At 33.8% G+C, this 143,133-nt stretch overlaps 15 protein-coding genes, 1 non-coding gene and 2 pseudogenes across 26 annotated transcripts in view; 6 read left to right on the top strand and 12 right to left on the bottom strand.

Annotated features, from left to right (window-relative positions):
- LOC124823159 (protein PHOSPHATE STARVATION RESPONSE 1-like) overlaps positions 1–4,075 on the bottom strand; it is a 7,671-nt gene extending 3,596 nt beyond the window's left edge. Inside the window, exons 1-5 of one of the 2 annotated variants that reach the window (XM_088096488.1) lie at positions 2,707–4,075; positions 1,956–2,601; positions 1,647–1,845; positions 1,469–1,545; positions 1,346–1,385 (exon numbers count right to left, since the gene is read on the bottom strand). In XM_088096488.1, coding sequence (XP_087952614.1) covers positions 1,346–1,385; positions 1,469–1,545; positions 1,647–1,845; positions 1,956–2,601; positions 2,707–2,747 — 1,003 coding nt within the window. In that variant the 5' untranslated portion in view covers positions 2,748–4,075. Of the gene's footprint in view, positions 1–1,345; positions 1,386–1,468; positions 1,546–1,646; positions 1,858–1,955; positions 2,602–2,706 lie in introns of both variants that reach the window. The other variant, XM_088096487.1, reaches the window with a different exon arrangement.
- Positions 4,076–15,097: 11,022 nt separating this feature from the next.
- Positions 15,098–16,247, bottom strand: LOC148194404 (uncharacterized). Its single transcript, XM_088097621.1, has one exon. The coding sequence runs from the start codon at positions 15,498–15,500 to the stop codon at positions 15,231–15,233; it is 270 nt and encodes an 89-aa protein (XP_087953747.1). The 5' UTR covers positions 15,501–16,247; the 3' UTR covers positions 15,098–15,230.
- Positions 16,248–19,230: 2,983 nt separating this feature from the next.
- Positions 19,231–20,560, bottom strand: LOC124823161 (large ribosomal subunit protein uL14x/uL14z/uL14y). Its single transcript, XM_047295325.2, has 3 exons — positions 20,228–20,560; positions 19,757–19,798; positions 19,231–19,531 (listed from the first exon to the last, which is right to left on the bottom strand). Exons 1-3 carry the CDS (start codon positions 20,523–20,525, stop codon positions 19,449–19,451), a joined length of 423 nt encoding a protein of 140 aa, XP_047151281.1. The 5' UTR covers positions 20,526–20,560; the 3' UTR covers positions 19,231–19,448.
- Positions 20,024–20,169, bottom strand: LOC124823165 (small nucleolar RNA snoR137). The gene has a single exon (XR_007027621.1). It is a non-coding gene; the product is annotated as a small nucleolar RNA snoR137 (small nucleolar RNA).
- Positions 20,561–23,479: 2,919 nt separating the features above from the next.
- Positions 23,480–30,894, bottom strand: LOC148194403 (uncharacterized). Its single transcript, XM_088095927.1, has 2 exons — positions 29,727–30,894; positions 23,480–23,741 (listed from the first exon to the last, which is right to left on the bottom strand). The coding sequence occupies exons 1-2, from the start codon at positions 30,892–30,894 to the stop codon at positions 23,668–23,670; spliced, it is 1,242 nt and encodes a 413-aa protein (XP_087952053.1). The 3' UTR covers positions 23,480–23,667.
- A 3,756-nt stretch (positions 30,895–34,650) lies between these two features.
- On the top strand, positions 34,651–36,166 carry LOC148194402 (uncharacterized). The gene is made up of 3 exons (XM_088095888.1): positions 34,651–35,478; positions 35,562–35,811; positions 35,895–36,166. Exons 1-3 carry the CDS (start codon positions 34,700–34,702, stop codon positions 36,078–36,080), a joined length of 1,215 nt encoding a protein of 404 aa, XP_087952014.1. The 5' UTR covers positions 34,651–34,699; the 3' UTR covers positions 36,081–36,166.
- A 215-nt stretch (positions 36,167–36,381) lies between these two features.
- Positions 36,382–44,294, bottom strand: LOC124823158 (putative inactive histone-lysine N-methyltransferase SUVR2). 5 transcript variants are annotated; one of them, XR_015781428.1, is made up of 9 exons: positions 43,004–44,294; positions 42,349–42,919; positions 40,119–41,326; positions 39,721–39,983; positions 38,694–38,760; positions 38,550–38,600; positions 38,143–38,239; positions 36,749–37,200; positions 36,382–36,670 (listed from the first exon to the last, which is right to left on the bottom strand). XR_015781428.1 is itself a non-coding variant. In XM_088095885.1 (9 exons), the coding sequence occupies exons 2-9, from the start codon at positions 43,184–43,186 to the stop codon at positions 36,639–36,641; spliced, it is 2,472 nt and encodes an 823-aa protein (XP_087952011.1). In that variant the 5' UTR covers positions 43,187–43,257; positions 43,368–44,294; the 3' UTR covers positions 36,382–36,638. The 5 variants fall into 5 exon arrangements, 4 of the variants coding, with proteins under 4 accessions (XP_087952011.1, XP_087952012.1, XP_087952013.1 ...); XM_088095885.1 differs by lacking the exon at positions 36,749–37,200 and having other exon boundaries at positions 43,004–43,257; positions 43,368–44,294; XM_088095886.1 differs by lacking the exon at positions 36,749–37,200 and having other exon boundaries at positions 43,004–43,257; positions 43,568–44,294.
- Positions 44,295–49,708: 5,414 nt separating this feature from the next.
- On the top strand, positions 49,709–50,993 carry LOC124823157 (plasmodesmata-located protein 1-like). Its single transcript, XM_088095889.1, has 2 exons — positions 49,709–50,537; positions 50,805–50,993. Exons 1-2 carry the CDS (start codon positions 49,805–49,807, stop codon positions 50,933–50,935), a joined length of 864 nt encoding a protein of 287 aa, XP_087952015.1. The 5' UTR covers positions 49,709–49,804; the 3' UTR covers positions 50,936–50,993.
- A 4,677-nt stretch (positions 50,994–55,670) lies between these two features.
- Positions 55,671–56,371, bottom strand: LOC124823162 (mitochondrial import receptor subunit TOM9-2). The gene has a single exon (XM_047295326.2). It carries the CDS (start codon positions 56,288–56,290, stop codon positions 55,994–55,996), a length of 297 nt encoding a protein of 98 aa, XP_047151282.1. The 5' UTR covers positions 56,291–56,371; the 3' UTR covers positions 55,671–55,993.
- A 7,975-nt stretch (positions 56,372–64,346) lies between these two features.
- On the top strand, positions 64,347–65,564 carry LOC124823163 (uncharacterized). Of its 2 annotated transcripts, none has more exons than XM_047295328.2 (5): positions 64,347–64,420; positions 64,615–64,728; positions 64,828–64,920; positions 64,997–65,095; positions 65,188–65,564. In XM_047295328.2, coding segments are annotated over exons 1-5 (480 nt in total). In that variant the 5' UTR covers positions 64,347–64,419; the 3' UTR covers positions 65,361–65,564. The 2 variants fall into 2 exon arrangements, with proteins under 2 accessions (XP_047151284.1, XP_047151283.1); XM_047295327.2 differs by having other exon boundaries at positions 64,822–64,920.
- Positions 65,565–70,349: 4,785 nt separating this feature from the next.
- Positions 70,350–76,060, top strand: IAA11 (indole-3-acetic acid inducible 11). 2 transcript variants are annotated; one of them, XM_047317471.2, is made up of 5 exons: positions 70,542–70,890; positions 71,911–72,236; positions 72,948–73,083; positions 75,540–75,601; positions 75,676–76,060. In XM_047317471.2, exons 1-5 carry the CDS (start codon positions 70,598–70,600, stop codon positions 75,720–75,722), a joined length of 864 nt encoding a protein of 287 aa, XP_047173427.1. In that variant the 5' UTR covers positions 70,542–70,597; the 3' UTR covers positions 75,723–76,060. The 2 variants fall into 2 exon arrangements, with proteins under 2 accessions (XP_087952285.1, XP_047173427.1); XM_088096159.1 differs by having other exon boundaries at positions 70,350–70,890; positions 75,540–76,060.
- A 353-nt stretch (positions 76,061–76,413) lies between these two features.
- On the bottom strand, positions 76,414–80,311 carry LOC124841230 (uncharacterized). Its single transcript, XM_047317470.2, has 2 exons — positions 77,304–80,311; positions 76,414–77,075 (listed from the first exon to the last, which is right to left on the bottom strand). The coding sequence occupies exons 1-2, from the start codon at positions 79,945–79,947 to the stop codon at positions 76,669–76,671; spliced, it is 3,051 nt and encodes a 1,016-aa protein (XP_047173426.1). The 5' UTR covers positions 79,948–80,311; the 3' UTR covers positions 76,414–76,668.
- A 6,491-nt stretch (positions 80,312–86,802) lies between these two features.
- LOC148194401 (pentatricopeptide repeat-containing protein At2g20710, mitochondrial-like) lies at positions 86,803–90,182 on the bottom strand (annotated as a pseudogene).
- Positions 86,803–92,538, bottom strand: LOC124841234 (uncharacterized). Of its 3 annotated transcripts, XM_088096823.1 has the most exons (4): positions 91,793–92,538; positions 91,488–91,574; positions 91,308–91,352; positions 86,803–87,063 (listed from the first exon to the last, which is right to left on the bottom strand). In XM_088096823.1, exons 1-2 carry the CDS (start codon positions 92,144–92,146, stop codon positions 91,566–91,568), a joined length of 363 nt encoding a protein of 120 aa, XP_087952949.1. In that variant the 5' UTR covers positions 92,147–92,538; the 3' UTR covers positions 86,803–87,063; positions 91,308–91,352; positions 91,488–91,565. The 3 variants fall into 3 exon arrangements, 2 of the variants coding, with proteins under 2 accessions (XP_087952949.1, XP_087952950.1); XM_088096824.1 differs by lacking the exon at positions 91,308–91,352; XR_015781625.1 differs by lacking the exons at positions 91,308–91,352; positions 91,488–91,574; positions 91,793–92,538 and adding an exon at positions 90,178–91,297.
- A 1,393-nt stretch (positions 92,539–93,931) lies between these two features.
- On the top strand, positions 93,932–96,806 carry LOC124841233 (cysteine-rich receptor-like protein kinase 29). The gene is made up of 7 exons (XM_088096822.1): positions 93,932–94,764; positions 94,892–95,011; positions 95,130–95,281; positions 95,385–95,595; positions 95,716–95,953; positions 96,125–96,275; positions 96,362–96,806. Exons 1-7 carry the CDS (start codon positions 93,966–93,968, stop codon positions 96,710–96,712), a joined length of 2,022 nt encoding a protein of 673 aa, XP_087952948.1. The 5' UTR covers positions 93,932–93,965; the 3' UTR covers positions 96,713–96,806.
- A 3,552-nt stretch (positions 96,807–100,358) lies between these two features.
- Positions 100,359–101,788, top strand: LOC124841232 (photosystem II reaction center PSB28 protein, chloroplastic-like). Its single transcript, XM_047317472.2, has 2 exons — positions 100,359–100,518; positions 101,197–101,788. Exons 1-2 carry the CDS (start codon positions 100,446–100,448, stop codon positions 101,661–101,663), a joined length of 540 nt encoding a protein of 179 aa, XP_047173428.2. The 5' UTR covers positions 100,359–100,445; the 3' UTR covers positions 101,664–101,788.
- A 3,271-nt stretch (positions 101,789–105,059) lies between these two features.
- LOC124841236 (xyloglucan galactosyltransferase MUR3 pseudogene) lies at positions 105,060–107,705 on the bottom strand (annotated as a pseudogene).
- An 8,306-nt stretch (positions 107,706–116,011) lies between these two features.
- Positions 116,012–123,817, bottom strand: LOC124841237 (NAD(P)-binding Rossmann-fold superfamily protein). 2 transcript variants are annotated; one of them, XM_047317475.2, is made up of 12 exons: positions 123,646–123,817; positions 123,469–123,556; positions 122,217–122,281; positions 121,960–122,045; positions 121,732–121,816; positions 121,550–121,620; positions 120,479–120,610; positions 118,900–119,015; positions 118,642–118,765; positions 116,865–116,933; positions 116,491–116,611; positions 116,012–116,383 (listed from the first exon to the last, which is right to left on the bottom strand). In XM_047317475.2, the coding sequence occupies exons 1-12, from the start codon at positions 123,719–123,721 to the stop codon at positions 116,244–116,246; spliced, it is 1,173 nt and encodes a 390-aa protein (XP_047173431.1). In that variant the 5' UTR covers positions 123,722–123,817; the 3' UTR covers positions 116,012–116,243. The 2 variants fall into 2 exon arrangements, with proteins under 2 accessions (XP_047173431.1, XP_047173430.1); XM_047317474.2 differs by having other exon boundaries at positions 123,469–123,565; positions 123,646–123,816.
- Between the last annotated feature and the right edge of the window lie 19,316 nt (positions 123,818–143,133).

Genomic DNA, 143,133 nt, shown 5'->3' with positions numbered 1-143,133 from the left:
CACAGATGATTATGACTCTAGTTTCAAGGAATTGACTCAAGACACAAAACTTCAAGACAACAATCACTGGGGTCTTGGTCAATTTGTCAGACAAAGTTGGTGATTTTTGAGTTTCTTGAGCAAACATAGGTTTCTTGATGCAGAGGGTGGTTCATGGAGAGACAGAGAATTGGGAAATATCCAAGAGGCTAAGATTAGTTATGAATTGCTTCACCCCCTTACTGTCATGTATAAAGTCTAATATTAGACTTGTACAAGTTTTTAGTATATATGATAGATGCACCTTTCTATTTTATTCCTCTTTTTTTTTTTTTTGTTAGGTCTGTGTTCCTGTTAATTTATTTTTAAAATTTTAGTGTCTTAACTGTAAATGAACAATCATAAACTTTTTGAATAGGCTCCTTCTAAATGAGAAAGCTTTCGTTTTGTCATTAGGAATTAAACTACTTATTCAATTTGTGTTAGCCGCACCATCGTGACTAATGACCACAACTTCACGGACTAAAATGAAACATTTCTTTTAATAAGGATGCAAACAGAAAAAAAAAAAAGTTCTGAGAATCAAACGAAAAAAAAACATACTTTCTCAAATCTTGAATATGAGCCAAAAATCTAATTTATGCTACTCAAGAAAGTTGGTTAGAATTATTTAATTGCAACAATTCCAAATAAAAAATAAACTTCTTTCCAAAACTATTTTTCATTGGAACTTGATATCAAGAGTAAACAAGAGTCACTGGAAATAAAATCTAAATTAAAGGAAGGGTTTTCTATGAATAATTTCATTATAATAGGGTAAAAATAATTAAAATTTTGCTTATATATGAGACCAGCATCCGTGAGGTTTTTTTTGCCTTATAAAGGGGGTATGACCAAAAGGTTATTTAAATCTTAATTTTCTTAGTATATTCAAATACGTTTAGATTTTCTGAAGTGTCTACATTTTCAAAAGATATTAAGGTAAGCCCTTCACAACTAATATATGCATAGTATTGGAAAAGAATCCAAGTGCGTATTATCTAACTCGATCTTACAGGCAAAGGATTAAACTCATTAACATCGGTTTAAGATTTTAAGTGCTTTACACGATTCAATAGTTTGTCGCTAAAGGTGATTTGCATTAATGTAACCCTTGAATGCACAAGATACCATGCATTAATTGGTATTTAATAAATTAGTAAAACATTTTCTTATGTTTGAAAAGCATATTAAAGAAACCTAGTTTACAATCAAGAATGATCTACTTTTATTCCTACAATAATTAGCATCACAGAATACTCAAACAAAACAGGTATTTATAATTAATGCATGCTGGTAAATATTATACGAGACATAATTTATGTACCTTCAGATGACTCCGGTCTATATCTAGCTGTCCTGTATTTCTTCATCTCGAGACAAATATGTTTCAGTAAACGTACACATGCTACCAAACAAACCAAAGGAGTTAAAAGCAAAGTGCACAAACCTGCAAATGGCTTTTCACATGATATATAGTTAATCCTTCAACTTTCATGAGCTTCAGCACACCCTTTGGAGTAGCTCCTGCAGAAAGAAGACAGAAAAACAGGAAAAAAATAAAATAAGAACAAAGCTTAGCAAAGTAAGGCTAAAGTTACCAAACAGAGAAAAATAGATTATTGTACTTTCACTTCCCCCAAGTTGGTTGACAGCCTCCACAAACGCCTCGTGAAGTTCTGGTGTCCAACGCATTCGTGACTTGGCAGGAGTAGAATTTGCTGAGGAGGAGAGGGTAGCTCCAGAGCAATTGTCTCCATATGAAGCAGGAAGTTGTTGTAGACCTTGGGATTGATGTCCTGGAAACTGTGAAAGTGGTTTTGCAACCTGGAATGGCACCTAAAGCCACAAAATGAGATCCGAACATATTCCTTGAATAAATTATGTATCAGTTTACTCTGAAAGCTAATATTGATTTGAGTTATGAAATAGTTCACCTTTGGCTCAATGTCTCGAATGTTGTCAGTGAGAAGGTCATCCCAATTAGAAGTCAAAGTGTCATCATCACTGATTAGCCGCTCAGCCCACTCCTGCCAATCATTTTGCTTAGAATACTCCTCGGATGCCATTATAGGGCAATCACTACTTTCTACCCTATTATCGTCCATTGAGTCATGTGCAGGAAAATCCAGAAAACTTGGCAGGGACTCTGTATGCCAGGAAGCACTGTTTTCTTTGGAAAAATGGGTTGGTGTTGCTGAAGTTGGTGGTGCAGTACTCGAAGAATATGATAATGGAAATTGGGCAATGTTGGTTGATGATTGTGAAATAAAATGAGCGTTAGAAGAGTTTTTTTCATCAGGTGAAAGAGATGAGTGATGAAGGTCAATTGAATTTGCAGAGGAAGACGAAAAAATATGCCCAACTACTCCGTTGGAATTCAAATAACTTGAATGAGTATAAGGTCTTGTCATAAGTTCTTGATCTACAATATCCAATTGTGATTCAGGCAGCCTAGGATACATATCTTCTGTGGGTATTGGAAGGATTGACAAAGATGAAGAAAGTGCTCCAGACATCCCCATGCTATTGAGTTGCTTTGATCTTTCAATGGAGAAAGTAGGATGTGCTTCCATTATTTTCCTTCATTGTTGATTGAAAGAATAAAATATCAGTTTTCAGTGAATTTATAAAATCTTAAACCCTGCATTTTATCCCATAATGCTCACCAGCAAAATACCACTCAACTTGATTTTTGTTTTTGATACCCAAACCAGACTATTTGTCATCAATCTTCAGATCTGTGAAAGGAAAAAGCACTCTAGTCTGTAATATAAAAAAGTTACTCAATAAAGAAAGCAACTCACTAGTAAGAACTTCTGAAGATTATAAAACCTCATTATCAAAGACAGACTAGATAAAAAGCATGCCCAATCCTCAAAGCAAGTAAAAACCAGAAACAGACTAATGAAATCATCATTGCAGTTGATCACAAACCTCAAAGTTCAAAAGCAAGACATTAAGTTAATTTCTGTAATAGTTGATAGTCCACTGTGATTAGGTTAATTCCTGTAATAGTTCTAAAGCACGACCATTTTCTCTCTATCTCTCCATCCCCAATTCAAAACCACTCTTATTTTCATCAGCAGTAGCAAGAGAAACTGATAATCAAGTTATCTCCGGCTTCACCTAAATTTTTTTCTGTCCAGTTAGAGAAATGAAACTACGAAGAGATTTCAGGCGCCTAAATACCAGAAGATAAACCAATAGCCCACAGGCTACTCCCAATATGGAACCACCTCTTGCGATCATTACGCAACCATAGCATTGCTACCTTTCTCTCAATTTACACAATAAATACTGCAAGAAAGACATGCAGTCCAACTACAGACAACAAACTCCAAATACAGAGTGAAATTCTCATCCCCAATCTTTCATTTTTCAACATAAAACTTTCTCTGACACAAGTCTATCACAGGCTAAAGAACAGACCGAGCATAGTTTCCTCGTATTCGTAACCATCTTTCCTTCAAACGCGTCAATCCATCTATTTTTAAAGATTAGAATTCTCTTTTTACAATACCTTTGATTTACAAACCAAACATGAGAAGAAGAGTGGTTACAGCCTAGCAAGCGGAACAACATCTATTCTCTCTCTCAATGAAATACAAATGGAGTATGAGTATTTAACCGCTAAACGTTTTAGGTTCTTTCTATATTGTTTCTATGAAGTTTAGAGTTCAGAGAAAGATGATGCCAATCCAATACAAAAAAGAAGAAGAAAAACACAGACCAATTTTCAAACACTTTCACACAGCAAACAACACATAAAAAAAGGACGAAAGAAATTCGTACTCGCACGAATAGGCATGCAAATTGATATAACATATACAAAATCAATGAAATCAACAATAAACTTCAAATTTAAGAAGGAAAAAACAAGAGTGAGAGAGAGAAACAGAGGCGGTAAGAAAACCAGCGTAGGATCGGAATTGCGAGGGAAGTGGAGTTGGGCAATGCGATGCGAAGTGGAGTGAAGTAACGCAACAAAAAACGTGAAAATGAAGCAAAACATAATGAGATCAGATACCCCGAAATTCCCCTACACGACTAAGAAAACGGTGTATCGAATTCTTACCCCAGCGAATTGGAATCGAAACCAGAGAAGATGAATGGAACAGATTCTGGTCAGAGCAAGAGAGAGAGAGAGAGAGAGAGAGAGAGAGAGAGAGAGAGAGAGAGAGAGAGAGAGAGAGAGAGAGAGAGGGAGAAAGAGGCGGGTGTTTTTGAATTCCGTCACCGGCAGGTGAACGATGACCAACGAAACGAGTGCGCTTTGTCTTCTCACTGTGCTATTGCTATGCAGTGCTACAAATACAAGCCCCGTACACGCGCCACCCACTCGCGTGATCGACAATCTCGATAGCGTGGACTCTGCGCTTCCTGCACCTGCATTCGTTCCCATGCAATTCCGAATATTTTTTATATGAATTGGATCTTGCGTTGTTTTCTACTTTAACGAAATTGCTATTGCATGTTTTTTTCTTTCTAAAAGGTATAAAAAAATATCATATTATCATATTTCCCATACAATCATTTTATTTTTACCTTACGCGGCGTCTCAAGTATTCGAATTTATTTTCTGTTAAAAGAAGAATATTCGCTTGTTATTATATAAAAATGATTTTAAGTAAAACATAAATTTAAACATTTTGTTCATTCAATAAATAATTTATAGAGACTATAATATTAAAAAAAAATCTTTGACATCATTTGATTACTATACGAGTAAAATGATTTTAATAAAAGTAAACTTTTGTATTAAAAAAAAAGAGTGTGAGATAGTAAAAAATGTTATAAAATGGGTATAAAAATAATTAGTGTCAAAATATAAAAGTAAGAAAGGACGTGACTTTTTAAATGGCATATTTTGCTTTGATAGAAGAAATTCTAAGTAATATCCGTTAGTTTGTGATGGGTGCACTAAGAAAAAAGATGTATTGGTGTGACAATTCAATGTAAAGTTTACAAGCTCCAATAAAACAAAATCACTAAACTGATAAAAACACCTCTACTAATTAACAAACTCAGAGGAATTATGCTTTCATTTCAAAAGTTAATGATTGCTTATTACAGTGATGGGAAAACGACTTTGTATTTAATAAAATATTAAGTTGGTATTTTCTATGTCCTTCTTCTTATTAAACCACTTCCAATTGTTCCAATGACTTTTTCTAATAATTGTTGAAAAATTAAGAAGATATAATAAAAAAAGTTTGTTCATCAATATTCCAGTGCTCCTTATTTTACTCAAAATTGTTGCCGTTTTGATATGTGCTTCTAGATCATGTGGTGTCGAAATAGCCGTCACTAATCCAAAACACCACTTACAAACAAAATGTCTTCATAGTTATAAGAGCATTGGTTAGTCTTAAATTATTGAAACAATTTTCAGGTGGAATGGAAGCTAGAACATAAATGATGAAGCACTACATACCATAATGTATGAAACATAAAACTTGTAAACACATGAAACTTAAATTATGTTTGTTTTTGGTCATTGGATGTTAATCAGTGATGACAAAAAACAGTTTTCATAAAGTTCATGAAATAGAAAAACTAAATATTTAGCAAGATTCTTCTGCCGCACAAGTGGCCTCAATAATGTGAAAAGGATAAAAAGGTCAACAGCACCGTGTCTATAAACTTTGGAGTATACGTAAACCTATTAGAAAAAGACTATTATATGAACGCTACAAGTATAACACACAATGAAAAATGAAAAACATTATTTATATACAATCAGAACAGGCTAATGAATTGAAAAAAAAAATGTAACAACAAGCTTCAATTTGTCCTTAATAATTTTGATTTTCTATTTCTTTTTTTTTTAGATTTTTAGATTTTTTGTTTTCTGATCTTTATTTTGTTGTTGATAAAAATTGTATAGGATGTCTTAGAGTACCGACACACCCTCAGTAGTTGTCTGGTTCTGCTTTGAAACACAACATTCATTATGTTTTTCTAAAAATCAATCCTAGAACTACAATACAAGGTTTAAAGAACTGCAAGGAGCTAATTATACCTTTGATTTTTTGTCCATTTTCCCTGAATTTATGTATGATTGACCTGTAATTTTTGGGCAACAACATTTGTAGTGTTGGAAATGATCAAACATATTGTGGATGAGGATGGGTAGTATTCAACGTGTGTATCTAACAATACAATTTATCCTGAATCAGATTTTTTTTTCTCAAAAAATGTAACAAGAATGTGATTAAAGTCATGTCACGGTACTACGATAAATTTTTAAATTTTATTATTTCTATTATTTTATGAAACTGAGTATACTTATGTAATTATTACGTTATTTCTAAATCTTCGATTTAGGTATAAGATCAAAGTTTGTGTTATTGATGACACGGGCTCAACCACTTTTGTTCTTTTTATCTTGATGTAACTACACTTAAATGTCATGAAAAATTTAAATAAAAACCAAACTGCTGATATTTACATATTTCTACTTACTAATTTCAAATTTGTTTTTTCATTAGGATACTTCTACTCTTCTTCCAGACTATTTTGGTATATTGATGGATAAGACTATATTGTTAAAGGTAGAGTCAAACACGTACCAAAAGTGGAATTGTTTCTTTATAATTCTTCGGTGAAAAAACAACATATTTTACTATTTATATACCCTCTTCATAAATGAAGATTTAACTTGCAATTTAAGATAGTTTTCGTGCTAAGTTTCTAATGAAAACAAAATTGATTATATGAGAAGAAACACCGATATGAAGAGATTCTACTTTGAAGCATTTGATAGAATGTTGCCTATGTTGTAAAAAAAGATGCAAATATGATGTCATGAAATTAGCAATAAACTATTTTGACTTATTGAAAGGTTGCAAAGTCTTAAAATTTACCAAGAACATGAGACTAAGTGTTGCTATAATTGAAATGTTAGGAGATATAAAAGAACTTGCATATTGGATTTTGAAAATTGGAGATGGACAAATGGATCTAAATGAAAATGACCAAGGCATTCTTGAAATATCAAAAGATCATTTGATTGAAAACATTGTATCACCTATATTATCATTGGTTAAATTTGTGTATCCTCAATTTGTGGTGAATATGATGTCTCCTGGATTCTTTGATGATGGAGCAATACTTTGTCCAACAATTGAGTCTATAGAACAAGTTAATGACTTCATGTTATGTTTCATAAGTACAGAGAAAATAACTTGTTTAAACTTTGACACACCTTACCAATCAAATGATGACCAAGAAATTTAAGTTAAGTGATTTATTGAATGAAGTTAAATGTTCAAGCATACCGAATCGTTGATTGAAGTTGAAAGTAGGTGTACCCATAATGCTTCTAAGAAATATTGATATGATAAAAGGTCTTTATAATAACACAAGATTGCAAGTTAACAAGTTAGGTAAAAATGTGATATTTGCTACTTTCATCACAAGGAAAAACATTGGTAACAAGATTTTTATACCAAGAATGAATTTAGTTCATTCTTGTACATACCCGACCCAAATACGTCAAGCAACACGGTCTAACAAGGGTCCATTACTAAAATCTTGATAGTTTTTATTATCCTTTAAACAACCATTAAATACCCTTTAATAGCTTGTCTCTAAGAAACATATTCCTTATTTAGACCATATAAATGACATAGGGTCTGAGATCCTATCAATACACAAGCATTTTATAAGAAAAAATATATTGAAACTCATACTTACTTTTCTTATACATAAAGATCTCACTCTCTTACTAATTTGAGCATCAAAGAGTCTTTTATAAGTGAATCTTCCCCCATTTTTCAACCTGCGGGAGCACACATCTAGATTCTTCCAATCATGCCATATGTTAGAAGGTTGTGCTCCAAAATCCAGTAAGAACATTTGGAGCCCATCGTGGGGCCATGGTACAAATTTTCCCTAGTCTCATTTACCCATGGTCACCATCCGAAGCTAGGTCCAACATTCCCCCGAGATGGAATCCGACCTAATGATGACCCCTCCAACAGCAAGTGCAAGTGCTCATCAAACAGAACAACAAACAGCGCAGACATTATGATGCCAAACTTGAAAACCTATGCACCTAAAGACAGGTTGACCTTCACAAACTCCAAGAGCTTCAATAAAAGTTGATCAACATGAAGCATGATAAATCACCTTCTCAATCTTGGCACGATTACCATGAGGAGGGCCCTCGTAATTCTCGAAGAGAACACAACCCGCTAGCTTAGAGTCGATTTCCTCAATGCCGAACACAAAGGCAACACAACCCGCTAGCACAGTCAGGATCTTATGGAAGCCAAAGTCGATTCCCTCAACATCAAGCTCAAATGTAGCATAGCCCGTCAGCCCAATGGAAGTCAGAGTCAATCTCCTTAACACCAAGCTCAAAGATATTAGAAGAACAAGTCAACCTGGCACAAAGTGGGAGAAAGTCAAGGATAACCTCGTAACTTCGAACGAGAGCTCGATCAGCACAGACATCGCAAACCACACCAAGATGTGGAATCAATGAACTCTTAGTATTCCATTGGACATCTTGGCAGACATGTAGATTAGGAAAGTGGTTGGGCTTCCCAAAAGTAGGAGACTTTCAAACCAAGACTGGTTATGTCAAAAACTTGAACCTACCCAAACCGACAACACCAACTTGAACTTACCCAAGCCGCCAGTCTTGTATAAAGCTTGCTTAAGTCAACAACACAAGATGGAAGGGTTATTCTTTCACAATGGCTTTTGAACGAGCCTAGCCGAATGACCCATTTACAAGCAAGCTTGACCAAATGGCTAATCCACCTACAAGTTCGACTGAACAGCCAATCCACGTACAAGCTCGACGAATGGTAAAAAATATCAGACCTCAATCAAATGGTCAAAAGATATAAGAGCTCGCCCGAATGATCAATCCACTTGCAAGCCCAACCGAATGGTCAAAAAGATATATGAACTCGGTTGAATGGCTAATCCACTTGAAAACTCTACAAAGTCGGTAGAGCAAGACCATAACGACCAATCATGAGCATCCCTATGAATAAATAAAACTTTCGAGGCTAAAGAGCTTATGTACATACACGACCCAAATATGTTAAGCAGCATGGCCTAACAAGGGTCTATTACTAAAATCTTGTTAATTTTTATTATCCTTCAAGCAACCATTAAATATCTTTAAATAGTCTCTGTCTGATATACATATTCCTTATTTAAACCACATAAATGGCATAGGACCTCAAAATCCTATAAATACACATGCATTTCATCAGGAAAAACATACTTAAACTTATACTTACTTTTTTCATACGTAAAGATTTCAATCTCTTACTATCTCACTAACTTGAGCATCAGAGATTCTTTTGCATGTGGATCTTCCCCCACTTTTCAACCCATTGGAGCACACATATGCATTCCTTAAATCATGCCACCTGTCATAAGATCACGCTCCAAAGTCTGGTAAGAACACTTTTGATTCAGGATTACCTTTTAAGTTTCAAAGAAGACAATTTCCAATATCATTTTGGTTTACAATGACAATCAATAAGAATCAAGGTTTTCAAAAGTGGGACTCTATCTTCTACGTTCAATATTCACACATGTAAAATTATATGTGGTTGTTTTTAGAATCAAAATAAAGAAAAGATTGAAAATACTAATTCTAGACAAAGATGGAAATATTAGCATTATAATCTACAAAGAAAATTTTGAAAATCTTTAGAAACCTACCACATTTTACAATACAATTCATGTATACACTTTCTTCTAATTGTAATTTTTGTTTCAATTTTATCTTATGTTTATAATATTTAACTTTTGAAATTCCCATAAACGACAAATGAATGAAATTCATCAATATTTAAACTTCTTGGTATGTTTGAATAGATAATTTAATTGTTCCATTGGTTCGAACATTAAGACTTTTCAGGTTAATGTCATGTACTTCGTATTTAATTCATATATCATGATAGAAGTTCAATAATACAGATTATAACAATGAAATATATATTATATCACTATCATCTTCATTTGTAGTAATTATAACTATGTGGACTACAAGTCCTTCTTCCATATCAAGTTATTATCTGAAGTTGAATGTTCAAGACTGTACATAAAATATAGGTTTAATCATTTTTGAGGTCTTTGTTTTTTCATAATCGTCTCAAATAGGTTTTCGTATGTTTTTTTATCTCAATTAGGTCCTTATTCCTGTAAAATTGAGTCAATTGGAACCTTGTCGTTAATTGGACTGGATGGCGTTAAATTTGTTGTGTTGTGGCATGGTGACTGCGCAATTGTTAAGCACATGGCATAAAAAGCTCGCATTACGTGGATGTGTAAAGTAGAAATGGAAAAGAATTAGGATTTCATTAAATCCCTAAATAAATAGATAAAACAAAAGAAAATAGAAACAGAACAAGCAAAAAGATCTACCCTTCCTGGTAGATCCTCCATGACCACCGCTAGGGCCAGCAAGTTTCCAGCCAGCCGCCACCCTTGCCACCGATCAAAGCCATGAACACTGTCGACGACCTTAACCATGTCGGAGGCGCCTTCATTCTTCGTGGTAACTCAATTTCTCCATCATCTGCTACACACACGGAGAGCCACCGTGACACCATGGATCTCACGATTGTGCCATTAACGCCACCTTCCTATGCTCTTGATTCTTCTTTGTATACTTGATTGCTTGTTATAAAAGAAAAGTTCTTTGTGTGAAAACCTTGGTAATGGTAAATTTCATGGGTCTTGGAGATCTCTTTTTTTATTTATTTAATTAAACTTGCAGGTGAAAGATGATGAATCATGAATTAGAATTTGTTAGTCAATGACTTGAGTGCAGATAATAATGACTTTCAGAAAATGGATGATGGTGAATTTGTTTGAGCATTGGTCCGGGATAGGTTAATTAGTCTGATAGTCATGGAAAATGGATTTTGTTTTTTTTTCTTGTGATAAGGGTGGAAGGAAATGAAGTGAATGATGCTGGGTTCAAGGAAAATACTGGGGATAATAAATATGAGAATCTTTTGCCCCGCTTTTCCCAAGTTTTTCCTCTGTAAAATTGGGTGTTGATAGATTGCAGATGAAAGATTGAGGGAGTAGTTTGATTGGAATCAGAATTTGCTTCACCTTCCCTCAATTCTCTCATGCCCTTCTTAAAAGGAATAAAATAATCACTGAAAATGGTGTTGTCATGCCTAATTGGAGGATTAAAAGTAATTGTGAATAGTTATATGAATGATGAAGAAAACCATAATTATTGGGTGAAAAGTAGTCGACGAGGATGTGGAGGGAGAGGACGTTTTTTAGGGTGGGGAGGGTGAGGTGCTTGTCGAGGAGGCCATTCACGGCGCCATTGTCGATGGTAAGCACAATGATGGTCTGGCAGCGGTTTATCTCGCCGACGACGTAGGTGAGGGTGACGTAGTGATTGAAGGTGGAGAAGCCCGGTAAGAATAGTCATTCGACATCCTGTTCGAAGAAGACATCCTATTCGAATTTATGGATTTAATGAAATCCCAATTCTTTTTCATTTGTAAATTACATGTAATCGAGCTTTCTATGTCACGTAGTTAACATTTGCGCAATCACCATGCCACGAGACAGAAATTTTAAAGTTGTCTAGTCCAATTAACGGTAAAGTTTTAATTGATTCAATTTTACATGAACATGGACCTAATTGAAATAAAAAATTATACAAAGACCTGTTTGAAAGGATTATGCGGACCTCGAAAATGATTAAACTTAAAATATATGTTCTTCAAAAGTAAACTTTTAGTTTCAGTTTCGGTATCTTAAATATATTTTTTCTTTGTACCAAATTGTTACGTTTATCTTAAATCGTTACACGAACATTTGTTATATAGTTACGGTTCCTCATATTTTTAGGTTTAATACATCATTTGCTCCCTACTTTTAGGGGTTTGGTTCAAAGTAATCCTACCTTTTAAAAAAGTTCAGTAAGATCCCATATTTCGTTAAAAAATGTTTAATCCGGTCCTTTCCGCTCACGCCGTTAAAAACATAACGATGCAAATGCCACTGTGGCATCTCATAAGCAAGTGGCACACGTTAATAGGTGGACTTAAATGATTTTTTAATTTAAAAAAAAAGTCCCTGCCACGTCATCATTACCATCTCTAGGCAAACCCCCTAATTTCTCTCCAAGAAACCCTAGCCGCCGCACCATCCAGCGCCGTCACTGCCATCCTCGCCGGCAGCCGTCCTCTCCAATGCATCACACGCCACCACCAAAGCTATGCGACAAGAACGCGAGAAATCCTAGGGCTCCACGGTTTGCTTGCAGGTCTGATTGTGGTTGCAGGTGGAGGCAAACAGCGACGCGATTAGTGGTGGAGAAGAATGGTGATTTATGATCTGCAACAGCTGGTCGTTAGTGGTGAACGATTCTGTGGTGGAGACTGGACGGCAGTGTTGCTGGCTCGACGATGATTTGGCTGGTGCAAGGGTGAAAATGGTGAAGATTGGTGGTCGCGGCATAACAAGGGATCGCGTTGGGTGGTGGCGTGAGAACGAAGATGAGATGCGAAGGTGACTGAGGTACAACAGAAGGGAGAATACGCTTTGGTGGTGGCGCGTGATGTGTTGGAGAGGACGACTGCCTGCGAGGATGGCGGTGACGGTGCTGGATGGTGCGACGACTAGGGTTTCTTGGAGAGAAATTAGGGTTCGTCTGGAGATGGTGATGATGACATGACATTTGCACCGTTATGTTTTTAACGACGTGAGAAAAAAAACCGGATTGAACAATTTTTAACGAAATATGAAGTCTTACTAAACTTTTTTAAAAAGTAGAATTACTTTGAATCAAACTCCTAGAAATAGGAATCAAATTATGTATTAAACCTTATTTTTACATAACAAAAGTTAAGATAAAATCATCAAAGTAAAAGTATATATTTCAAATAATCATAAATATATATATATATATATATATATATATATATATATATATATATATATATATATATATATATATATATATGTGAGTAAATAATTTTACAAATTATTATTATTATTATAAAATATTAAATATTATTAAAAAAATACTCGTGCATTGCACCGAAACACGGATACAAAGGCTAGTGCATATGACAATTAAAAAGAACAAACACATATTTAATCATATTAATTTTCAAACAAAACTAGAATTAAATATTAAATAGTTTTGTTGTTGTTATTGTACTTAATATCGAAATATGTCATGTAGTTTTGTTGTATTTTAAAAATATATTATACTTATATTTTATAATTTTATATTTTTGTAAAAATGTTTAAAAAAATTATAATAACAAAATCATAAAATTAATTTTACAATTTTTATAAAAATGTTTTACAATTGTAAAATAAGATTAATTTAAACTGATACAGACGATATTGATTTAGTTTGTTTAATTTTTATATTAATCTAAAACCAAACTAAATCAAAAGTGTTTTTTAATAAAAAACAATCTTTTACTCGTGAAATTAATTACCTTTTAATTACAATTGGAACCAAATTGTAATTATCATTTTATATTTATTGATCATAGTCGTTGGATAGCATATATAATATGTACTTACTGTGATGCTCCTTTTTAACTGCGTAACCAAGGTTTTATTAATAAAACTCAAACTTCATAAACATTATAACATTATGGTGGTTGGTACCTAATACTATCTTCTTTTTTCTTTCATGTGTGTAAATTTGTTTGTAGATTTAACATAACAAACACTTGATGAATTTTAATTATAAATACAGTTTATATTATCTGAAAAAAGAAAATAAAAACTCACCAAGACATATTACCAAACAAAATTGATCCATATGCCATTGAAAAACTTTGAGATGATTAATGGGATAATTAAATGACATAGAGTCAAATTATTGTTAATGTGTGAATTTTGACCTTCACTCACTGAAATTTAAAATTCTAAATGACATGTAATAATACTCTTTCTTTATGAATTGTGATAATCTCACACCAACAACTATAATAATGCACTTGCTCATCATTTCATGTTAGACAGAATAACTCAACTATGCATGTATTATATATTATAAATTATAATGTGTTAAAATATTCTTAATTAGTTTTTCACCTAACTGTTGAAATTATTTATCTAAAGTCATCTGAAAAAAAAAATGTTTGTATGATGCTTGTTCTAGATCTATGGAATACATCACTATCCTGAATAGATTTTTTTTAAATTTCGGTTGTTTAAGTTAACTTTTATTAACATTCTAATTTTTAGATTGCTAATTTGGCCATTTAAATCACGTAATTTGTTTTTTTAAGAATTAATGTTAGGGATGAATTACACTTTCAAAAATAATATTTATAAACCAATATAACAAAACAATATTATAACTATATAACAAATTAAAATGGTTGTTTGTTCAATCTAATGAACCGTGATCAGTGGCAGAGATTTTGGCTTACTATCTCTCTTACAGAATAACAAACAAACTTTTTATTTGTTTTTATCTTTATATTTGTTTTTCACTTAAAAGCATTTAAGCCAAGAAAAAAATATTCAAATGACCCCAATTTTATTAGTGACATATTCAAATGTCTTACATGACGTAATTTCAACAAAAAAAATTTACATTAAATTTTTTTATAAAAAATAGATGATAAATTGAGTTGTTGGATCTAAGATCCAAGTCCAACTACAATATATTATTTTTTACCAAAAATTTTAAAATAATAAATTAATAAATCTTTAAGTAATGGATTAATAAATCTTTCATATTTATATATTATTTTTATTTAATATGGAAGTTTCATCGATACCTGTTTCTCAACAAAATTAATAAAATTAAGGTTTTAAAAAAAATACATAGAATGAGAAGAGATTAAAATTTAAATATAGAAGATAAATTACTAATTAAATCATGTTAGTAATTGTTTATGGATAGTTTATTTGATTTTGAATAACTTAAACTCTAAGATGCAAAAAATCTAACAAACGATAGTGTGTGTGAAAACGATGTTTCCCTTGAAAAACTGAAGTATTGATGATTTTGGATATTTTGGTGTGTTAATGTTCAGATCTCTGCCCATATTTGAAAGCGAAATATCAAAACAGGATCGAAGAAGGTTGATGATGAAAAACAAGTATGAGAAGAGTTAATTTACAATTATGCAATTTGAGGAGCATGTTATCTATAGAGATAATACAACAAAGAAGAAACTGTTACAGATAAATTTATTGAACACTGAAGAGAGGAGAGAAAATCATGAAGAAAAACGAGGTGGCATATGTTGATTTGAAAGGCCATCATCAAAGTTGAGAGAATAGCTTCGAAAATCATAGCTATACTGTGGAGTCGTTCTTTTCCAAATCAAAGCTTGCTTGAATCGATTCTTCAACTTGTGATAAACTTGTCTGAAAATGCATGATGGAGGAAAACACCCAAGTCTTTGAACGCTACCAAGTGTAACCGAAGATGTAACTCTTGTTTTCCTATGAAACTTGACGAACTGATCCTTCTGTGAGACTTTCATTCTGCTTGTGCTGTGTGATATGTGATAATCTGTGAGGCTTTTATGTTATAGAAAGAACCACTTTGTCATGTGTGGTGGATGGAAAACATTATCATCAACAGTCATCAAACTTTACTTTTCTACCTTTCCACAGTCACAATGGTCCCATCATGTTTAATGGATTAAAGGGTGTTCCTATCAGTGATGTAACATCGATGGGGTGTGTTCAAGGCTCCAAAGATAGAACCTTTTTAAGAACAATCTTGTGAAGAGTTGTTCAGTTGCATCATTGTGATTATCTTGTGTTTTACTCTAAGTTTCCTAGGATGGTTCTACGATGTTGTTTACTAGAATCACACACATAAAGCTACACGCAATTCCTACGTAGCCAGATCAGAATTTCACCAACCTTTTTCTTCCGACTCACATTGTAGGGACAGATCATATTGTGCTGACATGCTTACACGCATCAAAAGGTATACTTGGAAAAAAATGTATGTAATTTACGTTAAAAGGTGTTCGTGTCTTGCCAAAGTAAAGCATAGAAAAGATATTCCTCTTCCGTTTTTCTATTCACAAATTAAATCCTACTTTTGCTTTTAGAATTCAAACCTTTATCAAAAGTGAAAGTTTGAAAGCAGAGAATATCGACATTCATGTGGATAATTCGTCAAAGTTCCACATAAAGTTGGTATTCAGAGTATGTGATAAGGTTACTCCAAAGTAGTTTCTGGTTGTGAAATTTCCTTCCTCGAGTCACCATATCAGTGATGCAGAATTTCAGAATCAAAAGTAGTTATGGCAGATATGAGTTACTGAAAGGAGTTTGTTAGAATCTTAGTTAAGCAATGCAATCAGATTGAGATTGATGGACAGTGCTAGAGATTTATTGCCTCTTGTTGAAGTAAAACTCACCAACATGTTGATGTGAGATGGAATTGAAGAAAGAATGTATCACATTATAATATATGGTCAAACAAACCTTGACAATAGGAGTTAAAATGACAATAGGTACTTAGCATTCGTTCAATCGAATCCATCTTCTAGTCAGCTAATATGGTATGGATGCTAAAAAAATGAATGCATGAAGTGAAACAATATTTGTAATAAAGCTACCGAAACTCATGTTTACTTTTACAAATTTGTAGGTATAGGTATGGATGAGAAAAAATGTGGTAAAAAGGGTCTATTTTCTGTATAAGATAAAGAAAAATAGTATTTTTGGGGTTAAGAAATTTGGATGACATCGTAGTTTAATGGAGGCCACAGATTCCGTGTGGTTGTGGAGTGAGTAAAAATCCTCTATTAAAGGAGGCAACAAATGAAAGGACATAGTTACTTTTCTTTTTGTTTTGATTTCAAGGAGGGCAAAAGGCCCAAACTAAATTGTTGGAGGGTTTTTTCCTACACCACCCCAGGTTTCTTCCTCTACCACCCCATTCTACAATTGTCCCTCACAGAAGAATTTAACCAACAGGCAAAAAAGCTTCATCTAATTTTTTAACTTTCAACCACTTCAATAATTGGTCCCCATCATATACACCCCACAACCCTCAATAGCATTCTAATCTCATTCTCTCTTGTGTGGTGCCGCAAGAACTTGGTTGAAGAGAGAAAGAAAAATGAAATCTGTGAGGGTGGGGTGGGGTGCGACGAGTGAAAAGGAGAAGTGATTTAACATTTTAAATTAAAGTAAATAACTAAATGGTAAAAGTAAAAAATATTTACCTAAGAGTAGTTTAAAAAAAAAACTGGGGAGGTGTAGGAAAAAATATTCACAATATTTTTTAACATATTCAATACAATACAATTCAATAAAGGGAGATCAAATGTATAACTTCCAATTATTATATTATCTAATAACTTTTAGTTCAAAACTTTACATATACTTATTTACTATATAACTTTTAACTTTGATAAAATTTATATATTCAAAAGTATTTATTTATAACACATTAGTATAAAGTACATGTTTCATAAACAAAAATACCAACGAAAAATAGAGCTTAGTAGTATTCTTTTCCGATTGCAATGTCACAAGTTAAATGTAACCTAGGCTAATTCTGCAATGATTTTTTATATTTAAAAGTCTCACTTTGTTCATTTGGGTTTTAAATCTCATTAGAAATTATCATTTTGTTATTTTTACATTAGTTCCGAAAACTTTTACTTTAAAGTAATATATTTTAAGAAAAGCACCGTTAAAAACTATTTTAAAACTAAAGCCACAGTATCTAATTATTAAATTTTAAAATTACAAATAGAAAAGAAGATACATTGAATACGAGAAAAAGAGAGAAAATAACATGTAATCCACACTTCATTATGTTCGTAATAAATAATTCAATGTCTTATTAATTCCATTTAACGTTTCTTAAAATATACTTAATTAATAATATTATTCTCATTTAAATTTAATTTCATTTCAATTTTTATTTTAATTCCTTCCATTAAATTTATATCAATTGAGTTTTTCAATTGATTTTTTTAAATAGAAATTCAATTAAAAGAAATATAACAACCAAATCAAAGTAAAAACATAAATATAAAAATCAAAACAATAATATAAATTTAAATTAAAGTTTCTTATCACCCAAGGTCACATTCAAATTACGCATTGATACAATGTTTGTTAATTTCCAATCTTGTAGAAATTAAAAAATTTTGTACAATGATAGCTTTACTCTGTAGAAACATTTTAACCACTATTAAAATGAAATAAGTTTTTATTAACGAAATTAATGTTGTTGGCATTAAATTAACGATATAAAGATAATGTTTAAAGGATAAAAGAACAAGAGAATTCAAAACATCAATCAAAGAGAATATCATGAAAAATAGTGTCTTGGACGGGAACAGGAATTTTAATAAATTTCACATTTTGTTCAAAATTTATAACAAAAAGGAATGAAATGATTTTTTCTTATAGCATTAATAAATAAAAATATTACTGATTCACATTTTTAATAACAAATATTAGATTTAAATGAGTGAGGCTTATAAACACTACTATTAAAGACTCTTCCCTTAAAACATAACGAAAACATCAAGAACATTTAAATATTATAAACATTATTAGTTTAATTGAACTAATTGTACTGATACTCCAACTTATTATACGATAGAAAACATTAATTAATATTACTATAAAGAGGCGACAACATAGAAAAAAAGTATAGCGTTTAACCTACCCGTAACCAACAAAACCCAAAGTCCAAGAATTTTAAATAGGCATAAACTAAATGGGGACTTCTTTTAATGTAAGTTAAAAGCTAAGTATTGCTGACTATAAAATATCTAAAAGACATTTTAAAAAACTTAGACATAGTAAAAAGTGCCATGTATTATAATACGAGTTCATGTTTAAGCTTTGAATTTTCTAATAAATTTTATCAAACCGTATAGCAGGCATAACCTATTAAACAAGTAAACCTAGTTTGAAATATTTAAATGACATTTCGTACAACCTAAAATATCCCCCAAACTACTCAAACATAATAACGAACCTCAAACTTTCTATCTTCATATCTGAAATATTAGAATAAATACATTACATGTACTTAAACTATATCTATAGTCGTAAACTACCTATTCAGTCTACCTATTCACATTTCACATTACCAGAAATGTGAAATTGACAGACAAATTTATTAGTGTTTTACATCCAATTAATATCAATCATATTTAGTTCCGCAACTAATACTAAGTCAACACAATGATGAACTGAAGCACAAACAACAGGTCACACGTATAAAGCATAACAGATTAACACATTAAAATTAAATCGAGAAACAAAAACAAAACTTTCAACTACCAATTAGTCTCTTCTCTTCCAAAGGTTTCTGGCTGACAATTTACGATATGATAATAAAACTGTATCATTTCCAATCCAATTTCAAGTTAAAACAAAATCTTAGGCAAATTTAAGTTGTACGCGGAGGAAAAAACAGTTCACTTAGGAATTCCAACTCAAACGATCGCATTGGCTGCACTAGCAATCCTTGGCCACAGATCAGCGCACTCCTTTCCTATAGGGCCAGTGATAGCAGAACCTAGAATTTCAAGAGTGAACAAAATTTACTACAAGTTCAAACATCAACAAAGATCAATTGCAAACAAGAAAACCATAAAAAGTTGAATGTCAAACACAAACTACTCTAACTTGCTTTTTCTTCCTTTAGAAACCTATAAATATCCGTGGCTGCATGCTCACACCAGTCTAACACGAAGTGCATTTTGTTATCATGGAAACGCAACATAAAACGAAAAAACTATACCTTTCATTTCTCCCTTGGGATTGACAATAACACCGGCATTATCTGCAAAAACATAAAATGAAGATACCATAAGAATATATAACCCAGTTAAACACAAAAAGTAAGAAACAAACCTGAACAATAAAATTCCAACAAATCTTAAAACTTAAATTAAAAAAGTCATTGAAAGGGTTAAACCACAATGAGTGCATACAAAACATTCACTATATCTAAGAACTCGATAGACATCATAAAATAAACGTCGCAGAAATTTATAGTTAAAGGAAAGGATTTACCAGAAGACAGGTAACACAACGCAAAGAAAAAGATTACATCATGCTGTTTAAAACTGGCAATTCACATCTATATGCTTCCCAGTGCGAAAGCCCAATCGCGAAAAGGGGCACTCATCGTAGTATAAACGCAGAAGCAACACATAACGAAAATAGATTATAAGACGTGAAATAGGGAGAATGATTGGAATGAAGGTACCTTCAAAGTACATGTAAACGCCATCCTTTCGGCGCCAGGGCTTGCGCTGGCGAACAATGACAGCTGGCAACACCTTCTTCCTGAGATCGGGCTTCCCCTTTTTCACGGTGGCCATGACCATGTCGCCAACGCATGCCGAAGGAAGACGATTCAAGCGACCTTTGATCCCTTTCACGGAGATGATGTAGAGGTTCTTCGCCCCCGTGTTGTCGGCGCAGTTCACCGTCGCCGCCACTGGGAGACCCAGCGACATGCGGAACTTGTTCCCCGCCGATCCTCCGCGCCCTCTCTTCGACATCTCTCTCTCGCTCTCTCACTATGGCTTCTAGCACGAAAGTATCCCTCTATATATGTGTGACACGAATAGGGTTTTAGGTTTTGCATGGGCTGGGCTTCTTTTCATGTTGGGCTCAACAAACACACATTCCGAACATTCTTTTCGCAGTTGTAATTTACTCTGCATTTTTCCATACTATTATAGTTTTCTTTAATATTTATAAAAACAAAAATCTTTAAAATTTCAAATTTTATTCTCATTATAATCTATCTAAATATTAATTTTGTAAAATTTTTAAATATTAGCACAACACACACATTTATAAAAAAAAATCTTGAAAATTTCAAAATTTATCATTGTAATCTATTTAAAAATTAATTTTGTAAACTATTAAATTAACACATACTCTCTCTCACGCTGACACTTAATTGATTATTTAGTGTCTTTTAAGTGAATAAAATAAAGTGGTTATTATCTTTACGTGTTTAACTATTCTCTTTTATAATAATAATTGAAATTTAATTTGTAAGGAATTATTTAGGTTAAAATATTATTATATATCATCTACAAATACACTAAAAATATTTTTTAAAATATTTTTATATTCATTTTTATTTTAAAAAAAGTTGGTGGTCAACTCGTTAGGCCTCAAATCATAGGGTAAATAATCGATACAATATGCGACACAGTTTGTTTTTAAGAATAAAAAGGTATTTTTAGTACAAAATAATTAATTTGGTTAGTTTTATTTTAACTTGATTAATGATTGAGGTAATTAGACATGTATTTGATCTTAACTAATGGTCACAGATGTTTATGCTAATTGAAATAAGAATTAACTTTTGGGTGTTACTCCCTCCACCTCCACAGCCTTCTCCCTCCACCTCCCCAATTATCTTTAATTCCAATTATATCCTTAAAGTTAAAATTTTTTATTTTTATTATTTTATTATTTTAATATTTTAATATTTAAATATAAACTAATATAAATATACATTATTAAAATACATTAAAAAGATATTCAAAAATAATAAATCAAAATATTAAAATATCTAATAAAATAATAACAGAAACATAAAATTAAAACAAAGCTTAAACGGATGACATCCTTCAACGGATGTCAACATCCGTTTAAGGCGAAACGGATGTCAACATCCGTTTAAGGCGAAACGGATGTCGACATCCGTTTTGCCTTAAACGGATGTTGACATCCGTTGAAGGATGTCATCCGTTTAGGCTTCGTTTTCATTTTACGTTTTAGGGTTAAAGGATTATTGGAAAGATTATTGGAAGGGTTTAGGGTTTAGGATTATTGGAAGGATTATGACTACGTACCTGGAGAGGAATCACGACAAGCACATTACACCACAAACGCACTGCACCACATACTGCACCGAAAGCAAGAGGAAGATTGCTTGATAATTCTTTTCACGATCACTGAGCTTTGCAGAAAAATATTTTACTCATACAAGGAACTACGTAGGTTATCAGTGAAATATGTTATAAATGAGTAAAATTAAAAAACAATAATTCTAAAAATAAAATTTTACTGAGGGGCAAAATAGTAAAGGGAGGTAGAGGGAGAAGGCTGTGGTGGTGGAGGGAGCAACACCCTTAACTTTTATATGAAAATATCCTTCAATTAACCTTTTCATTAGTAGAATTGAGATTATTGTAAAGTTAATTGAATATTAACATTAATAATCTTTTTATTAAAACATATATTAATTACTAAATATTAAACATGTTCTAATCATTTTAACTAACTATTAATTGAGTTAAAACAAAATCAACGAAATTATTATTTTTTCACTACATTATTCTTATTATGTTTTATTTATTGTCCTTAAAATGAAATATGTCATATTTATGATGAATGGTCTTCTACCCTAGTTTTGTTATATAAATGAAATTTATATTTTTTTAAAAAAAATATATTATTATGTAGTAACGTTTTAAATTTGTTAAAAAATTAACTTTTTCAATACTTTTATTTATTTTTAAAAGTTGAATAGATTTTTGTATATTTAAAGAAATAGACGTATTTAAATGTACTAATTACATTTAAAAGTTTGTCTATTTTAAAAATTGTAAAAATATTTCATTTCTCAATTTAAATTATTTATACATAAAAATACAATTAGATATTATATTAAATAGTTTAGTTTTTTAATTTATTAAAAATATAATTAACTATAATTTAGTTAATTATATCCACTTCTAAATACAGATAAAATCAATACCACAAGTTAAGGTTTTTTTAATCTTTTATTATTTTTAGAATTCTGTTGTTGATGTGTTACTTCAAAGTTATCTCATATCTGACATGACAATATCACTTGATAAAATCTCAATTTAGTTTTTAGTTTTTTATTTAATTTATTTTTTGTTAGAAATAAAACAATGTCATTTCTCTTCAAATTAAAACAAAAAATTGTCTTTTATATCTTATTTTGATATTTTTATTAAAATTAACAATTTTATTAAATATTTCTAAAAATATTTTTAAAGTAACTTTAAAATCTATACTAAATTGAAACTAAGAAATATTTTTTCTCATCAACAATTAAAAATATATATAAATTAAGTATTTAATTTAGAACAAGTCACATTGAATTAATATATATATATATATATATATATATATATATATATTTGAATATTAAGAAATTATATTATTCAACTTATTTAATTATATATATATATATTTGAATATTAAGAAATTATATTATTCAACTTATTTAATTTAAAATTGTTGATGTTTTTCGTTACACTATTTATATTTCATTTCACATTAATAAAATTGTCAATTTTAATAAAAATAACATAATAAGTGTGACATCCCAAAATTACAGTCAAAACCATAAAATCAGAAAATCACATTTAATAATATTTCAATACAGTTTTCCAACTAAAAACAAAATAAAACCTGAACGAACGCTCAAGGACGAACGTCCTTGAGTACAAATCCAACATAACGGACGAATGTGCAAAAGTCGCACGCCACACATAAGGGTTTTACAAATTTAAGATAAACGTACAAGAAACCTGACCGAACGGTTTACACAGGATAATTACCGAACGATCGAATTAACTCAAAAGAAAACAAGAGATGGTCGAACGACCACTCAATTCAACTAAATACAATACTGGCCGAGCGATCTCACTGCTCGATCTTCACTTCAACATCAACCAGGCTCTCTTCATTCAATGCTTCTTTCAAACGCTCATCTCCCTCTGCTCACACCCACACGGATGATCATTGCAATGACAAGACGGACGTACAAGTACAATGGACAACACAAGGAAAACGAAAGGGTAAGCTTACGTAATTTAACTCATACATCAACATATAATTTCTAGCAAACAGTTCATTTCACACATACATATCAACGTACGCATTCATCATACATCACATAATTTAACGCATGTACAAAATAAAACTCAACACGACTGACTGTCCGGACTGTATGAAATCTGCGTAGTTACAGGCGTTCACGCACCCGGGTGGTGTGGTAACTGGCATCCTCATCAGCTGCCACCCGAGGTTAGTCCGTTCTTACGTCGCCCATGTTAACTTGTGGACTAAGGACCTCCTGCCGTTCCCACGCATGACGTGCGTCCTCTACTTGAGAACGAGCACTCACGGAACATCAGGATGAACAGCCAGCATTAACTATCCACAGTCATACTTTACAACTTTCAACATTCAACCATGAGTCGCTCCTGCCTGGAACGCTCGTTCAATATTCATAACTTTCATATCATCGCAAATACTGTTCATCATTCATTATTCATCAATCCATAATCATTTTCATCATTCATAACCAAATCACCAAAAGCCGAACGTTCTGTCCTCAAAGACCGAGGACGAACGCTGTAAGTGAGACCAAAAGACGCTCGTTCGGAACGAAGACCGAACGTTAAAATCTGCAGAAAATTCCAATAGTACTGTTCATTGGACGAACGCTATTTAGTGGGAGAAGAGAACGAGCGCTCAAAACGATACCGAGCACTATTCGGACGAACGCTCAATTCAAAGAAGAGCACTATTAGGACGAACGCTCAGTTGGAGACCGAGCACTATTAGGACGAACGCTCAGTTGGAGACCGAACGACACTTTGAGCGTACGTTCAGTGTAAGACCGAACGCCTTCCAGTACAATCGTCCGGTGTAAGACCGAACGCTATTCTGGGCGAACGTCTGGTGTAAGACCGAACGTCCAGTAACTCAGATTGATAAGTCTTGAAAATAAACTAAGAGAAGTTTGGAGAAGTAATACGAACGGAAATATGCACTGCTACGTATATATATACAAGTACAAAAAGAGGGAAGTTTATCAGACGTACAACGTTTCTACAATGCCAAACCGAACGCTCAAACAGAGCATTCTAGGGTGAGGACGCTCGTCCTCAACCAGGGAATTTATCATGTTGACCAACAAACACCGAACGGTCAGAGACCGTCCCAGTAACGAACGTAAAATATCATGAGAATTACAAAGAGAAGATCAAAACAGTGCTTGGCCGAACGCTCAAGCATGGCAATTTAGGACGAGGACGTTCGTCCTCAAACAGGGATTTATTAAAATGACAGGATCAACATTTCAAACCTTTTATTAGGGGAAAACCGAACGGTAAATGACTGTTCAGTACGAACGTACATGTTCATAAAGTCCTCTTACAATCCATTTTTCATTTCCAGTTCCTTTCTCATAGTTTCACTCGTTCACATAAAGAAAATCTCATTTTTTTCATACGATTCATATCATGTACTTTCATATATTTCATTTCATCCAAGTAACGAACGTTCATGCATCCAAATCAACATATAATATTCTCATACTTTCAAAATAACGAACGTTCATGCAAATCAGTCATGGCAACATCATACAGTGAAATAACGAACGTTCATACCATCATTTCATCATTCATCATGCATCTATACAGTAAAATAACGAACGTTCACACCCACACATACAACAAAACAGTTAAATTAAGTAAGCTTCCCTTACCCGGAAATGACGAACGTTCACAGATTCTCTACTCAAATTCCGATAACAAGCGCTCGTTAATCCACTGTTCAGACGAACCCCAATAATGAAAAATCAGAACCGCTCTACTCTAAGAAATACGAACGTACAACTCAAACACAGCTAAGGACGAACGTCAGAGAGGAAGGGAGAACCTACCAGCTTCACCAGTCGAACGTTCTCTCTGGAACTCCTACGCCGAGCGTCCTTCAATCTTGCCGGAGTGTGGAATGGAGGAGGTGCAGTGGTGGTTTCTTAGAGAGAGAAGGGTGCAGAGAGTGAAGAGAGAAGGAGGAGAGAATTGAATCTGAGAAACTGAAGGAAAGAGGGTGAAGAGAGAGATCTATCAGAATTAAATTAAGAGGTGAGTGCTCCACTCAGCCGAACGTACGTCTCCACTATACCAGTGCGCGCTCGGCCGGACGCACTACACCAACCCACTCTGGACGGTCGGCCACTGTACTGTTGCCACGCGTCTTCCACCATCGCCGACGCTCGTTCAGTTGGCCGACCCACTGTTCCCCACTACCGGACGTCCACTCTGCGCTCGCCACGTGTAATCCACCACGCCGAACGCTCGCTCAGTCGGCACTCCACTGACGTTGCTGACTCACCCGGACGTGTGGCGGCTGGCGTCCGTCAGTGGCTGTCGGGCATTGTTGTCGGCCATGTACACTACTGACGTGGCGCGCTCTCCTGCCGCCACGTGGACGCACGTTTTTTTTTTTTTTTTTTTTTTTTTTTTTTTTTTTTTTCAGTCCTCACATTCCCCCCAACTACAAAAATTTTCGTCCTCGAAAATTAGGACAGAGTCTCGAACAGATGGGGATACAAATCTTTCATAGCATCTTCCACTTCCCAAGTGGAGTCGCCCGTCTTCTCGTCCCAGACGACTTTCACCAATCTGACGGCTTTCTTCTTGTAGTACTTGGTGTCGCTATCTTCAATGCGTACCGGCTGCATTTCCAACGTACGATCTTGACGAAGACGAATGTTCTCCAACTCCAATACATGAGAAGGATCGGATACGTACTTACGGAGTTGAGAAACGTGAAAGACTGGATGCAAGTTTGATAACTGAGGCGGCAAGGACAACTCGTACGCAACTGGTCCAATCTTCCTCAAGATCTGATAAGGTCCGATGAACTTGGGAGATAACTTCTTTGGTCGGATGGCTCTCCCTACACCAGTGGTCGGATGTAGTCTAAGAAAGACATGATCTCCTGCATCGAACTCCAAGGGTCTTCTCCTCTTGTCAGCGTAGGATTTCTGTCGACTCCTGGACGTCTTCAGCCTCTCTTGAATTAACTTCACCTTCTCAGTCGTCTGCTGAATGAGCTCTGGTCCTGTTAATACCTTTTCCCCTTCCTGAAACCAACACAAGGGCGTTCGGCATCTTCTCCCGTACAGAGCCTCGAAAGGAGCCATTCCTATACTGGCTTGAAAACTGTTGTTGTATGTGAACTCCACTAAAGGCAAGACTTCATCCCAGACGCCCATGTGATCTAGGACACACGCCCTCAATAAGTCTTCAAGCGTCTGAATGGTTCTCTCGGACTGACCGTCTGTCTGAGGATGATAGGCCGAACTCATTTGAAGTTTACTACCGAGCTCACTTTGTAATGATCGCCAGAACCGAGAAGTAAACCTCGTGTCTCGGTCTGAAACAATGCTGGATGGAACTCCATGCAGGCGAACAATTTCTTGGATATAAAGCTTAGCCAGGTTCGTCATTGACATCTTTAGATTGACTGCTAGGAAATGAGCACTCTTCGTCAGTCGATCCACAATTACCCATACGGAATCATGATTTCTGACCGTTCGAGGTAAGTGAGTCACGAAGTCCATCGCAATACTGTCCCACTTCCATTCTGGAATCTCTAACTGCTGAAGTAGACCGCCAGGTCTCTGATGTTCAGCTTTGGCTCGTTGGCACGTTAAACAAGATGCCACAAAACGTGCAACATCACTCTTCATTCCTGGCCACCAGAATGAGTTCTTGAGGTCTTGATACATCTTAGTCATACCAGGGTGTATGCTAAGGCGGCTGTGATGTCCTTCCTCAAGAATGATTCTTTTCAACTCGCCATCATTCGGAATGCACGTTCTATCCATGTAGCGTAGAAGACCATCAGTTCCAGTGTTAAACTCCTTGGCCTGATCTGTACCGAGTGCGTTCAATATCTTCACCAACTCTTCATCTTCTCGCTGCTTCTCTCTGATCCGGTCGTATACATCACTGGAGATTCTAAGAGTACAACATTTAATAATATTCGGTTGCAAGTCGAACTGTAACCTTAGATCTCTAAAGCTTTCTACCAAACTTAACTCTCGGACCATCATGGAGGAGACGTGAACTACCTTTCTGCTTAAGGCGTCTGCTACAACATTTGCTTTTCCCGGGTGATAGAGTAGTTCAAAGTCGTAGTCCTTCAAGAACTCAAGCCAACGTCTCTGTCGCATATTAGCTCCTTCTGATCAAACAGGTACTTGAGACTCTTGTGATCACTGAACACTTGAAATGTCGATCCATACAAGTAGTGCCTCCAGATTTTCAAAGCAAAGACGACCGCTGCTAATTCCAAGTCGTGAGTTGGGTAGTTCTTCTCATGAACCTTCAGTTGTCGAGAAGCATACGCAACCACCCTCTTTTCTTGCATAAGTACACAGCCCAAACCCTGATGAGACGCGTCACAATATACCACGAAGGGTTTAGCCGTGTCAGGTATGACTAATACTGGGGCGCTTGTTAACTTATTCTTCAATTCCTTGAAACTTTCTTCACACCGATCGGTCCAAGCGAACGGTTGATCCTTTCTGGTCAGCTGAGTAAGCGGAGCCACTATTTTGGAAAACCCTTCAATGAACCGTCTATAGTAGCCTGCGAGTCCCACAAAGCTGCGAATTTCAGTTACCGAACGTGGACTCTCCCATTCCAACACTGCTCGTACTTTAGCCGGATCCACTGAGATTCCTTCAGCTGAAACCACGTGTCCCAAAAATGGCACTTCCTTCATCCAAAATTCACATTTAGAGAATTTGGCATATAACTCCTTTTCCCTTAGCACGCCTAGAACGATCCTCAAGTGATCCTCATGCTCTTCATAGCTCTTGGAGTAGACAAGAATATCATCAATGAATACAACCACAAACTTATCAAGATACGGCCTGAAGATACGATTCATGTAGTCCATGAATATTGCTGGGGCGTTTGTCACACCGAATGGCATCACTACATACTCGTAGTGTCCATAACGAGATCGGAAAGCTGTCTTCTGGATGTCTTCTTCCTTCACCCGAATCTGATGGTATCCCGACCGTAAATCAATCTTTGAAAATATGGTCGCGCCATGTAATTGATCCAGCAGGTCGTCAATCCGAGGCAAAGGATACTTGTTCTTGATAGTCAGCTTGTTTAACTGCCTGTAATCAATACAGAGACGAGAACTGCCATCCTTCTTCTTCACTAAGAGTACTGGCGCTCCCCAAGGTGATGCGCTTGGTCTGATAAACTGCTTATTAATTAACTCTTCTATCTGTTCCTTGAGTTCAGCTAACTCCGCTGGCGACATCCGATATGGTGCAATAGAGATAGGTCCGGCATTCGACACTAGGTCGATAGTAAATTCTACCTCGCGTGGAGGAGGTAATCCAGGCACTTCATCAGGAAATACATCGGGGAATTCATCCACAACTGATTGTTCTCCACTTGAATTACTGGGCGATCGCTCATGATTCAAACCTTCAAGTCGTTCGTCCGAATGCGTCATGATCAGAAAACAACTAGCACCATCCACGATGTCTTCCTTTAGCTGACCAAGCGTTACTGATAGCTCTACTTCGTACTCGTCCGGGAATACCAATTCCTTTGCACCACAGTCAATAAGAATGCGATTGGCAGCCAACCAATCCATTCCTAGGATTACTTCTAAATCCTTTAGGGGTAGGCAGATGAGGTTTACCTTATAGTTACGCCCTTCAACCTCTATAGGACATTTAACACATACAGTAGACGTCCTAACCTCACCCGCTGCTGGGGTTGATACTACCAAGTCGAACTGCATCTCGCGTTCGGCTAATCCCAATTTCTCAACACACGCCTTCGAAATGAAGGAGTGTGTTGCCCCCGAATCATACAACACACAAACAGGCATTCCATGTAATAAGCAAGTACCAGTGACGAGCGTACCTGAACTGGCAGCTTCCGTGGCCGTGATCGCATAAACTCTACCAACAGCCTGTGCTCGTCCACCCCTTCCCTGTTGCATTCTTCCAGCATTTGGCGGCCTCATTGGCGCTCGTCCGCCCATATTACAGTCGCGCTCTGTGTGACCATTCCTTCCACAACGAGTGCAGGACTTTGCTCCCAATAACTGAGGGCATGAAGACCGGTAATGTGGTCCTCCACATTGGAAACACTTGACTGATCCGTGCTGTCCAGATTGTCCGGCAACAACCATAGCCTGAGAATTAGATGGTTGTGCTGGACGAGCATACGGCAACCTGTCCCGATTCATATTCGGCCTGGACATGATCGGCCCTCTAGTTGGTTGTTGCTGCTTCTTCTGACGTTCTGCTTCAGCCATATTTTTCTCCAACACTTTTGCTCGCTCAATCATAACAGGAAAGGACTTAATGCAGAGGCTGGATATCAATACCTTAAGATCACTTCTCAGTCCATTTTCAAACTTCCTGCACTGCCACACCTCACTGGTGGCAAGGGTATTAAAGCGAACCAGATGTTTGAACCTGTTGGTGTACTCTGAAACAGACATATTACCTTGTACCAACTGGAGAAATTCCACCTCTTTGCCGAATCGAACACTATCCGGGAAATACTCCTCATAAAACTTTTCCTTGAAGACTTTCCAGGAAATAGGGCTGTGAGATTCTGCTAGTATCATCTTCGCAGTCGACCACCAATGACTGGCCTCTCCAGTCAATAAATATTCAGTGAATGCCAGTCTTCGATCGTTTGGACAATCCTTGGCATCATAGATCTGTTCCATGTCCCGTATCCACTGATCAGCTCCGTCAGGAAGGCATTTCCCATCAAACTTTGCAGGACGATGCTGCAAAAAGTTCTCCAAACTCCACTCAGCCTGATGAGTAGTGTTTGAAGCAGATGCTCCCGGCGTACCCCTAGTAGCTGCAAGAATCTCCATTAGTTGTCTCTGAGTCATTTCAGAATTGGCGCGAGCAGCTTCGAGATTTTGTGAAGCAGTCGCGTTCTGCTGCATCAAAATAGCATTCTGCTCTTGTAGTTTTTCGATCATTGATTCTAACAACCTGGTGTTGTTGGGCACATCATGTTCATTGGTCTGTGGTGGAGGAGGAGGAGGAAGTCTAGGTGCCATTGGTTCTCTGAGAAACAGAGAAAAGAAACGAACGTTAATCCTGTTCAAAGAGTTGAAAATAACTCATTAAACGCAATTTAAGCACACAGCGAAAACCAGTGTACTCATAACCTACAGTGTCCTTAAAAGAACAAAACTGCTCTGATACCACTAATGTGACATCCCAAAATTACAGTCAAAACCATAAAATCAGAAAATCACATTTAATAATATTTCAATACAGTTTTCCAACTAAAAACAAAATAAAACCTGAACGAACGCTCAAGGACGAACGTCCTTGAGTACAAATCCAACATAACGGACGAATGTGCAAAAGTCGCACGCCACACATAAGGGTTTTACAAATTTAAGATAAACGTACAAGAAACCTGACCGAACGGTTTACACAGGATAATTACCGAACGATCGAATTAACTCAAAAGAAAACAAGAGATGGTCGAACGACCACTCAATTCAACTAAATACAATACTGGCCGAGCGATCTCACTGCTCGATCTTCACTTCAACATCAACCAGGCTCTCTTCATTCAATGCTTCTTTCAAACGCTCATCTCCCTCTGCTCACACCCACACGGATGATCATTGCAATGACAAGACGGACGTACAAGTACAATGGACAACACAAGGAAAACGAAAGGGTAAGCTTACGTAATTTAACTCATACATCAACATATAATTTCTAGCAAACAGTTCATTTCACACATACATATCAACGTACGCATTCATCATACATCACATAATTTAACGCATGTACAAAATAAAACTCAACACGACTGACTGTCCGGACTGTATGAAATCTGCGTAGTTACAGGCGTTCACGCACCCGGGTGGTGTGGTAACTGGCATCCTCATCAGCTGCCACCCGAGGTTAGTCCGTTCTTACGTCGCCCATGTTAACTTGTGGACTAAGGACCTCCTGCCGTTCCCACGCATGACGTGCGTCCTCTACTTGAGAACGAGCACTCACGGAACATCAGGATGAACAGCCAGCATTAACTATCCACAGTCATACTTTACAACTTTCAACATTCAACCATGAGTCGCTCCTGCCTGGAACGCTCGTTCAATATTCATAACTTTCATATCATCGCAAATACTGTTCATCATTCATTATTCATCAATCCATAATCATTTTCATCATTCATAACCAAATCACCAAAAGCCGAACGTTCTGTCCTCAAAGACCGAGGACGAACGCTGTAAGTGAGACCAAAAGACGCTCGTTCGGAACGAAGACCGAACGTTAAAATCTGCAGAAAATTCCAATAGTACTGTTCATTGGACGAACGCTATTTAGTGGGAGAAGAGAACGAGCGCTCAAAACGATACCGAGCACTATTCGGACGAACGCTCAATTCAAAGAAGAGCACTATTAGGACGAACGCTCAGTTGGAGACCGAGCACTATTAGGACGAACGCTCAGTTGGAGACCGAACGACACTTTGAGCGTACGTTCAGTGTAAGACCGAACGCCTTCCAGTACAATCGTCCGGTGTAAGACCGAACGCTATTCTGGGCGAACGTCTGGTGTAAGACCGAACGTCCAGTAACTCAGATTGATAAGTCTTGAAAATAAACTAAGAGAAGTTTGGAGAAGTAATACGAACGGAAATATGCACTGCTACGTATACATATACAAGTACAAAAAGAGGGAAGTTTATCAGACGTACAACGTTTCTACAATGCCAAACCGAACGCTCAAACAGAGCATTCTAGGGTGAGGACGCTCGTCCTCAACCAGGGAATTTATCATGTTGACCAACAAACACCGAACGGTCAGAGACCGTCCCAGTAACGAACGTAAAATATCATGAGAATTACAAAGAGAAGATCAAAACAGTGCTTGGCCGAACGCTCAAGCATGGCAATTTAGGACGAGGACGTTCGTCCTCAAACAGGGATTTATTAAAATGACAGGATCAACATTTCAAACCTTTTATTAGGGGAAAACCGAACGGTAAATGACTGTTCAGTACGAACGTACATGTTCATAAAGTCCTCTTACAATCCATTTTTCATTTCCAGTTCCTTTCTCATAGTTTCACTCGTTCACATAAAGAAAATCTCATTTTTTTCATACGATTCATATCATGTACTTTCATATATTTCATTTCATCCAAGTAACGAACGTTCATGCATCCAAATCAACATATAATATTCTCATACTTTCAAAATAACGAACGTTCATGCAAATCAGTCATGGCAACATCATACAGTGAAATAACGAACGTTCATACCATCATTTCATCATTCATCATGCATCTATACAGTAAAATAACGAACGTTCACACCCACACATACAACAAAACAGTTAAATTAAGTAAGCTTCCCTTACCCGGAAATGACGAACGTTCACAGATTCTCTACTCAAATTCCGATAACAAGCGCTCGTTAATCCACTGTTCAGACGAACCCCAATAATGAAAAATCAGAACCGCTCTACTCTAAGAAATACGAACGTACAACTCAAACACAGCTAAGGACGAACGTCAGAGAGGAAGGGAGAACCTACCAGCTTCACCAGTCGAACGTTCTCTCTGGAACTCCTACGCCGAGCGTCCTTCAATCTTGCCGGAGTGTGGAATGGAGGAGGTGCAGTGGTGGTTTCTTAGAGAGAGAAGGGTGCAGAGAGTGAAGAGAGAAGGAGGAGAGAATTGAATCTGAGAAACTGAAGGAAAGAGGGTGAAGAGAGAGATCTATCAGAATTAAATTAAGAGGTGAGTGCTCCACTCAGCCGAACGTACGTCTCCACTATACCAGTGCGCGCTCGGCCGGACGCACTACACCAACCCACTCTAGACGGTCGGCCACTGTACTGTTGCCACGCGTCTTCCACCATCGCCGACGCTCGTTCAGTTGGCCGACCCACTGTTCCCCACTACCGGACGTCCACTCTGCGCTCGCCACGTGTAATCCACCACGCCGAACGCTCGCTCAGTCGGCACTCCACTGACGTTGCTGACTCACCCGGACGTGTGGCGGCTGGCGTCCGTCAGTGGCTGTCGGGCATTGTTGTCGGCCATGTACACTACTGACGTGGCGCGCTCTCCTGCCGCCACGTGGACGCACGTTTTTTTTTTTTTTTTTTTTTTTTTTTTTTTTTCAGTCCTCACAATAAGATTTATTAAAAAAATTATCCTAAAAAAATAACATTATTCTATTTTTTAGGAAAATTGTAATTAAATCAAATTAAAAACAAATAAATATAAATATTAGATTAAGATTTTATCACGTTATGTTACTGCCACATGGGAATATAACTTTGAAGTGACATGAAAAAAAAATTATAAATAAAAATTATAAATAAATTCAAAAAAACTTATAACATGTCACACTGACTTTATAACATTACTTCCATAAATGACTAAATTGGATCACTTTTCACAAATCGCAATCGAATTGATACAAGAAAAAAAAAAAACTATAAAACCAACTCAAATTTAGAAACAAAAATATAAATCAAATGAATAATTAAACCAAAATTTTAAAATTATAATCGCACTATTTTTTAAAAATCATTTCATAGTAAAACATATTTGAGCAAAAAATTTACTATCTCGTTTTAGTAAAAAAAAATTATATATATATATATATATATATATATATATATATATATATATATATATGTATATAAATATAACAAAGCAATGTGCATCCATAAAAATAGTTTTTAAAATTTGTAACAATTTTAACATTTAGAAAAATCAATTTGTAGAAGATATTGGAGAACTGGAATTTATTCTGAGAAAAAAAATGGAACAAATATTAAAAACATCTACAATGGAAACGACCTTGCTGGAAGACGATGTCGTCGTGTACTAGTTGTTCATTTTCTTCTTCCCTTCTCCTGGTGAATCCTCCGCCGAGAGCTTCCCGCAACGACATCCGTCGAAGCCTAAGGATGTCACTCAACAACGACAACAACAATTCAAACTTCACATCTTCATCGCTGCTCAATTCAGTCACAAAATTGCTGTGGGGACAGTCTCTTCCGCCGGGAATCCTCGTCGCCTCGGTGCGCACGGCCTGGAACTCCGCGTGGGGGCTCATGATGTCCCAGCTCGCTCCCTCCGACTCCTCCGGCGGGTATTCGAGGCCCGCATCCAAATTCCGAATCTTGGGTTCTCTTTCTCCGGGCACCCTCCACCTGTACGTGGGCCTGGCGTGCCCGTGGGCCCACCGGACTCTGATAGTGCGGGCATTGAAGGGGTTGGAAGAGGCGGTGCCCGTGTCGGTTGCGTCGCCGGGGATGGACGGGTCGTGGGAGTTCAAAGGGGTGGGCGGGGCTCATTTGGGTTCGATTGGGCCAAGTTTGGATAAGGCGAACGGTTGCAGAACGTTGAAGGAAGTTTATGGGCTTGGTAGAGGTGGGTATGATGGGAGATCGACGGTGCCAATGTTGTGGGATAAAGGTTTGAAGAACGTTGTGTGCAACGAGAGTTACGATATTATTCAGTTGTTTAACTCCGGGTTGAATGGCGTGGCAGGGAAGCCCGAGTTGGATCTATCGCCACCTGAATTGAAGGAAGAGATTGAGGAATGGTATCGAATCATATATCCGAATGTGAATAACGGGGTTTATAGGTGAGTGGGGAATTTGGAATTGAGAGTTGAAATGATAATTGTTAGTGGTGTCTTGAAATGATAATTGTTGGATTTGCTTGCAGGTGTGGGTTTGCGCAGAGCCAAGAAGCGTATGATAGATCGGTGAATGAATTGTTTTGTACACTTGACAGGTTGGAGGATCACTTGGCCAATTCCCGCTACTTGTGTGGAGATCAATTCACCCTTGTGGATGTTTGTCTGTTTACCACTCTCATTCGCTTTGATCTTGCGTATAATGTTTTGTTTAAATGCACCAAGAAGAAGCTATCTGAGTATGCCAATCTTCATGCCTACATGCGTGACATTTATCAGGTGCATGCTCTTTCTAAACATTTTACATTTTGGTTCTGTAATGTTAATTGTAATATCCTATCCTTCTGAATAACCGTTGACAGATTCCCAAGGTGGCAGCTACTTGCAATTTTACAGAAATTATGGATGGTTACTACAAAACCCTTTTTCCTTTGAACCCAGGGAGCATCAGACCGGTCATGCCTTCTACTTCTGACCACCAATTCCTTTACAAGCCTCATGGAAGAGAATCGCTGTCATCAGCTACACCAGCCATCTTTTTGTATTAGTTAAACAACATACATGTTTCTTTCCATTACTGCAAGTGTATAGCACTTCTACAGTTACATGAATCATTCAGTTTATAGTTGTTTCATCTCCACTTTTCTATGTCCCTGGTCGAAACTCACGTAAAACCTCTGCTATTTTCTACTGTACCCGAATACAGTAAGAACATCCCATATATAGCAATGTCAAATGCTAGGTGTACAGTACTTTAATGAGAACAGAAATAAAGTACTGTAACAAAATAGTATCAATAATAACTTCAAACAAAAACCATACAATTCTAATAAATTTCATAACATGAAATTCCAACCAAAGTACGTTAATATTAATAAGAGATATCAAAGCCGATAATTGTGCAAACTACATATTCATCTTCATTTTGGTTTTTCTAAATTTGCATGATAATTGTGCAAACTACACGAATGCCGATAATAATTTTCAACCATCTATACAAAAAGCCTAACATCCACTAACCAAAAAACAAAAGCAACCACTTGTAATACAACTCGGCAAAGCACGGTGAGATATCAAAATCGGTTCGACGGAGAAAGGACTTATCATCATCCGGAAATTGACGCAGATCTGCTGGATCCTAAAAAAAAAAAAAGTGAAATTCATTACCAACATTACAAGTAACAAAAAACAATGAAAGCTCGTATCAAACACACACCTCAAATATTTGAATAAAGAATATATGTCGCCACATAAAGCCCCCCACGCTGATAGTTTTCTACCACCAACATGCATCCAATTAACTCATCATTATGCCCATATTTATCATGTTTTACTTATTCACCACAACAAATACATGACCCCTCATACATGAGTTCTGCATAATGCACGAATCAAACTATTGTTTATATTTGAAATCAGCAATATAGTCCAGCAGCACAAAGTTGCTCAAACAAAAAGTTGTCGTCACAAACAGAAAAGTCCGATGAGAAATAGATTCATGCTCCTTAAAAAGATAGGTAGCCAAGTTCCTAACAAATTATTGTTTTAACTTTTAATCACATTAATGAGAATTGAGTTCAATCTTCCACAGTTCGGGTATGTCCGGTGTATCAAAAGCTCAAATCTATTCTAAAATCCCAGTTTGTTCATATGTGATTTAATCAGTACCTGTACCACATCCGTGCTAAGAATAAGATTAGAATATCCAAGTGATAAAATAAGACAAAGCAGAAAATAAGGTATGTGTACAGTAAGGAAAGCCACCAAGTTGCCTCATGACTTTCAATAAAGCAGCGTAAGTAAATTTAAAATTTTATTTTGGTACGTAATTGTGCAGTTTAATTACAACTAACAGCTGCAAAAATCATTATGTTGTGAAAGCAGAAAACAACCTGAAAATTCTTCAATTAAAGATGTTTGTTACATGTCTTTGTTTCATTCCTGAGAATAGTGAGGATGGGAATAAGTATTCTCACGATTGGTAAATGTTAGGGAAATATATTCTGGGATATCTTTATTACCAGCAAAAGCACACCATCATGAAAATGATCTGGTATCTCTCATATTGCCCCAGATATGAAAGTCATTGTCCACAATAACTACTTATTCCCACTGAATTCTTCTAGTTTTCCTTTTATTTTTCAATTTTTAACAAAAATAATTTTAACTTTTATCTTAAATTATTGAATTCCAACAAAACATGTTAATGGGAACATCATTCTTGGGTATAATATTACAGAGGATATGATTCATAAGAGTACAAAATCATATCAGGAAACAAAACTAGCCCCAGATTTTCAGAACTATTAATATAGTTCCATATTAAATGACCCCAATCAGATACAGATTGCCAAAAGAAGAATAGCAACTATCCAATAGAACCCCAGACCAAAACAGAATATGAGCTCTATATTTTACAATTATCATTATAGGCTGGGCATATGGCGCTGAAAAATGAAATAGACTATACAAAAGAAATATTGCAACAAATTAGTGAGAATAAGATGGGAATTGTCAATGCGAAAATAAAAGATGAAAGACCACACTTTGAGTTGGAAATTGCAAAGAAATTCGCAGATGAGTGACCGAATAGCTGCAGAATGAACTTACTGTTTGACCTCTTTACATGCCTGCATAATTTACTGCCACAACTGCACTGGAACAGCTTGATATGATGATCATGATCATCAAAGTCAATGCCATAATCCTGCAGTAACACAATAGGCTTTACAGTAAAAATTTGATTCCAGGATTAATATTAAATGGTTTTGCATTAAGTGAACTCCAGAAAATGAGAAGACAAGTCAGTACAAGTTACAACCATTCTCAATGGACTTCCAACTACCCAATTAATTTAATAGCCATAAACAACTATCAAATAATTTCTGCAATGAATAAATCAAATTATCTTGACTTTGATAGTCATTGCCACCATCATGCTTCCTAGTTAAAAAGGGAAATTAATATGCATTACAAAGAATTGAAGATGTTTATATTACACTAACAAGCTTGCTCACCCATGTTAACTCCTCAAGTGCTGCTACTTTTCTGGAAGTAAAAAAAGCAAACTGCACATTTTAACGCAAAATCATCAGTAAGAAAAATATTCAATAGTCCACCAAGGCAAAAAAAAGCTACTAAAAGATTTAATAACTTCTCACATGGTAGTAATAATGACCAGGATCCTCAACTTCAACTGGGATCTCAACCAAGTTTGCATCAAAACATCTGGAAAAAAGAAGTATAATTAAACTTTCTAAATTTTCAATTTCCAAATAATGTGCCAAATGTCTGCTTAGACACTCTTTAATGAAAGTTAAAACTACAAGTATCAAACTATCTCCATAAACAATCAGCCATCTGAATCATTCCAATGGAAAACGGTATAGTTTATTCCCATGCAATTGTTAAGTTCTCTACTCTGTACTTGGATTACATTATTTGATCACCCTAACCTAATTCTGTTTGAGCTTTTTCTATTGCAATTTTATCTACACAGAAATATTTCTTATTCATAACCGTGTTTTGAAAAAGGTTTTCTCCTTGGATAATTAGGAGAGCATGTCTAACAAAGGAAGTGAACTACATGCATTAAAGTGGAACTCAAGTTACTTATCTTGTTCATGTAAACCATAAATGATTAAATTTGACATGTACCTGAAAGTGAACTAAATGCATCAAAATGAAACGCAGGTTATTTGTCTTGTTTATATAAATCATAAATAATTACCAAATTTGATGAAATTTTACTGATAATGGTTTTATTTGCTTCTTAGGTTGTAAGGTTGAAAGCCAACCACCCACAACAATTGTCTTATTATGATTAGGTTGCATCTTCATTTAATGAAGTATCAGATTTCAAAAATGAATGTAAATATATTTGCCCATACAAATTATACATCGAACAATATAAATGAATATTTATCTTTAGTTTTTGCCAACATTAATAAACAACGTAATCATGTAATGTCAATAGAAATGTAGTATTAAGAAATTTTAGTGAGAAAAAACTGACATTTTCATAGACATGTTATAAAGGGGAAAGCTAATCTGCTTAAAACATGGTTACCAAAGTTAGAGCAGTAGGGTTTCAACATTTGAGGCCCGTAATTGGCTCAATATACTTTTGTCCACTTGGCTATTCCTGAAACTTGAAGACAAATTTATAATAGGTGAGAAATTCAATACCTGTGATTGATAAACCTAGCAATGTTGCCAAACGAAGCTGAATCCAAGCATAGAGCTTCTTCGTTCTTCATAGATCCTGAATCCCAATTTGCATCCAGTAGAACTGGGTATGTATGGTTCCCTTTTCCAGTACATTTCATGTTCCTCTCATGCAACTCTTTAATAGATAAAATTTCTCCAACAAACTCACATACAAATGCACCTTTAGGCAGGTCCTCTAAGGTACGAAGACCCCATCCTTTACCTTCTGAAGTGAAAAACACCTATGTTCCAGAGATTTATTAGATAAAATAATTTCACAACACCCACTATAGATATAAATTAAGAAAATAAATTGTTCATCGACAAGGAAGAAAAAACCATTTGTTTACAAGTGAAAATATTACTTAAACACCCACCTGCAATTTGCAAGTTATTCCTCGCTGGATAATCCGATTTCCACACTGTTTCCCACAGCCACATTTGCTCCAGCATTCTTTAATAAACTTCCTCTTTAAGTGTCCTTTACAAGGTTCTAAACCACCATCATTCTTAGATCTTTCAAGTGGGCAAATTTTGCAATAAAAGAAATGGTTTTGTGGATTGCGACTAGTGGCAATGCACTCTTCCAAAAATTCTTCCCTCAGTAGGCCTTGAGAACTATAAGCAAATTCACCACCAGTTTTATTTGCACAAGCACAAGGTGACAAGACACAATTGCCCATACAAGTTGAACAACAGTCCTCACTGCCAATACGTGACAGAGAAATGTTAACATAAGCATCTTGGAACACAAGGTTTTGGGGTATGTAGTTAAAGGATGCTGGGAAATCGTTAGTATATTCATTCACCCAAGGAATTTCAACATTTTCTTCTCCTTTTGTGAGGTCATTAGCATTATAAAAAGACCTTACATCATCAGATGTCAGCTGATGCTGTGGAACAATCACTAAACTATGTGAATTTGGAGATATAGAATCTTCCAGCTCCTTATTTGCATTACATTGCGAAAAATCATTTGTTTTTTGGTCCATCTTGGAAACCAAGACAGCATCATTCAGACCAATCAGGTCAGCACGAGGAAGGAAACTATGGGGAGAAACCAATGCAGCAGAAGGATTAACATTGATTGATCCATTTGAAACATGAGAAAGGGTGTCCAATTCTTTGTTTCTTTCCACACTCAGTGTGTCAGGTTCTTGTGATTCCTTCGACATATGAACATTGGATGTCCCTATAGAACCTTCTTCTGGATCATTATTAGAATTGTTTCTGAGTTCCAACATGCAATTGCATACATCCATCAACAGTTTCATAACAGAGAAATTTGGGTCAGCAATTTTATATGAACGCAGGCATTTCGCCTCCATCATTTCTATGAGTTCATCTCGACTAGGCATGTGAAAATTTGATCCCCAAAGTGCTGAGCTGCAGCTCAAAGAAAGTTTTACCTCTCCAAGAGTTGATGAGGCTATCTCTACATTACAAGTGGCTTCTTCATTTGAGGTAGGAAGAACATCTTCATCTCTGACTCTATTTCTGCATGCTGATGATGTCACAGTATCATGGTTGACATGCTTTCCAGCTACACCATTCCTGAATGACGAGTCCCTTACGCGTGATGGTTCTGGGAGGAAGAAAAACAATTAAACAACCTCTTCACATAATGAATGTTAATTGGAAAAATAATAACTACGAAATGACAACAAAATAATTAAAAAAAAAATGAGACAAATAACCCTGGTTATGTATGTGTACACAGAAAACAGATCTAGAAGCACATAAATCAGCAAATACTTCGATATTATTTATGCCAGTTAGAACATGTATAAAGCGGGCAATGGCTACTTTCTATTAGTTGAATTGAAAACAAAGGTAATGGAAAACGCAATTTGTTAGACCTCTTACAAGTAAACATTATAAGAGGAGAAACCAGAAATAACATTCTGCAGTAAATAGGACAATTATTATAGCAGATGTTGACAGTTTTGTGACCAGTTTAGCACAGTTAACGTTTTACTAGGGGGCAATCATTACTGCCTTCAGGCACTTCCGGGCGAGAGCAAAAAATAGGTAAGGGTAGGAGGAAAAAAGGAGATCAGAGAGAAATCTGAGAAAGGGAGAGACCAAGCTCTCAGTAACTTGGAGGGTGTAGCGTTTATAACTTTTGTGGTGTTGTACCATTTCAGTGTCCAATGCAATTTGGTGTTTCAGTACCAGTTTCTTGCGAAAATAATTCAGCACTTATTTCTATACCAGTTGCTTTCTGTCACAATTCTGCACACCAAATCATATTTGCAAATTGTCTTCTATATTCTTGTGAGGGATGGTAGCACTAAATATTTTGCCAGTACACTTACATAAGAAAACAATTTCTCTCTAATGCACAATACCACCAAGCAAATACTGCTCCTTAAGATTTGGTGAGTGCAGACACAGTTTAAACCACAACTAAGATGATTGGAAAACCATGGTTAGATGTGTTTGAAAATGTTTTTGGGCTGAATGGAAGAGAAAAATAAGTTGCTTGTCAGACGAGTAAAGCCATGTTTTGCAAACTATAATCCAAACATGGAAGTTGCAAAAAATATGTCATGCCACAAACACAGAAGAATAACAAATCAATGAGGGGAATAATCCATCCAATACCAGGATGAATCACTGCAATGGGCATTCCATAATCAGGCACTTCATCAATAGGCTCGTCCTTGGGTATGATAAGTGCCAGCGGACGAGGTATTGTGTTGTTTGGCATCAAAAACTTCCCTGATTTAACTGTTCGTTCTTTAGATGGTGTGGATGGGGACGATCTTCCAGATGTAAGTTCTCTTCCTCTTTGCAAAACTTGGGCTGATGCAGGTTGCTTTCCCTTATCAACAATGTCATCTGGTGGTCTAAGTAACGGTGCTTCAATCCTTGGATTCCCATCAGATGACTCTGGCTTGTTTTGAGGTTTCTTCCCAGAAGAACCCTGGTGTAATGCATTATCTTCTAATTTAGGCCTTTTCGAAGGAGGGCTGGTGGCAATGTTAGTCAGAGGATGCAAAGGCTGACTGTCCTGGCCCCTTAATCGCAGCCTTTTTAAAGGTTGGGCTCTTTCATTATGCATCTGAGCCTCTTCACACTCTGTCTCATCTTCTTGGTTGTTTGAAAATGAAGGCAAAGAATGATGAGTGTCATGTACATCGTCAGACCGGACTTTCTTTTTCTCTTCGGGTACCTGTTTAATAAAATCGAACCTGGAAGTAAGCGTGCAGGAGAAACACATGCGTTAGAGAGAAAACACATAAAGTGGGAAACACACCATATTATCGTCCTCCTCAAATATAGCATCTACTAGAACTCTATAGTTCTCTGCCTCTATAAGTTCCCAGTTTTTGTCAAACACTTTGAGGAGTTTCTTTATCGCTGATTTCACTTTCGACTCATCAATTCCAAGACTTCCCATTGCACGATAGGCCGCTACCACTCTTTTATTGGGTGCCATTTGTAATCAGCCAGTAATTACTTTTCCCACAGGTTCTCAAAATGTAGAACACCCCTAAATTTCAAAGATTCCTGTAAAGAGAAATACAACAACACAATTTATGAGAAATGAGCTATTTGATCAAAACATTCTTTTGGCAGTGACTTCGAAAGAAGAAGCTTGAATAACACTTAAATATTACCTATTCAGCTTTTCAATAATTAAAAACAAAGTAGGTACATTAGCAAAAATCCAGACAACAATTAATAAAAGAAATTAAATGATAAGATAACTGGCTATCCTGACATAGAAATACAATATTCCACACCATCAATATTTTTTCTCATAAGAAAGCCCACAGTATGCAGTAGAATATTAACATTTCTAGGTCCCTGTGCTTACAATAAAATACCACAAAGGAAAAAATAAGTCAAGTGAAGTTTTCAACTTCCCCATCTCCGTGATCTTTCAATTCTAGACGTGAAGTTCATACAGAGAGAAACAATGAAGATGATTCGTGCTCCTCAGGCAAAATGAGGGGAGAAAAAGGGACAAGGGACACAAACTTAAGTGCAATAAGATGAGTGAAAGAGCAAAGTAACACACTGAAAACCTGAGTTAAATTTTGAAAAACCACCATGCACATTACACATGCCGTTACACGAAAACCCTAACTAAACCTCCCAATGAGCATGCAACAGAGTATTTGAACACAGCAGATATTGATGATCTTACAAGCTGAAACTTAAACGTTTCATCCAACAATCAAATATGAAAGCGACACAAAACCGTTTGGAAAAAACACAAACAAAATATTTTTGACCGAAAAAACAAAGGGAGAAAAATGGTGAAGAGGAAATTTGAGGAGTAAAACTAAACTGAGAGAGAGGAAAAGAGAATCGAAACCACTTCCAGTGAGGAGAGTGAGAGAATGGGTCTGAAATGTGAAAACTGAAGGAATGAGAGAAGGTGAAAGGTTAAAGGCGAAAGGTTAATTCGAGAATAGAGAAGAGATATTGAAGAATGGAAGCTGAAAGGTGATCATAGTATTTTGGATTTTGTGAGGGAGGAGGAGGAAAACAAAGAGGGCTCCTCAGTCTCACCATTCCTTCATCTTTTATTATTTCTGTTTTTGTTATACGAATGAATATCTTAGGTTAAAGGTTTTTAATTCTTTTATTCTAATATTTCAGGATTTATTTTAGGGATACTTCAGGTTTTTTTTTTTCAATTCCTTTTTATTTTATTTAAAAGATCTAATATGTATCTTCTAATAAATTGGTGTTGCCATTGTTAAAGAGACTTTCTTTAATTTTCTTTCTCTACCTCTATTTACTGTTTGTGTTTTAGCTAACGTGATTTTGTTCAAACCGTGGCAACAATAATTTAACAAAAATAATTACATTAATTTTTTTCGATAAACTAAATACGGAATTAATGATAAAAAATATTAAATAATTATATTGAATCAACTTTTGAAATATTTGAAAAAAACTTAAAAATATATATAAAGAAAACTACGCAGTCTTGAGTAAAATATATAAGATTACTTTTTTTAAACAATAGATCTCTTATTACAAAAATCAGTTGTTACTTTTTTATTCTTTTAATTTGTATCAACTTCATGATTTTATAGTATTACGTAGTTAATTTAATATAATATAAAACATTTAAAATGTCCTCCAAATGTTCAAAGTTCACATTAAGATAATACTTGTAACTAGTCAAGTACATATCGGTTAACTAAGTTAATGTGTATTCGGTTTACATATATTTAACCAATATGACATTATTTCAGCTAGATTACCAATCATGATAATTCGCAATAAAGTTAAGGAGAAAATCTTAACTTAAGATTAGCAAGTAAGTAGGTCATATGGTCTAAACTTATTCAAATAAGGACTTATGAACAATAATGTAATAAAACTACATCTCATCTTTACGTTGCCCACAAACTCAATGGGAAAGCGATTACCAAATTGAAGGGGCAACAAACAACTCCTTGATAGCTAGAGGAAATTGCCAACATCCCTTTATCAATAGTATCATGGAAATCACACTCCCTAAGCAATGTAAGGCTCTTCCATTGGATTAAGTAGCATTGACCCAGATGAAGGCCTTTCCTACAACTTTGAATGGAGTAGCTCTAAAATGGTTTACCTGCTTACCCCCTACTTTATTGACTGCTTCGATAACCTAATGTTGTCTTTCATGACACGATTCGCAACTAGTCGGGACTATCATCTCACCTCTCTAACATTTCTCAATGTTAGGTAGGAGAAAAGGGAATCTTTAATGAACCTTCATTAAGAGAGGTTTGGCAAGTTAGCCTTGAAGATCAGGAACCTGAATCCTAAAGTAGTATTGCACTATTGATCACGACACTGAGTCAGGTTCCTCTACAAATGATTTGTGTATGACACCACCCGCGAGTATGAACGAGTTGAGACAATGAGTTGCCAAGTTTATGCAACTAATGTAACTTTTAACCAATGTAACTTTTCAATTAAAAGAAAAAACATTTTGAATTACCCATAACAAAATTAATCAAATTAACTTTTCAGTTAAATAATACTATTTCTAATCATATTTATTTTTTTCCTCTATTATCAAGTAAAAACTTATCAATCAAAGTAACTTTTTTTATTAGTTCTAGTTAATGTTTTTCCCAAAAAGCAAAGTAATTTCATAATTATTGACAAAAACTCATTCAATCATATAAAAGTTTCTACCTTAAATCAAACTAACATCTTAATTAAAGTTTAAAAAATCTTTGAACTCATATTATTGTTATGCATATAAATTTGACATCATCATTACTTTTACTTAATTTAGAGATAAAAAAACATAAAAGAAAAATAAACCACAACAATATTTAAAAATAACAAAGAAAATATTTTAATATAATAATATAATTCATAATGAAATTATAGGATAACAAACATTAGATGCTTAATCCTTCATATATGGGGTGATATATATCATGAATGAAAGAAAAATTAAAAAAGGGTGGAAAGAAGGTAAAATAAGTGGTGGATGGCAACTGCACAAAATCATAGTTATTGAGGCCCCTTTTTTGTTTCTCCTAGTCTCTTTATATAAAACTTGAACCGACCTTTTTTGTGACTAAAATCTTTTGTCTAATAATGTACTATTTCCCAAATAATCTAAAATATTTGGTAAGTTTTTAAAATATTTGGAAGATATTATCAGTTGATATTTCCATATATATATATATATATATATATATATATATATATATATATATATATATATATATATATTTAAAAATATTTGATAAAATAAACAAGAACTAAACTTTGTCTAATTTTCCACTTTAGTCCTTACAGTGTTTCTACTTTTAGTCCAAGATAGACCAAGCCCAAAATTTCTTATTTGTTCTGTTCATGCGTGGTGGTTGGTTGCAGATGTGGTTTCTAGGTCTTGGAGTTCGAATGTTGATCTGTATTCATGGCAGTGTTGCTCTATTGCAATGGAGAATGACACGTCTCGATCTACTTTAACGACGCTCGTTGCAATTGACAATGTAGATCTGGGTTTTGTTTTCTAGCACATTTTGGTGCAAATGTGTAGGTTGTTTAGACATGGAGGACTGTGACGTGAGTTGGGTTCTCGTGGTTGAGATGAAGTTGCAGGTCTACTCTTAGTGTTGGCGCGATTTTCTTTTTTCATCGTGGTGGTGTCTAATGATGGTTTGATGGGCTATTGTAATTGTGGTGGTTAATGGTGATGAACGCCTATAACACCTAATTTTTTTGCTACATAAAATCTATAATTAACACAAATTAAACACTTAAAATAGAACTTTATTCCTGTTTTATTGAAAATCTCCACAAATATAAATATATTATTTTATAAACATGGACTTTATTTGAAAATAAAAGCATAAGACTAAAAGACTATTGCAACATTTCTTGATGTTGATTACTTTCCCTAGTGTTGTGCATCTTCCTCAATACCTACGACCATTTGCTCTTGTGAAAAATCATGATCATTATAGGTGAAAACAATTATCACAAAGTAAAAGGGTGAGCTATTATAAAACAAACAAAAACCTAAATTTTGAAAATAAACGCATTCAACATTTCAAACCTATGACATAAAAAAAACATATAACTTTTCGTAACAAACCACGACAATGCCTTAGCTTATAGAGTTCTTAGTCCAAACACATTCGTCCTCTGACATCTACACTCCAAAGACCCTTCAACATCATGTACACCCCACATCATTCATAAAGTTCTCTACCCATACACATCTTTCCTTTAGCTTCGACACTCTAAGAATCCTTTCCTCCATTGAGTTACCAACCAAGATGGATCCTTTCAAGGAACCTATCCGAGGAACACCAATTCTTCTCCAACTTTTAAGTTTCTTCTCCTGCTTTTCCTTTTCCTTCTTTGCAACCTCCATCTCTTTCTCAAAGGCCTCCTTGTTAGCAACACATTGCTTCTTCAAATCCTCCAATTCATTAGCCATCTTTAGTTTCCCTTCATCCTTTATCTCTTTTTTCAAGAGCTTAGTGATCTTTTTGTCGTATAAGAGAAATCAACTATGAAGTTCGAGGTAGGCCCTCACCAATATTTCAGGATCACTCTCTTCCATTAGATACCGATCCTCCTCGCTAATATTAAATTGGACGCATTGCTTCATACGTAAGTGAGCATCGAGCAACCCCCTATAGTCGCCCTGATACTCAGAATTACCCTCTGGCGGGTTAAGCTCGATCCTCAAACTCTTCCTTTCTTTTCCCTTCCCTTGAATTTTTAGGGTTGGACTTTCTTGGGGGCAATCACGTGGGGAGGGAGGATATATACCATTGGCCCTTTCAAGGCAGGAGTTGATGACCCTTCTCCCTACTTATTGCCAAACAATATTTTGTTTCTCAAACTTTGGAACACATTCTTTGCCCCCATCTTCTTCGCATAATATGTCATTAGTCCTGCAAGAATAAAAAATATTCAAAATTAACCAATGTATTACTTTATAATCAACTTGAAATAATATATTCTCCAGTCATATCATTCAAGGGATGGAGAGATAAGTATATTTTAACTATTTCCTTAATCGACAAGGAAGTTGGTCCAGAATACTTAAAATTTTCTTATCTTCATCCGTAATATTATCCCTCAACCACTCTTGGTACCTAATCGGATTGTTTATCCAGTAAAAAAGGAAACTTAGGGTTGTCGTTCTAGTCATAAAAATGTGAACACCTTTTGTTGGTCACCACGACCTTAAATAAAACGTTTTTAAACTTTTTGAACGACTAGGAATATGATCTTGGTATGCATGTCCTCACCTCACTAAATAGATGATGACATACCCCCTAACAATTACCCAAACATATTTAAAAAGAGTTACAATCATTTATGCAAGGTGAAGCAAAACTCTTTCCCTTGAGCCATCATGGAGTATTTCTAAACTTTGTATTAAGGTCCAAATATAGTAGTACAAAACACCGTATAACGTTGTTATTTTTCGGCCTTTAACGTTTAATTCGAGGCCAACATCATACCAGGAGATGTTAAATTGACGTCGAATTTAAAAAATTCGACGTTAATTGACGTTGGAATAAAACAATCCGACGTCTCGAGTAGAGCAAATTGACGTTGGATATTTCTTTATGTCTGACGTCTTTTAATGTCAATTAACATCGAATTTTGTCATTATTCGACATTAATCAACTTTTTTGTTTTTTTTAATTAATTGTGATCTTTTGTGATTCTCTTTTACAACTCTCTGAAAAGAAGAAAAACAACAAATATAATCCAGCTTTTGGTATTTTACACTGCATGAACTATAAGGAAAAAGACAAAAACTATGATAATAATAGTAGTATTAACTTGTGATTTTTGATTTTGATAACTATGTTTATTGGTTTTGGTCAAATATTTTTTTTACCACTCCTTTAGAATCCCAGGAAAAAAGATACCCAGAGTTTTACTTTAGATATATGTGAAGTATAAAAATTATTTGAAAAGTGAACTTTAATAAATTTTTAAATGATCATAACATTTTCTCCGATTTGCTATTATTATATATAGATTTAGGGTAGAAAAAATAGTTTTGTTAACGCATAATAAGAAGAAATAGGCATGTCATTTAACATCGGCCGTGATTATATTTAAAATAAAAATAAAATTTTAGTTAACACTTTGTATTAAGATATTAATTACTTGTCTAGCACTTACACGGCTTAACTCCATTTCTGTTAAAAAAATTGTATAAAATTTTAACGTCTATATTAGCTGGCTTTGTTTAACTCAACGTCATTTGCTTATAGTTTTATAATTTATTTTCCTCTTCCGTTCAATTAAAAATTAATATAATAATAAAAATCATTATAACTTAATTAATAAAAGCTGGAACACGGTGTCTGTGTGACTCCGTAATTATTAATGTTGTAAAGTTCAGTCAATGCATTCAACAGTTTTTTTCTTCAAAGGCTCCAGTCAAAATTTTCATGCAATCAAAATCAACAGCTTCAAACAGAAAAAACCACTTCCAGTTATTGTTACTCCCTTCAAGATGAACAACAATGGTAACATATAAAAGTGAGAAACACAGCAAAATATAAAAGAAAAAACTTCAGTTTGTTTAATCCCTCAAACGAGCATGATCAGAAAAAGTTGGTACTCTCTACCCTTTGTTTTTTTCTGGTTTCTTCATCTTCTTCCCGTGTCAGATGCAGATATCACAAACTTGGTTTTCAAGGGCTGTGCAGAGCAAACACTAGAGGACCCATCTGGGATATACTCAGAAAACCTGAAATCCCTCTTGGATTCGTTGGTGTCAGAATCTGGAAGAAAGGCATTCTTCAGTACAACCTCTGGAGAAGGGCAGAATGTGATGATGGGTCTGTACCAATGCCGAGGGGACCTCTCAGACACTGATTGCTACAACTGTGTTAGCAAGATTCCTGACATGGTTGAAAAGTTGTGTGGCAAGGTGGTAGCTTCACGTGTTCAGCTTACTGGATGCTACTTGAGGTATGAGATTGTTGGGTTCAGGCAGGTGAGTGAGACTGAACTACTTTACAAGGTTTGTGGGTCGAAGAAAGATAGTTATGACGATGGGTTTGAGGAGAGAAGGGAGACTGCATTTGGTATGGTGGAAAGTGATGTGAAAAATGGTGGAGATCTGTTTTATAGAGGGAGCTATCAGTCTTTGTATGTGTTGGGGCAGTGTGAGGGTGATTTGGGCAAAGATGATTGTGGGGATTGTATGAAGAGTGCTGAGGATCAAGCCAAGGCAGAGTGTGGTGACTCTGTTTCTGCACAAATTTATCTACACAAATGTTTCATTAGCTATAGCTTTTATCCTGAGAGAGGAGCCTCATCTTCTGCAGGTATAGATTTTTTACAATATATTTTCATGACAAATATAATCTTAGTTATATTTATTTAATTAGATTACTTTATAAAGTTAGCTAATAAAACGTAATAATTCTAATACATTTAATGGTTTATTTTATATATATATATATGAATGATTCTTGTTAACAAAAATATGTGTTTTTTTGCTTAAGTTTTGCACTTAATGGTTGTTGTTGTTGTGTACATTTCTCAAAACTCTAATAATAAGAAACCTTGTATTATGTGTTTGATTGGATCAGAATCACTCAGACAACCAGAGACACAAAGGACTATAGCTCTTGTAGTTGGAGGATTTGCAGCTTTGGGTTTCTTAATTGCTTCTTTTTTATTTCTCAAGTCACTGCTTAAGAGAAAAGGTGAAAAGTATTGACAATTCAACATCATGCATACCTATATGTGATTGATATAGATATAACATCTTATATGAATATATTTTAAGACTCTGTAAAGTCAGAGATGTAATGTGGTAAAATAAATCATAATTATCACAATACATTTTTGGTTTTGTATAATTTGATATACTTTTGAGATGGTTGAATCATACAACATGATTTTAGAAAGTGAAATGTGGGACACTTGTTCCTGGGTGGTGTGTGATTAAACTGTCATATTTGTCCCTGCTATGTATTTTCTTTGTTTAGATATAAAGAGAAAAAATTATAGAACCTTCTAAGAATTAAAGATTTTAAATTTGAATGTGATACTATGTTTGTCTCTAATTCCTTATCACATTCTAAAATTTTAAAAACAATTAATTACATATATAAATGACCTATTGAAGTGATTTTGTAGGTTGGGAATTCTTTTTGAATGATAATGTATGAGTGCCCAATTTTTTAAGCATAGTTTGGTAAATATAAATAGGATACTTTATCTAGCAGCTTGTAGGTTTTTTATTGCTCCATAATTGCATTTTTGTTCTTATTCATCTTAAAAAACTGTAACCAATCTTTCATTTTCACCTTTTGCTTTTTCCTTTTGTCTCCCAAACTGTAACACCTCATATATTCTTTCTATTCATGATATCATTAATGATATCTTTTTACCACCATAAATTTTTCATTAACTTCCATGGTTTATAAAGAAAGTTTAAAACACTTAATTTTATACAATTTAAAAAATATTTTTAAATTTAAAAATATTATGAATTAATATTTTTAAATTACATAATTCAAAAATATATTTTATATACATCGCATATTTGCTTATTGATAAAAACTATAAAATGTTAGAAAGGCTGGGACATAATCGAAGTAGGAGAATATGCTTCAGTTGACACCATAATCGAAGCAAAAAACATTCCTATGACATCGGTTTAGTTGTCAACCGAGGCAGAAAGGTTGGCGAAAGAAAAAAAAAACTCTACTGCCTCGGTTAAGGGGCCAACCGAAGCAGTAGAGGCGGACATACTGCCTCGGTTCAAAGGGAACCGAGACATAAAGTCTTGCGAAAAAAGAATTAAAAAAATAAAAAACCCTACTGCTTCGATTAACTTTGAACCAAGGCAAAATCATACCCTTTTATGCCTTGGTTCTAAGCTTGGATATGTCTCGGTTCAGGAATCGCTGCCTATGGACGAAAATAACCGTTATCGTTTCCCCTGACTACACTAGTGCTTCCACGAAAATCCACACCAATCGCTTGTGATACACATTGAAGGACTTCACGATTCACGTCCAACCTCTAGATAGCAACCTCCAATGCCTTAATTTACCAAATTCCTTCTCCACTAAGGACTTCACGTGTGCTTGTAATACACTTCGCTTCAGATTTCCTCTTCCCAATTTTAAACCCAATTCAAATTTCAATGAACCCTAATTTTAAAATCTTTCATAAAAACCCTAATTTTTAAAATGTTTCTTTTAAAAATGTCACGTATAAGTGTTTCATTAATAAAAAAACCATGTATAATGGTCTATGCAAGCCACGTCTCATAAAATGTCCACGTCATGCTCACAGGTCATAAAAAACTTAACCTCATTAAGTTGATTTAACGACAATGGCTCAATTGAGTCAATTTTTCAATATAAAGGACCAAATTGACGAAATCTATAAGACGGAAATCTAACTGAGAAAACCCCACAATAATAGGGACTTTCGAAGGAGTTTAACCAATATTAAAAGTTGAAAAACTCGAAACCATGAAGATTTAAAGGTACTTCATTTTTGTATTAAAAAATATTGATTTTGGAAATCACTTAAGCTACTCTTATTAAATAATTTATTTATTTTAAACCAAAAAGAAATAAAAAATCAGAAAAAGTAAACAAATAGATCCTTGTTGGGTAATTACAAATTACATTAGGTGAGAGAAGAGGCTATGATTTTAGTACCTTGTTGAATTATTACATTACATGCATCTCCATCCCCAAAATGAAATACAAAGAGGCAAAATAATTAATATAAAAATTACGCTGTCTAATTATAATATTTAAAACTATACAACAATTTGAAAAACATACTTTTATAGATATTATTGTCAATAAAAGAAAGTAATATTTTGTATTATAAAGAAAAAAAAAGGAAAGAGGACAAAACAGTGGGTGTGAACTATATAAATTTATTAGGGTGTCATCAAGATATTTGTAATTCATATATCAAAAGAAAACATTCAAGTGCACATGTGTAATATATTAATTCTAAAATAAATGCGTATGTTTTTAATAAGCATTATTTGTTTCATGGTGTTTAAGTACATGCTAGATTTATACTGGCCTTCTTTGGAAATAATAAAATACGTTGAACATGTCGAGCAACCATCAATTGTCAAATATGTTTTTAATAAAAACATTATTAAATTTTAATTTTTTATAAAAATTACCATCAAATAATAATAACTACATAGATCAAAAAGACTATTTTTTAGATATTGGTTAACATTAACTACTACATATTTTACCTAGAAATGATTTTATTAGAAAAACTTATATATATGACACCCAAAAAATATTAAAAAAAATAAACCAAACATTATTAAGCGAAAAATCATTTATATCAATGTCAATTAAAAAAGTTCTAACATGTCAATTTATAAATAGTCATGCATCTAGAGAAAAAAGAATTCTTTACCAATATTAATCAAGAAAACTTCAATTAACATTAACTACAAAACTTTAACATTATTGAGAAGTAACAGTAACTTTTGAAAAAAAAGAGAGAAAAAACTTAGCAATATCAAGGTATAAATATTTATAATTTATTTTAATCTACATAATTTCATCAACATTAATAAAACTTTACTTGAAATAATGAGTCTCTAACCAGAGATGAGATTATCACACCTCAATTAAAGATATTCACATCGAAATTGAATAAAAAATATTAAAAAAACATAAATTCAATATATGAAAAAAATGTGAAATGAATTTTATTTCTAAATAGAATGTAAAAATTTATAATTTTAAGTAATCAAATTTCACTTTTAAATTTAATCAATTTTATTTTTCTTTAATTTCTCTTTCCAAACACTATATTTTATTTTATTTATACAAATAATTACTTTTCTAAAAATTCTTATCCAAATTAAGATAGAGTTACCTTATTATGATTACCGTAAGATTTCCAATAGAAAGTAATACAATTTCTGTCCAATATCGAACGTGAATATTATATTATTATACTCACATATATTCGTTACCTAAAAAAAAATTTAATATATATTTTATTTAATTAAATTAAATTTAAATAAATTAATTTATATTTTATTAAATTAAATTAAATTAAAATTAAATTTTAGTTTATATTTATTTTATTTATATTAAAATTTATATATTATTTTGTAATTTTATTTAAATTTTATTTTTTAAAAACATAGTGCACTAGTGCTGATAAACTGATAAATTTCAGTTAAAGCCTCCATTATATGAGAGGAAAATGATACTTGAACAACCATTTTTGACAACATTTAGACACGCGCACACGTGTCAAAATCTGAGTGGTCCAGTTGGAAAAATTAAATGAAAATGGACCACTCAGATTTTGACACGTGTGCGCGTGTCTAAATGTTGTCAAAAATGGTTGTTCAAGTGTCATTTTCCTATATGAGATGTGAATTAAGGTTAGTCTTTTAGAGAACAGCAAAACCGTGATATACTCCAATCGTGGCGAGAGGATGCAAAAGGTTTCCTCTCCACCATTTTCTCATATTCCAAAACATATATGAACTAACATAGTGAACAAGAATATAAAAATTTATCAATCAATGCACCATAAGCGTCTGCTCGTTGGCACTTAGAGGTGCTAGTCACAACCAACTGGACCATCAGAATGCATCAACCAAATTGTGTGCTACAGATCTTGTGGACAAGATCTTCCAGATAACAAAAACGCAATGGGTTTGGGTAGCACCGAGCCTACAGAGAGGAATGAAGTGACAGAACAGTAGACGATGGCATAACTTTTGAATCAGATGAAGCAGTTTAAACTTTGACAGGACATTATGAATGAAACTCGAATTAGGATTATATAAAAAAATACAAAATACTAAGAGGGTGTTTAGATAGATACAAAGCCAGAAATGCTTTTGAAAACAAAAAACTTCTCTACTAGAAAAAGCTCTGTATTTCCAATGGAGATGCTTTCAGATGCACTTTTAGCTTGTGTTCAACCAGACCATAAAATCAGAACCATCCCATCCAAGAAAAGGTAGAACCACCTTGTCTGAGAATAAGCCAAGGTTACTTAAAGCTAAATCCAAAACTAGGGTGTTTCTACATGCTGGGTTCGAATGAACTCACCAAGAAGCTAAGAAGCCACCAAAGACTATACCATTTTCAGGCACAGGCACAAAGTGGGTCAAATTAAACAATAAGCATTCAGTAATTATAGTATTGACCATCGGTTTCCAAATGATCATAACTTCAAGTTATTGATTTGACTCAACCCCACCCTTTGTTTTTATTTTTGTGTCTAATTTAAGAATTTAACCGTGCCCAACAATCAACAGAATAATTCGGGCTCCTCATGCATCCGAGCACCTTCCCTTTCTAATCCCCAACGATAACAAGCACAACCATCATAAGCAAACGTTTTTTCAAAAACAATACTCAAAGAAAATATAAGAACAGTAACTAAGTTTGATCTGCAATACGAAACTAGTCTAAGACTAAACCTATGAAATGCGATCACTCTATTCAGCATAGGAGGCCCTTCTCAAGTTCATCACAGACAAAATAAAGCATCTCAATGCATAGTGAGACATAATCATTCTATTAAAAACAGCAGGTAAATCACAATCGGGCGACCAACTTTGTAACAACTAATGACAGTATCAACAGTAAAAATACACAAAAACTTCTCACAGAAAGTGTTCCTTTTTATCAAAATCTAGAAAGGTAAAATTATTGGAAGCGGAAACCCTAGAAGCAGGCAGAAGCGCATGCAGCGAGTGGTTTGAAATGGAAGGAACGGATCTGAGAAAACCTCGTATTTATTTGGGGGCAGGGGTGCCAAGGAGGCTGGCCTGTTGGAGCTCGAGGTCGTTGAGCTGCTGCTCGCGGTCCATCTCCACAATGAGAGGGACGACGAGGACGAGGAAGGTGGTGCCGGCGATCCAGGCCGCCTTGCCGGTGCTTTGGAGGAGCTTCTTCGCCACAAAGGCTGCGTCGCCGGCAGCCTCCCTACCACGGACGACAATGGAGGAGCGCGAGATCTTGGCCAGTACGGAGTTGGAATCGCTGGGCCTGGCAGGAAGCGATACTCCACCTCTTTTGCCTTGGGACGCCATGGAAAAGGGAAATGAAGGAATTAGGGTTTGCAAATTTGTTCTCACTCCCTAATTCTGAAGCACTCCTTGTCACTACAATTTCTTTTTCTTATACCCTTGATATACCCTGTTTCGTAGATGGCGAAAAAATCCGGGAACAATATCCGCTTCAGGTCGGGTACCAACCCGAAAAAAATAAAATAAAAAATTAATTTATGTATTTTTTTTATTAAATTTAATTAAAAATGAAATAAAATTACATTTTATTAGATTAAATTTAATTAAAATTAAATTTTAATTTATATTTAATTTAATTTAAATTATATATATATATATATATATATATATATATTTTTTTTTTTTTTAATTTTATTTTAAAAATGTATAAAATAATTTTTTTTTTGGATATCCTTACGGTTTTTAAAATATTTGTGAATATTTTTTAAACAGTGTAAGTAATGGGTCGGATAGTAGATACAGTTTTATCTGACCAGTCGAATTATACATAGATACTATCCGTATTATACCTAATCCGTTATTCCTCGTACTTATGTTTATATATGTGATGACTGTTCTGAAATATCTATATATACTAATTAAATTTATTTTAATTTTTTCTATAACACTGTATCCTTATTTTTTGTTGTTATAATAAAATTCAATAAAAATAATTTTAATGACAACATATCTTTCATTGAGAGAAAAATGTATATCAATAAATTTACAACATAAGAAAACGTGTTTAAAATAAAAATAGTGAATGAGGTTTTCTTTTTAAATCCTAGTTATTAGACAATTCCTCTACTTTAAGAGGAGTTTTGATAATTTAAAAGGATAATGTTTAAATATAATATAAAATATAGTCAAAGTTACAGCAACAATTTCAACGTTTTATAATACTTATGAGTTAACTAAATAAATTTTATGAGGACAAAAGTAATGTATTTTTATACTAAATAACACTTAAAGGCTTTGCAACCACTATTAATCCTATTATTTGTAAGAATAGTCACTTTAAATAAATAAAAAACATACAAAATATAATATATATAAACATCACACATTAAATAAATAAAATATAATTATTTGCACAACGTAGAGTCATCAAACACGTGTGTTTTATAAATTATTCCAAAATTTAATTCGTCTAACATCTTTACACGACTGAGTAAAATTTTGATAGTTTGTTCTAAAAATGATATCGAGAAACATTTATCAAATTTTCATTACTTCTTCAATTTCTTTAAATTAATCGTCTCGTAACTACCACATATATATTTAGAATCACCTCATCTCATCAAATATTTTTTGTTTGTTTATAATCGTACCAATTAACTAAATCATCAAAATATTAAAAATTTAAAAATTAAAACAATAAAAAGCTAATAATTTATATAAATAAGACATGTTATGAGAATCAACGAAGATTTGCTTAGTCAAAATCTCATCAAATAAAAATCTGCATTAATATAGTTCAATCATAGACTATTTTTATTAATTAGATTTATATACATTGATTGAATAAACTTCATCAAGAATTAACTAAATATTTTCTTATGTAAATTAGTAAAAAGAGTTATACAAATATCAACAAACCTAAAACTTAATATTTGATAAAGAAAATATTAGAATGAAATTTTATGATTTTGAGTAAGTGTTTAATGTAAAACAAATATAAAATATAAAAAAGATGTGTCTAAAAGACAATGAACCTATTATGAAGAAAATTATAAATGATTCTTCTCACAAATGCTAAAATAATTGATGAAGATAAAAAATAAGTACAAACATTAAATTAAATTAATGTAAACCTAAAAAATATTCTAGAAACTTAATTTTGTGATCTAGAATATATCTTTACCATTTGTCACTAAAAAGATTCAGGCTAAATACAAGTTGTACTCAAATATATTTTTGAAATTTAGCTAAAGTTGTTTTTCTTTACCAATTATCTTAATAAATACATTTCAACTTTGGTTATCTTAATACAATTACCTGGATATATTTCATATTCATTTTTCATGAGAAGTTCACACATGCCATGAAAATAAGTACAACCAACTATTAAGGATGTTGCATGAAGAAGAAAAGTAATTTGTGTTGTATGAAGTATAGTTAATATTTCTTAACTATCAAACACTTCCTTCATACTTAGTTCACTTCTTTCATACTTAGTTACTAGAAGTTTATTTTGTCTTTTTATAAGGATACCCTTAGGCTTTGTTTTTTATTTTGTTAAGAGACCCTTCATTCTTTCCTATATAAAGGGATCTATACAAGACTTATAAAATGGTTGAATACTTGGAGTTTATACATACACTTTGTTCAACCTTTGTGAAAATGCTCTATTTGGAGTGTCATCTTCATTAGTTTTATCTTGAGCTAGCACTCAAGTGGCGATGTCCTCACCATCTTGGCTTGGTGAGCCTTTGTGCCCCCTAAGTGGCATGTCATCCTTGAACTTCCCATTTCCTTATTATGTCTTCTCCTTTTGTTCATCTCTTCTTCTCCTTTGGTTCTATTTATCACTATTCGATTTTTATGTTTTAGTATGTGTTCTTATTTTTTTTTCATTAAGTGAAATTTTCTTTTCCTCTAGAGCTCCTTAAAGTGCACTTTCACAACTAAATAACATTGTTATCTTACTGTCCAATGGGAATCTTTAAGGAAATTTCTTAATAACCATAAACACTATATAATCTTTAAAATAAAAATAGGTATTTATTATTAGCAGACATATTTACAAAAGCATTACGTAAATAAATCTTTTATACAATTAGAAGTGTGTTAGGCATATTGGATATTGCATGTACTAACTAAAAATTTGTATTTTCTACATTATTACACAAATTTATCAATTAAATATTAATCATAATCAATTAAATTGTGTCTGACTACATATATGATTGCTTTGGTATTAGTCAATTATGTTATACTATAATCGATTAGTTCACTATTTTATCTGATTTGTTATGTTTGTGTTTCGTTCGAGAATAATCTATCAAACTAAGTTTTTAATCGATTAATATACTACTATGAATGGTTTTCACGCCATGCTTTGATGAACTCTTAATTGCACATTTATTTCAAATCTCTTTTTCTCACAAATACTCTTTTCAAATTTTGAACTCTTTAAACCTCTTTCTCTTTGCTCTCTCATCGTTCTCATGCTTGTAAGAAAGCTCTAGTTTGTTTTCATCTTTCACATTCTTTGTTTTCACTCTCACTCTTCATCTCCAATGGCATCTTCATCATGCCCCAAGGTTTCAAATACACAACAACCAAGGACAATAAAACTTCACATAGTTTTGGAAGGAGATATCACTCATCACTCACAAGTAACTTAATCTTAACTTTTTATCATGATGATGGATTCAATTTTCAAGACCTTCTTTGCTCTCAAAACCTAGAGGTACATCTCCAACTAAATGGTAAAATTTACCCCATCTAGTTAAAGTGTTTTATGAAAATGTTGAGATGATAGAGTGAGTTATCGCTTCTAGAGTAAAAGGTGTAGATATTGTCTTAGATGACGAGATTTTGACATCAATGACCGAGTTTAAGTTAGGAGGAGAAAAAGTTACTCCAGGTTTTGAAATATTTAATAAACTAGTTGTTTTCCAATCCTGTCTTAGGTACCTTGAGCCTAGAGATTACACTCTTTTTAAAATTAGGGGAATGAAAAGAGATGATAGGTTGTTAGAATTTTCATTGCTTGGATTCTTTTTCTTAGGAGGAGTAACCATGCCCAAATAACAAATGAATAGATATACATCATATATTCCTTCAAAGGTCATATCCATGCAAACTGGCATGCAATAATAGTTGATAATATGCTTAAATCTATCTGTTTGCCTCAGTACCCTTTGCCATATTCTATTTTTCTGTCCAAGGTTTTTGAAAATTGTCATGTTGATCTAAGGGATGAATCCTTTAATATCACGAGTGCATCAAATAAAATTTAGAAACCTGCCATCTTTATCCTATTGGGTCCGATCTATAAAGATAATCAATGATTTTTCGAGGATAAACCCCATGAGGACATTGCTAATTATGTTGACCCTATCAATGTGGACAAAACCCATGGTGCCCCTATAGTGAGACCTAGAATGACTTTGAGAAGGTAATATTGAAACAATTGGATCACATTTTTAGTTGGTAGAAGAAGAAGCATAAATACTATGCTGCAAATTTGATTCATTAGATGAGAAGATTCATGCTATTCAAAGGAGACTCACAAACACCACATTGGTAATATAAGTGAATCTTCTAGTCTTCCCTCACCAGATGATGGAGACTAGAATCCTGAAGAAAACACTGATGATGATGCAGATTCCACTTCCTTTAGCTTCTAGATTTGGATTATTTTTCTGTGTTTGTTGTATTTTTGTGTTCTTTTTGTTGGTGTATACTATTTTTTGAACTTTTGGGTGATTAATGTCTTGTACTTGAACTTTTGGGTGATTAATGTCTTGTATTTGAACTTTTGTATTTGGATGAACCGCTAAATTTGGTTGAACTATTATGTTGAACTATTTGGGTTGCATTACTGCTTAATATACTCTAATTTCACATTTTCATATGACATGCACACATTCTTGTATTGTTACACTGTATATTTCTCTATACTTTTTCCTTGTTTTAATTATGTCCAAAGGGCCAAAAGGTTATGTTATAAGTAGGTTGACCATCATCAAAGAATGGGGAGATTGTTACCATGTTTAAGAGAAGAGAATTGTTGTTAGGAATCACTCACTAACTGTTTTTATGATGTATAAGTCTCAATAAAGATGTGTGTCTTAGATAGATTAGCATTAGGCTTAGTCTATGTCATAGCATCCAAAAAAAAAACTCTTTAATAAATGTTAATCAAATAATAATCTATTAATATTAATCTAGGAGCGCTTTTTATTAAATTCAAAATAAAATTGTAAAAAGCTGACATTTTAATCGATTAAAGTAAAACATTAATTGATTAGGCTAATATAACTTGAAAACTTGATTCACTTTGCATTTAATCAATTAAGTCTTGACATAATCAATTAATCACTAGTACAAAAACAGCGTATAACGTCACGCGTTCAACGTCCAACCACTGAATAACCAACCTTAAAAATGAGCGGTGACATTTTTGTAAATAAATGTAATTATTAAACGTCGTTTAAAATTGTAATTCGACGTAAAAGATATAAAACGTCGAATGCCCTTTAAATTCGACGTCAAAAGATTAATGAATTGAATAAAAATTTGAGCGGGAGATTGAAAATTCATTCACTTTATCTTAGCGCGCGATACTCTCTTCTCTTCTCAAACTTTTTTTGAACTTGTTTATTGTTGTTTGATTGAACTTGTTTGTTATTGGTTATTATTGTTTTTTTTATACTACACTACACATTCATAGTTCATGCTTTATAAAATACCAAAAAACTAAAATTTGTTGTTTTTATGATTTTCAGGTTTCGTAGAGTTGTAGAAAAGGATCACAATTAATTAAAAAAATTAACAAAATTCGACGTTAACATTAACGTCGTATATTGAGAAAATTCGACGTTAATTTAACGTCTCTTGATATAACGTCGTTCACGACTTTCACATTAAAAGCCCAAAATATTCAACGTTGTACGCAATTTTTGTACTAGTGAATCCAGTAATGTTAATCAATTAAATACTTAACCTAATAGATTAATATGTACTTCTTTCAGTTTTTTTTTTGCTTGACAAGGAGCATTTTAATCAATTAGCTTGTCAAATGATTCATAAAAATCCTTGTAATGTGTTTAAAACCTTGAAAAATTCAATTTTATTTTAAAATCATTTCAGCTCTCTTAGTTTGAGTATTAGTTTGGTTCCTTTTTTTTAACAAGGTCTTAATTCTAGTTTGACCACAATCCTTCCATTTTCTTGGAAAGAATGGTAAAATATATAATACAAAAAATATTTTAAACTAAAAGCAATTAAAAAGAATAATAAGTATCAAAATATAAAAAAAAGTATATAGGACACTTATAAGCTATAGGGTGTTGCTCCCTCCACCCCCACACATCTCTTCCTCCACCTCCCCTTTACTATTTTGCCCCTTCCTCCACCTTTCCTTTACTATTTTGCCCCTCAGTAAAATTTTATTTTTAAAATTGTTGTTTTTTAATTTTATTCATTTATAACATATTTCACTGATAACCTACGTAGTTTCTTGTATGAGTAAAATATTTTTCTACAAAGCTTGGTGATCGTGAAAAGAATTATCAAACAATCTTCTTCTTGTTCTCGGTGCAGTACGTGGTGCAGTGCGTTTATGGTGTAGTGTCCTTGTCGTGGTTCCTCTCCAGGTACGTAGTTATAATCCTTCCAATAATCCTAAACCCTAAATCCTTCCCATACTTCCAATAATCCTTTTAATATCCAAGCCTATAATCCTTGCATGAGCCGCAAAACGTAGTAAAATAAAAACGAAACGTAAAAGGAACACTGCCTATGGACGGATGACATCCTTCAACGGATGTCAACATCCGTTTAAGGCAAAACGGATGTCGACATCCGTTTAAGGCAAAACGGATGTCGACATCCGTTTTGCCTTCAACGGATGTTGACATCCGTTGAAGGATGTCATCCGTCCAGAGGCAGTGTTCCTTTTACGTTTCGTTTTTATTTTATTTGTTTATTTTATTTACAGTAATTTATATTTAAATTTATAATTTTAAATGTTATATATGGTTAGTTTTTAAACGTAATAATTTTGTTAAAATATGAATTTGTTAAAATATGAATTTGTTATAGGTGGAGAAGAAGCTTAACGGAAGAGAGAAAGGTAAACGAAAATGGAAGAGAGGAAGAGGTGCAGAGGGAAGTAAATCAGAAGTTTTAAATAAATTAAAATATTAAATATAATAAAAATAAAAAATTTTAACTTTTGAGGATATAATTGTCATTTTAGAAGGATATAATTGGCATTTTAGAAAATTGGGGAGGTGGAGGAAGAGACGTGTGGGGGTGGAGGGAGTAACACCCTAAGCTATAATAACAAGCGAGGCGAGTTGACGTATGTTGGCCCTTTCATTTTGTAGTTTTTATGATTATATGTTAATATCTTAGAAATTTGATTCGATATTGTATTACCATTGGAAAATAATATATTAAAAGACGACACAGATAGTGATTGTAAAATTTATTAGTTTGACATTGTTTTTATTGTTTAATAACAAAAACAAGTTTATTATCATATTGTAATTATTATTTTTTAAGTTAATTAAAATAATTAATTTTATAACTTTTAAATAACATATATCATAAAAGGATGTCCTTACATCTAGTCTAGAATATGAAAATAATTCTAATTTATTGATGATTTATAAATTTTGGAATAAAACCAATATAAAATGATAGTCGATCATTACTTTTTGCGTCTATCATTCATCATCTGAATTGTAAACAATTTAAAACAATTTAATTGATTTTACAGAGTCAAAGATGTATCTTACAAAGACTCCAACTCCACAAACTTTTTTAGCTTTCTTTCTCCAAAATACTCGTTTTTATCCTTATTGGCATTCGTCCTTCGTAAAGTGAATAAGGTTTGTATTTGTAGATACACTCAAGTCAATCTTAAATCTTAACAGAAAGTAAAAGTGTAATTAAGTAAACATAAAAAAGTCACTTTGATCACTATGATATCTATAGTATGATTTAATACTGATAGGCCTTTATTTTAATGAGTTTGAGCTTGGGTTTAATGACCCATTTAGCTTGACTGAGTGTGCTACATTTCAGAGTAGGCGATACACTATTAGCTCTAGTGAGATGACATGTACTTGCTTAATGGTAATCAATGAGTGTGTTTAAGTATGTAAGTATAGGACATGTTTTGTAGTGTGTTGTCTTGGGACGAGATCAAAGTTGATGTTACTAAAGGCTACTTGGTCATATGCATTACACTGACTTTGTTGGTGTTCAAGTTAAGGAATATAGTACACTAGCCTTCTTGGTGTTCAAGTTAAGGAATATAATTACGAGTTCTCACTTTACCCCACACCTTTTGCTTCTTCTTTACACATTTAACCATTGTTCTACATTGATGCTGCCCTTTATAACTTACAACAGGTTTCAACTTTCAAAGGCGTTATTCCAAACTCTCGTTTCCAAACACCACATGTGCAAGTGAGTTTCCTTCACGTCTTCTCTGTTGTGATTACAGAATCACGTCATGTTAATGTTATATATGCATGTTGTCATCCTTTCTGGTTTAATCCATTTTCAATAACAGTCATTTATCATTCTGTATACAGTTCTTGTGATATATGTTAATAATCCCCCCACCTTTTAGTTTGTGACTTTGTGGCTTGTGGTTGAAGTGAATCCCAAGGTGAGAGTAAGATCACCAGAGGAAGAAGACGAATGTGTTTATCCAGAAAACGACAGTGAATCTTGGATGCTTTCAAAGTTCATCGAGTTACTATACTTTGAAGGTAAACTGTATTTGATTTGATGTTTATCTCTTATACCCTTGCAAATTTCTTTTCTTGGAATGTCTTAAAACACGAAATTGTTGTCTCTGAGAGAAAAAGAGAAGAACGAGAGGGAATGTGCAGCCTCAGTTTCGAAAAGCACTAGGGTTTGTCCTCAGCATGTAACAATGAGATCCACCCCTTCAACTAAAGGTTGAGATTTTCCCTGATACATCTCCTTAGCACTGGTTCTTTGAAGTAAATTTGGATGATGGTTGAACTTGCACAGGAGGAGTATGGAAGAGTGTGAAGAGAGTTGGTGAAAGTCCAAAAGAAAATGCAAGAGCTTCTTGTGTCATACGGCCACGTGCAGTGTTATCTAGTCCTGGTAAATAATTGTCCTTAATGCGAACATGTTCATGTTGTGAAAGTCAGGGAATATTGTAATAAAGGATTTGAACTATGATTTTGGTTTTTCAGAAAATGATGGATTAATTGGAAGCATGAATGAGTTGAAGAACAGTACAAGATCAGGTAGAAAGGAAGATGGAAGAGGGAAGAAGGGAGGAAAATATTTGGAGAGGGAGGAATGTGAGGCATTCAACAAAGGCAAAGCTCCTTTAAAAGCAAAAGTTCACTTTAGAAACCTTTGATGTTAAGAAGAGGTGTAAGTGAAAGCACCGACATCAAAGAACTTTCATTGAGTTTGGCTTTTATGAATACAATTTCAAAATAGTGACCCTTATAAAACTGAGATTTGGTGCATTATGCCAATAGAGTGTTGTGTATTTTGAAAATTCTGACAATTTTTTGTAATTTTTGTGTGAATTGACAATATGTTAACCTGTTTGATTCCAGTTTTTTTCATAAATAATAGATTTAAAATGAAATTCTCCCAGTGGATGGCGGTGAGCCTATTTCGTATTTGGTCAGATTGATAGGCATAGCAGTGAAAAGGGCGTTGAGGAGCGTTTGGTTGCGGAGCTCGACAAAGGGCCATGTTTCTCTTCAAGAGAAGTCTCTCCTCTTCGTAAAGTTTTTCATAATTGTGTGTTGTTTGTTTGGAAACAATGGAATTAAAGGCCAGTCAATCAATTTAAAGATAAAATTTATGCTGTTTTTTTAATATATTTGAAAATAAAAATAAGTGAATTTAAAAATGTTTGTGAAAATTTATGAATAATTTGATTTATATGATAAGTTTAATAGATTCATATATAATATTATTATTTTGCTTTAATAGTAAAAATTAATATTTATTATTAGGAAAACTTTTCTTTAATAATATTGTCCACCGATGTACCCTATTGTCCTCCAAATTCCAACCACACAAGACAAGCCTTGACAAAATCCTATTCTTCCAATTATCCCAAATTTCACAACAATGAAATTAAATAAAACTAACTACTAATTTATTATTTTAAAATAAAAACATTGGGTTTTGATTTAAAAAGTTAACTTTTTAAAATATATAAATAAAACAAAGCCAGGTCAATAATAATAGTGTGTCATGTCAGTATCATTTGGTCATTTCAGCTATCCATGTAACAATTTATTTAACGTCGTCTAGCCAACTTAATGAGAAGGTCTCAATTGATTTAAATTTTCACAATTAAGGACCAATTTGAGAGACTTTAGAATGATGACATATCTGAGACGATCATGCACAAACAGGGATGTCGGAAATGATTAAAAAAATATATTAACATTCATCTACTTTTTAAAAATGAAAATTGGATCCAACAAGTCTGTATCAATCGGATAGGACCATTTCAATCTCTAGTCACTATTAACATAATTTCTAAACACGCCTGGAGAAATTGAAGAAAAAACACAACGTGTTTGGTAATTTCTTTTTATCATCAAGGGTTTTTTTATAACGTAATATAGTGATTAAATTATTTATTTTTAAATAATACAAATTAAAAAGGTTTACAAATAACAACAAATTTGATAGGAGCTTGATTTTGAAAGAAAGATTAAAAAAAATGATGATAATAAAATAGAGGTTTATGAATGAATAATAAAAGTTAAAGGTAAATTGAGTGGGAGTGAGAGGTGGGGTGAAAAAGGAGAAAATTGTTTGAAAGGGAAAAGCAAAAGGTTATGGTTTTATGAAAGAAAGGAGCAGAATGAATTTGGCAACATGTATTGGAAGGTAAGGTTGCACTCACACATATGAGCATGGCTATGTGTCTCCTAAAAGAACCAACAAATCTGGGTTTGGGTAACAAAAACTAGATGGATCCATGATTTTGTAAGGAATATGAATAAGGATGGGTGAGTTGGTGAGCGTTGTGTGTGGTGAACTGTCGCCATTCCCCACCACATCTCTCCATTAAACGACACCTTATTTTCGTTTTCCCGACCCCTGTCATGTCTGGCCCCACCTTTGTCTCCTTGTCGTTTGGAACGCGTTTCTGGGTCCTACCACACTCCCCCTTCTTTCTCGCCTTTCCTTAACTTCTTCTATTTCTAACCTTTCCTTTTCTCCCTCTTCTCTCTGTAACTATTTATTTCACCTTTTCCTCACACTGATGTTTTCATTGTCTTTCTTATGTTTTCATCATCTATCATGATTATTTTCAAAATTAAAATTTATTACTAATATATACTTTTGATACATCCTCTCATCATTTTAATATAACTAAATGATTTAACTTAATTTTTTAACTATGCTTACTTTAATATATATATATATATATATATATATATATATATATAATTATAATGTTTTATAAAAGAGCTATACAATACAAAACTATATACCTTTGCAACAATTATTTCCTAACAATCATTAGTTGTCATTTAATTGATGTCACAAGCGGATAAACTATAACCAAACACAAAAAATAAGATAAGGTATAGTGATAATTTACAACTTATAAGTTTTAAATGAAATAGAATACACATAGCAACTCAACGTGTAACTACATAACTTTCACAAATTATATAATCAACAATCAAGCATAAAGGCTCTCATAACTCATTCATATACCAAGAACCACATACATAATTTCTGGAGGACTAAAGTATTAAGTATCACCCTGAGACTTTGCTTCCGCCTTTACTCAATCACTCTTACCTTTTAAAAGTTATAATTATAACATATATGAGTTGCTTCCCAATCCATAGACCATGACAGGATAAATTTAGTGTCTTTCCTAAGTTTGACTATTGTCAACACTCTAGATATGAAACTCCATCGACTCTCACAAATAGTTCTTTTCATTTATATGAATTTAATTACTAATAGAGTAATGATGATTTAATTTCAGTGCTTGTCCTCAATACACCCCACATAAAACCAAGTCATTGTAGTATTCTCACCCTAAGAATAACTACCATAACATTCCATTCATATGCACCTTAATTTAAAATAAACACTACCAATTTACATGTTAATAATTCATCATTTTATTTTAATTTAATGTTAATAATTCATCATTTATTTTAATTTAATGTTAATAATTCATCATTTATTTTCTATTTCATTAGCATAATATTCAAATACATTATTTCCAATAATTACATCAAAACGGTGAAACATATGTTCTGATCAAATACCTTTAATCAAAGATCTCAACAAGAAAAATAAAGATTCATATATATAGGACCATCTCTCTAATTTTCAGCTTGGTCCAATGGTTAATGAAACAGAAATTCTTATTTTCTAAAGTTGACTTGGAATAAGAAACATAGTCTCGTCCAATGAGAAGTTGGCTCACCCATCGAGAACACATCGCTACATCTTTGCCAAAACCAAATTTAACACTCACTAAGTGAGAAGGCCTCTCCTTCTTCTTTGTTAGAAACAAGTGATTGGCTCGCTAAGGAGCCTGCATAACCCAGACTCCTAAAATTACATAACAAGGGTACCTTGGCTCTAATGAATACTTTTTTTCAAGTTAAAAACAATATCAATTCATATAAAATGACTCATTAGAAGCAAAGATACCACTTTACAAGTGCAATTCAAATTTCACACATTAAAGATCAAGTTAATATGCAACTCATATCTCACATTTAATCGTTTTTATTCATCATACACGCTCAATTAATTATAACATACTAATCTACAACAAATTTCACCCACCCAATTTTCTCATCAAACATCATCACTCATTAGAATTCATATACTATTAATACAATTATAAATTAAAACTAACTCACATGGTGTAGAGAACATCGCCCTTTACTCAAAGTTGCTCTTAGAACTTTAGTTCTCACACATGTTTAAACTACCTATCTAGACATTAGATCAAAGATCTAAACATACCATTACAATCACAACTACATAAATATACACTTTAATATATTTTAAACCACATGCATGAATTATTAAACCCTGTATGCCTCAAAATGCTCAATTAAACAAAAAACAGAAAGTAAATTTACTTTTTTGAGATTTTGATCAATGAGAATTATAAACCCCTATACCGTGAATTTATATGAGGCCTTTGATAATCAAACGATAAAAATTTAAGAAAAAGACAAAAGAAGTTATAAAAAGTATTTATAAAGAGATTATAACTTTTATAAAATAAACTCAATTAATATAGAATCTATTTAAAGTTGAATTTTTTATTAATAAAATAATACAATCAGTGAAACTAATACTCTTAAATTGTTTTTTATGTTTTTAAACTTTCGTGAGTTCAATGTTTCATAAAAATGTGTGATTTTAAAACTAAATTTATGTGAATATTTTACAATTATAAATAATAAGATATTACTATATACATTATTTTCAATAAATATTAACATATCTTTTATAAATTCAATAGTGTTTATTGACTGTAGAATTTAATTATAATATAATTTATTTAATCAGAATACATGATTATAATAAATTTTAATTGTATGAAGAAACATATATTCTACGGAACGCAGCGAGTAAACATGTGTGTGCGCGTGTTTGAATCAAGCTTATTTATTAGACTGTTTTTCTTTAATAAATAAGATCGGTTGATTTTGTGACTTTTTCTCAATTTATTTGGTCAAACAAATAATCCAACATGTCTGGTAAACTAATTCCAAATCGGGTAATCATCTATTTAATTTATACTCAAATTTCGTACTAAAAATAAATTGAAAAAAATACTCAGTAAATATTAAAACATGAATAATAGAAATTTAAAAATAATAGAAATAATTGTAATTTAATATTATATACTAGATGAATTTCCTTATAATGAATCACGGAAACTAAAAAGTAAAACTTTAATAATTGAATTTATTCTCAAAAGTAAAAAACTGCTTGAACAAGCAGAAACATTACATATGAAAAACAAAAAAAAGAAAAGAGGAAGCTATTTCTAGCACATAACTTTAATAAATGAAAAGAGAGAGTTGTATGAGGCACGTGGTTAGCGACTTTGATTGAGCAAACAAGAAAATGTGGCTCCCGAATCCTGTGGTGTGTGGTTTAGTGCATGTCACGATACGATAGAAGGGAGGGTGAGAAAATGAGATGTGATGATCCAATGACAATGCTGCAAATATGCTTGATTCTTGACAGAGTGTAGAGTGTAGACAAAGAAAAAAACTTGATAGAGAATCTAGAAAGAAGATGGAGAAAATATAAATATATAATAATAGTAATAAAAGTACAATCAAGTTAAAGCAGAACATCGATGGAGGAACCGCACAAACCAGACCAGACATGTGGGCCCATACTGCCTAATGCTCTTTCCCCTTTCTCTCTCTCTTTCCGACACACTCTCTCATTTCCATCAACATTCCCACCTAACCGTTTATTATACTCTTCTTCATCTTCTCCAAAAATTCAATTTTCCTTCAAATTCATCCACCCTTGGCCTGTTCTTCCTCAATTTCCCAAAAAGATAGATTTTTTTTGGTTCTTACTGGTTGTGTTAGTGTTGGGTCGATGTCAACTGTGTCCAAAGATGACAACTTGGTGCTGTCTTCGGAGGACTCTTCTTGCCCAGAAGAGTCTGAGATCGAATTGGGTCTTGGGTTGAGCATCTCAGGCCCTTCTAAGTCTTACCACCATGTCCACGCTCATGCTCCTTCTTCTTATGCTAGGATTTTCACTGCCAGGGCTTTTCCTTCTTCACCATCACCATCACCATCACCTTCCTCTTCTTCCTCTTCCTCTCCCAACATCACTGCTGGCACCAAGAGAGCTGCTGAATCTCTTGTTGCAAATAATCGTCCCGGGTAAATATATATGTTTTATTCTTAATTTACTTTACCTATCTTTGTTGTCTTGTTTTGAAATTGGATAGGTTACCTCTATAATTTTTTGGTTCCATCTTGTTGAATTTTTCTCTGTTATGGAACTATGTATGCTGGGTTTTAGGCTGCAGTCTAAGTTCACCCCTTTTAATTTGTGAATTGATGGATCACATGGTGTTACTCAGCCGAAGGAATTTGAAGAATTGGACTGAGTTTGGAAAGTTCAAAGACTTACCGATTTAAGGAGTTAATGGATTAGAAGTGTACTTGGTGTTTTTGATTGCTTTAATTTTACTTTTTTTAATATTAATATCTTAGTACGGTTACCTTTTAGACCAATTTTTCTGTTTGAGATATCGTTTTGTATTGCCACAATCAGCGGGAGGGTTTGATAAATAGTAAGTAAGGTGATGATAAATGTAGTGGTGTTTAGAAGTGAGTATTTGTATGTTTATGATGATCTAGATTCACTAGGTTGCTCAGATGTGGGAAATTTTATACCATAAATTCTCAACGTTGGAGTCTTTCATTCTTGTGAACTCTGAAGAGCAAGATTGCTATGATTTTCCTTTAACATAACTGAAACTAAATGTTATCGACATCTATGCTGGTTGTTTCTTTAACCCAATTCCATCGATAATTATAAGATCTAAGAAATTCAATCTAATGCTTGCTCAAGAGTTTCCTTATAGATAGATCCAACAACCTAAAAAAAACAAGGCCAACTGCAGTACTTAGTTCAAGCTCTTGTAAAAAACGATGGTATGTTTCGTCTGCTCTGTGGATCAAAATAAAGCAGATGCGGATCTTATGGAGTTGGAGTTTACCTATTTAATGTGTGAAAATGTACAAAGTTATTGATTAGCAACAGCATAGATGAATTGTCCCCGTTTTACTATTTCTAAAATAACTGGTTTGCATTTACTCTTTCTCAACCAATATTTTTCTAGTTCTTTCACTCATGGAGGTATCATTTTTGTTGTGATTGAATTTACCGAACAGTCAAGTAGTTGGATGGCCTCCACTTCGGACGTATAGAGTGAATAGCTACAATATCCATGCAAAATCAACAGAAGTATTCAACTCAGTGCCTGAGAAGAGTAAAGGCAACAATACTGTGGTAAGGAAAAGTGCTGACAATGGCAATGGTAACAACATTAATGCCAAAGAAAAAAGACAGCTCAGGAGTTCCCTGTTCGTCAAGGTAAATATGGATGGAATACCTATTGGGAGGAAGGTTGATTTGAGCGCTCATAGTTCCTATGAAACCTTAGCACAAACGTTGGAGGACATGTTTAACGAATCAACCACAGTCACCACTTGCAAAGGTGAGTTTACTAGTTGTTGGTCATTATATTCATAATAAAGTGAATTTGTCTCCTTCAGGCTTTAAGGGTGTCCTGACATGTTTTTATGATCATGAGATTTTGTCTGCATAATGAATATTTTGTTGACTTTGTATTGTTTCTTTTCTGTGTCTTCATAAAATATGGCTTTGTTCCTCTTTTCTCAACTAAGTTCTAGGCATATCTTTTGATTTACTAAATTTTATATTCTGAAGTTTGGTGAAAAATTAGAAAACTGAGAAGCATACGTGGGATGCATTTTGCACAATGTATCGTAATAAAGGGGGTTTAAATACTATTCTTCCTTTCTCATTTCCCCTTTTTGGTATTAAAAATAAATTTATTTTTTGTAGTCCTTTTCTTCAGGCATATCTCATTATTAGCTATAAAGTATTACAAAACTTGAAAAAGATAAGAAACTACCAAACAATAACTTGTTTAGGATTATCTCAACTGCAGTTTCAAGATACTTTTAGGAGTTTTCATATAGCAATTATTTCTTTCTTTTCCCAAACAGTGACATGAGACTATACCAGAACTTGATGCTAAGATTTTATCATTAAAATAATTCTTGCATGTAATTTTTTGTACTACTCTCTTAAGCATTTTGTTTGTGATAGATGATACCATTTAAAGCTTTCAGTGGTTTATATTACTTCTTTCCACTAAGGGTATTGACATCATTTTCAATAGGAGCAAATGGTGAGGATCATGGAATTATTATTGGAGGAGAAAGGCATTCAAAATTGTTGGATGGATCTTCCAAGTTTGTGCTCACTTACGAAGACAAGGAAGGAGATTGGATGCTTGTTGGGGATGTTCCTTGGGGGTAAGTGTCCTCTCTTGTTCTTCGTTATTAATCTTATTTAACTTAGTGTCTGAAGATTATTCTTGTATGAATATTTCCTGTTTATTGTCTAAATTCATATACTTATTAGCAGAATATTAAGAGTAATTTAGATATCTTAACGACAATATTAGGATTTTCTCATTAAATGTACATTAATGTTAGATGAATAAGATCCTCATAAGGTGGAAGTCGAATGAAAGGTAGGTTTGAACCCCTTAGCCATAGTCTTTCGGACTATAAGGCCATGCAAAGGTCAAATAGGCCAAACACTCGTCGAATATTTTCCAACACCCTCATCGAACTTCCCGACACCATGTCTTCGATTGAAAAACCTAGTAAATGCTGTTATGTGACCAATTTCAGTTCAAGTAGTTAACATCGAAATATTATTTTTATTCATCATTCATTATTTGTTTGGTCTCAACGAATGGGAAAAAAATCGCAAGTTATTTATAATACTACATGTCCAATCTCAACTTAACATGAATGATGCAAAATGATTCTAACTTGAGCTTACAAATAACACGAGAACTTATCATAGTTAGAAAACGGTATTGAAAGAGAACCATAGGAACATAATAAAAATACAACCAAAGGTCTTAAAAATAGTGCGACGCTCTATTGGGACTTGGGCTTGGCCCCCCAAATTAAGAAGTTCTTTATGATCCAAAGCACACTTAAATTATCTGAGTTAAGTTCAATTAGATTTTGAACCATAACTAAATTTTAACATTAAATTTTGTTAGCTATAGAAAAAATAGTTTTTCGTTACATTTAATTAAAGTAATACTCCCGCATTCCTTAATATAGGATGTTTATAACATAGTCTGTTAGGTTTCTGGGTTAGATGCCTAACTTTCTCACAACACCCACTCACACAAAGGCACACAAACAAGAAAGAACAGATGAATTGTATGTATTCACAACAAAGAATATCGAGTACAATGATGATTCGGGAGCCTAATACTGCTCACAAGGTCCAAGACCTGTCTATACAAAGAATATGACTAACTCCCTTCTAACAATGAATAAAATGCTATTTATACAAGACCTCCCATCCCGCCTTTCCTATCCCATCCCGCCTTTCCTAACTGCTCTCTCATTTCCTCTTCCTTCTATCTTCTTACCTTAGATCCTATCATTACACCTTGCTGCAAAACAACCTTGTCCTCAAGGTTGGAACAATGAAGTTTGAGCCCATGGCATTGTTATATGATCTTATCATAAGAAGGGAACTCGCTGGCTACTACCTGCAACTTTTGGTCTGGAGGTTTGGGTGGTGGTTGAAATGAGAGACAAAATTTATGGGACCATTTCCGTGTCTGCATTATTTCCTTGAAGGCGAGGAGCTTCTTATTCTTCCCTGTAAAATAACTTCTACCGTTCGGCTCTCTTCCCACTATCTTTATACCGTTCGGCCAATGACTGAGAGACCATTTTGACTGTAAGACCATTCGGCCATTGATTCTGCCCCTCTGGATGTTCGCCACCCACTCTCCCTCCAATATCCTCCTCGCGCCGTCGTTGGTTTCCGTTTGTGGAAGCTTGACTTCCATATGATTGTCCTTCGTTGTTGTGAGCCCGCGCCCCATCATCCTCATTATTTCTTGCAGGTCTCGGCGCACTGCGGCAGATTCCGCCTTCATCCCTTCCATCATAATCTTCAGAGCCTCCAATTGACCCTCCGTGCTTCCCTCCATCTTCGATTCGCCCCCAATTTGGATCCGGTAGTTTCTTGATTACTTCTTGATCCTGGAACCCCACTTCAAAACGGCAGGTCGGATCAATTTGTTAGGTTTCTGAGTTAGAAGCCTAACTTTCTCACAATACCCACTCACACAAAGGCACACAAACAAGAAAGAGCAGATGAATTGTATGTATTCACAGCAAAGAATATCGAATACAATGATGATTCGGGAGCCTAATCCCCCTCACAAGATCCAAGACCTGTCTATACAAAGAATATGACTAACTCCCTTCTAACAATGAATAAAACTCTATTTATACAAGACCTCCCATCCCGCCTTTCCTAACTGCTCTCTCATTTCCTCTTCCTTCTATCCTCTTGCCTTAGATCCTATCATAATCACACACATAGATACCAATGTACCAGATTAGCTTAAGTATTAATGACATTTAATACTCATGTGCATAGTGGTAAGGCTTCTTATAGCCCAAACCACTATAGTATCTCATAACTATACGAGGGAGTACCTGCTGGCTTTTGGTGCGATTTTATGTCATATTAGGACTTGAATAAAGTCATCAACTTAATATTTTAGATAGGTTCATGCCTTTTTTCTTTAACCCGGAGAAGTATTTCATGATTGCAGTTTTATGTTAGCTTGTATTTTTTCTATCTTACCCAAAAATAGGGATCCTGTGTTTCCGTTCTTTGATATTTATGTATATTGTTTTTGTCAATTTGCAATCAGGATGTTCCTTAGCTCGGTGAGGAGGCTAAGAATAATGAGGACATCTGAGGCTAATGGACTTGGTAAGCAAATGCATTGTTATTCCAAACTCAACTTACGCTATATTTTTCTTTTGCTAATGTATACTTGTCTGCAGCACCAAGATTCGAAGAAAACATCAGACAGAAATGCAAGCCCATATAGATACTGTTTCCATGGCTAAGGACACGGGGAGCCTGTCACTTTAAATGTAACACAAATAGAAGAGAAAAAACAGAAAGAGAAAAGTAAAGAGATACATACTGCAAGTATATTGAGAATGATCAAATCTTGCACTTTTGTTTAATTAATTCAGTTTGTTTGTTTGTTTGTTTGTTTAATTTGGTGTCTTTTTCTCTGCCTCATCATCACTTGGAGGGTGCTGGCATCATAGGTTTTCATGCAACATTACTAATCATACAAGGCAGACTGCTTCTTAGTGTTGTAAATGTGGAATGTTTTCTAACTTTCTCAGCTATAAAGTTTTGATTGATTGTACTTAATTTCCTTGGTACTGTAATTCAAATTTCAGTTGAATGACTACCTGTTTTAGAAACTGACCAGTACCATAATTTTAATATCGCACTCATTGAAAATTGTGAGAAGAATAATGCTTTTAGTGCAAGCCTCGCAATAACTTGAAGCACAAGTCATCTCTCGGGTTCACAAAGAATAACTGCGGGAGTTTTGATCTAAAGTCTTCATTTCTAGATATTTGTGGCACTCATTTTTGATGCAGATGGATCTTGATTTAGACATGGCAAAAATGATTCGTAAATAAGAATTCCATTGACTTTAACCAATGAAAAAGTATGTTATTTGCATACATAACCAAATACGCATGACAAAATGAAACAAAAGGGGAAATTATACGCGTTCTATTGAAATGATGGTAGGTACAATTACTTTTTATGGTTCTCATCTGACTGTAATACATGCTTCATCATGAAAACTACAATACATGGTAAATTCCTTGCAAAAGTTAATCCATCTTGATGTAGATATTTTAACACCAATGACTTGACTACGAAATTACAAGAAATTCACAAAACTACAACTGTAAGTACAATTAAAATCTGGTAGCTGGCCTGGAAAACTTCAAATTTGGTTTCTAAAGAAGGCCATTAACTGCCGGTGTGCTAATATTAGCTGGCATTTCCTTGTTAGCTGAAATTGTTTCACTGCTCCTGCCACTTTTTCTCCTAGGCTTTGCCTCTCCAAGCATCATTCTAACATCCCTCATGGAGGGTCTGTCCTTGGGGAACTTGGCAGTGCATAGAAGTGCTATCTTGAGAACTAAAATCATCTCTTCTTGAACATACTTGCAGTTTCCTACACTCGGGTCTAATGCTTCATGTGCAGATTTTTTGTCTATCTTCCTTCTGATCCACCCTACTATGTCTATAGATTCTCCAAACTCGGGTTCTAAGGGCCGCTTTCCAGTCAGAAGCTCCAACAGAACCACTCCATAACTGTAAATGTCAATCTTTTCATCCACTTTCAAGGAGTATCCATATTCTGCCAATAAATCAGGGAAATGATTACAATATAAACCTTGTAAATTTAAGAAGTACGAAACATTTATTCGCAAATAAGAATGTTGGCTGTCTTTCTCTTCTATCCTATTTTTCTGATAGAAAGCTGTGCTTTTTAGGATTTAAGTAACTAACTGACTCTTTAACATGCTGAAAATTGAAAAAAATAATAGTCATTAACCTGAAAAGTACACATGAACTAGTAACTCACCAGGGGCAATGTATCCATAAGATCCAGCAATCATGGAGACTGTTTCATTCTTCCGGAGCATCATCTTAGCCAACCCAAAATCTGCTATCCTTGCATCAAGATTTGCATCAAGCAGTATATTATTTGACTTTATGTCTCGATGGATAACAGGTGGATGACAATCATGATGAAGATAAACAAGTCCTTCTGCAATTCCTAGAGCTATGTTATATCGGGAAACCCAGTCTACAAGTAATCTCCCAGCTTGTTTACCATGCAGAGCATCTCCAAGGTTTCCATTGTGCATAAATTCATAAACTATCATCACATCAGCGTCATTGTAAAGAAATCCCAGTAGTCTAACAATGTTCCTATGCCTTAACCTCCCTAAAAGATTCACCTCACCAACAAGGTCATCACTGCTTCCTACTTCGATATCAGATCCTGATCTCCACAACTTCTTGACAGCCACGATTGTACTAGATTGTGGTATCTCAGCCTTGTAGACAACCCCAGTCGCTCCCATACCAATCATATTTGTATCCTTAATGCAAGATAAAATGTCACTACTTGTAAAATCAAGCCTCTGAAAGGCCATCAATCTCCATGGCCACCCCTTCCTACCCTTATAAAATCTTTCCTGGAAGCACAATCCCTCAGTGTACCACCTTATGTATAAAGATCTTGCTACCACAGTCGTAACCCCAATGGCTAGTATAGATGATATTCCAATGATCCATCCTACAATAATGTGCTTTGGATATGAATTCCCACGCCTTAACGGATATGCAGAGATTTGGACACATGGGGGGAGGACAGCACCACACAAGCCAGCATTCCCCGCAAGATCATTTGGGTTTATTGTTCTTAGCACTCCGTTTTCTGGGACAGGACCTTTTAACTTGTTGTGCGAGACGTTGAATGTTTCCAAAGCTGGAGAGCTACCAAAGTTTCCAGGTATTTGACCACTCAGAGAGTTGTTGGCAAGATCAAGAATGGCTAATGTAGGCATGCTTGCTAATGCTTTTGGGATTTCACCCGTTAATTGGTTATTCTGTAGGTTCAAGTTTACCAATTTCTGGCATGATGCAAGGCTTGCTGGAATGCCTCCAGAGAGTTCATTTCGTGAGAGATCAAGGACACCTAGTGAGGGACAATCCTGGAATTCGTCTGGGATTTCACCTCTCAAGTTATTGTTCGAGACAATTAAAGTTTGCAGATTTGAAATGGAAAGAATGTTTGAAGGAAGAGAAGAGTGGAGATTGTTTGTGGAAAAATCAATGAAAGAAAGGGATGTAGAAGAACCAATGTCATTAGGAATTCCACCAGTGAGACTATTGTTTGCTAATTCTAACCTCTGAAGCTTCCTAAGCTTACCAAGGCCCACAGGTATTGTCCCAGAAAGAAAATTGTTCTGAATTCGAACACGGACAATTGAAGGACATGTTGATAGGCTTGCCGGAATTGGACCCATGAAGGCATTATTGAAAAGTATGAGCTTGGTGAGATAGCCTTTGGTGCAAAGAGTTTCTGGAATCTCACCGGAAAGCAAATTAGATGATACATCCAACCACAGCAACGGTGAATTCTTGCCAAGGTTTCTAGGCAATGACCCTGACAAGGAATTGTTCCATAGCTCAAGCACCTCAAGTTGAGGCAAGTCTCCAAGGCCAGAAGGCACAGGACCAGATAGCCGGTTGCGCATTAAGTTCAGAAGCTGTAAATTCTTCAGCTGACTTATTTCAGCCGGTATATTTCCTGATAACATGTTGTCTGACAGATCCAGCTGCACCAATGAAGTCATGGTGCCAATTGTCGGTGGAATCTTGCCTTCTAATTTGTTTTTGTACAAGAAAACTGTATTCAACAGTTTGAGCTTTCCCAACTCGGCTGGAATTTCACCACCAAGATTGCCTTCTGCTAAATCAAGATACTTTAACATGGTGAGATTTCCAAACTCAGCTGGAATACCACCTTCAAATTCATTATATCCAAGGATCAAGCACTCCAGTGATGAAAGTTGGCCCAACTCTCCAGGGATTTCTCCAGTGAGATTATTCCCAGATAAACCGAGGAACTTCAGCCTGTGCAAGTTACTGAAGGATTTTGGAACTGACCCTTCAAAGAAGCTGCCTCTGAAATCTAAAGTCTCCAAGGAAGAGACATTTCCCAGATCCTCAGGAAGAAAGCCAGAGAAATTGTTGCTGGATGCATTTAAGGTCGTAAGTCCCAATGCCTTTCCAAGGCCTAACGGAAAGTCACCAGTGAAGAAATTCTGGCTCACATCAAGAGTCTTGAGTGTGGTGAGATTGGCTATGGATGATAATGAAGAGGAAAATTCGTTGCAACACAAGTTGAGAGAAGTAAGACTCTTTAGCCTTTGTATCTCACTGGACAAAATGCCACTCAGATTCATGCGGGAGAGATCAAGGCTATCCACTTCTCCAGCTGAGTTGCACTGGACACCAGTCCAGTTACAATGAGCTGCATCCTTCCCTTTTGCTTTTACCAACAATTTCCAATCAAGCAGGCTATTCAGTGGATCAATAAGACCTGCTTTTATAGAAAGTAAAGCAGACGCTTCATCATTTGCTGCAGCCGCAAATCCATATGAGAAACAGCACATGCAACAGAAGTAGAAGAAAAACTGAGTTTTCAGCTGCATCTTTGTTGTTGTTCTTTTGTTTGATCAGTGTCTCAGTTGTGCAGCATTTGCACTCTACTGGAGGAGAAGGGTGATCATGTGGGGGTTGGAAAGAACTCTGACAGAGAGTAAATTCTCAAGTTTGTGTGGAAAGGACAAAAGAGGATGGTTAAGGAGTTGATTCCACATATAACAGTGTAGGCTAATGATAATAAAGCATTGATTAGTTGTAGTCTCTTTTAAGGGATTTTCAGGTTAGTGGATTGGTATTACAAGGCAGATAGTAATGTTCATGAAAAGACGGTGAAGCTTTGGAATTATTGGAAGCTCCTCCGACATCAAACATGGGAGAGAATGTGGTCCTCTTATTCAGTTAGTTTCTAATTCTTCCTTTATGTGTAATCATCTTATCATTGTCAACTTGATGATGGAGGACTGATGTGCAGTTATTGTATGTTTTATATATTAAAAAACTGTCATTTCTTTCTTATTTGTTTATTATGAATCCCTTTAAGGCAGTTACATTCTTGATTAAACAATTCAGAATAATGGAATGAAAGAATTTAGAACATCTTCATTGAGTGAGTTATTCCCTTTTGACTTGTTTCTCTAGCTAGGTAATAATAAATAAATTAATACATAACAAATCATCCACTCTGTATGTGTAATTTTTTAACTAATACCTATGCTATATTCATAATTTAACTTATCAGTTTTACTAATAAATAAATGGTTAGATATACGAAAGATAAATTTACTCTCTGGATTATCTTCTTTAATATCAATTATCACCACACTTCCAAGACAATTATTTTATCCAAAAAAAAGTTTTGTAATACCTATACATTAATGTCTCCATTATACAAGATCTGAAGTCATATTAGTGTTTTTCTTTATTAATATTAATTTACATTCTTTATACTCTTATGGACTTAAACGGTACATTGGAGTATCATTCGCAAATAAATTTCATTATGTTATTCTTTTATAACTCAAAAAAAAGTTATTTCTTTAACTGAATTTACAACTTTACCTATACAATTTATGATGCAATTTTCTTTAACTGCATCTCCTACACTCATGCGAGCTCAACGATACCTATATGACAAAATTTATGATGCAATTTTCTACATTAGCATAACATCCAACCATTTTTTTTTTCATATATAAAAAATAGTAAATAATTAATTTTTTTTTTAATTTTAGTATATTTTATATATTTAACACTATTAAATTTGTATACACATAACTACATTTGAGTGAACCTTAAGTGCAATTTTCTCTATAAGTGTGTATCCCACACTCATGTGAGTGTAGTAGTGCTAATGCAGATAAATTTTTATGTAATTCTATGTTACCTCATCTCTCACTATCATTTGAATGTAATCACACCTTTGTTCGTGAATCTCTATTTTGAAACTCTCTACATATACATCTCCCACACCTATGTTATTCTAGTACAAAAGCATGTGAGACAAAAGTTGATGAAAAATTGATTACATGAATCTCCTATATATTAAATATTACATATACAAAAATATTTATATTACTTCATATGCTAGTGTTTATCCAAACTAATTCATTTTTCTATATTCCAAAATTTATTTTTCCTAATATTAGTATTTTCTGTGTAGGATATAGGTGCATCACTTTGTCAAGATTGACTCTGTCTAACAACTTATCAACTTTTTTATTATTGGATGTATGATCTTTATTTATTGATCACTAAACATGTTTGGCTTGACTTGGAGCCTAGTATTTGTAGCTTGAATTTACTCCTTAAGGAATTATTTATATTTAAAAACGCAAAAGAACTGCACTCACTGTGATAATATAAAATATTGTAAAACATAAGCAACTAACTAGTATTGATTTATAAGCATTATAAAAGTCACATCTTAAAATGAATAATAAATGAATCAAGTTACATATGAAAGGATGATAATGAAAAAATAGACAGGCTATAGAACAATCAATCATGCATAAGCAATCAAATATACTTTTAAAATGTTTCAAATGTGTTATAAAAAATTATTTTGGTATTTAGTTTTTTCAACATGTTGGATCGATGTGAAGATACACTTTTAAATGTTTATTACAAATCCAAGTACTCATGGTATTTGATGAAGTATATCATTACATGTCAAAGTTTATTTCCTGTTTGAGTTTGTTCAAGATTTTTTCTTAGTCAAGATTTTGGCATTTCTGAAACTTTGAAGGCCAACTAGGTCATCATCACCAAAAAAAGTACTCAACCTATGATAGAATATACATCAAAAGTCACTTGTTTAATCTTATTTTTCATATGATTACTTATAAATGAGATGATATTAGTTAATCAAATTGACAAGTTCAAACAAAAAACATTGTTATCACGCAATTTTAAAAGTTTATGAAAACTAGTTTATCCTCGTAAAAACAACAATAGAGGAAAGAAAAATTTAAACTTAACAAAATTATTCATATGTTTATAGACATATTTTATTTACATTTGAAACTTGTAGAGTTTGCATATTTACTCATATGATGATGGGATGAAACGAATTTAAGTTTAACTGTGCTCATTTATGTTTTCGAAGTACAAAGCCATACCAATCATCATTCCCGTTACTTGAAGGATATAAAATTTATATCATTCATAGCCATACCTTACATGCATTCGTATCACTCAAATATTTATTAAATAATTTACATACAAACAAAAAGTAAATGAAATATAATATTTTTCAAGCATTAAACGTCATAAAAAAAACATTTTTTTGTTTTCTTCGCTTCTTTTTAACCCAGATAAATTGTAATTATATAAATTTTAAAATAAAAAATAAACCAAAATGTTTTAATCATTAAAGGGAAATTTAAATATTATTTATACGTTGATTCAAATATGCTATATGATTGAGATTTAATCACGAACCAGAAGTTTGGCAGTTTAAGGCAGTTTAAAGCAGAACTTGCTAACTATTACATTGTTAAGGTAACTTTATAACCTCGTTTCATATTTTACATTAACCATAAACGATATCATAACAGAAAGCATCTTGTCATGGTAGTACATTTAATAAAAAAACTAATTAGCTTAGCTGCTTTATTAAGTTTGTTTCATGATTGTTAAAGCTGAATTTATGTAGAATTGGAAGGGTAACTTTCTAACTATCACAAAGATTCAGAAATGATGCATAAATCCAGCAGAATCTTGGTGTACTTATTATTATTTTTTCTTCAAAATCCCAACCAAAACCTGAAAAGCATGTGGTTATGAGAATCTTGAGAAAAAACACTGAAGAAACTGTGTCCCCTTCCCTCTTATTTTGTATCCCATTACAACGAAAAGAAAAGGAAGAGAAATAGGAAAAGTATAAATAAGGAAATCTGAAACATTACCCTTTGCTAATTTAATGGTTTTAGCATTATAAATGCTAATTATTCCTTATGATTAAAAGAGAGAATCTTTCCATGTTACAGGGAGAAGGAAACATGAAAATAAGACAAATTCTACTCTCCACAGAATAATTGCAGAGAAGCAAAAGTAACAAAATTTCGTAGCTCTAGAGTATTATCCTGAAATGAATATGGGGATTGTTTAAGGTGATTTTGTTTGTCCATAGAGAAAGAAGAAGCAAGAAAAACTGTGACAGAGTAGAGAGTAAAGTATTAGAAAAGTTAGAAAAGAGAAGAAAATGGGAGCAAAGTGGTGCACTAAATCAATTATGGTATGAGCCCACCAGCTGCTGCTTCTTTCAGATCAAAATTCTTTCTTTTTTGTTTTTTCACTTTTATCTCTTTCAATATTCACATGCATGCATGTGGAGTGTTGGATTTCAGAGAGTGATCATGTATGTCACTGCCCTTTTTATTATTTGGAAATTGGAACAGATGGATGCCACGTGAAATAGCAGCTTCCTGGTGAAGTACATTTTTTTCCCTTATTATTGGAGAGAGAGAGAGAGAGAGAGAGAGAGAGAGAGAGAGAGAGAGGATTTCATAGCACTGAATTTGTCATATTTTTGAATTATTTGATGCCTGTTCTTTCTCAAACTTATACCCTTTTTTAATAGTGGAAAATGGGAATCCAATGTAAGAGGATGTTGAAACATTGTACCAAGCAAAACCAGAACCAACCTTTCACCATTTTAAAATGAAAAGAAAGAGAAAGCCCATATTTACTGATGGCAAAGAGATTCCAAAACGGGATCATGCTGCTACTAATTTCACATGTTCACTCTTCGTGCTGGAACAGATTATCATTTTCCAAAAATTGATTATCTTTACTTTATGTTTTTGGGCACTATTGATTGAAACTTTGACATGCAAGTGACGTAGCACACTCATATCACCAATTCTAGAATAGTCATTGCTTTCCTTGCTTTCCTTGCTTTTTGTGATCCTTGAGGCATGGTTGATGATCAACCAGAACTGATGCAGGAGTAGGGGGTGTTGAGATCACTCCAACCTTTTTTTTTTGCTTGAGAGTCACCTTACTTGTGTCCCTCTCAGTCTTCTGTAGCCTCCTTCCTTGGTTAGGTTGGTTGGCTAGGCTAGTTAGCACCATGCACTGCACCTTCAATTCCACTTTTGCTTCATTCAATAACTCATTTTCACTGCATCATTCAACTCGTTCTGTTTCGTTTCACTACACTCTGTGAATGGCCGTTCAAGAGCATTTGGAGCTGGCCATCAAAGGTTCAAGGAAAAAAAATACCAAGGTGGTGAATTACTTCATGGCCCAAATGGAGGAAAACCAAATCACCACTTTGTTGCTGTTTTTTTTCTTAAGTAAGCAATTTGTTTAAGTAATGGCTTAATCCTTTCTAAAATTGGCTGACCAAATTACGTTTTGAGTTAATCAATTAATAGACTTTATTTTGGTTTTATTTCAAGTTGTAGTAAGGGCTTAATTGGCCACCTAGTCATCAACCTTTGGAAGACCAAATGGATGCAAAGTTGAATGAATTTTATTTTGAGAGTAGTTCCCAAGTTATTATTAATCAATTATGATTTTTGTCATTTACAATATGAGTTCCACCATGATAAGGATCAAAACACTCTGATAATAAATTATATTGTAATTGTAATCGATTACAGTTGTGTTTAAGAAAAAAATTTCATTGATAATCATTGTAATCGATTACATTCTATATTATGGAAATTAGAAGTCATTTTGTACCTAAACAACTTTTTATTGAAATCAAAAATTGCGAGTGCTTCTAATGACTTTCATGAAATGTAATCAATTACATTTCATGGAAGTCGTGCACCCCCTCCCAACTTCTAATTTCAATGCGTGTTGACCAATGGACAAATGAAAGTCATGTGGAAGGTGTACAACTTCTTCACTTACTGTGGTCCTCTCCTAGCATGACTTGCTATTCTCGTAATTTTTTAAAATTTGGCTATTCCTATAATATATGTACAAATTTTTCTAATTTTGTAAAAAAACAAAATTATTGAGATGGAAGTGATTAGAAGGATAAGAAGAGATCATTCTTAGATCCAGATGCATGGACATGCATAACCAATAATTTCTTCCCTGCTCAGGATGCATGCATGTTGCCCATGGTGGAATTGAGCCGCAATTGCAACAATGTGGAGTCTTGTGCCATGCTTTTAGTAAAGAGTACTACAAGAAGCTTTTATATGAATCACCTACTATTTAAAGCCATCGTCACCACTTCTTGCATGATAACTTGAATGCTAAAATTGTTGTTGGAATAATGTTCTTGAGGGACATGGAGATGGTGCATGTCCTCACCTTTCTCTTCATCAAAGATGACAACATTGAGGGCAAGTACGTGGGTTCCTACAAAGGGGACTCATTGGCTTTGAATGACATAAGAATAAGTGTGTTGTGATATTTATTCTACTCCTTCCAATTTTTAAGCACGTGTGATGATTGCATATACTTGATTATCCCTTCTGAAACACAAGAACAATCTCGAATATAATTATGAATCGGTGAAACATTTCAGATTATACATTCAAGAAATCAATTTACTCTTTTAGAAAAACTGATCATATGAAGATAAAAATCTTGCTGTCGTGATTACCTAAACATTTCCTAATCTTTAAAAAGATAACTTAGTGATTAGAATTCGAAGGAAAAAAGTTAATAAAAACTAAGAAAATAAGTTCTAAAAAAATAATTTATGTTTTGAATAACGAAACTCTTAATAAAATTTCTATTTATATTTTTAATTATTTTAATATTAAAATAAGATGATCTTATTATTTAAACACCATATTAACTCTTAAAACTATATTTTAAGATGACCTCATCGATTTGCAGAAGTGAATGTTTCAATAAATAAATAACTTCTTTTTATAGGTTTAAATGTATTATTTTTACGTGCATTTTATATAGCCTTCGTTCTCCACATCAATAATCTCTGCTTATGTTTTTAACACAAGTCAATGTAAAATATGAAAATTTATATTTTCGTTGGTTTTATCTATCCATATCTATATATAATAGATATAATGGCAATGATTTATAAATTTTATGTTGAAAATATTCAAATTTTAATATAAATTTTCATAATAGTAATTATACTTTTGTAAAAAGTTATACATTTTTTAATATATATATATATATATATATATATATATATATAATATATATATATAAAAGTTTAAAACAACAAACCCACTGCTTTACACAAGGGAACTTGATCAAAATGCTTTTTTTTTCTTTGAAACATTTTACTTTTTAACAACAAAAAAAAGTCGTATTATTTACAAAACTAGCAAGAACTAAAATATTCTTTTAATATCATATCATCTGGAAAATTAATTTAGACTTACGAATAGAAAATTAATAAAAAATTAAAATTGGCTCGAAATTGGTCGATTAAGTTATTCTTTTTTGCGCTACTTGTAACATCTTAAAAATATCTAGAATATTTTTAGATAACAATATTACAGTTCAGTTCTGAGAATAAGTACAGTTATGACTGAACGGCCTTACGAAAATATTACAAAATTTAAGATTTTCAAAAGCACAGTCTAGACCGAACGGTTATCAAAATTACGATAATATCGATCGGTTATACAAAATAAGACCAATCCTAATGACCGAACGGTCCTATGGTTCAGCTTTCACTTCCACTTCTTCGAGGGCCTCTTCTAACAACTCTTCTCCTTCTGCTCACATCCATAGGATGATCATTGCAACAAAAATAATGACCGAACGAACAAAACAGATAAGACAGAAAATAGGGTAAGTTTATGTAATTTAATTAATTCAGTAAAACCTATACTTCACATAAATCTAACATAATTCAATATACAATCATGTAATATCCAATCATGCATTTCCAATCAAAATTACACGTCAAAACATGCAATGACCGACCACTTTACTCTGATTGTCCGAATGTATGAATTTTGTGTAGTTACGACATTTTTGCACCCAGGTGATGTAATAGCTGGGATGCCCTCAACAGCTGCCACCCGAGGTTAGTCTGTTCTGTCCAAGTTCACCTTATGGACTAGGACCTCCTGTCATTCTCACACATGACTTACTCCTCTCTACTTGAGAATGAGTAATCACAGAATATCAGGATAACCGCCAGCTAAGCATAACCACATTCATACTCTACCATTCAATAACCACTCATGAGATATTCCTCCTCGGAATACTCTTTCATTTCCATACCATTCCATTTATATTTCATAATATAATCAAACCGAACCAAATAGAAACAGTTCCCATCTGAAACCAAAACTGAACAATAACAATCCAAAACTGAACAATAACATTCCCCCAAAGACAAGACCGAACGTTTTGAATACTTTCTATACTAACACAGCTGGACACTTAGTGTAAGACCGAGCGATCTTCCACTTAAACACAAAACAGGAACGAACGGTCCATTCTAGATAAGACTCCTTTTAAATCGAACACTCTTATCATAAGTCGAACACTCATGGTAATATTTGGACGTTTACTGGTTACTTAACAGTTACTACAGAACGTTATTTTACTAGACAGAACTTCTAAGAATGTGTCAAATACTAAAGAATACGTATATTTTAGACTTAACTGAAAATCATAACAACTATTGATGAAACCTAAAGACTTAAACCGAAACCTACAAGCTTAAACTGAATACTAATGGGTTGGACAAAATACTATGGGTCTAGGCCAAAGACTTTTGAGTTGGGACCAAACACTTGATAATATAACCGAACGTTTTGTAAATAAATACTCACTCATATTAACCGAACATACTAAGAAACCGAATGCTAGTACAAGACCGAGAACTACTAAGACCGAGTGTCAGTACAATACCAAGCACTACCAAGACCGATCACTGAAATAACGGACATTGCTTACAAACTGAGAATATTTATCATATTGAAAACTTGAACTATATTGAATATCTTATCTAGGATGACTACTAAGTGAAAATGTAACACTATGCTTGGACCGAACGCTATATTCTATTATAGATAATACAAGACCGCTCGGTCATTAACTGAAGTTCTACTAAAGAAGAACTCAGTTAAGACCGAACACATATAACAGAAACCGAACGGTCACGAATGACTCTCAACGACAAGTAATAATTTTGCAGAATACTACAGACTTATGATCAAACCCTATTCCTACCCAGTTCACACCATTTATCAATCATCAACACCTTCAGACGAACATGCAGGAAGACCAATATTTCTCTATGCATGACTTAAGAATCTCAAGATCTAAATCCAAGTCTCCCATCTCTTTTAACTAGAGTGACAGGATCTGGTTTCCTTCCTGCTAGATTTTTCGAGACAACTTTCTTCATTGCCTGAATTGCTTTCTCCGTATCATTATCTGCATGATAGCCACATGCCACTCGGTCCCACGATCTTCCATCTAATGGCTTGCCACCATCCAAAAGCCTTTGATTTAGGCCTCAGCCTTATCAAATTGACCCCATTTAGAATAAGAACTCATCATTGAGATTCCCATTCTTCCAAAATCTGCTCTGCCCCCTCAATGTCATCCAGCTTTTCTAAAGAGCTCAACATACATATGTAACTTGAGTTGCAGGAATTTTTAAGACTTTTGAAAACATTTCAAAGCCTATAAACCTCATCATTGTTCCCAATAAGTGCATACATAGTTTGAATAGATTCATAAGCAAGTCTCCTAGTCTTGCCTTTGGCTAAATGCTCTGATTTCTTTAACTTGGCCGTGACCTACTCAATTTTATGTACTTTCCTATAAGCATTTGCTGCATTACAGTATGTATACCAGTCCACAGTTTCCAAGGGATCATCTTCTATTTGCATAAGTAACTTCTCCATCTCCTCCCTCATATACCAATGGTTTGATTTAGACTCTTTTACTGTACAACTACTTAAAATGACACGTAGAGGTAACAAAATGAGTTGAATGCCAAATAAAAACCTCAAACACCTTTTGTTTAAATAAACAAACAAGAAAAAGATAGAAGGAAATGAATAATTATATAATTAAGTTAATTGTAGTTATAGAATATGAAAAGAGGAAAGATCCCAATAATGCAAGTTCAAACTGTACAGCAGTAAGAGTTGGCCAGACAGTCGCTGCCTAATACTAATTTCTGATTCTCGATCATAATAAGTTAACTTACAATAGACACAGTTGAAATAGACAAGTCGGACAGTCTAAGTTGGCCAGACAGTCAGTCCCATGCATTCTATAGACACAGTTGAAATAGAGGTGCAATTTGAGTTCAATGGAATGCAACATTTCATCAAACAGTTGGTGATGCTGTTATGAAAACAGACTAAGAAATCCTATCACTACCCAAGTATATGAATAACCTCCTCCCTGTTTTAATGCTTTTATGTAGACAGTTTAATTAAAAACTCATTAAACACTGAAATAAGTTTATTGCAAGATCATTGTAAGGCTTACTGAAATAAGCCTTCTGATGGGTCTCTTATATGATGGTGATTATCACATAAATCCAAAGAAAGGAGTAATGATCAGATAAAAACTTCTGAAATGACATGTTGAATATACATACCAAGAATATACATATCAATTTTGAAGCATATTTGAGAGATTTTCCCAAACTAAATCACCTTTCTTATACTACATCTGCCATTGATGTTTTAGTTTTTTTTTAACGAGATCCAATAAATCAAAGATTAAGAATAGAACAGAGCTTTGAGTAAATAATTAAGTAATTAAATATAGAATTTGGAGTTTAATGGAGCATTTTGGGAGGCGGTGTGGGAACAATAAGGCATGCATTATGAGGAGAAAGATGAAGATACCAGTTTAGGAACATGGAAAGAAACTTGACAAAGAGCTCCATTTCTTCAATGGAAGCAAGTGCTTCTATGAAAAGAAAATCGGCCCCAACATTAGCAAATGCGCTGCACCTGATGAGCGCTTCCTCGAAGGACACGAATTGTCGATCATCGGTGCAGGCCATAATCACAATATCGGAGCCGCTCTCTGCTGCAGCAAGTGGAGGTGATTCCAAGGGAGGGCCAAAGAAAGGAGGCGCACGAGGTGGAGGCTAGGGTTCTACAGGAGGGCCAATGCGGAGGAGGCGCGTGTGATGGAGGCTATGGTTCTAGAGGAATGCCAGTGCGAAGGAGGAAGGCGCGGTGGAGGCTACAGTTTCAAGGGAGGATCAATGTGGAGGAGGAGCGCGCGGTGGAGACCAGGGTTCCAGGGAAGGGTCAATGCGGAGGAAGTGTTTGCGGTGGAGACTAGGGTTTCAATGGAGGGCCAATGGGGATGAACGCGAGAAGAACCTTCTTTGTGAGTGAGATTGAATGAGCGAGACCGAGAGAACGAAACTTATTCTCTGTGAGGGAGAAAATTTTTTAGGGAGTGAGCGAAGAATAAGGAAGGAATAAGCGTTTTCGAGTGAGGCAGACTTTCAATAGCGATGCAGTGAGAGACAACGAAAACTGGGTCAACAGTGCACAGATAATTAATTGTTTTAAATAATTAAGTATTTTTAAATTCCTAGATAAATTTTTTTCACTAACATAAAAAAGTAAGGGTGTTGATCCCTCCACCGTCACAGTATCTTCTTCATCTTTCCAGATTATTTTAATTTCAATTTTATTCTCAAATTAAAACCATTTTATTTTTACTATTTAAATTTTTTTAATTAATTTAAAAATTTTATTTCTACTCATTTATTTTTACTGGATAGATACATCCCCTCATTTCTCACGCATTCTACTCTCTTTCTCCATTTCCGTTTCACTTCCTCTTCTTCCCTATTTCTGTTTCTCAGTCATTTCCATTTCTTCGTTATATCCATTTGAAAGAACAGATACATTATGCGAGAATAAGTTAAAAGCATACTGCAAAACAATAACTCCATCAGGAAGTAATTATGGAAGCATCAATCACAAGATAGGCATATTAGAATTGTGCTAACCTCTCGATTAAATATTTTACACGTGGGTGGTTTTCCTTCCAACACCTTTCAGTAAAAAAGTCCAAAAGAAAATCACGATTAAATACCATGAATAAAACCACTTTCTTCTTCACACAATCTCAATGGTAGGTACAACTCAAACCAAGCTAACAAACTACACAGACAAAGCTTAATCCAAACCTCACGAGTTTGCAGCTCGAGCTCTTCCATTGCAACAACACCAGCACCACTGGCGGCCTGGTAGGTACTGACAACCATTCATGACGCCTACAGTATTCAAGCATGACAAGACAAAGCACATGATTACAAAAAACATATATATCTGCATTATATATAAACTAGTATTCTTTCTTAATTTCTAACACTTAACATTTTTAATCAAAAGATCACTTTTAACAACCAACAATATCATTTTAAAACATTATTGAAATTAAAGAATATTCTGATTTACAATATAAGAGTAGATTGAAAAGGCAAAATTTGACCTTAGCTCGTCGATGAAGAAGGGTAGCGCCCATCAAGCAAATAATGGTGGAGCAATTAGGGTTCGCAATGAGCGCGCCTTTTCCCGTTCCAGCTTTGATGTGTTGCATCGCTCCGGGGTTCACTTCAGGAATAACCAGCGGCACCTTCTCGTCCATCCGAAAGGCGGAGCTATTGTCCACCACCACTGTCCCCCGATCCACCGCGGCGGGGACGAACTTCTTGCTGATGGACCCGCTGACGCTGAAGAGCGCGATGTCAACGCTGTTGAAACTATCAGTCGTGCGCTCCTCCACGACGTAGTCCCTGTCCTCAAAGGTGATGCAGCGGCCGGCGGAGCGCTGTGAGGCCAGCATTTTGATGGAGCGGTAGGGGAAGTCGTGGTCAGAGAGGACAGAGAGGAACTCCTAGTCGACGGTGCCAGTGACGCCGACGACGGCAATGCAGTATGCTTTTAACTTATTCTCGCATAATGCATCTGTTCTTTCGAATGGATATAACGAAGAAACGGAAATGAGTGAGAAACGGAAATGGGGAAGGAAGGAGAGGAAGTGAAACAGAAATGGGGAAAGAGAGTAGAATCCGTGATAGATGGGTGGAGGTGTAGTCCGGTAAAAAAAAATGAATAGAAATAGAATTTTTAAATTAATTAAAAAAATTTAAATGGTAAAAGTAAGGTGGTTTTAACCTGAGGATAAAATTGAAATTAAAACAATTTGGAGAAGTGGAGGAAGCATGGTGTGGTGGTGGAGGGAGAATACCCAAGAGTAAGAATGACAAGACAAAGATAATAGGATAAGAGAAGCTTTACTCCTTCTACCACCACGACATACTTTCTCCACTTACTCAAATTCTTTTATTTTCAAAATTATCCTTAAGTTAAATGTTAAAACTTTTTTTACTTCTACCTCGAATTTTTAATTTATTTTCCAAACTCTAATTTTACCTTATTCATATTCCCTGAATGGAGTTGATGCACTCCACCTCCATGTCAACTCAATATTCTTCTACCTAGTTGTATTCACATAGATATAGATATTTAATTGTCTTTTGTTAATGAAATACATAAAACTATCATGTATTCGATTATACCTAATAATTATTATTGAATTTTAGTTAATTAATATTTTAAATTTGAATGATGAAAATAAAATTAATAATGAAAACCTATTAATCATTAAAGAATAATTTAAAATTTGTGTTCACATATTTCTATTTTTTTATTTAGACTTATAAAATTGAATTTATTTTGTAAGATTAAATTTTTAGAATTTATATTTTGTTGTAATTCATTTAAATTTAATTTCTAAAAAAGTTAAATTTATTTGCACTAATTTTTCACCGTATTTAAGTTTTTTTTAATCTATTCTAAGTTTTTATTTTATTTTTTTTAAATTAAAAAGATATAAAATATATATGTGGATATCCAGTGATATAAAAAAATATACTACAATATTTTTTCATATACTTAACTGATAACATGGTAACTAACGAATTTGTCAAATTAAATACAACTAGGTAGAAAAAGATTGAGTTGACATAGTGTAAAGGTGCAACTGATGAGTATGAATGAAGTAAAATTAGAGTTTAAGAAATAAACTAAAAATTAGTAGTAAAAGTAAAAAAATTTTAACCTTTAACTTAAAAATAATTTTAAAAATAAAAGAATTTAAGAGGACGAGGAAGCATGTACCGGTGGTGGAGAGAATAACACTCTAATAAGAGATATATGCGGATACTAAATACCTAAAACGCATTTCATGCATCCGCGGGTACTGAGTCTTTTTTCCAACCCTATACAAGAGATTTAATCTATTATCTATAAATTGTATTTTTTTTTTTTTTACAAATTCGATAGTTAAAATCACTTTTTTTAAGTGATTTAAGCTCTCTTTAAAGTAGATTCCTCTTGTAGATTATTTTAGACTTCCTTTCTTTTAAGTTGACCTCGAAGGAGCTAGGAAGGTCATCGGGTATGTCGTCTTTGACTCGGCCAGACACCTTCCAAAGTTCGGAATTTTGACTGCTAAATGCAAAACCACTTGAATTAAAAAATGCATCATTTGACTAACCGTTGATTCTACAAATAGAACATAATAATTGAAGGGCAGTTTGGTTATAAAGTGATAGCAGCATCCTTTGGGCATTCATGGTAATACACACTCAAAGATCAGAATGGCCGTGGTCTCCTGCATTCTTATTATCTTTTTTTGTTTTCCATTTCTAAAATTTATATCTGTAGGCACCGCCCAGAAGCACGTATGTGATAACGGCAACGGCAACTACACAGCCAACAACACCTACAGCAGCAACCTCAACACCCTTTTATCCACTCTCTCTTCCAACACACAAATCAACTACGGTTTCTACAACTTTTCATATGGCCAAAACAGTGACATAGCAAATGCCATAGGGCTGTGTAGAGGAGATGTTGAGTCAGAGAGGTGCCGCGGCTGCCTCAAAAACTCCACACTCGCTATACAACAGAGATGTCCAAACCAGAAACAGGCAGTTCTGTGGTCCGATCTATGCATGTTGCGCTACTCTAATGAAACAATATTCCATAAAATGGAAACTTCTCCGGGTTATTACTGGTGGAACTTAGTTAATGTAACAGAACTGAATCAGTTCAGCCAAGTGCTCGGGAACTTAATGAAGCAACTAAGAGGGATAGCTGCATCAGGTGATTCCCGTCGTAAGTATGCTGCGGCAGAAAATGCAACTGCTTTAAATTTTCAGACCATATACGGTGCCGTGCAGTGCACCCCTGATTTGTCTCAACAAGAATGTGATCAATGCTTAGAGGGGGCTATCTCAGAGATCCCAAACTGCTGCAATGGCAAGGTAGGAGGTAGAGTTCTTAGACCAAGTTGTAATCTTAGATTCGAAACTTACAGATTCTACGGAACTGAAACAACATTAGACCCGGTTCCAGAGGCACCTCCTCCATCCACCAATACCATTTCCTCAAAAGGTACTTCTTTTTCTTCTCACTTTTCCTATTCACCCAAACAAACAGCAACCCACATTAGTAATTAGGCATTTGGGTATTTTACAATCCTTGAAATGTCTTACCGGGTAGAGGATTCTTGTTTCTGCAGAAAGTGGCAACACAACAATAATTGTCATTGCGGTAGTTGTGCCTACTGTTGTTGTTGTTATTTTGCTCATTTGTCTCTTGCTATATTTAAGGAGGAGGAAGGCAAGGAAAAATCTTGCAGGTAAGTCTAGTTTGTGATTTCTTTTTTTGTTGGAGCAAACCCGAATGCTCCCACAGCGGTATTGTTATTCGAACATATTCGAAAAACTAACTAGTTTAAATCCGTTTCCTTCATGAAGTTAAAGAAGAACAAGATGATGACGATGAAGATGAGGATGGAATTAAAATTGCTGAGTCATTGCATTTCAACTTTGACGCAATACGAGTTGCTACCGAGGACTTCTCTGATTCTAAAAGACTTGGACAAGGTGGATTTGGAGCTGTTTACTGGGTAAGTAACCCTGTTGATTCAGACACACATCGTCAAAAAAACTTGCTATAATTAGCTTCAGTTAGCAAATTATCTACTATACCTGACAGAGATATATTTTCAGGGTAGGCTCCCCAATGGACAGATAATTGCAGTGAAAAGGTTGTCAAGAGAGTCTGGACAAGGAGATACGGAATTTAAGAATGAAGTGCTTTTAGTGGTGAAGCTTCAGCACCGGAATTTAGTTAGGCTACTTGGTTTCTGTTTGGAAGGAAGAGAAAGACTACTCATCTATGAATTTGTTCCCAATAAAAGCCTTGATTACTTCATATTTGGTACCTTTGCATATATATATATATATATATATAAATACACTGCTGCTCTATATTTCAGTTCTTGCTCAACACAAACCTAATTATTCGTAGAGTTAAAACTGTTGGCGGCTATATGTGCAGATCCAGCCATGAAAGCACAGTTGGATTGGGAAAAGCGCTACAAAATCATTAGAGGTATTGCTCGAGGTCTTCTCTACCTTCACGAAGATTCTCAGCTACGAATTATCCATCGAGATCTTAAAGCAAGCAACATTCTCTTAGACGAAGAGATGAATCCTAAGATAGCAGATTTTGGCATGGCAAGACTGGTTTTATTGGATCAAACTCAAGTAAACACAGATAGAGTTGTTGGAACCTAGTAAGTATTAAAATATATGTTATAGCTTGTTTATCATTAATGAATTTGTAACTCTTGAAAGAGTTAGAATCTATCTGTTTCATATTTAACAGTAATTAAGAACAAAGCTGCCAGTTACATTAGAAATTGAAACACAAGGAAATTAATAATCTTGTCCATATTGGTGTGTAGTGGATACATGGCACCGGAGTATGCAATGCAAGGACAGTTTTCAGTGAAATCGGATGTGTACAGTTTTGGTGTACTGATTCTTGAGATTGTGAGCGGCCAGAAAAACAGTGGAATTAATAATGGAGAAAATATGGAGGATCTACTAAGCTTCGTAAGTCTTTCTTTTGTCACTATTGATTACATGCTCAAAAACAATAATGTAGAAGTAAATCAATGATCTGATAAAAAAATTTGCAGGCTTGGAGAAACTGGAAGGAGGGGAAGGCTATAAATGTTGTAGATCCATCACTTAATAGCAATTCACGGAATGAAATGATGAGATGCTTGCATATTGGTTTACTATGTGTTCAAGAAAATTTTCTAGACAGACCAACCATGGCTAACATAATACTGATGCTTGATAGCTATTCTATGAGTCTCCCTATTCCTGCAGAACCAGCATTTTATGTGAACAATAGAACTAGAAGCCTTTCAGAGATGCAGTCATGGGAATATAATTCAAGGGAAACAGGATCAAGTGAACCGATACTTAAATCAGCTCAGGAATCAGAAAATGAAGTTTCAATTACTGAGTTATACCCTCGCTAAATGTTCATCATCAATGTTTTGTCTTAAGCAAAAATACAATTTTTCCTACAGTGCAAATTCTTCATTAAATACATCTAATCCTTTGCCTCACTTAGACTAAAACATTTTATATGACTTATCATCATCTTTTTCTTTTTTTATTAATGATTTTCTTCTAGTTTAATCCATTTATATCTTTAATTAATATGCAATTTTGTTATTAATTATTGATGTAGTTACGAAATGGTCTCTCAAATATCCCTTAATTAGAATATGACAGCTTGTCCTTTTCAATGCTGTACTTTTTAATAATTTGATGTTCGATATCGTGATACGTCTGTATAATAATTCCTATGTGGTGATTGAGATGATGATATAATTTAAATATGGGAATATAGTGATGATAAACCCTTAGTCAAGGGTCTAATTACAGCAAACCAGAAAGAGTTATTAGTATATAGAGTAGAATAAATTTAGACTTTGTTTTTTTAAGTAGTGTATGGTTTATCTTGGAGTAAGTAGAACATGGTTTTAGACCACTTAAATCAACAAAGGACAAGACTCAATGTTGACCAAGTGGGATCAAGTCGAACTGTCCAAACCTTTGAGAGAGTGGTTATGTGTCATGCTCAAATTTGAGAGGATTTCTCATAGGTAATGACCATATGTCCTCCTCCTAGACTTTTGGTTTTACAAGAGTTAAGTGTCTTGTTCCTTATCTTTTATTTCTTTATTTTCGTGTTGTAACATTTTATTTCCTTACTTGTCTTGTTGTGTTTTTCCTTTACTCATTTGTGCTTTAATGGTTATATTTTTTCTGTGTTCTATTGGAATCATTCGGCCTTTTAGCTTAGGCTTCCATATATTTGTGTGTTTGTGTATTTTTAACTTTGTTGAGTCTTCCTTCATTTTTGGTTTGGTCATATCACATTTTGTTGGAGTCATTTTGATTTTTAAATCCATCCATGTTGTCTAGAATAATGTGTAGTCTTTGTTATGTCATTTTCTCCTAGTTGAGCTTACAAAAATCACCAAAAAATATATACAACTTGGATTTCAAAACGACATCATATACAAGCTTTTGAGTGTTTTATTTTTACAATTTTGAGTTTATACTTATTATTAGATCATTGACAAGTTCATAAAAAAAATTCCTTTATGTATTGTTAAATTTCATGCTCTATATGTTATTCTAGTAGGTTTCTTTCCTTTTTGTGTTTCTTGTTCTTTGAGCTTTCAAATTCAAAATATCAATTCTATTATTGGTTTGGTGGTCTTGTTTTGCATTTAAAAAGAATGGAAAAAGAAGTGATAAAAGATTAAAAGAATGATGACATCCACATTCCCAATGACACTTACATCATTAAGACGAAGGATGGTGTTTAGGACCATCAAAACACTTCTCATGAGTTCCATGCTTGTGAGCCTCACTTGTTTTCGTTAATCAACACCTAGCATAGTTAGCGACCAGAGAGGGAAATGCAATATATTTCATACATGGAGGCAGGATAAAGTTTTACCTAGGTCCCATGGTCAATGCTAATGATTTTACTAGGATCTTGATCGTTGATTTGCGAACAGGCAAAAAGATCCTAACGGTGGTTTGAATGTTTTTTATGGTCGGAATTGAATCCCTTGTTGCTTATAAAGGTCAGATCCACTTGTAAAAGACTCTCTGATGCTCGAGAAGTTAGTAAGAGAGATTGAATATTTATAATATAGTGAGTATGAGTGATTATTAAGTAAGTATTTCTTGAGAAATACTAGATATTTATAAGATCAACATGGGTTGGGGACCTATATTATCATTAGAATAATACTTATCTTAAATATATAACAACATAGTAGTTTATAAGAATAGAATGATATCTCATCATAAACAATAACCATAATATCAAACTGTCGAGATTAATTATGATATATTAGTGCTATCAAAATGAGTTTGAACTTATGAGCCAACCCGGCCCACCACACAAGTTCAGGCCCGGTTAGGTTTAAAAAAATTGAAATTTTGATATGGATCAATTTTGAGCAAAACCCACCCGGGTAAGCTGGGTTGACTCACCAACCCATCAAATTTTTTTTAATTACATTACTATATTACAAAATTTGTTATTTTTTTTATTACCAACCTATTGTGAGCTAGGTTGGTTTAAGAGTGACAAAAAAATCCGTAGGTACGGGTATCCGTGGATAAAATTCGCGACGGGTAGTTATTATTCTCGGATATTTATTACCCGCGGGTAACGGGTATTCTAAACGGGTCGGATGCGGGTATTAAACTATCCGCCCTGTGGGTACCGCTACCCGCAAAAAATAATAATAAAATATTAATTTTTATTTTTTTAAATTAAATTTAATTAAAAATAAAATTAATTTATATTTGATTAGGTTAAATTTAATTAAAGTTAAATTTAATTTTTATTTGATTAGGTTAAATTTAATTAAAGTTAAATTTAATTTATATTTAATTTACTTTATTTTATATTATATATTTTTTGTAATTTTATTTAAAAAATTATAAAATATATTTTTTTAATTTTTTGTGGGTTTCCATGAGTATCCGCGGGTTTTAAAATGTCCGTGGGTATTTCCTAAGCGGGTACCCATGCGGATAGCAGGCAGGTTACGGGTCAGATTTTTTTCTGAGTCGGGTTTTGGATAAGCACTATCCATGTCTGTCGTGACCCGTTGTCATTTCTAGGTTGGTTAACCAACCTACCTAATTTATTATTTTTAAGTTATATTATTAACATAACTTGTATTGAACTTTATTAAGATTTCAATTAGAAAAACGGTTACTTATTTTGAAAATGAAGAAAAAAAAGTTATAATTAAATGAGCTAGTAAGTCAATCTATTTAACCCACCAACTCGTAATGCATTAAGCCGAGCTTGAATTTTTTGGGTTCGTTAGTAAAAAATGAATTGAGTTGATGTAGTAAGTGACTAACTTATGATAAACCAGACCTAATCAAGTAACCTATCTCAATAACACTATATATTATAGATATTATCCTAATAAACATAAGTTTCGACTATTTCAGAATGAAAGATAAGTTTCGACTATTTCAGAATGAAACATAAGTTTCGACTATATCAGAATGAAAAAACTTATTAAACCTTATTAAATCGTAATTTGCAGGATATTTATTAGATCGAATAAAAAAGTCTCTATGCATAAAATATATTTATTTAAACTCTTACTCTTACTTTTTATTTTAGTTTTGAATGTCACGGTTGAGTTGATAAAATGATATATAAAAACAAATTAATTATTGTTTTTACTATAGTTGTACAGAGTATTTCTGAAATTGAATACGAAACACTCCAAAAGTTAAATTGTTGTCTCCTAGTAAAACAATTCCAAAATTCTAAAGAGAAATAAAAATAAAATTCACTTACAAAAGATTTAATTTTCTTAGTTACTATTTCATTTATGTATTTTACAATTCAAAGTTTAACTGTTATAAATCTTATATTTCATCTCAGGAAACACTTCGTATCAATATCATAAGAGTAAATAGAGAAACAACAAAAACCATCAAATAGAAAAAAATGAGAAATGGTGAGATGCTATGTCAGCATCTTCAATAGATTTTCACAAATCTGACCTTTCAAAAAAAGTGAAGAATTATCACAGAAATGAGTGGCTGTGTTTGTTACACACCAAACATATTTTTGGACCACAATTTTATATCCCTTTATGCTAGAGAGAGTGTTGTTGTGAACTACATTTCTCTCTCCTTTTGGCAATGGCAGCTCTGCACTCTCTTGCATTGTCCTCTCCGTTCTCCAGCTCACTTCACAAACCACGCTCATACTCAGGTACCATCACCCTCTTCCTACTTTTCTTCTCTAACATCACTTTTTCAATAAGCTTTTTACATCTGAAATCAATTACTTTATTCCAATTTATCTTGCAAGATTAAGGCCTTTGAATAATTTTCAACTGAATTGCATCTGTTACGAGACCCTTGGCATTATAGGAGACAAAATAAGAAAACAAGATTAACAAATGGAGGTCGCATTGCATTCTTTTTCTGTGTTTCTGCCTTCTTTTTTTCTTTTAATTGGTGCTTCATTTTTCATTATACATTTCAGTACAATTTTAGAAATTTTAGCTCTCAAACTTCTACGGTTTTTATGTAGTTTCCAGCTTGACCACAAAACATTGATTGACCAAACTATGTCATGTTCTTGAAGACATGCAAAGAGGTCATATGTGGTATCTTTTGATTGGTGATGTTTCAAGTTGTAGAGAAAACTGACAGTAAAACAAAGAATCTACAATTCTTAACAGAACAAACACTTTTCTAATGGTGTCAAGCATATGAAGTAATGTTAGAAGCCCTTTAGTTTCTTCCAACTACACTGCATCATTCTATGTTTAAAACAGTTCTTGTATCAACTTCAGTGAGCCTTCTTACCCTTGATACAAAAATATAGAAGTTAGGTTGTTTAAACATTGAAAGAATATAAAAGTTAATATGTTTGTTTATGCAGTCCCATGTTCAATTGTTCATCAAAGTAGAAACTCCTCATTCAATGGGCAAACTTTGCGGATGCCATATTTGAGGTTACGTATGGTAACACAAAGCAGTGCCATGCAGATGCCTGTTATGATGATGTTGAAACCAAAGATACAGTTCATCCAGGGAACTGATGAGCAAACAATTCCTGATGTGAGGCTGACAAAATCAAGGGATGGAACAAATGGCATGGCTATCTTCACATTTGATCAACCTTCAGTTTTCGATTCTTCAGGTGAAATAGGTGATATCACTGGATTTTACATGATTGATGAAGAAGGAGTCCTTCAGTCAGTTGATGTAAATGCTAAATTTGTGAATGGTAAGCCTTCAATAATTGAAGCCAAGTACATAATGCGGAGTCCAAGGGAGTGGGATAGATTCATGAGATTCATGGAGCGATACTCTAATGCAAATGGTTTGCAATTCATCAAAAAATGAGTTAATCTTTTATTCTTTTGCCCTTTTATGTGCATGTAACTTCAATTTGCATACTCATCATGTCTTTTCTGGCACGAGATTTTATGAAATTTTGCCTCTCCTTCAACTTGGAAAGGTCATCATCATTCAATGACTTCCTTTCTGCTATTCTGTTTTGAATAAAGAAACTGTGTCAGGAAATATGCTATTCATATGTTTCCTTTTAATAGCTTGTTCATGGATTATTTTGTAAAGGCTTAAATCCAATTTTGATTGCTATAAAATTCTAATTGCTGTATTTGATCCTATAATTTGTTAAAAACAATCAATTTTGGTCTACCCTGATTTATAATTTTGAATAGGTTTTATATGGAAATCCTTTTACACATTATACGGAAGTCTTTATAAATAAACTTAACCAAAGAGCTATTAAGTATAACTCTTTACATTAGAGCGCACCAAAGACACATAAAGCAAAGACACATAAAGGTGTTTAAAAATAATATATTTATTAATAATAGTTTAAATAGGAGTTGATTATGTTTTTGTCTCTAAATTATTATTATGTGTTTTTTATTTTCGTCTTCCTCTCAAACTTTTCCATTTAGGTTTGTTTATCTCATTTTAGAAAATTATGGGTTTAGTGTTTTATGACAATATTAGTTTTTTCGTTTTTTTTATGACAAATTGTGTTACATCTCCAATCCGTTTAAGATACATGTACTATGTCTCTAGGTCAGTAAGATATTTGTTGGTAAATACTATACATGTGTCATGTTGATCTTATTAGGTTGAAAATGTGACACGATTTGGAAATACAATATACGTATCTTCTTAAATAGTGATATTGTTAGTCATGTAAAAGAAAAAATAACTATGTTGGACTAAATTTATGACTTTTTAAAAGAAGAATTTAAATAGAATAAAGTTTGGAAGAAAAATGAAATCAGAACACTAAATAATTTAGGGATAAAAACACAATTGATTCTTTAAATAGAATAGTTAGTGCAAATACTTCAAATAATAGTTCAATTTAATTTAGTATATTTAAATTATAATATAGCTAAATTCATCTCAATAATTATAAATCAATTTAATCGAATCACTTTTAAGATCTAGTGGCATTGTGACTAGAGGCACCCAAATAGTTTCGGAGTGTTGCATGCGTGTCCTGAATATGTAATGCTTGATGTTATTCAACATGTAAGACATCTTAATTCAGACAAAGTTTATCCTCAGGATCAAACTAAATAAGAAAATTACCCATTTAGGACTATTTTTAAGAAAAATGGACAAGTGTTGGTTGAAATTTTGTTCTGAACAATGTTTCACTCTCAGTGATTTTGGTACTTCATAACTTGTGCATCTTACAATTATTTTAGTCAAAAATTAAATGTTAATTAAGTATAACCATAAACAGTTTTCTAATGGAGTATATTGCAACTCATCTTTTTCTTCATCTCACAATTAGCTTTTAGAGAGGATTAAAGCAAAAGTGTTGAAATCAGGGACAAACTACAAAATTTTCTTGTGTTTTAATTATTGATTTTTTAAATAACTGTTTTTTTTTACCTTAACGTTTTCGTTTAAGTCATCGGAGGATGTACACGTTTTTATATTATTTCACAATTTATTCCTGGTCGTTTCATTAACTTATAAATTTATTAATCTATTAACTTTATTTTTTTAAAATTATTTTTTAATCTAATGATTGATTAATTTATTTATCTATTAATTTCTGAATGTATTACTAACTCATTAACTTTTAAGTCATTAATTGATTAATTTATTGATAAAACAATTGATTAATAATGTATTAATCCATTCATTCATTAATTTACTCATTTCCTTATTCATGGATTTAATTCATGAATTCATGAATTCATTATGTATTTAAGTTATGAATACAGAATATTAATTTATTATTTTATCTTTAATTCTAGTATATAAAAGTTAAATTATAAATATTTTTTAAATGTAGAATTCTTATTTATTTTCATCCAACGTATCAATTTTTAAAATAAAAAGGAAATCATTTGGATTTCGTGTTGAGGAACCAATACTCAAAACTCTATGTTAAAGAACTACAGTGTGAATTTGATGGAAGGAAGTTTAGAAAGGAAAAATAGTTAAAATAAAAGCTATTGATAAAATCTAATCACCTTCCATGTTCACCAACCTTGGTCTATCACCAATGAAAGCTGTGCAGGATCTGCCTCTTTCAGAGACACCAGTATATTTGGGTCCCCCTGTCAACAATGTGAGCACATCATTGAAGGTAGTATTTGCAAAAGGGTGCCATCTGTTATCTAAAAAATTACAATAAACTGTAAAAAGTATATCAGTATAAATGTGTAGGAATATCATTAACAGAGTTATTTGGTTGTTTTGATATTCGTTCACAGCTCATTATTTTTATCTTTCTAATACATTTTCACATCTTATTTCACACGTCTCATTCTTCTCTTCCTATCTCAGTTCTATTCCAGAAGAAATTGAAAAGTATTAAACATGAACAATAGTCAAACTTCTATAAAACAGGCTAACCATGCCAACATTTTACTCTTCCATGGTTTATCCAGCTGTTCTCGATTTCTTCTGTGGACAGATAGGAACAAATTACACGCAAACACACAGGACAGGTTTATTAAACAGAGAGCTAACAATGGCAATTTATCAGCATTGCCAGCTAAACATTTCCATTAAGGACAAAAATAACTTTTACCAGACTGTCATATATCAAAAAACACTAAACATCTGAAAGTACGATGAAGTATTTCCTCAAAGCAAATCTACACGTCAATGCAGTTCGTTTCACATATAAAAGCAATTATCAAAACTTTTGTACTGTCTATGGGTTTTCTGCTACCGACTTTTTATTGGTCATTTAACAATCAGTGATATCCATTGGACACTGTATTATGTAATACCATGGAATTTCATATTTTAGTTAATCAAATCCTAGATTTAACTAACTACCAACTTTTTGGCACAAAATGTAGATACGGGTGTTATACAGACTAGAGAGCATCTTGCGTGGAAAAAAAAAATCTTATGCATTTCTCTAGTTGCTTCCATTATAGGTAGATAAACAACGCAGGTGCATTCACAAAATGAAGTAACCCAATATTCTAATAAAATGAATGGATCAATTTAATTATGCTCATACATTTCTCTAGGTGCTTCCACAGGTAGCTAAACAACGCAGGGGCATTCAGCAAAATTAAGTAACCCAATATACTAAAATGAATGTATTTAACTATGAACAAAGGAATCAGACAAAGAAACAAAGAAAAAGTAGAAAATAGTAGAACGTTTACTTAACTAAAAATGATCTAATATCTCAACAATTTTCGAGTGTGTGGTGGTGGGGCTGATGCACAGGCGAAATGATAATTCAACTGATCTATCCGCGACTTCAATGGTTAAAGGTATATATTTCTTATATGAATCAAATGAATGAAACTATTACATGAAAGGAATTATTAAACCTCCCAATGCATTCTACGAACCACTGAGGAGTGAGGAGAATACACGAAGCAGAAATAAGAAAAAATCTATAACACAAAAATGTGTAAAGCAAAAGAATATTTCTCCATATTGGGGGTTTCACGGGGAAACTTGCTCAATATCCTTAGACATGTTCAGCGGTAAGTTCACAGCAAGACCTAGTAATAATTTGTAATTCCTCCCCAATTCAAATAATTTCGAAGTCTGCATTGAGCCTAACTGCAGCACCCTGCAGTTTGTTTACCCCTTCTTCACTTTATGATTGATTTACTTGTTCATTCTTCCAAGAATTTTTTGCAGCTTCAGCAGAGGAATCATTGGAATCTCCACTACCATCCTTTGGTTTGGAGAAGAAAGGATCCCATTCATGAGGTCCCACCTCATGCTCTCCCTCAGGCAACAAAGCGTATTTCCAACTGTTCTCCTCAATGAAGCCATCATCTGTGCGACCTTCAATGATATCCTTCCTCAAATTTGTAACCTTGTCAATTACTGCTTGTACAGCAACGTCAAATGCATCTTTAAGAGTTTCTAATTTGGAGCGAGGATCAGCATATACTAGTCTTGGAATGAGACTAATGACCTCTTCTCTCATGATCTTCACTTGTTCAGGAGGTATCTCACTAAGCCTTTCCTCTATACTGATATTCCTCTTACGGATATCATCCTCTGGAATGAAGACAGAATACTTGGTGTAATTCTTGGGAAGATGCCAAGTATACTGTGTATATGCTGAGCCAGGATGGAAGAAGACGGGTATACAACCAGCCAACATTGAGTCAAAAGCAGATCTTCGTGTGTATGAATCACCCTGGGGTTGCAAGCAGAAAAGCGAGCTTTGAAACATCTTCATTATGCTGCCGGGAGAGTGACATTTGCTTTCTCCAAAATCACATTCCAACAGCTTACAAACCTTTGACCTTCTGCATTGATCAATTAACTGACCCCTGATTGATTTGGGGTTACCAGGACGGGGAGCACCAGCAAAGGAGAAAAGCCACTTCCTCTCTAGTTGCCTCATTCTATCCTGCCAAATGAACACATCAGCATCCTTGGCCGGGTGGAAGTATGTAGGATACGGAATCCCAAAATCATTCGCATTCCAAGGACTGGACTCAACCACAAGCATAGACATATTCTTTGCCGCGGGTAAAAACAAAAGCTTATTGCCCCAATCTGATTCTTCCTCAGACAGTCTCCTGAAATCCCAAGTTATCCTTCCTGCAACAAGAAAATGGTCTCTGCCATTCATTATGCTCCACTCTGGCCTCTTCATGAGCCAGTCAACAAGATCAAGCGAAGCAGCATCCCTGACTGAAATATTATAACCCCAAAGATAGCGCGCAATGTCAAATCCAGCATAGAAGGGTACAAAAACAGCAGCAGCAACAGAGGAATCATTTGTCAAGCATTCATACTGTTTCATCCGATTGCTGAATATAACATCAACAGCAAACTGATTGGTAGCATACCAGCCAGTATCAGAGAAGACCCCTTCAACATTCTCAAGGGGCGGACCAAGGCCAGAATTGGAGGTGAATTTGCACATATTAGTCCAAAGACTCAAACTCCTGCACTTCTTCAACATATCCTCGTTGAACCTGGAGGGAAGATCATGCACATAAATGTACCTCCCCCCACAGGGATCACTCTTGTTTTCAGCAGCCCTCATTGCTGGCATGAAAGGGAAATTCTTCCCAGTGCGAGGGGTGTCAGTGCGAGTGTCATTCAGCGGCACCTGAGGGTGAGGGAACCCAATCTTCCTAGGAGGGGCGTGCACTTGAGGGGAATCGATTACATGGATCGGGGGAGGTTGATAATGAAGGGACGGAGGTGTGGTAGAGAGGGTTGAGTGCTGATCAACATGAGCATTGTAATTATTCTTGCTATTGGTATTGTTATTATCTCCTGCAAGCACCACAAAATGGAAGTAAAGGAGCAAGACCCAGAAAAAAGCAGAAAGGGATGCCAAAAAGCAAAGGCGGGGATTCTGATTCTGATTCTTTGATGCCCCCTTCTCCGTTTGGTCAGAGCGCCTTCTCATCGCATTGCAATTGAAAACCGCTGACTCAATCAATTCATAGGACACAGAGCCAAATCACATAAACCTAAACCTAATAACAGAGATTCTGAATAGCGAGTAATCTGAGAGCTCAAAAGAAAAAGAACATAAGAAGTGAAGGATCACAAGAGAATGAAAGGAGTTTGGCAGAAATATGAAATTGGCTTTGTTGGAATGAAATCAACAACGAGTGTTAGCAGTTAGCAGAGAGAGAAAAGGAAATCGTGATTGAATGGATGAGAAGTAACAGTGTTTGATTGAATTTTGATGCTTGTTAAATGGGAACGAGATTTGGCAGAGAGAAAGAGAGAGAGAGAGAGAGGAATCTAGGATTTGAGGGAGTGAATTTTGCAAAGGGTGGCGCATGTTATTAACGTGCGCTTGGGTTGTGTTGTATGTCGGTGTCGCATAGGATTGAGACGCGTAGGGTTGATGAGAACATGAGGATGTTCCATCATTGCATGAATCTGTTGTAACAACTCGGCATTTATTATTATTTTTCTTTCTATTTTAAAAAACAAAGTTTCTATTGTTTCTTAGTTTTTAAACTGAGAAAAGGCGAAGAAATGGTTATTCTGATGTATGTGAGTAGACAAATTGCTTCACGTCAGCGTTGAATGGCGCGGAAGGAGTCCTTTACATAGGCGCCGCCCACAATTACGCAAATTCCAGCCGACACCTAAAACTAGATCGTAAATGAAACGTCCCACGTATTTTTTTCACAGTGCGTTCCAATTTCGATGATAAATCTTTCTGTGCAAAACTCGAGAGGAAATATTTATGTTGATTGGATGTAGATGTCAAACTGAGCTAATCACGGGTTCTGCAGAAAAAGTCTCGAATCACTTTGCTGTGATTCAGAGTTTATAATTCGATTAACTTATCACTGACTAGGAAATAGTAAATTCACTTATTTACAAATGTTTTATTCTTATATTGTATTTTATATATTTATTATAATATAATATAAATGCATTAACTTAATTCATTTTCTTTATAATATTGAGTCAAGTTTTTATTTAATTCTTTAAATATTATAATAAAAATAGTAATCTCTTTATTTTTATCGACTTTTATTTTATGTGAAATTCATTTTTTTAATGTTAATGTAGTTTTTGGTAATTTATGTATAATTTGGTCTTTTTTATTGTCTAAATTATTAATGATGGATTGTATATTTGCACTATTTGAATGACTTGTTTCTAACTATTTTTTCAATTTTCCAAAAAGGGTATTGCTTCGGATATAGGGTAGAATAACTCCACAAAACACATCTTCACGCCTTTATTCCTTAACCGCATGGGTAACTATATTTGTCTTTAGTCCAAGTTCTCCTTCGTAAACGCTCCAAACCGATCAGGATACCTGTCAAAGATACTTTGATGTTTAAGTCAGTAATTAATCCGGACGGGGTCAAAGCAATATCTTAAATTCACAATAAATGTGATCACCTACCTCTTACCTGTGATCTCTATTTATAGTTTTTGAGATGGGCCTAACATTAGTGAGACCCTAATCACGACCCAATCTCGGCCCATTATACACTAATTAGTACTTACTCTTAACCTTGATTTGCAGTGTCTTTTGAGAAGTACTTTGTTGTTGGAACAGCTCGTTCGACCTCTAACCCTACCTCACCGGATGGTCTTCGTCTTATCTTGTCCAAATTCGAGGGTTCAAGCATATGTGATTGGCTGCCCCTCTTTAAGGGTTAGGCCGCCCTACCATACAGTACAAGTATGCTTCAATTAATTGATGAACACCGCTAACAAACAAAATTAACAATTAAGAACAGAGAAAATAAACTAAAACACAAATTCATCATAGAAACACACTGAAATTACAAAAAGCACCGATTAATATTGACTTAGAGCTAATTAACATCTAAACGAGTGACAATAACATATTTATAGAAGTTGACATGTCACTCATACTTATTGCAACAATATGAAAACAAAGAATTAAGAAAAATTTATGTGGATGAAGATCCAAAGCATGCAGACATAAGTTTCACATCATCGAGATTGAGATGTTGCTTAACCACGCAACTCATCATTTGAGATCCAAATAAGTGGAAGCTAAGAGTCACCACTTGAGTTGCTTCATCAAGATAAGACTCTCATAACAAAAGTGAATTGACCACATGTCATAGAGACAACATTTTATTACTACATATTCCAATATACCTGTGATACAAGTACAACTCTCTTATTTATAAGAAGAGAAGTTGATCTTGTTAAGTAATTAATCACTTCCTAATCAAAGATTAAAGATGAGTATATTACAAGTTATCCATTGATTAAAAGCATGATGTGCAAACTACTCCTAATGTGAAATGTGCAAAAAAAGATACTAAAATGTGTACAAAAGAAACTTGCACTCCAAGTTACTAAAATGTCATGTGGAAAACGTGAATGTGGTGTTGGACGCTTGGTGATGTATGTTGAGCGACCTGTTGCTTGTAACATCCTAACTTTGGGTGTCACTAAAACACGTCAAAAATGAAAACTTTTGCAACCAAGAATAAACTCTTCAAATAAATTAAATACATTTATTATTTACAAAACCAAATATTCAAGTTCAATTATATACAAATACATAATTCTTTTGAAATCCTCTTTCAGAATAAAATCACAACTTTATGAGAACCCAACATTAGTTTCCTCCGTCTCTCAAGCGTCTACACAGCTCCTGAAGTATTTGCATATGCTCTCGTATAACACGAACCTTATACAATCATCGCCACACACAATAAATATGGGTGTGCTACAATTGAAAACATATGCATAATAAGGTCAACTAATTCAATAGATAACATAAGAACACATTCATTCAATCAATCAACGAATCACTCAAATAAATCAATCAATCATAATCAAGAACTCTCTCTTTATACTTTCCTCTCAATGGTATAACATCAAATATACCAATATCCACTATAGGGTGGTTGAGTAGTCTACCTTCATAGTACGGATCTATTTCTCCTATTCCTCAAGGTCTTATGAGTAAAAACTTCGGTGCATCGTACATCGAACACTATACTCAATTTCAAGTCGAACTATAAGGTGAAACATTTTTCCCCTTCCTTGCTTTGCACAAGCTCAAGGGTATGGAACTCAAACCCACTCTTACTGCTTCGTATAGTTGAAGAATGCTCCTTTCCTATGTTGCACAAGCGAAAGGAAGCCCTAACACGTAAGGCTTCACACCCAACTCTCTAGACCACTTCCTACATCTTGACAAGTCAAGAGTAGCTCTCTAAGCATCTCGCAAATCAGAATTTTGGAAAACCTGCCTAATACTCAAAACATACTAACTAGACGCCATTAAAATTTCCCAACATACAATCCATGCTACATCACAACCAGCACTCTTAGCATCAAGAATAATAATTAAACACAGCATAATGTCTTTAGGAGACTATAATTTGCTCAAACAACCACTACCAACATCAATTACAACCATCCAACAGTAAACAATAACCTCTAGAGACTTTAATTAGTCCAAACAACAATGAATATCTTCAATCAAAGACTAAACCATTACAACCAATAAAATCCAACAATAGTATAGTACATATGTTGTTCAAACAAATACAAATCTAACATCCAAAATATCATAATGACTTCATAGGAAAGAATATGACCTAACAGATTACCCACTGGATAATTCACACTTAATTAAAGCAATTTAACCATCTAATCTAAGGTTCAAAGAACCAACAATCCAACAAAAGTCAATTATAATTATACAACAACAACCAATCAGACAGTTCCTAATCTGGCTTTAGGCATATTTTCACATCAAGTATGACCACTCAATAACAAATATAAATCCAGAGAACTCTAATTAACTTAAATAGAGTACAAACTAACCTAAAGCAGGTCAACATGTGATTTCAAAGCAAGAATAATTTAAACAGCCAAAAGCAGGATAATTCATGGCCATAATATGACAATTTAATCATTCAATCAACTTTTAAAGCAAAAGGACACAAACCAGGTTTAATTAGATTGGAATCACATACACAAGCATCCCACACTTATATAATCACCCCATTTACACTATACATTGCACCACACCATTTAAAACTATGCAATATATTTTTGCCCAACACAAAGTAATTCGGACAATATATATATATCATCTTTTCAATGATGGAAGCTCCTTCAAAAATGTTGATGAAGACTCCTTGATGAAGTTGATGATGGCACGGAAGGGTGAAGAAGTTGAATTGAAGTGGCTTAATGATTAGCTTAATGATGCATTCCATAAAAAGGTTAGACCAACCTTAAAGGAAAAGGTAGAAAAAGTCTAGAAAAGAGACAATTCCCAAGAAGCACATATTTCACATGAAGATAGAAATTCAGAAATAAGAATAAGAATATATTCTAACTTCAGAACGAAACTTATAGCAGCACTGTCATCTTCACCTAAAATTACTTTCAATACAACCATAATGCATTAATTGAATTTATAATAGCCTTTTCAAAGAGGAAAATATTGGGGTTAAATATGTTTTTAGTCCCTAAACTATTAAGCAAAATTGTTTTTAGTCCCTCTTTCAAACTAAGCTACATTTTAGTCATTCTCATTAAGGAAACCTTAATTTTTCGTCCTCCAAAACCAACGGCGTTAAAAAGAAGTTGAGCTGGCTAACAGTGTGTGCCACGTCAATTTTTCTGAAACTGGGTAATTTTTTGCCTCCCTCATCCAACGCTACTCCACTTCCCCTTCATCATCCACGACCTCCTCTTCGGCCACGTCACCCACCTTCCCACCACATCCTCCGACAACTCTTCCTCTGTCGTCCCCATCCTCCTTGTCACCGTCACCGGCTTCCTCTGTTCCCCCTCTTTCCATGAATCCTCAGGCGTTGTCATCCACTCCGCCCTCTACCCTCACTCCTCCGTCCTCGAGTGGTTCTTCGCTCGTCGTCGATCTAATCGAAATTCACAATAATTTCCTCTCACAACATTGAAAAATTGGGAGAAATCGTTGGGGCGCGCTCACACTCTTGTTGCAAGCACAAAACTGTACCTTAGAATGATCGGTATCCTCGTCGAGAACGCTCATAACGGTTTCCAGATCGATGCAAAACTTGTCGTCATCGGCGGCGCTACCGTCACTGTCCAAGAACCACGCGTAACCGAATTCCTCATCCACCATCATCGCCGACAACATAACGAGATCGATCGCATCAAAACCCTAACTCACTTTTTTAGAAGTCGCGGCCACAGAAGCAAAATCTCCGGTGGCGAATTTCGAACTTGAAGAGCGAGGATGATCTCAATCCCATTCTATGATCACTTTTGTGCAGAAAACATTCACAGACATCAGCAACGATCAATGTCCTGGCCTGCAGACAAATAGTGAATTGATTTAAATTGGATTAATTTTGGTATCTGCTCTTGTAATGTTTTCTTTGATCTTCTGGGTCATCTATGCAAGGGAGCGGCGACACCGTGTTTATACAAGTAGTTCATTGACAGCTAAATGTGTTCGGACTTCACATTAGGAACATCATCGTTCTTGTGTACATTTGAGTTATAGATGTTTGCATTTCTAGTTGAGTCTGTTGTTTCATGTGTTGTATGTAGAGTTCTTGAACTCACAATTTACCTATAGATTAGTAGAAGAGATGTGTGAAAGTAGTAACTGTGTGTTTTGCTATCAATTTTTTATTTCACCCGAGGACAGAGGAATGAGGGTGGAAGGCAGAGGGGATGACAACGCCTGAGGATTCATGGAAAGAGAGGGAGTAGAGGAAGCCGGTGACGGTGGCGAGGAGGGTGGGGACGACGGAGGAAGAGTCGTCGGAGGGTGTGGTGGGAAGGTGGGTAACGTGGCCGAAGAGGAGGTCGTGAATGGCAGAGGGGGAAGTGAAGAAGCGCTAGATGAGGGAGGCAAAAAATTACCCAACGTCAGAAAAAAAAATGACGTGGCACACACCGTTAGCCAGCTCAACTTTTTTTAACGCCGTTGGTTTTGGAGGACGAAAAATTAAGGTTTCCTTAAGAAGAATGACCAAAATGTAGCTTAGTTTGAAAGAGGGACTAAAAACAATTTTGCTTGATAGTTTAGGAACTAAAAACATATTTAACCCAAAATATTTTCAATTTCATTTTTACTGTAATTATATATTATTATATTTTCTATTTTTATTATTATAATTCTTCTTTTTATATTAATTATATTAAAAATATAATTAAAAAACTATATTGTCTTAAAATTTAATTTAATAACTAATAATAAAAAGAAATAATTTTTTTATTTAAAAATCATTAATTAAAAGGAACAGAGAGAATAAGTGACAGCACTAACACTGCTGGTATTTAGTAGCTGAAAAATAAAGATAAAATAGATCATGAAATTAGAACTTCTCTTTCAAATTAAATTCCAGAACTCTATTAACTTTCTCTTCCAACAAACTGACGAAAGTGTTCTTAAATCCTTCCTGTATCCAACAATTCTACTTTATCAACAATGCAAGTAGTTATGAAAGGAGAAATATAATTATTTTTGTCGCATAGGAATAAGTAAAGGAAAAGGTTCACGTATCCTTATTATACTATGTGCATAAAAAAATTGAGAAAAATAAGATATTAAGGCTTTTCCTTACTTAGCGAAAGTGAAAGATATCAATGTTATTTAAAGGTTAAACTTAGTTGTCGGGGTTTTTCCAGTTCGATTCTTGTTTTATTAAAATCTCTAATTTAGTCCTAAAAAATACTAATTTGAGTCAATTGGGTCTCTGTCGTTAAATTGGCTTAACACGGGGTTAAGTTTTTTATGAGCTGGGATGTTGACGTGACCAGTTTTTGCCACATCACTCGTACCGCATTAGCGTAATCTTTCCCAACAGCATAAACCCTAATAGAGATTTCGAAATGGGATTTAGGGTGGCTGCGTGATTTGGTGATAACGGCACTAGAGCACCTGTGTGGAGGAATCTCGCGATGGAAGAGGAACTCGCGTCTTAGGGTGGTTGCACGATTGGTGACAATGGCACTGGAGCACTTCTGCGTCGCAGTGGAGGGGTGCTTGTTCATTGCGGGGTGCGTTTCTGGATGAGGGGAGAACTCGCGGTCGAGGTTGAACGTCGTAGAGGGGATTGCGATTAGGGTTCTTGGCTTCTGGTTCGCGAGAGGATTGATTGTTTGTAGGTTCCTGGATCGTGGTGGTGCGAGAACACTCACGGTGGCTGCTCGAGCGTTTGCTGGCTCGGTGGTGTTTGAACGACGGCGAGGGAGGTTGTGCGATTTTGGATTTCTTGGCTGATTTTCTGACTCACGGTGGTAGATGGTTTCACGGTGGTGAAATTGTTTCAAAGAAGAAACAATGGTGGAGGGAGATGGAGGCGTTGTGGCGGTCCGGGGATGGCGCGAATCATGGCCATGAATCTGGATTCTCTCTAGTTGTTGAAGGTGGTGGCGGATGATGGGTTTCTGCGTTGCGCAACGGTGACATTAAGGCGCAACGACATGGTGGATGTGCGAAGAAGGTGGCGTTGATGGTGGTGGTGTAGCGAAGGCGCTACTGGCGTTCTCACGGTGGCTTCACGGTTGCAGCGCAGCAAGGTGGTGACAGTGAGACTGAAGGCTTCGTAACGGCTTTACGATGACGACGCTAGAATTTGCTCGCGACAACTAGGGTTTCACTCTTGAGGGAAATTAGGATTTTTGTTGTTGGGGAAGATGACGTTGACGTGGCAGGAGTGATGTGGAAAAAACTGGTCACGTCAACATCTCAGCTTATAAAAAATTTAACCCCGTTAAGCCGACTCAAATTAACATTTTTTAGGATTAAATTGGGGATTCTAATAAAACGGAGATCGAACTAGAAAAACCCATAAAAATAGGAACTAAAGGAGCTTAACCTTATTTAAACAATAATTAAAAACCATAAATAATTTTTTATTCTTTTGAAATTCATTCTAATTTTCTAAATTAAAAAATATGTGATAAAAAAAAAGTTCACCATTCAAACATGCGCCCGGTAAGGTACAAGTAGGGATGGCAAAAAAATTCGCGCCTGCGAATATCCGCAGGTAAAATTCGCGACAGATAGTTGATACCCGCGGATATTTACTACCCGCAACTCGCGGGTAGCGGATATTTTAATACCCGCTTATAAACGGGTCGGGTGCGGGTATTATACTATCCGTTATCCGTACCCGCGAATACCCACTATCCGCAAAAAATAAAAATAAAAATTTATTTTATTTTTTATTAAGTTAAATTTAATTAAAATTAACATTAATTTATACTTTACAATATTAAATTTAATTAAAATTAAATTTATATTTATATTTAATTTAATTTATATTATATTTTATATATTTTTTGTAATTTTATTTAAATTTTATTTTAATAATTTATTAAAATATATTTGTTTTAATATTTGCGGGTATCCGCGGGTTTTAAAATACCCACATATATTTTTTAAGCGGGTATCCGTGCAGGTAGCGGATCGGATAGCAAGTGAATTTTTTTTTGTTGGATCGGATTGCCAGTAGACACTATCCATGCCCGACCCGACCCATTGTTTACAAGTGTCATAATAGGATCAATCATGACTGAATCAAAGATGCCAGAAGTTTCGTCTTATATATAATGGTGTTCTATCAGCTACAGAGCAAGGTTTCTTTATTATTTCAACATATCACGTTATATTGGTTCCCTTGAAATGTACATTTGTATTTTTTTTCTCTCTGGAGCTGTCGAAGACAAGGTCAATGGGAGGTTGATTTGAAGATATAACCAGCCCACGACCAAAAAGTGCATAGAAGAAAACATACTAGAAATAATAGATCTTTTATATGATAACAAAACACGACTCTCAATTTGATCCTGCGATGTTTAAGTTCGGGAATCAACATGTATCTGGATTTTATTATCATAGTCAAACATGATCACGTATTCTACAGATTAGGAAAGCCTTTCAGATCTTCTTTAAATAGTGAAATGAAATGGTGGAAGTACAAGCAAGACAGAAAAATGATTCAGGATCAAAATATCCAAAGAATCTTATGGCCAAGCATCTGGAGTGACTCTTTCACTGATGGTAGAACCAAATTGTGGGCCTCCTTTCCTATATGAGATAAGAAACTCAACAGGGTATCCCTTAAGCTTATGAGGAACAATTCCAAGATCATTGAAAGTCAAAGCTGCAAATTTCATCAAACAAAAAATGTGGGACAAGCGACGTAAGAGACAGTTCTATAATATCTTGGAACCATAAAAGCAGACCTCGTGATTGAATTCAGGAACTTACCATTTTCTGAAACAATGGTATCTGTAGTTAAAGCCTGGATCTTATCCAGATTGAATATCTCAGGAGTAGGTAGCGGAAAGGGGACCTTGTTTAGTAATATTTCTCTTGGTGTTGCCAATGCCTGAAATCAAACATTTGATATAATGTTAGCATTTCACTTACAGATTTTAAAGAATATCACTTTGAACAAATCTTACAAACAATATTGCGCTGTTGCATGGATGATACCCTAGTTACATATATAAAATGGAACTAGATACATAAGAGAGAGAGAGATATCAAGTACAAGCAAGAACCCACAAGATCAAATTATGTTCATTGGTGGCTTTCCAATGGTAAGTAAACGTCAACAAATTAGAAGGGGTTTAACACACCTTTGCAATGGGGAAAGGCACCTTCACGTAACGAGGCCATTCTCGGATTGTTTCATACATAAGCTCTGCCTGCAATTATCGCAGATTCAACATCATTCGACAATCGCTTCTTCCAACTCCACTCACCCACAACAAATAAACACCTTTTATTTTTACCACGCATGAAATAGAAATATTAGCAACAAATAAAGAAATAAAGTAATATAGTTTCCTTGTGTTTGTGACAAATTTGCGTCACTTTTTCTTAGTCCTATATATTAAAAACTGTATTTTTAGTTCCCAATTTCAGAAAACACCGTTTTTTGCACGTCAAATTTGGGTCACTTTTTCTTTTAGTCCCTTCGTTTCAGAAAATGTAGTTTTTCGTTACTCAACACTGATTGTCGTGGTTACACTCGTCGCAATGACATATGTCACTGAAATAATAATGTAAAAATTCACTTTTTTATTTTTTTTTACTAGAATGTCTGTTTTTTATCCCTTAATTTAACATTAAAACTTTTAATCCTCTAAAATAATTTCTCTAGTCCCTCAAATTGAAAAAATTTAATTAACATCTCTAATTCAAAACTAAATGTGAAACTTTTGGTTCATTTGAGTCCAGGGATGGAAAATTGGACAAAAATTTACCCAAGCCTACGTCAACCTTCGTGTTTTGTATGAATAGGTTTAAGTACAACACGTTTTCTAATAATATTAGAGAAACACTTTTAAATTTCCAAAATTTAAAGTATCGGATCATGTTTTAAGATAAATTTGTTTATGATTTTAAACTCCCAAAATCTAGTGAGGCAAAAGGAAACATTTTATTAACTAATTCTAGTCATATCATAAATACTACACTTTAATCCCAAAATAAAAAATTAAGTCAAAACTCCATTCATCACAATTTGACAAAAGGTACAAAATAAGAAGGGAATCATTGCGGTCCTAGTAGCAACCATTTAAAGTTACTACCATAAGAGGGCGAAAAATAAGAGAAATCAAACACAGTTAAAATTGTCTTTCTCAAAATTAAACATGTGTTAAACTATGTCAACAAAATTTCAACGTCACCTTTGAAATTTTTGTTTCAAATTAAAGACTTATAAACTCACTTGAAATTTGGGGAATGATTTTTTTTAATTCAAAGAACTAAAATATTTTAAAATTTGAGAGACTAAAAGAAAAAAAAAAAGGATACTTCAAACACAGTTAAAATTGTCTTTCTCAAACTAAACTCGTGTTAGATGTGTCAGCAAATATTCAATATCAACTTTGAAAATCAAGATGAATTCTTTCCAGATTAGAAAACTTAAAAATTCACTTCAAATTTGGGGAATAATTTTTTTTTTAAATTTCAGAGGAATGAGAATATTTTGAAATTGAGGGGACTTATAATATAAATTTTACATTTGAAGGACTAAATAATCACTTTTGAATTTGGGAGTGCAATAAAATTTGATAAAAATTTTAGGAATTTTGAATTTGGGAGTGCAATAAAATTTGATAAAAATTTTAGGAACTTAAAAAATTTAAAAAGTGAATTTTCATGAATTATTTTAGTGATATAGGTCATTTACTAACGTTGATGTCATTAGCTACATCTGCAACTAGTGTAACACCGTTAGCGACCAGAAACAAAAAAGAACATGCACAGTGAAGAACCGGAGTAAGCAAATTTTAATTGGGAGAACTAAAAGAAAAAAATAAGCCAATTTTGAAGGACTAAAATCATATTTAAGCCAAATATGAAATATAAAATAACAACAAATAAAGAGCTAGAGTGACAGGTTACCAAGTCATGCACAGTAAAGATTTCTGGACCACCCAATTCATAAGTCTTTCCCATGCTAGTGCCGTCATCCTTCAAGACTGTAGTAAGTGCAGCAGCAACATCAACCACATAAACAGGCTGGATCCTGCAATAATTGCATTTCATATAAAAATCAAATCAAATCAAATTCAACACTAACAGAACCACTAACGAAACAGTTTTGTATTTTGGTAAGTACGATTGAAGTTCAAAGTGATTGCTTGATAGGTTTATACATACTTTGTGCTCCCATTTCCAAACAATGGAATAAAGCCATACTTTTTCGCAAAATGAGCCCATGGGTTCAAAATCCGATCCTCTGTACCAATCATAACAGCCGGTTTCAAGATTGTGGCCTGTAGGGGTTAACATTAGAATTCTGATATTAATGCTGGTAAAGCATGAAATTTCCCCCATATACAACATTCCAGTGCAAAGTAACCACATATTTTATCTCATGAAGTCAAATGTTTTTTGCTTCGTGATTTACATGAAAACAAACAAGTACTTATAATTGGTTTGGGGTTTAGGGTTGCACTCAAACTGCAAACTTGCCCAACCCAATTACATTTTAGTGGGTTAGGTTGATCATTATGTTGGATTTAATCTAGTACAAACAATTATAATTGGATTGGGTATGGGTTCATAAATTTCAAATGTAATGAACCCGACTAAACAATACATATATAATAAAAAATAATATTTGACAAATAATTTTATATTTAACCATATGAATATTATTTATATGTCTTATAAGTATTGTTGGTACCTTATAATTATTAAGAAACATTGGAAATATTTATTTTGAGATTTTTTTCTTAACTAATGTTTTCTTTCAAACTACTCAACCCGGTGATCTAATCCAATTAAATTTAACTGGATTTGGTAAAAAATTAGACTAAACTTGACCCAACTCTGGCTATTTACACTCCTATAACCGGCTATCATGTATACAATCCATCAGTACTTACAGTGTGGATGTTAGAGGGAAACGAAGGGCAGAATTATTTCATTTTACTGGTTTAACAATTTTGCCAGGTACGGGAAATAAATAAGCACAAATCCCTCCCCATCTATCTGTCAGAACTTATAGTATGGCTACAATCCCTCTCTTCCTACATTTGTCTCCCCTCAGGTAAAACCGAGGAATTTGGAGGGGAAAGTAGTTCATGATTTTTGGCCTTTGCGGACTAATTGTCCCAAAAATACATTCTACCTCTCATATCTATCATTACTAATTATAAGTGTATAATATATCGCTTTACTTAATACGTGAGATATTGATAAGAGAGAAACTTCAAAACCTTTCAAAGAATGCATCAATCATTTTCCATTTATCGTGCCGTTGTATAATAATAGAAGCCAAAAGAAAAACAGTCAAAAGTCAATACTAATATAACTAATGGGTGCTTAAAGAAATATATTGCCTCGCTTATTTGACTTCCATCATTCAGAATAATTTTTTTGCATTCTTTGAAAAATATCATCAATTAACTCCATCCACAAACCTATTAAAACAAGAATATGACCTTTTGGAATTGAATTTCCAGAAGTTTAATATACATGTGAAAATTGAGTCAACCACCCTCATTTATAAACATTCACAAATTGCGTAAGGTCCCACCCTTTTCATGCTTATGAAGAGAGAGAGACATTTTCAAAAAATAAGGTTATATGAAAATTCAAAATGAGAGGATTCATTCCCTAGACTTTCTTGTTTAGCCTCAATGGAAATGGATAGAGTGAAAAGTTGCTGATCTTACCTATGATAAAGGAACTAGAAATAAATTAGTCCAGACAATGAGAAAACTAATTGTACCTCGGGTAATTCCCTTAAAACCACTTCCTCAGCAGCGGCTTTGGCTCTAAGCATCCTGGATGGAGATGATGGAGATGCGCCTAAAGAAGAAACTTGGATAAATCTCAAGATACCACCATGCTCTCTGGAAATCTACAACAGCTCAAAGATCAACTATACAATTAATAAAATTAAAACACCAGGTCAAGTTATAATAGGAAACAACAAACTTTAAAATAATACAAATAGAAATATTAAACTAAGCCAAGCCTGGCAAGACTCCATATATAATAGTTCACTTTATAAGGACTAAATATGACAATTGTCTTATGCTTCAGAATCAAGACTCAAATTAAATCACTAAGAAATAGTTCATGAAACTTGCACACATGAACACCTTTGAACATATACACTTAGTTAATTTCCTCAGGCAAGCTCTCATTACTCAACCTAGCACACAGCACACCAATACAATTTTAAATCCATTGTAAAATTGTCTTGGAAGACTTTGTATTACAAAATTCAAATTTTATGACAGATTCCAGTATCAGAGTATAAGGCAATGTTCAAAGATGACAAGTAAACACTGATCCAATATATCCCTCTACAACTCTACACAACTGCAGCACCCCGTTTTTCAGGGAGAGGGGTAGACAGACCAACTGGAATAGTTACAAAATGAGACTCAATATGCCATTTGAGACACGGCCACACAGAACAATTTAGAAATGTCCCACGTTACTAGTTGACCAGAATCCATAATAAAATATAAATACTTATGAAACTCTCCTGCTAAACTAGACATTTTGACCTTCTCTTTCACTTTTCTCTCAAAAATTCATTAATGTCTTAAATTTTACACTTAACGTATTAATTGACAACATGAGGATACAACTATCCATTTTATTTTTAAGAACTAGAATGAGATATTGTTATCACAAACCAAAATCAGTAAACAACAATGAATATAAAGTAAAAGAAAAACATGTTTAATCAAGACAGAGAAAGAGAGAATAATGAGCTAATGATTACTTCAATTGTTAACGAAGTGATATAGGATGATAGGCTGACAGAAAATATAAAAGAACATACCTTAGCAAGGTTCTCAGCCATGTGATAGTGTACCTCTTCAAAGCTGTAGTTTCTTGTCTCATAATCCCTTCCTGCCAGCAACCAAATCAGGTAAAATCAATATGTGATTAAGAGGAAAAGAAATCTTATAGAACAAGATATCGGAACATTCAAAGAGAAAAATTACAAGACGAGACGCCTACCAATCAAATTGATAACAACGTTGGCCTTGGCCATCACTGCTTTTACTGAACTTTCATCCCTTGGATTGTATTTCATGGGTACAATCTGGCATATTATTCACTGTAAGGTTAGCACAAATAGCAAAAGGAAATAATCCACACAAATAGCAGAATGAACTTTTCCATTCCAACCAAAAAGAATGAGAAGGCAAGAGAGCTCTAGATGTATACAAACAGTATCTTAACTACCTGTCCCAAATCCCCCATCAATTTGAGATGACGGGGACAATCTTCAGAGCCTCTGAAAGGAACTAGGACTTGAGATCCCATTTTAGCTGGATAAGGGGAATGATATCACCAAATGAATCAACACAATACAGTTAGGAGAAAAAAGTTAAACCATAATAAAATTTATTACACAATATTTATTCAAAGAAAAAATCGAAAATGAGCAACATTCTGATAAATTTTCCTAAAGAAAATGCAAATCCTAGAAATGTACATACCAAGTTGTTGGACAACATAACGACCTAAGAATCCTGTTGCCCCAAATACTGTAGCAATGATGCCACTGCAAAATGATTTCTTTCAAGTATTATTTAAATAAGAAATCAGGTAGAGAAGAAAAAAAATAGATTCAGTCAAAGAAAAAATCAAAAGAAGATTTTAATTTTCTGACAGATATACCTAATCCTTCAAGATCAATTAACTATAGTTCATACAGTATGACTCTTTCAAAATAAAATCCCTTTAATGACCAAAATAAACAAAGAGAATTCAGCCTTTAGAAGAACAACCAACACCACCCTAAAACTGCAGACATACAGTAAAAACAGCTCAATACACAACAAGCATCCATGACATGACTTCCATGAGGATACAAGAACAAATATCATAGACCATGCCAAATAATGATTAGTGATAATACAATAGATTATATACAGTGTCCGATCCTTTTTAAACATGCAAAATCCAGCTACAGTTACAGTTGAATTGTATCACACCACTCTAGCAATACCTTGAAAACCAGTTCATCACTTCATCCTATGTAACACTACAATTCTTGAAAGGTGAAAACTCAAATAAATTTTCTATAGTGCAGGAACTTAATCCAATTGAGAAAAAAATTTACCTAACCTTTGATACAATACATAAATCAAGAGGTGAAAATATCAGCTATAAGTGAAGCAACATGAGCTCAAAATTAACAGCTAATGGAGAAAATGTAAGTTGTTAGTCCCGCTCCCGCTCCAGACTACAGCTTTAGTTTTACATTTCTTCTAGTGCAAGTCCTGCACGATCAAATCTAATCCCATAACATAAATTAAGTATGCGACATTGAACCCACAACCGAGACTACTGCTTCTATTCTAATATCAGGATTAAGTGAACGAGAATTCTCAAGCATCATCTATCATCTATTTTATACATTCTCGAGCTGCAATAATAAATCAAGACTCGTTTAGATCACCACCAACCGAGAAGCACGTGTTCCCATGGTAGCAGATTCCCGTACCAAAGCCCCCACAACTCACTTGTAAGCTCAGACCTTATCAAAAACAACCTAAACAAGTTTCGTTTTCCATGAAATTTCCCCCCTATTAATTTATCTTTTCCTTCAAAATGTAGGTCCACAACCAAAAACAGGAAAAACCACTTAACCTTATCACGGAAACAATAAAATTAAAATCCTAGAACAATTGCAATAGTCTTAATTTTCGACACGAAAGCGAATAATGGAGCGCGAATGAGGCAAACCTGACAGACGACCGTCCACCAGTGCCCTTGCGAACGAGGTGACCCACGCCCTTGGTGGCGATGGTAGAAACATAACGCTGATGATCCGCTACATAATCTTGAACAACAATTACGATTATATGAAAACGGAGGTGAGTTAGAGCATGAAACAGAGATTATTGGGTAATGAAAGATTACGGTGATCAGAAATTGGATAGATAGCCCTGAACGATGTCGACGATTGGTGCCCTAAGCGCCTCGCAATGGTCTGCATCTTACCGTGCTCACACTCGCCCACAACGCAGGAGAGAAACACTGATACAATTGGTACTGTGAATTGTGCACGAGAACGTTGCGATCTGCATCGCGCCTAATTTGGGCTCCATGTTATACTGAGCCCAAACTCGTGCTTCTTCAATGTCTTTGGGCTTTGACTGTGTAGCCACTTCATCTATCATCTATTGTTACAGGGTGTTACTCCCTCCACCCCCACACGTCTCTTCCTCCACCTCCCCAATTTTCTAAAATGCCAATTATATCCTTCTAAAATGACAATTATATCCTCAAAAGTTAAAATTTTTTATTTTTATTATTTTAATATTTTAATTTATTTAAAACTTCTGATTTACTTCCCTCTGCACCTCTTCCTCTCTTCCATTTTCGTTTACCTTTCTCTCTTCCGTTAAGCTTCTTCTCCACCTATAACAAATTCATATTTTAACAAATTCATATTTTAACAAAATTATTACGTTTAAAAACTAACCATATATAACATTTAAAATTATAAATTTAAATATAAATTACTGTAAATAAAATAAACAAATAAAATAAAAACGAAACGTAAAAGGAACACTGCCTCTGGACGGATGACATCCTTCAACGGATGTCAACATCCGTTGAAGGCAAAACGGATGTCAACATCCGTTGAAGGCAAAACGGATGTCAACATCCGTTGAAGGCAAAACGGATGTCGACATCCGTTTTGCCTTAAACGGATGTCGACATCCGTTTTTCCTTAAACGGATGTTGACATCCGTTGAAGGATGTCATCCGTCCATAGGCAGTGTTCCTTTTACGTTTCGTTTTTATTTTACTACGTTTTGCGGCTCATGCAAGGATTATAGGCTTGGATATTAAAAGGATTATTGGAAGTATGGGAAGGATTTAGGGTTTAGGATTATTGGAAGGATTATGACTACGTACCTGGAGAGGAACCACGACAAGGACACTACACCATAAACGCACTGCACCACGTACTGCACCGAGAACAAGAAGAAGATTGTTTGATAATTCTTTTCACGATCACCAAGCTTTGTAGAAAAATATTTTACTCATACAAGAAACTACGTAGGTTATCAGTGAAATATGTTATAAATGAATAAAATTAAAAAACAACAATTTTAAAAATAAAATTTTACTGAGGGGCAAAATAGTAAAGGAAAGGTGGAGGAAGGGGCAAAATAGTAAAGGGGAGGTGGAGGAAGAGATGTGTGGGGGTGGAGGGAGCAACACCCATTGTTACATTAATAAAGAAAAAACTTTTTTAGAGTTACTCACTACATCACCACACGTTACTCCTTCTATCCCTCGTTCCTCTTTTACCTTTTAATAATATTTAAACGGATATAAATATGTAATTTTTAAACGTATGTTTCCTTCATTCCTCTTTTACCTTTTAATAATATTTAAACAGATATAAATGTGTAATTTTTAAATGGATGTAAACCGTTGATAACATAGCTAACATAGCTAGTGTATGCAAATGTTCTCGTGCAATGGATTGTCTAGTAGGCCTTCCCGAACAGTGCTTTTAACCTTGTACAATTTCTGAAACTTGAGATCCGTGATAAATTTGGGAATGCAACTTCTTGCTTTCTGAGCAAAAAAGGTAAATGGATTTTCTACAAGGAGATAAATGGATTCCTACAGCAAGTGCTCCATTTAAGTCTAATCTATGACAACAGCCATAATATGTAATTTTCAAAGCTTCCTTTGTTAAAATTGCTTCCACGTTTGGATGATTTTCCCTTTACCTTGATTTTTTGATTTGTATTATTAATTTGAAAGTGAATAACGATTCTTTTCATTTGACTATTCTTTTTATTCATGTATAATTTGTACCAATCTCCGTCTAGAGTTGGGCGAAACTCCCTTCTAAAGTATGTTGCAACTGTAGGAGCATGAAGGTTAAGAAAATTTAGGGTTTTAAAAAAGGTAAATAAAATTAAATGATAAAAATTAAATTAATGCAGGATAATTTTAGAATAAAAAAAATAGTGAAGAGGTATAGAAAGCACTTAGTGGTGGAGGGAGCAATTCTCAAACTTTTTTTAACTGTTTTTTATGAACACAATTTTTTTTACTAACTAATTTTTAAAATTTAAATAATTATTCATAAAAACACTAAAATAATAAAAATTACCAATACTTAAATTATCAAAATTATTAATTTTTATAATTATCTTTTATAAAGACTATTTTATAATTTAATTATATTTTTCTTTCTATAGTTATTATAATAATAACTTTTTGTAATGTAAATAAAAAGTGGTACACTAGTAGCATATAACATACATGTCTTACATCTAGCTTATTGTGAAGCAAAATTAATCCCTTTTATATTGTAACAATTTACTTTTATGCTACTTTCAATCAATCATGAAATTATTGGAAAATATTATATTTTCATTCACATAAATAATTTCTTTTAATGTTGGAATGTGCCCATCGTTTCTTATGATAAAAAAAAATTAAAAATTATTATTACAATGACTATAAATACTATTGAAATAAAAATATTTTTAAATTATAAAATAATTATGAAAATAAGTGTAATTAATTTAATAATTTTATTATAAAGTAAAGTTTATTTATTTTATAGATAGATTTTTTTATTATAAGAAATTGTTTTAGTGAAAGGAACGATTAAGTTTAAAAGTACATTTACTTAAAAAAAAATAAAAGGCTAAAATAATCTTTTGTTACAATTTTTTTTAAATTATTTAATGTGTTTTCTTTTTCTTTTTTTTACTTTTTTATTTCAGTCTTTTGTTAAAACAAATCAATTTTATCATTTAAATTAGATTTATATAAGTAGCATTAAAGATGTATCACACTTCTTCATAACATTTTTGTTTTTATTTTTTTAATATTTTTCTGTTAAAGCTTTATGTTACTTGTGAATGTTATATCACTTATGTTGTGTTCATTTGAGGGTGCTCCAAGACCGAAAAGAAAGTCATCATTGATGTGGATGAAGGTATAGTGGTGCTCCAAGACCGAGAAGAAAGAGTGGTTGTAGATGTCTTCAAAGAAGAGAGGCTGATGCAGGAGGAAGAAGCTAGTCATAAAGCTGCATATCAACATGTACTCATGACTAGCCCTGAAGATGAAAAGCCCAAGGTTAAAGGTAAACATTGTTTGTTGTTTCAGGTACAAGAAGAAGAAAAGATTGGAAGAGGAAGAAAAGTCATGATGACTGGATGAAAGAAAGACTCCAACTTGGTAAACCTATGAGATTCAAAAACAAGTTGTGGGTTGTGAAAGGCTACAAAGAAAATGAGATGATAGAGATAGAGTCTCCACATTCCAGAAGAGTCAAAAAAGTGGACAAGAAGCAATTGATGAGTTGGTGCGATATGAACATCAACCATAAAGAAGGAACTTGAATTTTATTGGGTCAAGTTAATGACGTTAAAAGAGCGCTTCTTGGAAGGCATTCCAGTGATTTGAGGACATTTTTTTCATTTTTTTTTCTTTTAATTTTATTTTGGTTTTGTAATTTTTTTTCTTTACGCATTTTTGGAAATAATAAATGAAAGACAAAATCGTATTCACTTACCGTATTGCAGGTGAATTGCGGGATTTATTATTTTTTAATCACCCGCGAAGAATCACCCGCAAGGAGACGAGATTTAGAGAGATCCAAATGAAAAAGTCTCATATACCCCTGTATAATTATATATATAATTATATAATTCCACGGTCAAACATCCTATTAATATATTCGATTCTACCAAAGGTGGAAGAAGATAAAGTTGAAGAGCAGCGGATGATGAAGAACGAAATGGTTGATAAAGAACACGAAGAGGTGGAGAAGATGCTGGAGAAGACGAAGAAAGAAAGCGTATTCGGTTCCCATCTCGTCGCTATCGTTTTTGTTTTTGTTTTTGGTTTTACGAGTGCCTGTCGAGAAGCTCCTCTATGGTGTCTGGGCCGTCGTGCAAGAGATGCTGCTGATTGCATCTCCAATTCCGGCGATGAATCCAATTCCAAACGCATCGCCATTCTTGCACCTTTCCTACCATTTCTCTTCGGCTTTCTCCCTCCCAACACACTGTTTATTTGTTTTTCATTAAATTAATAAAAAAATACAACTGAACTAAGGAAAAGGAATAACAAAAAAAACCGCTAAGATAATTAACAAAACATCTTCTAATACAGGTACTATATGATAAATGATTTACCTAAAAAGTAGATGTTTTTTAATAGACTATCTTTTGTACTCTTCATATTACTAACAATTCAAATTCAACACATCACATTTTAATATTAATATCGAATAATATTGTTTAAAATTATTAATTATACGTAAGATCAACAAAATCAAAATAAATGTTTTATTTCAATAATAATAATGTATTTTGAATAGTATTAGTTATTTAAAAAACTTACAATTAATGAGTTTTGTGGATTATTACTTCTCAAACAAATCAATGAATGTAAGAATAAAGTTTTTGTTTTTAAATACTTTCTTCTAACCAACTTTATTTTCAGTATCAAGCTAATATATTTGATAAAAAAATTTAATGTCTTCGTAAAATTAAAGATAACAAATTTGATTCAATTTTTTAATTTCATATAATTAGTAGAATTAGTTAAAAAACGTACTATAAAGTTAGAAGGTAATTTAAGATGTAAAGTTTATAAACACATGTATACTACATTTAAAGATAAATTTATTTTACTAAATTATCATTTTTTTACTTTTTAAAAAATAATTTTAATAATTATTTTTAATTTTTTACTCTTTATAAACATTTTTACAATTAAATATAACATTAATAATTATCATTTTATATTACTTTAATAACTAGGGGCATTTTGGTAATCTTTAATTTCTACCAATTAAACAATTTTTTTAAAATTGTCACATCAATCAAATCCTACACTAATTCTCACAAACTTTACCTCTAAATCCACTCCCAATTACCTTCAAATCCACTCAAATAAATACAAAAAAATTTACCCTCAAATTCATTCAATCACTCTCCCCAAATCATCTCCTCCAATCACCCCAAGTGAACACAACATTAGGCTCTGTTAACTTGAGATGATTTATGGGAGATGATTTGGGGGAGAGTGATTGAATGGATTTGAGGGTAAATTTTTTGTTGTTTGTTTGAATGAATTAGGAGGCAATTGAAAGTGGATTTTGAAGTAAAGTTTATGAGAGTTGTGTAAGATTTGATTTATGTGACAGATTTAAAAAATTTGTTTAATTGGTAGAAATTGAAGATTACCAAAATGTCCCTAATTTTTAATGTAATATAAAATGATAATTGTTAATGTTATATTTAATTGTAAAAAGTTTATAAAGAGTAAAAAATTAACATTAATTTTTAAAATTAATTTTAATATTGTAAAAAAAATTTGGTAAAATGAATTTATTTTTAATTATAATATTTTTATTAGGAAAAAAGAAAAAAAAATCAAGGAATCATGTATTCTGTGTGTGTATTACTTAAATGGGTATCTTTTTATGGTGAAATAGTTCTAAAGTATCTAAATTTTGATTTTTCAGGAAATCAATCATATTGGTGCTGGTGGATTGTGGGCAGAGCTTGTGAACAACATAAGTCATTACTTTCTTCTTTTTCTCGTCCGTCACCACCGCTGAAGCCTCCTTCCTCCTTAGGCCTCCCCCAACCGAAGAAGCTCAGCCACCTCCACGGACAAGCCCTCGACGTTGTTCGACGCGCTGGTGATGATGGACGACCTGCTCACAGAGTCTTGGATGCTGACTCCACAGTGGTCGGGAGGGTTCAGGTAATCTACACGTCAGCCATGAACTGAACTAGGGTTTCTAATGGCCATGAACTTCGCATTCACGCAGGGGAAGTACAACGGGATTAGCCTGGTCGTGTTTATGATTCACGCATGCAACCGAATACTTTGGAACCGAATATGAACGTGATGGAACCGAATATGGAGATAATTGAGAAGCATGGGAACCGAATATCACTATTGGGAACCAAATTCATCCTCAGAAATGCTTCACCTCCTAGAACTGAATATTGCTACAAGGTAACCAAATACACCTTGAGTTCTTCCTCTTCAAATGCTTCAATCTAGTCTCCATCTTCAATCATCAGCCAGGATTGGAGTTGGAATTATAAAATGTGCAAAGGATAATTCAGACGTTGTATGGTAAATCCTTGCAAATCTCTAAACTTCAGCGGGTGATGAAAAATACCCAAATCCCGTAAATTCGCGTCTTTTTATCGTCGCATTTACGTTAATGTGAACATGCATCGTTCTGCAAATCCGCACTTTCATTCTCTCCTAAACAGTAAAATCAGCTCAAGTGAACAGAGCATTAGTACTGATAGTATCACGTGACATTGTGAGGGTCACCTATCAATATTAATGTTATATACTAGGATTAACATTAATAGTTTATTTTTAATTTATTCTTTATATTTATTTTTTTTCAATTTAATTTTAATTATTTTTGAAATGAAACAACATTATCCACTTTTAAAATAAAAGTGTATTTATTTTCTTTTTCTTAAAAAAATAATTCTTTCAAGTCATTTCTCATCTGTTTTTATTTTTTATGCAGAAATCGAGGAATATAGTAAGTAAAATAGTTATAAAAATTTCTATTTTTGCAATTACTATTTTTACATACTACAGAATATGTATATATAAAAATAATCGAAACTAAAAATATAAGTTGATAAAAAAATTTGTTAATAGGCTTTTAACTTTAAAAAATGTAAGATAAATAAAGCTAAAAATCCTTTAAAAATTTTAAAATTAAAATGGAATGTATTTGTAATTTAATTAAAGAAATTTCAGCTTATTCCAAAAACAGAAATATTGTATAATAACATAATAAATTAAAATAACACAAATATAATAATATAAAGGTTTTTCTTCTAAACAAACATGTTATTTTTTTACAGGTATTAAAATCTTTTATGTAATTTGAAAATAAAAAGATTATAGTTGTAACACCCTCCGAACAAACTATGTAAAATAAAAATAAAATTAAATAACTCATAAATGAAATTTTAAATTCTTTAAAGGTTTTTTAAATGAAAATCTTAAACAATCATTTACAACTGAGAGAAAACATTACATGGTTCAACATTAAAAAAAAACTACTATGTTTAAAAGAATCCAAAAGAAATAAAATCTCTAATCACTTTAAACATCCACTAGATTATTTGTAACATCATTTGCTTCCGTACAAGAATATGAGTCATGCAATTATCGCAGGTGAAAACCATAATTACAAAAATACAAAAGTGAACTAACAAAATAAACATCAAATGAATGAAATAACATTTATATCACCATTTTCAGTCTTTAACACAATTTCATCACATCAAACAACATTAATGCATAATAAGACTATAACAACCAATACAATGACCCCTCATACATTCCCTTAAACGAAATCATGACCAACACATTCACTCTACACCGCATGTCGAGCAAAGACAACTCGTGCTTATACTGGTCATCTCTATTAACGTATGTCTTCTTCTATACTTCCCCACATTAATCCTGCTTAACCAAAATAGTACAATTCGAGTGGTCCTCCACGTAGCTTCAGACTTATCTCCTATGTTCCTTAAACTGCTCACATAAGCTCTAAACTCATCATGAGCCGAAATCCTTTGACCGAGACAAATATCTCTTTCTACCCCTCAAAAGAGGAAAAGGCAACATAAGAACCTTAGTCTCTTCTACTGCCCCTCAAGGACGAAGACACACATCTCTTTCACCACCTCTTAAAGACTAAGAGAACCTTTCTACCCTCCTGCAAGAGGAAAGGTGCCTACCCGGATTACAGACGCAGAAAGGAAGCACCACCAACGAATGACCACCGTACACATCGCTGCATCACACTGCCGAATGACCACCGCACATACCGCCGCACCGCCGTATCGCCGCACCACGAACATCCACACTACCGCACCACGAACCAAAACCAAAATGGAAAAGAAGTGGAAACGAATATGGAGAAGGAGAGAAAGTGAGGATGGGAGAAATAGATCTGGAAATGAGAGTTGGGGGATGTGGGACTGTGTGAGAGAGTTAAAATGAAGTAGGGATTTTGGATTTTAGAAAAAAGTAAATAAATATGATTAAAGTAAAAAAAGGTACTTTTGTAATTAATTTTTTTTAGAAGGTTTGGAGAGGTGCATGGAGCATTTAGTGGTGGCAGAGGGGGTAACTAACTTGGCAAAGAGAGAACTTAACCCCACCAACTTGTTTAAGCATGGACTATGTGACGCTATATTGAATAAAATAATGTTTTCAATAAAATAAATTAATTTTTTTTATTCCACTTAATGTAATTAATATTAAATTTATTACTATTATTATTATTATTTCTTTTTTTTTTATCCCACAATGCTTTGTACCCTTTTTTTTATATTTTCTCTTATAGCCTCCACTTTATGTCGGCTAGCACGGACGATAGATTTTGTACATGTTTTTAACTTTGCGTGATTTGGCCGAGGCTAATAGCGTCCTTACACTAGCTGACTATTTTGCGGATGTTATTAGGCATCATTCTTGTACTGGCATCAGTTATCAATCCTTATAAAATATTCAACATAACTTATAAAAGAAAGTCAAATTATTTTAAAGTATTTTCATTTAAATATATATCATACATTAGACCTCGGTAATTTCATTTGAAATTTCTAAATTTCTAAAATCACATCTCAAACAAAAGTGATTCCATGTTCTTGAGGGGAAAATGCTAGTTGGAATTGAGGAACACAGTCAAAACTTCGTAATCGTGTTTTGAACTTTGTGAACTTTGAACATGCCGAACATGAACATATACGAGATATAAAGATTCTCCTTCATTGTATTAAAACAAACACGTGATGTGGTTAAGGAAAAGATACTAGATTTACTTACACCTGAAGCAAACTTTTACGCTTTAGTTTATAGATTTATTAAGTTTAACATACAAAAGTTTGTTTTATTTTTTTCTTCTAAAAGATTTATTTAAACGTGTCATTAATAAAAAAAAAGTTACATAAAGACCTTCGACAAAAATTCTTTCCATAGTCATTTTTTTTCATTTGTTATTTTTTTCCTTCTACTATACACGATTGATGTAGATTATAGGCTTCATAATTACCATTTTTTATATAGTTGGTTTTACAAAAGAGAACTAACAAAACATATGGAAAATGAATAAAGGTAAATGGGCAAATGAAGAGTTTTTGTCGATTAATTTGATCAATTGAAGAACTAAAATTGGAGGAAAATATTAAAGCATGTTTTATTTTATGTTATCTAAAAAGGAATATTAGTAAAAAGAATTGTAATATAAAGAAGTTAACATCATTCACTAATATGTTTAATAATGATACAAGTGAATTATGCAACTTTAGTCTTTTTAAGGGTAAACCTATTTTGGAATTGAGATAAGTATTTTAAAGTGAATTATAATAATAAAAAAAGATTAACTATATCTTTAGTTCTTAAACTATAATGTAACTTTGGTTTTAGTCCCTACTTAAAAATTTGATCTTGTTATGTCCTTGTATTTAAAAAATTTATGGATTTAATCTTCAATGTCTAGTGACATAAACTTTTTTGTCACATGACAAACGATGTATCACATTACTTTTCTATTGTCATAAGACTTTTTCAATGGTACTAATTTATAAGCTTCATCAACAAAACATATGATGAAACAAACAAAGATAAGACGAATTTGAGATTGAATAGGTTTTTATGATAACAAAACATATAATTAAATGAACAAATATAAGTAAATATAACGTTCTAGATGAGCTTAGAATGATTAGAACAATATCTTAAGATAAAGCTTTGAACATATAAATGGTCAGTCAAATAATAAAATTTAATAAATACATGAACAAGACAATTAAGCGACCCAGGAATGTGTTCAATAACTGCTCATGAATGTGAATATACATATGCATATGTTTTATTTAGCTAATGTGTGTTCATTGAGTTTAAGCCAAGCACAACGCCACACACAACATGTTCATGCTTAAAGAAAGAAGCATACATATGTAAAGGGAAAGACTTAGACAAACTCAGTTGAAAACATTAGGTAGATGAGTGAAAGGCTGAATCAAACGACCAAGTCATTAGACGACTCAAGTTTTACGCAAGTACCAAACGACTTATGTGAATTGAATGTATTAGACGACTCAAGACAATAAGTCAAATTACAAGGACTAGATGACTCAAACAATGCAAGAGCAAAATTTGGACGACTATGTTGACTAGATGAGTCAACCTAAAGTAGCAAAGTAGTGTATTTCTACAAAGGAGTAAGCAAGAAAAGAAAATAAGCATTAAATGAGTCAACATGATGCATTATACAGGTCAATGTAAAAGGCACACAAAAATATACCAGAAGACCATCTATTAGATGAGTCAACGAGATGTTAGACGAGTCAACGTTAGCCCATAAAGACATTAGAAAAGCATGTTTTAAATGAGTCAACATGAAATATTAGACAAGTCAACACTAGCACATAATGCATTAGAAGAATATCTATGTCAGATGAGTCAAAATTAACTCAATGAATCGTTATCACCTAGAGGTTTGTGAGGACCAAATCAAGATAAGATGAAAAGAGAGCAAGATAGAAAAGAAGAAAAAGAGAAAACAAGAATGAGAAAGAAAAACCAAGAAAAAGGCAAGAGAAGGGTCACTAAAGTTGAAAAACCAAGGAATGGTAAAAGCCTTTTCTTGAAAGATAAAGAGGTAACAATATTTGCTTGTGACAAACAATATTTGCTTATGCCTAACAATATTTGTTTGTCTTCTATGCAAGTTTTCTTGTCTCTAGGTATGAAGCAACATCTTAAGGAGCATGAGGATGTCTTCCCTAAAGACATTCCTTACCATTTTCCTCCTAAAAAAGGCATTAAACATAATATAGATCTCATTTTGGGAGCATATAATAAGAAAGCCTATAAAAGCAATCCATAAGGGAATAAAGAAATACAAAAGCAAGTGAGATAACTCATGGAGAAAGGATGGGTAAGGGAGAGCTCAAACCTATGTGCTATGTCAGTCATCCTTGTTCCTAAGAAGGATGGATCATGGAATATGTGCATTGATTATCGAGCCATCAACAACATCACCATAAGGTCCAAAGGAGGAATATATTTTGTTTTTATTATGGTTTTCAGGTTTTCAAAGATTGCTCACTTCATTCCTTGTCACAAGAGTGATGATTTTAATCATGTCACTGACCTATTTTTCAAAGAAGTGGTAAGAATACATGACATTCCAATGAGCATTGTGTCAAATAAAGATGTGAAATTTGCTAGCCATTTTTGGAAAGTGTAATGGGATAAGTTAGGTAGGTACAAAGTTTCTTTTCTCTAGAACTTGTCATCCTCAGTCGGATTGGAAAAACGAGTGGTAAATAACACTTTCTCAACTCTTTAAATGCTTTGTAAATAATAATTTGGGAACTTGGGAGGATTGTTTACCTCATGTTAAGTTTTCATATAATTGGGTAGTTTATTCTACTACTCAAATGTCTCCTTTTAAGGTAGTTTGTAACTTTAATCCTCTAACTCCATTAGATTTTTTTCCTTACCTACTATTGATTCTATGACTAACAAAGATGGTCTTGCCAAAATTACTTTTGTCATAAACTTGCACTAAGAAGTAAAGGCATAACTAGAAAAGAAGATGGAGAAGTTGGCTTCTAAGGCTAACCAAAGGAGAAAGAAGATCAAGTTTGAACCCATTGTGTATGGGTTTACTTTAGGAAGGATAAGTTCTTCCAAAAGAAAATATAAACTCCTACCTAGGAGAGATGTGTCATTTCAAATTCTTAAGAGAATTAATGATAATGCTTACATTGTTGATCTACCTAAAGATTATAGAGTGAATTCTAGTTTCAGAACTAATGACTTGTCTTCATTTGATGTAGGTACAAATTTGAGGACAAATTCTCTTCAAGAAAGAGAGAATGACAGAGGATTACTTCTTGATCCAATATAAGAAGAACATGAGGAGGAATCATTATAATTCAAAAGACTTATTATAAGGTCAAGGACCAAAAGCTTGGAAGAACAGATCCTTGTGAAGCTCTTGATGCTCCATGAAGCTTGGAACTCATAGGACATGAAGATCATGGCTTGGAGCACACTAATAAAATAGTTGTAAGCATTTAAAAAAGTTTGTAATTTTTCTTTTATTTTTGTAAGTTCATTGAGTGAACTAGATTCGTTGGATGAGAGTTTGTTTATGAGTTATCACAACTTGTAACTCTTACTAGGTGAGCTAAATTCATTGGACGACGAGTCGTTTAACAAGCTCATCTCGCAAGGCGAAGATCCCATGTCTACAATTGAATTTTTGCATCACATTACGAGCCCAACATCCTTGACAGTCAGATGTAAATGCTTTTGATAGTCATTGTATGAATTTTGAATTCATTCTCTTGGTTCTTGTTGTAAGATCCTTGAAAATATTTGTAAGTTAGATACTAGATAAAAAAAAATTAAAAAAAAAAAAATAGTGAATAGTAAATTGTGAATAGTAAATAGTAAAAAGTGAATAGTAAAAAAAAAAAATTATTTTTGGAAAGGATAAGTGTTACACGTAGCTTTGAGATCAGAATTCACCAATTTGCAAATAAAAAATTATTTTTGTAATAGTAAAATGAATAAAAAAATGAATAGTACAAATGAATAGTAAAAATGAATAGTACAAATGAATAGTAAATTTTTTTACTATAAATAGCCAAGGGGGGAGGCTGAAAATTTACACCAAAGAACTTAGAAAAATGTTGAGAGAAGAGAGTTGGAAGAATTTCTAACTGCAAAGGGGATATTCTGGAAGTTTTCAGAGAGCGAGGAGATTAAGTCTGTAATAGAGGTAAGGGAAGCCACTCTTATACTTTGCTTTTCTCTAATCCTAAATCTTGAATATGTAGTATTTTGTTGCTGTATGGTCTTGAATTTTGAATGAGAACATTTATTTGTTTCTTTTGTATTTTTGGAAGGACGAGAAGTTGTCTAACCGGCTCTGCCAGATTCAACTTCTTGTTTCCCCAAAACTTTGGTTGTTTCTTATATCTTTATATTGTATTTTTGGAAGGACGAGAAGTTGTCTAACCGGCTCTGCCAGATTCAACTTCTTGTTTCCCCAAAGCTTTTGTTGTTTTTTTTTTATATCTTTATATTGTATTTTTGGAAGGATGTGAAGTTGTCTAACCGGCTCTGCCAGATTCAACTTCTTGTTTCCCCAGAAATTTTATTGTTTTATCTATTCTTTTTATTTCATCTTTGTGGAAGGATGAGAAGTTGTCTAACCGGCTCTGCCAGATTCAACTTCTTGTTTCCCCTGAATTTTTATATTAATATTATTTTGATGGTAAGGGCAACTAATTATTTTTGTATGAATTTATAAATATACGAATGTTGAACTGGTGTTCTCTTGCGAAACTGTTTTATGACTTTTATTATATTGGGTGTTATAACTGAAACTGTTAAATTGTACATGTTCTGATGTGATGAATTTATTGAATGAGTTTGTTGGCTGAAATTGATCTTGTTAGAAGGTCTGGAGTAAGGGTTCTGTAATAGCTTATATATGAGTATTAAATAGATATACAGATACTGTTTGAGGTTGTTGTGAGAGGAAGTAAAAATATTAAAATTAGGCATTTTAGATTTAGAGCATAAGACAACAAGGTAGATAAATTAAATAAATAAATTGATTAATTATTGAGGGCCTCCCTTTGTTGGTAGGATAGAGGAACCTTAAAAACCTGAGTTGGCACATCCCTGATCATAGAGCAGCCCTGGTCTGGTCCAGTCATTTGTGACTAGTCATATGTGCTGGCGTCGAAGGTGAGTTTGATGCGTTCAGACATCTGGGTCCTCTCCGGTGACCAATTGGGGTAAAGAAAAATCTCTACTAGGATGAAAATAAAATAAAACAAGTTGATTGTAGATGCATAATATTATCATGGTAAAAATTTCATATATATTTTATTTATCATTACATTGAGCCCAGACTTTAATATGTAGTTCCTACGATATGTTGATATATTTTGGTTGATCCATGATCTTTGTTTGGTGAAAATATGTTGAGTTATACTCGTTATGGGCAAAATGAGTTTATAATATGAAGCATGATATATGGCAATATGTTTAATTTATTGATACCAAAACGGGTTATTATGAATTCATGATTAAAGAATGAACATGATTGAGTTAGGTGGATAAGAGGGTATGAATTGTTGGTTTTATGAAATGTTGGAGTGGATATGAGAAATCATTACTTATGAAATGATGTTTACTACCGGGAGTAGTATGTTCGAGTTATACCATGAGAGTTTGGTATGAGCAATGTAACACCTGAGGTTTATGAAAGCAGGCAGAAAGTGGTCTGACCATAAGGCTTTGACATAAACATATGATTCGTAAGTTATATAGAAGTAGGCAGAGAGGGGTCTGACCATAAGGCTTCAGAAAGTAAGACATAGTATATAAGTGAGGCTTAAGGAAGCAGGCAGAGAGCGGTCTGACCATAAGGCTTCATGAGTAAGCATGGTACACTTGTAAGATTTATGGAAATGGAAAAGATGATTTTGATAATGATGAATTAATGACATCGGAATAATGATATTTTATCAATTGCAGAAATACATGATTATAATATTTTTATTACAAGTTTAATGATTTTATGATATGGTTGGCTTACCCTTATTTGTTTGTACTATGATCATATAACTCATGTTATATGTGATTAGATAATGTTGCAGATGCGGTTGAAAAAGCTTAGAGATGAGAGAGATGCGGGGAAAAACTTTCAGGGATTTTTGTAAAAAGAATAAATTTGTATTGGGAAGATTATGTTGTGTAAAACTTATAAGTTGAAATTTCAATGGTGAAGACTATATTGTTTAAAGTTTGTAAGTTTGGTACTGTACTTTGGAGTAATTGAAATAAAGTTTGATTGTTTATATGAGATATCAAATTAATTTAGTCTCTACTATTAGTAATACCCTTTAAAATATTAGGGTGTTACACTTGTCATATAATATTGGTTCTTATCAAATATTGAGACCTTTGTAGTGAATATTCATTGACAAATCAATCTGCTAAATTGTGATGTTTCCATCTTGTCTTAATTTTGTGCTCTTATCTCATTTTTTTTTGTTTATGTTACGAAAGGAATTAAAGATAGTAACGATTGTACTCTTTCCTAAATACGATCATATCAACATTGGTGGCAAAAAAAATTGTTGTGAGTGGCAAAATTATGTTGGCACAACACCTTGCCCAATTTGTACAACGAACATTCGCACTTATCTCAAAACTAACTAAAACATACAAAAAAGATCATAACAAATAAAATATAAATTAATGATAAGCTCAAACTTGTCATCTTAAACAAAGTTCACCAAAGCATGCAAAAAGTATTTTCTCCCTTAAGTTATTCTGATATGAATATTTCTTGATGGCAATCTTCTAGCTAGGTTAGACCAAAACTAGAAGGAAAGACATGGAGGTGGGTGAATAGATGATGGGTGCAAAAGCTTTGATAGAAACGGGAGCTAATCTCATGATTTTGTGTGGTTTATGATGATAGAGGTGATATTTGATGATGCTCTAAGAGAGGTTGGGCCAATTCTTGGAGGAAGGTGGCTAGAGGAGGCCACTTGGATTGCTAGAGGAGGACACTTGGATTGCTCTAGTGTAGGGTGACCTAATAAGAGTGGTATGACACAAAAATGACAACATAACTTTACTCTAAATCAAAGGTAATTACATGAAGGTGATACACATCTATTTATAGGCTAAGATGTTTCAAAATGGACAAAAACTTAAACCTAAAAGAGTCACCTTGGTTAGCTTGGAGAGCAAGGAGAAATCCTTTCCAATAGGAGAGAGACAAGTGACAAAAATCCTCTCAAATGAGAGAATGACATGTGGCCACTACCTATGAAAAATCCTCTGCATTCCTGGAATGACATATGGACACTAACTAGAAGGAAAAAATATCCAATAGGAGATGGACTCATGTCATGACTGTCCACTCCTCTCTTGTCCACTAAGCTAGCTAAAAATGTTGACCCCTTGGTCAACCCATGGCTTGGACGTCCCACCCTTGGCCAACATTGGGTGTTGGCCCAAAGTACAAGGTCCAAAATAAATCCTACACTACTAGGCCCATAATAGAAAATCCAATTAAATCCTAGACTACTTGGCCTAAAATACAAGCCCCCAAAATTATTCTTATTCCACTAGAAACTTCTTAATGGTTCAAGATGGTCCAAGAGAGAGAGAGAGAGTGTCTAAGCCCATTTCTCACAGATGACTTCAACTTTTCTTGAATATGTTTGGTGATGGCTAGGAGGTATGTCATCATTTCTTTAGTCGATGATTAGTTCACTCAAAACAACCTTTTTAACCGTTAATATTACAACTTATAATATTATTAGATGGATAAACACTAAATATAAGTATAAAGAAAAATATATAAAGTTCCTTAGAACAGAACTTGGAATTGTTCTTTAATTTTGTATGAGGAGATGATATTCATAATGAGAATATTTTTAGAGTAAATTATAATGCTATCCCCGTAAGATTTTGTTAAATTATACTTAAGCCATAATTTTTTCACCATTGCAATGACTTCTCTTATTAGGGGACGTAATTATAGTATTTTTCAAACTTAAAAGGATGCATGTATAATGCAAACAAAGATGGCAATGTAATGTGTTTTGGAATAAAGAAAATGTTTGTGCGAAATTTAAAAAATTATAGTCTCAAATTAATTTGAGAAAACTGCATAATTTACTCTCTCTTTTTTTGTTGTTTTGTTTTTGCCCATTTCTATTTCACCTCTTTTGCAATAATCAAACATGTACCTTTCTTCTAGCCTTTAGTTCTCCAGCCTCAGCACCAATCTTTAGGATATTAAATAAATATCCAACCAAATGACCATAAAGTACACTGAGAACATTTAAAGAACCAAAACACTGAAAATACCTACATCTGCTTACTTCTCCCATGAAATATCATTAAATTTCATAGCTGACTTGGGTAGTAAAACTCCCTCAGCTGTTTTCTACACCAAAAAAAAAACATTCAAAAATCATATACATCATGGAAAAATTACTATGTAAGTATAGTTTAGTGTTTGTCAGTTGTAGAATAAGTAATTCTAATCAAGAAACCTTGAATAGTTTGGTTGTTTTAAGTTTAAGGAACTAGCTTGATTTATAAATCTTTGAAAGACTTATGAGCTAAAATACACATAACTTAGGAGGACCAACTTGAGGGTTTGCTCTAGAAAGGTTGAATAGTTTGGTCCTTTTGAACGACATGAGGATTTGCAGGTAGAGGCGGTATCGGCGAAGAAGCCAAGCATATGTGAACTTTGATGTAGAGAAAAAATGCGATGAAGGCTACAAGGCTTGTCAAAGCCTTGAAGGGTGGCATTTGTGAAGGTGGTTGAAGATGGAGAGCGAATATAGTGGGTGAGGGCTACAAACCTACTTCCACGTCGAGATCACTACCAATCCCGACTTTGTTAACCAGATCCCATTCTTCTTCCCATCATTCCGCGCCAGTACAAAACCGAGGAGTACATCTAGGATTTCTTACAAGCTCAGACGAAACAACTCTTTAGGGCTAGGGATTCCAATTGCGAAAAGAAGAGAAAGAAATCATGGAGAGGGAATGAGTTTGTGCAAAAATAATTAGAGGTATACATAGTGGAATGACATTGCCCTAATGCTCCTTCATCTTGTCAACTTCGAGTTTTGAGTTAAAATAAGTATAGTTTTAAATCTTTAAAGAAGGTGGGAGATTTATTCATTTTATTATCACTTTTTAATTCATTTTTATTCTTAGTTTTTAAGTTATTTTTATTTTTTTAGTAAAATTCTAAATTTTGTAGAAAATATATTAAAAATAGAGTTTTATAATGATTTTTAGTTTAGTAAGTTTTTAGTTTTAATGTAGAAGAACCACCTTTTATTTCTTTTGACTTGTCTTAATTTGGACTTTAATTTTTTTTTCTAATAGAGCTGAGATGAGTTTTAGAGAAAGGTGACGCTGGGAGAAATGGACCAAGAGCTACAAAGAACATTACAAGCCGAAAGAAAATTGTCACCATCATTAATCCTATGTGGCATCTCGCTTGGAACCCTTTGCATGCACATGGACAAGTTCACAAACATGTCAACATTAATCAAAGGAGGAGCCAAGTTGGTTGCAACATACTTTATACCTAGGAGTATATAGAATAGTCTAGTTTTCTTCGATTCATGTACTTTTTTTTCTTCTTTATAATAGAAGGCATAAGGGTAAAAACGAAATTGTCCTATATACAATACTATTTTCTAGTATATTCTTATGTTATGTTGTTTTCTGTTTTACTTTTGCATGTGCTCTGTTGGGCCAAATTGGACCTTACTTCTATTACTTTAAATAGAGTAGTTTAGGAAAAACAAATTATGTATAAAATTAGAAGTTCATTATGTGCATAATCATAGATGTTGTCATAACCCATTTTAGTTGCCTTTGTCATAAAATTTGATTTAACTAATGGTTTAGTTTGTATTTCTAAGTTTTTAATTCAGTTTAAGCATTCATTTATCATAAGATATCATATAGAAATATGTTTAGGTCATTTGCATTGCATAATTCTTAGGTTAGTTTATTCAAGAATTTCATAAAACACTTTGTGAAACCTAAGGTTTGATTGAGACATTTTATCAAATAGTTATTGATTTCACATGGGAGGTTTCTTAATAGTTTTGTATATTCATATCTCATTTTAAACCCCCATACAATTAATTCGAAGAGATAATTGAAAATTTGTTTTGAAATAGTTGTTTTGGAACTTCGTAGTGTGAGTAACTTGCTTTCTATTTTTGCAGGTTCATAGAACCATTCTTGCATCATTTTAGAATATATTTTGCATTCATTTTAGTCTCCTATTGTCTATTTAGTTTTAGGGTAATTATAGACTCAAATTAGCCATAAAGTGACTTGCATTTCCTTGTATTGATATCTTGATTGGCTTCCTATTCACATTAGGGGGAAACTAAGATTTTTGCTAATTTCTTAAGCTACAAAGGAGTTAACACCTTACGTCCAAAGAAAATTACTTTTTTGAAAGTGAATATGAAGTGACTTCGAGAGAAAAGGAAAACAAGAAGCATGGAAAAAATGTAGGAGACAAGAATAAAAAATTGATAGCAACCTTCTCAAGCTAGGTTGAACCAAAGCATGAAGAAGTGTTATGGTGATGATATGATGCAAAAGCTAGGTGTGAAGAAGCTCACGACCCTAGTGTTTAAATGGTTATAAGGGTGGTGTTTAATGGTGTTTGGTGGTGCTCTTAGAGAGATTAGGCCAACTCTAGAGAAAGGTGGCTAAAGGAGACCACATGGGATG

The sequence above is a fragment of the Vigna umbellata genome, chromosome 8, assembly GCF_029865625.1.
Source record: "Vigna umbellata cultivar VRB3 chromosome 8, Vumbellata_1.0, whole genome shotgun sequence".
In the NCBI taxonomy this organism is placed as follows: Eukaryota; Viridiplantae; Streptophyta; class Magnoliopsida; order Fabales; family Fabaceae; genus Vigna; species Vigna umbellata.
Note: the sequence above shows the minus strand (reverse complement) of the source record. Positions and strands in the feature narration are given on the sequence as shown.

What these genes read in the sequence shown, in the direction of transcription:
- LOC148194404 (XM_088097621.1), bottom strand. Translation starts at nt 15,500, where the DNA reads ATGAAAGTCTCACAGAAGGATCAGTTCGTCAAGTTTCATAGGAAAACA.
- LOC124823161 (XM_047295325.2), bottom strand. Translation starts at nt 20,525, where the DNA reads ATGTCGAAGAGAGGGCGCGGAGGATCGGCGGGGAACAAGTTCCGCATG. An exon ending in CGTTTACATGTACTTTGAAG is followed by an intron (nt 19,799 to 20,227) that starts GTACCTTCATTC and finishes ATGTTTTTGCAG; the next exon opens with ATAATGCCGGTGTTATTGTC. An exon ending in TCCCAAGGGAGAAATGAAAG is followed by an intron (nt 19,532 to 19,756) that starts GTATAGTTTTTT and finishes TTGAAATTCTAG; the next exon opens with GTTCTGCTATCACTGGCCCT.
- LOC148194403 (XM_088095927.1), bottom strand. Translation starts at nt 30,894, where the DNA reads ATGGCACCTAGACTTCCTCCTCCTCCTCCACCACAGACCAATGAACAT. An exon ending in CACGGAAGCTGCCAGTTCAG is followed by an intron (nt 23,742 to 29,726) that starts GTACGCTCGTCA and finishes GGGTGTGAGCAG; the next exon opens with AGGGAGATGAGCGTTTGAAA.
- LOC148194402 (XM_088095888.1), top strand. Translation starts at nt 34,700, where the DNA reads ATGTCGTCGTGTACTAGTTGTTCATTTTCTTCTTCCCTTCTCCTGGTG. An exon ending in GTGAATAACGGGGTTTATAG is followed by an intron (nt 35,479 to 35,561) that starts GTGAGTGGGGAA and finishes ATTTGCTTGCAG; the next exon opens with GTGTGGGTTTGCGCAGAGCC. An exon ending in ACATGCGTGACATTTATCAG is followed by an intron (nt 35,812 to 35,894) that starts GTGCATGCTCTT and finishes AACCGTTGACAG; the next exon opens with ATTCCCAAGGTGGCAGCTAC.
- LOC124823158 (XM_088095884.1), bottom strand. Translation starts at nt 43,186, where the DNA reads ATGGCACCCAATAAAAGAGTGGTAGCGGCCTATCGTGCAATGGGAAGT. An exon ending in GCTAGGTTTATCAATCACAG is followed by an intron (nt 38,761 to 39,720) that starts GTATTGAATTTC and finishes TCTTTTTTCCAG; the next exon opens with ATGTTTTGATGCAAACTTGG. An exon ending in GCATGTAAAGAGGTCAAACA is followed by an intron (nt 36,671 to 38,142) that starts GTAAGTTCATTC and finishes TTTTTTTTTTAG; the next exon opens with GATCCAGCAGATCTGCGTCA.
- LOC124823157 (XM_088095889.1), top strand. Translation starts at nt 49,805, where the DNA reads ATGATCAGAAAAAGTTGGTACTCTCTACCCTTTGTTTTTTTCTGGTTT. An exon ending in AGGAGCCTCATCTTCTGCAG is followed by an intron (nt 50,538 to 50,804) that starts GTATAGATTTTT and finishes TGATTGGATCAG; the next exon opens with AATCACTCAGACAACCAGAG.
- LOC124823162 (XM_047295326.2), bottom strand. Translation starts at nt 56,290, where the DNA reads ATGGCGTCCCAAGGCAAAAGAGGTGGAGTATCGCTTCCTGCCAGGCCC.
- LOC124823163 (XM_047295327.2), top strand. An exon ending in ATCCACCCCTTCAACTAAAG is followed by an intron (nt 64,921 to 64,996) that starts GTTGAGATTTTC and finishes GAACTTGCACAG; the next exon opens with GAGGAGTATGGAAGAGTGTG. An exon ending in TGCAGTGTTATCTAGTCCTG is followed by an intron (nt 65,096 to 65,187) that starts GTAAATAATTGT and finishes TTGGTTTTTCAG; the next exon opens with AAAATGATGGATTAATTGGA.
- IAA11 (XM_088096159.1), top strand. Translation starts at nt 70,598, where the DNA reads ATGTCAACTGTGTCCAAAGATGACAACTTGGTGCTGTCTTCGGAGGAC. An exon ending in CACAGTCACCACTTGCAAAG is followed by an intron (nt 72,237 to 72,947) that starts GTGAGTTTACTA and finishes CATTTTCAATAG; the next exon opens with GAGCAAATGGTGAGGATCAT. An exon ending in GTTGGGGATGTTCCTTGGGG is followed by an intron (nt 73,084 to 75,539) that starts GTAAGTGTCCTC and finishes ATTTGCAATCAG; the next exon opens with GATGTTCCTTAGCTCGGTGA.
- LOC124841230 (XM_047317470.2), bottom strand. Translation starts at nt 79,947, where the DNA reads ATGCAGCTGAAAACTCAGTTTTTCTTCTACTTCTGTTGCATGTGCTGT. An exon ending in TTATGGATACATTGCCCCTG is followed by an intron (nt 77,076 to 77,303) that starts GTGAGTTACTAG and finishes ATTTATTGGCAG; the next exon opens with AATATGGATACTCCTTGAAA.
- LOC124841234 (XM_088096823.1), bottom strand. Translation starts at nt 92,146, where the DNA reads ATGCTGGCCTCACAGCGCTCCGCCGGCCGCTGCATCACCTTTGAGGAC.
- LOC124841233 (XM_088096822.1), top strand. Translation starts at nt 93,966, where the DNA reads ATGGCCGTGGTCTCCTGCATTCTTATTATCTTTTTTTGTTTTCCATTT. An exon ending in CAATACCATTTCCTCAAAAG is followed by an intron (nt 94,765 to 94,891) that starts GTACTTCTTTTT and finishes TTGTTTCTGCAG; the next exon opens with AAAGTGGCAACACAACAATA. An exon ending in GATTTGGAGCTGTTTACTGG is followed by an intron (nt 95,282 to 95,384) that starts GTAAGTAACCCT and finishes ATATATTTTCAG; the next exon opens with GGTAGGCTCCCCAATGGACA.
- LOC124841232 (XM_047317472.2), top strand. Translation starts at nt 100,446, where the DNA reads ATGGCAGCTCTGCACTCTCTTGCATTGTCCTCTCCGTTCTCCAGCTCA. An exon ending in CAAACCACGCTCATACTCAG is followed by an intron (nt 100,519 to 101,196) that starts GTACCATCACCC and finishes TTGTTTATGCAG; the next exon opens with TCCCATGTTCAATTGTTCAT.
- LOC124841237 (XM_047317474.2), bottom strand. Translation starts at nt 123,721, where the DNA reads ATGCAGACCATTGCGAGGCGCTTAGGGCACCAATCGTCGACATCGTTC. An exon ending in GGTGGACGGTCGTCTGTCAG is followed by an intron (nt 122,282 to 123,468) that starts GTTTGCCTCATT and finishes ATCATTTTGCAG; the next exon opens with TGGCATCATTGCTACAGTAT. An exon ending in TTTTAAGGGAATTACCCGAG is followed by an intron (nt 119,016 to 120,478) that starts GTACAATTAGTT and finishes TAACCCCTACAG; the next exon opens with GCCACAATCTTGAAACCGGC.